Here is a 144,179-nt window from a genome sequence, read left to right on the forward strand (position 1 = left end):
CCTAGAGTTTCCAAGTTTCCTTTTTTCAAAACTGTGTGGGAAAACCAAGAATAGTCCTGTTGCCAGCTGCAAAAAGAAGCAAAGGTGCTGTTTACACTGAGCACACAGAAACATTTTTTTTGTAATGTTGTAAGATATTAGTATTTTGTTAAAGTAGTCCAGGTGGGTAGCTGCGTAAGCATGCGTAGGCTGCAAAGGAACAAGTAATGGGTTGTGGAGCCTTCTTCACACCTGAAGAAGACTCCATGTCCAAAATGTTGTGTTTTCTTTCTTCTCTTTTCAGCATGTAATAAACCTATTACTTGCTACTTTGTTGAATCTCAGTAAAGTAGATAGTGGCATTTTATGGGTTTGCTGATACAACATGAGTATAAAATCTGAATTCCAGACTTTTACTATTGCAATTGAAATTTGCTGACTGAGGAATTGAAAAAATGTTACAGTAAGTGGAGGTTTACTGTATATTTGTGAAGAAGAGTTCCAACATTGCCTTTTTAAGGACATAAGAAAGGTTGTAATTGAGGGAAGGCCTTTCAGCCCATCCTGCTTGTTTGGTAGTTCAGTAGCTATGTTTATCAGAATTTATAAAGCCACATCTTGAGCTCAGAGTCAGATTTGCACCCTCCTGGCTAGGAAGTTCCAGACAACCACAAGTCTTTGGGACTATACCGTACACATTTGTTCCACCACTGAGTTCAAAGTAGTCCACCAGGCTGGCTCTGTCAATACCCTTATAATCTTTATATACTTTTGGATCAAAGCTTCCCTCACTCTTCTTCATCTAGACTAAAGAGATTTAGTTCCTTTATTCTGCAGTATTTGACAATTCTCTGGGGCGAGATATCTTATTGCTGCCCTTTCTAAACTTTCTAAGTCAAGAATATCCTTTTGTGGTCAGATGATTAAAACTAAACAAGTTATTCAAAATGTGGTCTCTCTATTTGTAAAACCTGAGCATATTAGCAATACTCCCAAACATTTTATTTGTTTTTTTCTTTATTTCCCTGCATTATCCTGATGAGTACATGGAAGAATATCAATAAACACAGAAATCCTTTTCACACCTAGCTTGTGTAATATTATGCAATGCTTTTCATGTATTTCACATACAGCATACATAATGTGCATAGTACTGTATGTGCACAATATGTCATGGTTCAAATATTTCATGGTTAGAATGTAATACTGTATGTACAGTATATATTATGCTTCATGTGGAGTATAAATTGAATCTTTGATATGCAGTTTCTTTCATTTTAATAAAGGTACATTTTATGCTGAAAAGTAGAAAGAGAAAAGTTGTTTTGACATAAGATCTTCTTCCTTTTTATGTCTTTCTCCAGAGTGAAAAATCCTGTGCTTCAACCACCACATCTCGCCCTCCCCCCAAACCAAACAATTCCTAAAAGACTGAATTAAGGAAAGGAAAACATTCCAAATTCACAAAGATCTCAATTAGCTAATAACCTTTAGAACCCCACTGAATAAGACAAGTGTTTTTTGTTCATTAATTTAAGGGATAATATTAATAATACTATAGAATAAAGCCATGAAAGCAGATGGTAAGAAAAAAGGATGTTTTTCATTGCATGAGAAAACGTGTTCGTTTTATCCACATTTCTGAGAAACCTTTGTTCTGGAATGATAGTTAAGTAAGATTGCATGCCTCTAGGCATCATTCAAGGACCCAAAGGCAGTAAGCACTGATTGTTCACATCTCCAGCTTGGTGCATTTGACTTTGTCTTCTATGACTCCTGGGAGTATGTGATTGACTCTAGCCTGAGGTGCCACTGCAGTTCTTTTCACATTACTGCAACTTAGTTTGGAAGTTCTTAACTCTTCTCAGAGATCAGGGAGCACACTCACTTCTGTCAATGATTGAAAACAGTACCCAAAGTGGTTTATCACACCATTAACAATTTTCCTGTATTTCTATTTTGCACCCTAAGGGCAGCTACTACAATTGTAATCATTTATCATTATAACCTTTCAGCTTTCTGCTGAAAATATCCTTTAACCTCGCTGTAACATTTACCATTAAGAAACATTGAGTGGTGCCAGTAGATTTCTTTTTATTGATGTCATTATGATTAAATTAAACTTCTAAATCATTCTGAGAAATACTGAAGTACTGACCAATACACAACCAAAGATATATTCATTTGTACAGGATGTATTTGTGAGCTACTGAAGATAGATTCATTTGTAAAATATGTGAAGGACTATTCTGTTAGCTTCTATTTCAATGATTAAATAAAATGATTGAATATGAATCATTTTCGATTGATGCTCCAATATAACTACAGTTATCCATTTTGAAAACAGGTCTTGATAAAGATAAAAGATAGACTTTGTAAGCACAGTTTACATTTAGTAGCAACTTAACCCCACTTTCACCAAAAATAATTGCTTTCGGTTACAATAAAGGTACTTTGCAAGATTTTGTGGGAAATCTAGGAATCAGTAACTTTTCGATGAAATGTCTGGGAGCAGCTGCAGGGGTATAGATGGGGTGCCAGGAGAGGTTGCAAGAATTCAATGTTTGGAAGTCCTAAGTGAGAGACTTACTGTATATACTGTAGTGTTTGAGATTATGATCTAACCTCCCGAATTTCTATTATGATTTCTGTTATAATTCAATTTTTCAGTTGACTTCCGTGTGCCTTTACAAAAACTCTTTGACATATATAATACTGAACTGCTTAAGAACTTAATTCTGGCTAACATCTGTATTTCTCAAAAATGTACTGTATATTGCATACAGAATTCTCCTGTGATGCTACATTATTCTGTCAAGTCATGCAAGTACAAAGAGCAATTGGTGTAATACTGCCACATTTACAAGAATGCTCAACATAAATGCACTTTTAAGTATGAAGGCTATTATAATGGTGGCGGGTGTGTGTGTTTAATTGAGCTTGTCTGCTCAACTGGTCTTTCACTATGCTTTATTTACCATGTGATTGCAGCTATTGCTGTTGAGTGAAGAGATATCACAAAATAACACCTGATACATCTGTGCCATTACTAGATAGAGCCAGTAGGCTAAGAAGACCTGATCTGACACGTTCTCATTATCCAAACACTGAAGTGTCAATGAGATGTTGACGCTGAGGCAAAACCAGATACAGAACATTTGATTTTAGGTGAAGTGGAGGAGTTCTGTGAAAATAGTTACAAAGACAGAGATCCTAATCTATATTTTGATGTCTTCTATTCAAAGTTTCAATTAACAAAAAGAGTTACAAATGAAAAGAGGCCATTTGGCCCATTTGTTCTTTAAGTTAGCTATTAACTAATTGGTCTGAGGATCACATCCAACTGTTTCTTAAAAGATTCTTATCATTTTCAGTAGTTAATTAACTTCAACACCAATCCTAATATTTTCTGTTTGAACATAATACATTTTTTACCAACCTAAACGATGCAATCAGCTTGAAACACAGTTTATATGGGTTAATAATAATTTATATTTAAATTGTAATCAATGTACAGAGCTGGAAAATATGCAGTACATTGGTCTGATAAAAAAGAAGTTTCTGAAAAATATTTTGAATAAGTCACACAATTTCAAAACTGTGTAGATAATGAATTTATAAATATTAAACATTGGAATCTTATGAGGTTTCTTTAAATGGTCCATTTTATCTACCAGTAAAAGAGGGTCAAGTTAATATTTCTTATGTTTCATATACTGAACTTTGATTTGACAAATTGAAAATGTTGCATTTTATTTGTTCATTTTCCTAACACGTATAAAAAAATGTTGGTGTTTTTTGGTATAATCTGTTGTAACATGGCGGTGGATGGCAAGAAGACCCTGCTAAACAGAACAGTACAAGTGCTATCTGCTCAGCGAAGGCCACACTTGGCATTGCTCAGCTTTGGTCAGAGAAGAGGTAACCTGCATGTAGCTTGGTGAATCAAAACATGCCTGTCACTAGCTCTGAAGCATGACTCACTATCAAGAAATCCCCTGTGTGCTTTTCATTTGGCTTTCATAAAATCTCTGAAACTGCTTAAACTGCATGGGCTTGTACCAACTGGAGATCCGGTAGTTCTGTACTGGATTTGTTGTCTCATGAGTAACCAGTAATAGGCCTGTATTTTAAAAATGTTTACTGTCTACATAGTAAAAAGCAAAAAAGTGTCTTTGAAGCTATTCATGGTCAACATTTAGTTGCTGTTTTATTTCCAGGAAATGCCCCTTTAAAGATAATAATTGGAATTTATTATTGAAAATATATGGCTCATTATTTAATCTACGTAATTAATTATTCACACATTATTAATTATTAAGCATTTTTATTGCTTGGAATATGCAATCACATTTTTCATGTAATCCACTTATCAACTAGGGGTATTCTGGTTTCACCATTTCATAAAAGCCTGTTTTAATAAGATGAATCTCATCAGCAGGCAACAATAACAATGTATTGGTCCTTGCCTGGGCTCTCTGGGTTGTGGGTGAAAAGTTAAATGAACTCTCATTTTAGGCCATGTAGAATTTTAATCAATAAACCAAAGCACCATTGAAAACAGAATATACTCGTATTGATATCCATACTCATGATATTGTTATTATCACATGTTTTACTATTTAAATCTGTTATGGATAACCCTCAAATACCTTCTCCCTTTTATATTTCACATTAAACGAACAGTACTACTATAACTACTAGTACCTAAATAAAAAAATGCCAGTAGAGGCAATTATTGATTTGTTAGCAGCCATAACCCAGCAGCCATATCACCCTGCAACTCACAACTGGCAACCCACTGAAGCTAAGCAGGTGTGAGCCTGGTCAGTACCTGGATGGGAGACCTCCTGGGAAAAACTAAGGTTGCTGCTGGAAGAGGTGTTAGTGGGGCCAGCAGGGGGCGCTCACCCTGCAGTCCATGTGGGTCCTAATGCCCCAGTATAGTGATGGGGACACTATACTGTAAACAGGCGCCGTCCTTCGGATGAGACGTAAAACCGAGGTCCTGACTCTCTGTGGTCATTAAAAATCCCAGGGCGCTTCTCGAAAAGAGTAGGGGTGTAACCCCGGTGTCCTGGCCAAATTTCCAATTGGCCCTTACCAATCATGGCCTCCTAATAATCCCCTTCTATGAATTGGCTACATTACTCTGCTCTCCTCCCCACTGATAGCTGATGTGTGGTGAGCGTTCTGGCGCACTATGGCTGCCGTCGCATCATCCAGGTGGATGCTGCACATTGGTGGTGGTGGAGGGGAGTCCCCATTACCTGTAAAGCGCTTTGAGTGGAGTGTCCAGAAAAGCGCTATATAAGTGTAAGCAATTATTATTATTATTATTATTAACTTGTTAAGCAAAACCAAACATCAGCAAAATGTCTATATTACAGATTCTAGAAAAGAATAGACAATTTAAACAGCTTTCAACTCTAGTCAGAATTAGAACAAGCATGTTGTATACAAAACTGATAAGTTCTTGCCATGTACAAAGTGCAGATCAGATTTGCTTTAAATGTAATATTGCAGTTCTCTTTAAAAAGTGTTTTTTTTCTCACTGTGTAAAGTGAATTACACACCTGGCTGAAACACACTTGCGATTATTAATATTTTTTCTTTCAGATTTTCATGCAGGGTTTGAATATCTGGCTGTAATAGGGTTTTTCATTTGTATCTCCATAACAAGCTGTCCAAGATAGCAAGAACATCCTTTATTTTTGTGACTTGGCAAATGCTCCTTTTTCTATCAGATGAAAAAAAAACATCTTCTAACATTTTAAACAACATTTACATTAAATTAAAGCTTCAAAAACAACAAAAGTGTGGAGGTGAAATAGATCCCTCAATCACAAATATAATGGCTGCTTTTATATCATCAAAGAGATTACCTGTCATTTTCTCTTCATCCACAGTGAGAACTTTGGGTTCTGAAGAGGTAATTTCCTTTTACTTCATGATCCGGAAAAATTGCATTTGTTGTTTTCTAGAATTGAAGGAAGCTTGAGAGCAGCAAAAAATAAAACTCTTATGGTACATTATATATTCTTAAATTGTTCCATTCATAATGGGAGAGTATGTCAATGAAAAGAATAGACATGATAGACAGAATCTTTTACAGGTTATTTCTAAAGCTGCAGTGATGTGTAAACACAGCAGGAAAAGCCTACTTCAAGTTACATAATGTCTTTTAAGTAACCAGGAACACTGTGTTCCTCAGGCTCCAACAATTAGACCCTGACATGCAGCTGCTTTGGAAATGCATGGTCTGACTTTGTCATAATGCTAAGTCTAGACCAGAAGAACAGACTGAAAGTAAACTTTGGGCAGGTGGTGTAAGTTCATAAGTTCCTGCTACTTGATGAGCTGGTGCCTACTGTACAGCCAAAACAGAGCCGGATCTTCTGGTGCAGTATTTGTTTTTTGTGCTGCAATTCAGATGATCCCACCTACAGTAGCACTCAAATGAGAGGTGTCAGTAGTGCAGATACCAGAGTCAAGGAAAACTACACTGAATTTAGTTACAGCCATTGATTCTAATGAGATGATAATACCCATGACTGACACCCAAAGAAGGCTCCACAGCCGAAATGTTGTGTTTTCTTTCTTCTCTTTTCAGCATGGAATAAATCTATTACTTGTTCCTTTGCATACCCATGATAATGCCCTTGGCAACCATAACCCATTGGTTTGGCATTTTCTGGCCACACAGAAGGAAATTTCTAGGTAAAATATTGATAAATTCCAGCAAATACACCTTATAATATTTCATACTCGTCGGATACATTTAACCAGTTTCTTAATCATCATTTTGTTTCAGGATTTTGTCACCTACAGTGCACTCCATTGCTATCCTTTAATTTCCTCAGTAGATGGCACTAGCTTTGTTCTGTATATATTGTTTTTATTATCTGGTTATGCTTTTAATTAAGATTTTACGTGCTTTAAGTCCAGCTATGTACAGTATAACGGGCAGAAGAGGTTTATATGTTTATGTGACACATTTCTTTTGATAGAAGACTGAACACAAATGCTTTACAAAAACAACAAAAATGATAACATTGTATTGAGACTGAAAAGAAAATATATATATATAAACTTCCAAGAAGGGATATAATGTAATTTATTTTTTTCCAACGCTTCAAATTTTACAGTTAAAAAAAAAAACAATCATGTATAGTCTTCAAAACACTATATTACTGCATGTCTCCAAGGAAAACGTCTCAGTTCTCCTCCTCGTGTAGCATAGTTTCACTAAATCACTGTAAATTTACATTTAAGGGAGAGTCAAAACACGAAGAAGAAGTGGAAGTAGAAGTTTTAATATTCCATTTTAATTTTACCTTTGAACCTCATCCTCATATAACTCACATGAATACACACGTCTGTCAAATACCTATCCGGCAAAACCTGTATTTTATATTTTATGTAGTGTGCGTTGACTGGAATTCACTCAGATGTCATAAATTTACCAAACCAAATTTGAAAACTCTCACTCATCTACCCACTATCAGAATCCAGTTACAGTATATGTGGTAAGGGTCATTGAATGCAAAACGACACTACACCCATCAAGCCTTTATCAAAAGCGGCAGGAAAATGGAGATTCCGGAATAGGCTCCGGGTTGTCTTGACCTGTCTCAGGAACAAGCGGATTTTTTATCATGGATAAGTAAAAGGGTCTTGGATTTAGGAGGGGGTAGTACAGAGCTTTGGAAATAGCGAGCGTCTAGTTAAAGCTGTATTTCTATCGAGGAGGAGTGGCTTTGGAATGAGGAACGAAGTTGGGCTGGAAAGCAGATCTGGAGGGGGGCTGCGCCGCGCCTTAAAGCACCCAGTCAGCCTTGACCTCTGTGAATTGATGGATAGGAACAAGGCCATCTTGGCAGTTCCCACCTTAGTCAGGAAAAAAGAAAATGTTGCACTGTAAGCAAAACCGAAAATGACATGTTACAGTATTCAGGAAAACCTGCCACATAACCCTGACCTACACAATTAAGCACTGAAAAGCAATTCCTAATGGATGGATACGGTGGTCTTATCACCTGCTATTCTTTATCTCTGTTTCTTCTCCTGTAAATAAGATTGTAACCTTCTGTGTTGGCATGTTTTAACTAAAAGACGTAATATTTCTGTAACGTTAAACATTTTACTTCGTTGGGGGCATAACAATAGGTTCTAAACGGTTTTCTTTGGGTCTTTACAGGATTTAAATTGATCTTATACAAAGCACCACCAGCACCTTACTTTATTAGAACAAAAAGTATTTAGTTTTGCTACCCATCCCAGATATGGTTCGTTCTTAAACCGAGCTATTTTAGATGTACTGTATCAATCGTGATTTTTCTTTGTAAAAATGCAAGGGGTGAAAATATTTCGTTTTTCAGTCGGTAATTTAAACATTATCTGCAACTCCAATTCGAATAGCAGATTAACTACAATGGAGAAATTTATCCTGAAGATTTATTTAGCATTTGAACCATCTATTTATACAATATTGTTAGTTCTGATTGTCCCGAAGTGTTATAAACCAAGTTTAAAAGAACCTAAAAAATAATCCTAACTGGTGACGAATCCAATAGACTGTTTTAAAATCTTTTTTCAGTGAGAGAGTAACTGATAGTATGTTGCAGTTAAGCCTTTTTCTTTCTGAAAAGAAACGGATTTGAAGTTTCTATAAATCTTAAATTTAGAAATAAGACATTAACGCCAGACTCATAACTCTTAATCTTAAGCGTTAAGTGTCACAGGCTGACCCTTGACATACTGTACAGTATCATTAACCGTTCTTTCATTTGTACATTATCAATTTCATCTCAAAGTTTCCATTACTCTATTATATATAGGTGGGGATCCACTTTGGCCATTAGGATAAACCCCGCGTCATAGCAGATCAGATGAAGACAATAATTCAAACACTAGGGCGCTTTAATTTACAGCGTATTCGCGTATATAAATTTAAATTATTTTAATTCGTCCTTTGGTAGTATTTCCAAAATATGTAGTTTCTAGTTTCACTGTACATTTTTAAAATCGAATTATTTTCGATGCAACTAAACCACGTTACCAAAAGTTTAAACGGTGACCTCATCATTTAAAACAGGAGCTGGAATAGGCTACCCTTGTCTTTCCCGCAGCCTCTGATGTTCGCCTTCGAAGTAAACCCAGAATTCTAATAGACTTCCTGCAGTCGGCGAAGCGTGCTGCCAAAGGCAGAGTGACTTACTGTAGGACACCACCACACCACCACACCGTGCGGTAGTCAATTGGGAAACAGGGTTGTATGATATGCTGATATGCATATACTGTAGATACACCGACTCATGTTTTTTTTTTCTTTGACATTATTTTGAAGTCAGCACTCTTTGAAGCGCAAGATAAGAAGTCACACACTCTACTTCATACATTAAGAGCACAGACTAGCTCCTTTAATTATCCCTGTTAGTCTGAAAGAGGCTCTTGCTTGCAGTTTGCGGTCTTCTTCTACAAAGATGCGTGTGAGACATTCACATCTGAAGAAAACGGTTTATCTTCTGCTCCTGCACTTTATGTCCTGCTAGCCCTATCCTTTTCAGTGACCCCCTACGCTGTTCCAAGGTATGTATTGTTTAATAGAAGATTTTCAGAGTTTTATGCTACAGCATCTTGTCCTCGTACAGTATATTTTGCTGTTGTCTGCAAAGCAGCGTTTTAGTACACTTGAGACCAGCAGTATGCGGTTTACTGTATGTTTGCTGTAAACATAACTCTAAAGTTGGTAAAATTGCTAAAGTGATTAAATCCGGGTTCAGCATTACGAGCAGTGCAAGATAAAAGGATATTGCTTTTTTGTAAATGCATGAATCTTGAACTGACCCACCTGACAAGCTGTGTGTCTGGGAAACCGTTATATCATTATGTTTAAATGTTTTGCGCTTTTATATTTTTAAAACTACAGTACATGAGGCTCATGTATGAACTGTGTGTATTTTGAGTATAATAGATCTACTATAATGCTAGGAATTGTTATTATTATTAATAACAATAAGAATACCAATAATAATGTTTGTAAATATTTTTTAATGGAAAATAAAACCCTCTAATTTTAACAGGGGTTTCACGTGTCCATTTCAGAGTTTTGCAGTGGTTGGGACCAGATAGTCACTTTCAAGCTAGATACATTTTGTTGTATATGTGTACAGTACATATTTACAGTACTGTGTTTCTAAGATTGGTGGCTTTTTTTTTATCTTTTCCTTCTTTTGAAATAAAAAAATAACAAAAATCAACTTTACTGACCCTTAACAGGTTTTCACTTTGGGTCTCCAGTTACTGAATCTTGTGCTGGCTACACCTAACTGTTGTAGGAGAAGACTTCACTCAAACTTCGCTTCAGTTAATCGGAAAATGTTCTCTCTATCTCGGAGATGATCTGAAGGAGCTGATCAGAAGCATTAGAACAATGGGCGTGAATCACTCTAGCAAACCTCCGGTCATTGATGATGCGGAAGAGGGTAAGGTTTTTATGTTATCCCTTATGAGTTATATAACTAAACAGATTCGCACTTAAAACTGTAGACAAGGGAGAGGCTGTATCGATAATTATGCTAATTTATGCTTTTTGTTTTTCGTGTCGACGAAAAAGAGGTTCTTACCTGCAGAATCGAAGTATTGAGTATTTTTTAAAAGATGGGCTTCTGAAATCCGTACTTCCTTTCTTTCAGAGCAGGAATTCTGATGAGCCAGAAATAAATAGTACAGTACATTAAAAAGATTACAGTGTTTATGTTGGGATGTAGAATATTTTAGCTTCAAATGTGTAAATACTTTTACTAAATACTAAATACTGTTTTTCACCTTAAGTAGTATTGCCATACAATTCTCCTGCCGTCACATCAGTGAATTTTAATTTGAATTCACTTATCCCGCGCGAATTTAAAAATACCATGTTTTACGCTCCATCCAATTCAGCGTCGCAGGGAAACCTATTTAAGCAAGCAACGAGCGCAAGGCAGGGTACACCTTGAAAGTCCATCTCCATCTCAGAAAACGAAAATTGCATACCTGTATAAACATTTTTATCTTCTGCTAAAGTTTAATGAAATTCTAAGTAGTGAACTGCATCTCATTTCATTTTAGCCAGCAACTCCAAATAGCTCAATCAATAAGCAATTCTCAAAAGGAATAAGCAAGGCTGTTGTGTTCAACAATAGTCTGTTATAGTTCAGGAGGTCTTAGAATAAGATTCTGAAAACAATAAATAACAACACTGGAAGTGCCTGAGACAGATGAGTAATAGAGCATAACATTGCCTGTCAGTTCCAATTCATCTTCAGTGAAGAAAGGTGAAGTGTCTGTACCAGCTCACGACAGAAGTCTGTATCAAATCAGACCCTGGGACTAAAGGAAGTCAGCTACAGTGTAATCTGGTTCAGGTCTTTCCTTACTCAAAGACTATGTAATATAAATGCAACTGCCAAAGCAATTCAAGGATAACCAGCAGTTAATTTGCTTGTGAGACTGGAATTTTCTGTAAAATGAGCCCCATTTATGATCATTGTATTTTGATACTGAAAGTATGGAGGTGCTGTAGGTGGCGGGTTGATTCTCATTCCCAAGCTAAGATAGCTGAAGAAGATAAGGAAGGATCTAGACAGAAATTACATCCTATGCTGTGGTTCTGATGCAATATATTGTACATTCAAAAACAAACAGTAGCTACTGGATTAGGCAAAATGCATTTTGATATGGGTATTGGCTAATCAAGAAAACACATACCTGTACGTTAGTTACTGAACAAGCTAATTGGGCAGTCTAACCTCCCTTTCTTAAACTTGTTGTTTAAATACACACAATATATTTTCCATTGTTCAATGATTGATAAGATAAGATCACTTTATTAGCCATATACAATTTCTTGCATTAGGAATTTGTCTTTTCACATACCCCAGCTCGCTCTCTATGAGACAGACACAGAGAGAAGCTTGGGGTCAGAGCACAGGGTCAGCCATTGTACAGAACTCCTGTAGCAGTTGGGGAGAAGGGCTTTGCTCAGGGGCCCAACAAAGTAGGATTCCTCTGCTAGCCGCTGGATTTGAACCGGTAACCTTCTAGCCACAGGCACAGCTTCTTAACCACAGTGCCACCCCTCCCCCTGCATTTGATATGCAAATTTATTATTGTCTTGTGGAATCCAGGCAGCAGTCTACATGGGTTTCATTATGATTGTATGGAGATGAGCATTCTGCAAAAATATTGCTGCACTAAATATTGTATCAATATATTTTTTGAATAGCTATAATATCATGTAACATGCATGGCTAGCAATAAAACCAAGTTCATGTAAATTTTCTGCAGCAGCTGTTTATTAAGTGTATACAATGCAAATTTAAATTCTGTATATTTTATATCGGGGATCTCAATTTTCAGTTCCCCAAAGGCCTAGTGTCGTTTCGTTTTTGTTCAGACCTGAATAATTCACAGAGTAGTCAATTAAATAATTAACCTAATCATATAATTTAAGAGATACATAGGATTAATCTTAAACTCTTTCACAGTTTAGCACTTTAAATGGTTACTCCATTGAGGATAAAATGACCTATAAAAATCCTTGGATCTGGAAAAAATAATCCGATTAGAAGTATTACCATCACACAGTTAATGAAAGAATTGCTGGACTATGTAACCAGGAGGATAAGAGAAACAAATTACAATAGATAATAGGCACTTCTGAAACTGAATCTTAGACCCCTGGTATATTACAGTATATAAATCTATCTGAAACATCCTTCTTCCACAGTCAACTTCGACCATTTTCAGATTCTCAGAGCTATTGGGAAAGGGAGCTTTGGAAAGGTAAGAAAACTACTCAACATCATTTGTCACCCAGTCGCTGAGTCATTTGTTTTAATTATCTGCAAAGCAAAAGACCCTGCTTCAATTGAGCCATCCAGTAACTTCTTTTGACTGTTTTGTCAAGACTCATAAAAATACCCTTTAGTTGTGTTTACCTAATATTAGTGATGTACAGACCATTATCTATAGAATGCAGGGAATATTTTAAGTACAAACAGTAATAGCTAATTAATTTAAAATGTATCCCCTGTGTTTTACCTACAGTAATCCTATTAAAATCATTCCACAAAGAGCTAATTGGCTCAGTCAATGTTATGGTGCTCTGTCTTTTGCAATACAGTGAGAAGTCTTGGACTTGGCAGAATAGGAACCTCTCCATTACCCTGAGTAAAAGCTTACCTGGTGTGTTTATTTGTGTCACATGGTCATTTTGAAAAAACAAATCTGATGCACGCGTTTACTGGTCGTTGTCTTTTTCAGCACAGACAGTTTCTCCTAGGCATTATGTCTTTGCACACTAAAAATACATGTTGCATAGCAACAAGGAGCCTGTGTTGTATCAAGTAGCTTTATCTTAGCCCCCTGAGGTATCACAAAATCAAGCACAGAGCACACAGAGGAAGTGGTGAGATCCAATCCTTGGTGTATATATTTTTTGAGGAGAGATGTATGTCTTTGTCAACTGACATAGCAAAAAGAATAACCGGTAATGTTAGCCCTGTGTGGCCATAACTAATCCTTCTTTTCCGTATTGAGAGATGGAACATGTGACATACAGTATGAGTCTGTTCTCCAATGTTCTGTTAACCTGAAGTCCCCATGTGTTAATAGGTCTGCATCGTACAGAAGAAAGACACAAAGAAAATGTATGCTATGAAATACATGAACAAGCTGAAGTGTGTGGAACGCAACGAAGTAAGAAATGTCTTCAAAGAAATGCAGATAATGCAGAACCTAGAACACCCCTTCTTAGTCAATTTTTGGTAAGCCTTCGTAATTTTCATTCTCTCTCCTTCGGTAGTTTATCCCACACTGAAAAGAAGCTGAGAAATGTAAAAAGAGGATGTCAGGGCATTAGGGTTATTGATCCACAAGATGTGTTTCTTCAAGTGAAATTTAAAAATAATTGAGTAAAGAGTTCATTTAAACTCTATAAACAGTCACTGTTCCTTTCAACATCTCAGGTAGCCCAAAACACTAAGTCACACAGCTCACGTCATATTGCTGAATTTAAGCTGATAACTTTTGTCACAGGATAAACTTCAATATTAAGATGTTGATAAAAAAAACTGTAAAAGCACTTTCTAAAAATAAGAAATCATTTGCAGTAGGGGCTGCACTAAAATATAGCCTTCTCACTTCCTTTTGCTGCTAAAAGGAGCAAGTGTCAACAACATATTTTCATTAGGATCAAGGATTGCAGTCTAAACCATTGGTACTTTCACAGCCACATGTTCTCACATGACTTCATGCAGCATTATCCGAATTTATATGGACAGAAGCTATTGGAAAAAATCACTACCTAAAAACTAAAAAGTATATGTACTTGATGTAAAAAATGTTAACTGTCCATTCTCACCCCATTCCAGCCACTGCTGGGAGGTGATCAAAATGTCCTGTGAATGTCCTTGCATTTCACTTTTCAGAGTAGTTATGCTTTGGATATCATCATTACTTCTCCATCTGCAGTGTTGCAGCCTATTTAAGAATTTAAATGATTCTTTCAAATATTTTATATAAGTTGTAACAGCTTTCAGTGAATAAATTGTTCTTCAAGCCCTGTTAGTCCTTAAAGCTATGTTTCCTTCATTTCAACCACATCATCTGTGTGTTATTTTGGATGCACTTAATATTCCTTAAGTGTGTTGTAAAGAGACTATATTTCAATTACTGATTTGATTCTAATTATTGAATTAAGATGTGGAGTGCAATAAGTCCACTGCATTGGTCCTGCAACTATGTGTATATAAAACTGAAATGTGCTTGGAAAGCACCAGACCACCACAATACACAGTGTATGTGCAGAGAAATTCAATTAAACCTTTGAAGTTAATGTCTTGAGCAGCAGATTAGCATTTTGAGTTATCTGCAGCTTCCTGAGAGATTTGCAGCGGTCAGCTTGCTGGTGTAATTCTGATGGCTATGACAGACAAAATAAAAACCTCAAGGTCAGTGAAGTAGAAGGAAACAACTGACCATGTGATGTGCTTTCCTACTGGTGAGAATATTTCTGCCTTAAGGTCTTGCTAAGTGTATACTAACTTGTACATAAATATGATAGTGGCAAAGTAACCAGGAAACTATATGGGGATTTTGCAAATGAATTACCTTCATAGACGTAAAAGCACAAATCTCCCAAATAGTTCTTCATAAACTGTTAATGGAGCACAGCTTACAAGTGGCCTAGTGATTCTTGTCAGCATTATTGAATGTGCAGGACTCCTGCTGCTGTGAGGTCTTTTCAGACTGTTTACAAGCTGAGACAAAGTGAGACAATGATTTGAACCAGAATAGCTCACTGGTGCTACAGGTCAGCAGTAACAGATATATGTAACCAACAGCTCAAGGATTTACTGAAACTAGTTAATGAAGGCTTAAGCACACATCAATATTCACTTAGAGACACCCTTTCATAGTAATCACACTGTGTGTGCTTACTGTATGTTATAAGCATGTGCCACACAAAAATCCATCACAGTTCATGAGCAACGGGTTTCTGTTTGTTCTCTAATTAATGTAATAATTCAAATGCAGTACTTTATATCAAACTAGAAGTTTTATGTAAACATCCATGTAATTTGTAGGCTGATGAATCATTTAATTATTGATTCTTTGAACCAGATTAATGCTGCAGACTTTAAAATGTTGGAAATAGTGTAGTATTATAAAATGCTGAACTGTTTGTTTCATAACTGTCTCATGTATTGATCAAATACATAGAGAACCTATGCTTCTGCAACAATCAAAATGTTAGAGCACATTGAACGCTGACTTTGATTCTTTCATACTTTGTGTCTGTATGTAAATAAAATGAATTTGAAATAACTAGGAAAAGGGCAATAATAATAATATAAAAATATAAAGGGAATATAAGTATGCAGGAGCCACAGACAATGCAGAAAGACATTTTCCTCATTGATCAGGAATAACAGATGACAAGACCAGGCAATCCAATAAAATAAGACAAGAAGCTTGTGAGACAGAAAACATATTGATAAAGCTCTAGAGCAAAACCCTGGAACATAATGGAGGATAAATAGCAGTCCATGTAATGTTTTTCATTCTGCCTTTATTACTTGTAATACTATAACCTGGCCAGGCTGACAGCAGTCCTCATGGGATCACTTTATTAAAATGCCCTTCATAGAAGAATGTGGGCTGTATGAGTACGACTACTGTTCTATAGTTAGCTTTTGATTTTGCCAGTAGGCTTATGAAACATTATAGTAAATGAATAACAAGTGAATAACAAATAACAAATGAATAACAAAGTTAAACTCCCTGAAGACAAATTAGAAAGGCTGTATGGACTGGACTGTAACCCAGTAGAAAGTTGAACTACTAAGCTCTTTATTTCTCATGGCGTATGCAATTCTTTCTATTTTAGTTATCTTCTGTCTTTATATCAATTCTTTCTATCTAGTTATCTTTTTTAAATTACAAATGAATTACAGTGAATAACCAATCTATGAAATACAAAAGCATAGGACATTAGGACACAGTTTGACATTGCATTAGAGGTGTTGTTAAAGATGCGTTCTGACAGAGTGCCAGAAGCAAAATAAGTGCAGGTAGCTCTGTCCAAGCTGAATTTCAAATGACATGTTGCCAGTTGTTGACCGTATTTCCCTGATTATCTTGTTTCTCTACCTACATTCTCCTTCAGCAGTGCTGGTCACTGTGAGCCACAGCCTACAGCTAAATTCCACTGGTTTCCATTTACTGTGAAAATGTGCTCCCACACCCGAGAGAGACACACCAAGAAATAAGCATTTTTCAAGTTAAAATTGTGTATATCAAGCAATACATGGATTACAGATGGACTGTAACCCAGAATTAGTTTTTAATGACTACTGTATATGTGTAAACTAAAGGGAATTTGTACGATAAATGAATGTGTCAATACATTTGAAATGCGTGGCATTACATGGTACAACACTCCCTAAATACCCACTGAAGCTATTCAGTACTCTTTTGGAAATAAATGCCAGAGGCGGCTGACTGATGGTTTAAGACATGACCTGTTGACAGAAGCGATCTTTCAATCACAGGCCAGTTTAACATTGTTTTGACAGACCACCTCAGAGTGACTTATCATATTCCACTTGTCTTACTCATTTTTTATATCAAATCTTGCTTGTGGTGCATCTTAGAATGATGCGAGATAAAACCCAATGCCAATGTCCTGGCTCATTGCAGAAGCAAAACTATTTGACTTTCTTTTAAATTAATCTCTCTCTGTATTAATACTGTAGCAAAAGTAATGGGACTTGAGTTTTGACATGCAATTTGTGACTCTTATAAATCTGCCTTGCCCCAGGATCTTTACTGTCATGATTCAGTATTACTAAAAAAAACACAGGCACTGCATTCACTTTTAAAGTGATGACAAACTGATTGCAGCCTTTTGAAATTAATCAAACTAATGAACTAACATAAAATGTAGTACAGTACACTGTACATTACTTGCATAGACCTTGTTTTCACCTACTTTAATTGTTTCACACATTGGAATTACTGTATTCGCTCATGTGTTAAGTGTGCTGTAGATGCTTGTGTTGACAAAAGGACTTGAGAGTTCTTGATAATTCTTATATCAGAAATGAAACTGTGAATTTTCAGCTGTGACTTTAAATATACTGTATATCCAGAGCAGCAGCAAGAAATGCAGACCCTTGCCCTTGGCCAAGAATGAATGCTGATTATGAAATATATATTGGAAATTTGCTGGTGGTGACATAAAAGCCTTCACTTTTCTCTTCAAGAACTTCCTCATTAACGTAATTGTCAAGGATACACAGTCTAATGGAAAATTTGGAAGCAAAATATATGCTAAAAGCACTAGTTTCCCATTTTTCTTTTTAAAACTATGAGTGTTGTATTGTGCCCGTGATGATGAGTTTTCTTAGCTGAAGTGCATTTGGAAATTCATGCTGCATTCTATGAAATGAATTAGCATTGTGTGATGGCAGGCTGCTCTCTTATGTGGCTTTCTGTGAAATGTGTTTTGGAAAGTTCACCACTTGGTGATTATTGAGTAAGGTGTGTCTCCCTGGAGTTTCTGTGAAGGGAGATGGGAGATCATGAGACGGGAGTCTGATTTCCCCAGTCGAACAGCACCAGGTACAGTTTTAATTGCCCTCACCAGCTGCGCAGTAAAAAAATAGTTATTTCGATTTCTAATTTTGCATAGAGGAAAAAGAGTACTGATTTCCTCAGAAGTGCATCAAGCAGTAACTCAGTCCTTAGACCTTGAGAGGAAATACTGTATCTAATGAGTAATATGAGAAAAAAATGTTGTGGTTCAGGTATGAGTGCATTTGTCACTCATTTGGTTACATATTTAGTAAACAACTGGGCAGATGTGACACATGTTTTATTATATCCCCCAGAGATATACTCAACTGTACACAAAAAGAGTAGAATACGAATAGAGTAAAAGCACAATATAAATGATCAGAAACGTCTAATTAGAAGTTCTGTTTGTTGGTTTTGATCCCAGATAAAATCAAAAGTGTAGTTTTCTTTTAATATGTGTAAATTCCATGTACGCAAAACATATTGAACTAGCAATCTATACTGCTATAAAACATAAATATACTGTAAATAACGGATATAAAAATACTGAAGTACTGTAAATAGTTTTTGCTTACAGATTAATACATTTCGGTATGCAATGTACTGTCATGTTCAGTAAAATGTCTGGGGCTAGCAGTGTTTTTCTCCATGTGTTTTTGGTATTTAAATGACCCAGAGCAAGTAGCTATTAACACATCACAGATGTGCCCAAGATATTTTAATTTAATTCTAACTGGATATTAATGACAGAGGAGGCAAACAGAAGTGCCAGTATAACACAATGCCCCTTTTTTCTAAAATAAGAGGGAGAGAATGAGAAGAAAACTCTGAAGAAAAAATTATACCTCAGTTAATGCCTATATTGTGCTTTTTTGAAATAGGTACAATTATATTTTGTGAAATACTCCTTTGTTTCACTGTCCATTATTAACCTTTTATTTTCTACAGGTGTATTGATGTAATTGATTGTTTTAAGCACAAATAATTTTTCTGGATCTCAGAGCTTAGCTTTTTTTTTGTTTTCCAGTCTGATTGATTCTGCTGTTCAAGGAGTTAAATCATACCACGGATGCATAAAAAGTAGATTTTCTATTAGGTTAAGTTATTGTTTCTAGACAGCTTGACCCTTTCATCAGCAGCAGTACTACAACATGCAGTATTTAACAGAGGAGTTGTTCTTTTATTTTATTTATTTTATTTTACTTGCTATAATTTACACAGTTTCATGCATTGGATACCCTTAAATGATTTTGTTCTATTAAATACAGGAGATGTTCCTATCTGGCCAGTTTATGGTTACAACTCAGAAAATAGTCTATGATGTACTGTATATACTGTAAGGGGAACAGGGAAATGGAATCCTATTAATACACAATCGATTGCTGTTCAGAGGTTTCATAATGTCTACTACATTACTAGTGGCAAGTGGCACACTAGATATACAGACATGCTGGAGTCTGCACAATCGATCCTCATTAATAGTTTGTTTAATTGAAGTGGGTGATATGGTAAGGAAAAACCCTGTTGTCCTTGTCTGAGGGTCTGTTGTATCAGGTTTTGCTTTTAAGGAGCACATAAAGAAAAAGAAAAAATATACAATTTATAATTAAACAAAGGATTATCAAAAGTAGGACAGATTGGTTTTAAATAAATTAAGACGGTGTTTAATTCAATTAAAGGTGGGTTGAACCCATATATAATGAATATATTCTGAAAACAAAACTGAAATAATTTAAAAATACTTATTTAATTATTTAACAGAGCAAACAAAATGTTTGCTGACATTTGAATAGCATGTTAATGGGTCCAAAATCCAAATGCCAATGCAGTTGAAAATTCTAAAGATTTTGTAGAATGAGTTTTCAAACGGACATTGCATGCAAAATCCTTGCAGATAATGCCCCTACGTTTGTTTTCCTGAGTGACTGATGCCTTGAGAACTTGCAAGCTCAGTCATTCAGTTGCACAACTGACAGACTGTCTCTCAATAGAAAGCAGTGTTGAGAAAGAGTGGGCACTGTGGTTTGATTCTAATGAATGAGTCTGAGGTAAGCTTGAGGCTTACATTAATTTTCTAGACGTAATGAGATTTGCTGCAAGCTTGCTTTAATCTGTCTGGAAAAATCAGTCTTCAAAAAATGCAGGCATCTCACCACACTTCAAGACCAGTCAGGGCTTTTCAGACCTAATATTGCATTTTTCAAAACATGGTCTGATTGCATTTTACTTGGTATTCATCTGTCAAACCATGTTAAAATTATGCGCTCAGAATACCCCTTTTAGTTAGAAAGTACTGTATGTGATGTGTGCTATAGATTGATTCTCAGTTAATTAAAATCCATTACCCCAATGCCATTATCCTATTAGTCTCTATGAGGGATCTGATTTGTGACCTTTCTGCCAGATAGTTCAAAGGGAAGTGTGCATAATGAATGGCATTAAAAACATGTTGCAGGTAAATAATAATTAAAAACAATGTGTTTATCTGGATAAAACTGATGGAGTACAACATTTCTCCATTTTACAGGTTTGCACAATCTAAAAATCAAGCTTAACCCATATATAACTTACAGCTCCTTAGAATTCTGTCTTCAGATTACCTCATTTTATAACACATCTCTAGGTTCTACTGTCAAACTAGTTTGCGCCATTATACAACTGCTGCTGAAGCCTCAGAGAGGCTTTGTAAAGCAGGTGAAAGGTAGAAGGCACTGCCACATTGCTTGACTAAGCTAATATGAGGTCGAATATGAATCCTAGTTATATGCTCCTATAGGAGTTGCTACTAGTCATGTATAGAACTGTAAAACTATCCATATAGTAAAAGGTACCAACATTGCAAGAAAACATCCTGTGATATTACAACTTCAGATGTTTATTGTTCTTTTTGCATGGTACATTGGATATAGGAAATAATAATCATATATAGGGTGTTCCTTAATGTGTACAAAAAAGTGCAAGAGAATTGGTGCTAAATAAAGGCTGTGAAAACATTTTCTATTTGTACTTGTGTCACTTCACATACTGTATGTTTATTCAGACAAAAAAAAAAACGTTATTCACTAGTTTGGTTAAATTCTGACAATGAAGAAACAAGCCAACAAATATAAAGGGCTAGCATACTTTGAACCAGGAATGAACCAGGGAGGCAGCTGCAAGGGTGAAGCTGGGCTGGAGACGTGCTAGCAGGGATACTAGAATAGATATGTGCAGAGTTGTGAACAGGGGACAAGTAAATATTCATATATAAAAAAGTGGAAGTGCACCCAAATGTCTGTTAAATTACACCATAGTAACAGTATTGTTACTTTGTTCACACCTCTCTTTCTGCTCTCCTCCCCACCATTTTGATCCAGGTATTCCTTTCAGGATGAGGAAGACATGTTTATGGTGGTAGACCTCCTCCTAGGAGGAGACCTGCGCTATCACTTGCAACAGAACGTCCATTTCTCCGAGAGTACGGTCAAGCTCTACGTCTGCGAGATTGCACTGGCCCTGGACTACCTGCAGAGTCAGCAAATCATCCACAGGTCAGCCACTGCACACACAGCACAGGAATATCAGAGGGGAAATGAAGGAGAAAAATCAACAGCTGTGTCTTAGTGGAAAACCGGATTTTCGTCAACATAGTATTAGTCAGGAAACAGAATATTTAAAGTTTCATAAGGGAAACAAATGTTCCTTTTGCAAACAGAAAATATAAACATTTACATACACTGCAAAATTTTGTTTGGAGTGACGCATTAAAGCACATTGTTTTACCATTTAATGTTGTTGTTACAGGAATACAAAAAGGCAGTGTATTCTTTCATCAATTTTAAATATTTTTCTCATTTACCCTCACAGAAGGAAGTAATCTGATCTTGTTGCAATCAACACAACTTTTCCTATTTAATCAGCTCTACTCCAATCTGTCTAGACTCTGCAGAGCTGAATTATGCAAACTAAGAAGTACAATGTCTAAATTTAACCTCATCTATATGTAAATTAAAACTAATTACTGTACATGGAAATAGCAAATGCACTTTAATTACACTTTAATTATGCCAAGGAAAATATGAAAATAATGTCAGTACTTTGTGAGCAATGAGCACCATTCAGCAATACCCCTAAGAGTTGCATTTAGTTATTTCTGCAATTCCTTTCTTTGACACAATAAAGTGTATGGTACTCAGGACATACAATAATCATGGGACACAGTTTGTAGTAATTGATTTTGTGGTGTATTAAGAATCTAACCTCCTTCAAAAGCACCCTTCCACCATAAAGCATTTCCCAATGATCAATATTGGTTTTCGTCTAATAATCTAGTTCTCTTCTTTGTTTCACATTTTGAATACTTAGAATACTGAAACTCAACATTAAAAACACCACGTAAAAATAATTTCTTTTAAATACCTGGTCTCTACTAGTAACAAAAAGGCAACATTTTGTGGTAGTGCTACAATCCATTAGAAGCACACAAATGAGTGGAGAGTTGTAGAATTAGTATGTACCGTATGGCATTAGTTTAATCATCAAACAGGACACATTGATTTGATACTAGTCGAGAGAGGTTCATAAGAGATGTTACATAATTACATCATTCTTCTTACATTTATTACATGCAGGAGACAAATACAAGTAGAATAGTGAGTCCACTTTGTGGCACAGATGAGAAGAAATAAATACCCTGGAGTATTCACTTCCCTGAACTTATGTCTGCTTCAGTGAATTCCATTATGAACACCTTATGATTTTACAGGATATGGCTAAGATATCTCTAATGCTTTGCTAGCTGTAAAATACAACCCATCATGTTTTTCTTTTGATGTAGGGATGTAGGGAGTGACATTTTATAGGGCTCTACAGTTTCTGATTGATAAATAATAGCATTTTGTGCTCTTTCCTGCTTCCTCTTATATAGATTAAGATAATGTGGTGAAAGCACATAATTTATTTAGGCTAATAGAAATTCTAAATAAGATGTCTTCAGAGCCACAGAGGCCAAGTAAGTGCTTATAGACTAATAGGGTAATTTTTCAAACTTTGTGCAAAGGGAGGGTTGAACAATACACTATTGAGATAGGGAGAAGAGAGCCCAAAAGGTAGGAGTATACTTTATCTTTATAGGAGTATACTATCTTTATGTTTCATAGGAGTATACTCCTGCCTTCTTTAAATTTCTTTCAGGTTATGCTTGTAATGGCCTGAATTACAAGGTAAAAATAAAGAACCCTGATGGTTCTCATGTAAAAAAAAAACAACAATAAAACTTCAGTGGTGTAAAATGAGTCCCAAGGGGTGAAACACAACATATGTAACAGATTCTCTGCAATTAGGCATGTGATTAACAGAGAAACTCAAGGTACAAAACAAGGTGAAAGAAATAATATTTTTACACTGTAGGACTCTAGAGAAATAGGACTATGAGGTATTCATGAGTAATGTACAGTATTTGCAATGTACTGAAAGCCTGATTGAAATTTGAAAAGAAGTCTCTAAAGAAAGTTTGATACAACCATAACTGTTTATTCCCTTTTGAATAGCTTCCCTTATTCTGTGTATCTTTCTTACACAAAAAATAATTATTTGTGTTTATAAGAAAATTCACTGCTTTTTAAGGGGATTTTATAGTAATGTTTCTTTGAAGAATAGATCATCTCCCTTACTCTGCTCTCCCCATTCTGAAACTGTCCTCAAACTCAATGTATTGAATACTAGATACTTGAAATGTCAGATGAAACCTTGACTTAATGTCCTCTATTTGGGTAATTCTGTCTTAATTTTTCTCATTGGCATCAGAAACTCTAAATTTATCTTTAATTTGGTCATTCACCCTTGGTGGTGAATGTGTCCATTTACTGTAAGTTTCAAATGCTTTTAACACTACTACGCTAAGCCAAAATACAGAACCTAGAAGGAGTTGTTACATTCTTATGAGTTTAACTGTACTATTAATATTAATATAAAACGACTTACATGTGTCATATTTAGAGAGGACTATATCTTTCATGGGTCATGCAAGGAAATTGAGGGCTGTTCAGAATCACAAATAATCAAAGTTAATTATTACAACATATATGAAAATGCTTTAAACTTTAGGAAAGAATATCCCACAGTCCTAAATAAAGTCAAAGCAGGACATCTTCAAACCAGGCTAATTACTGTACATCTGGAGTGAATCTGTAAAAAAGATGACATTTTAAATCTGATTGCTCACTTGGGTTTTGGGTTTTGGGTTTTGAATACAAAAAATAAGACAATATATTTAAAATGAGCAAGTAGAGCAGTGTACAGCCAAGAACAAATTTGAGCTTTGATAACAAAAGTAAAAAGAAAGTAACATTTACATTCTCAGGAAGGCACTTGGTCCTGTGATCTTGCCTTGTTTACTGTATGTACTGTAAAATGTATCTCTTAATATTTTGGTGACTCTGCACAAGGTGATTGACAGCACTGACAGCACCTTTCCATATTTTATAAGCACTAGCAGAAAAGAAACTCTGAAACATACAGTATAAGTATTAATGGCATGCTGAACATTACATTGAGCACCATGGAGAAAATGAATGTAATAAAATGACATCGATGAAGTGTTTATGTTTATTTAACAAGTCTTTCTTGTTTGGTCTTCTTCCATCTTTGGAGAAGCTGGCTGTAATTGCCTTTTCTGCTAAAACAATTTAGTGTTTAAATCACAATTTTATTTTTTTTGTTTTTAACTAGATCCTCCTGGATAATAATTACTAGTAACAGAAACTCTGTAGTCAATGCCTTAAGTTTTTTTTTTGGTCAATGAGCATCCACCAGACAGTTCCAGATCACATTATTTTAAACCTGAAACTTCAGATAATTCTCCTAGAGAGTTACTCATTACTGTGATTAACCTGGAAAGTTTCATTTACTACAGCCCACCATTGCAAGGGTTTGTTAATCAGCGGGCTTTCTGCATCTACAGTACTACTGAATTGAATGAATCTTTTACAGGCAGAGATAATTCTGTTTTACCTCCCAAACACCTACTGAAGTTCTTGTATTACGTGAAAGTGTAATGCTCCATTGTGTACTTCTTTAGTGTAATTGCATGACCGAAAAGTATGGGCTTTAAGGAAGTATTTTCTCAGAGGTGTCTTATCTTCAGGACAGGTGCTCAGCAGCACTTGAGTTAATCTAACCTGTACCTAATGACACACAGAATGTGCATTGTTTGCCTTAAAGGCATCACAGTCATCTGACCCCTAGTCTTTCCCCCCAGCAGTGCCAGGATGATTAGGTTACAGGGTGCTCATCTCGGTTACAAGGTTCATTTTAAAAAGTGATGTAATTAGGCCATTAGATCCAGGTAATAGGTTGTTAGACTAGTGGAGCCTGACAAAAGGTGAGCAGATCAGTTGCAGCTCTTTACCATACTCTAGCTTACAGGATGTATAATGAGATTTGTTCTATGGGTGGCTCAAGAATGGATAACAGCAGTTTTATGGAAACAATTTGCCCTGGAATGAAAAGGAAAACACTGCTGTGGTCCTACAGTATCTCTGTCATCTCCAGCCTCCAGGAGGGGGTGCACACTAATGCCAAGTCCCACTCCTCCTGCTCACACCCTGGGAGATTGTGCTCTGTGACCCTGTCGAGTCAAATTACTGTTTTGTAACATATACCGCTCCTGAATGTTTTCTCGCCTAATGAAAGCTATGCTCCCAGTAGATTAAGCTCTATCTATTGGTACATTTCCTTCTTAGGAGATGAAGAAGTAATTTTGTTCACAACATCCTGAAACAAATGATGTTTTAATCATTTAAACCCCGTGCACTGCATAAAAATGTCTATCTTCATGTATCCACATTTTCTGAACAACACAAATTTGAACTGACAAAAAATATTTAAGACCTATGAAGCAAGTGTCTTGTATTTATAGTTTCTAAAGGGCACAACATAAGATCTTTGTAAAGTGAGTCCTTGACTTAACATACATTTGATGTCATGTTCCAAGTACTTGTCTCTTTTCTTAGAACAAAAAACACTGGCCTCTCTGATATGGCTGGATGTCACTGATTGTCTGCCATGTGTTAATGTAGAATGCCAGAAAGAATTGGTCCTTTAGGAATGAGAGAATGTGGGAAGATAAACTAAATCCTATATTCAACCGATACAATAATTGTGACACATTACATGTTATACATGCTGCAACCCTGAAATTCGTATTGCATGCCATTACTTTAAAATGCTATTAACTCTTGTATAGAAACAACATCTATACCAGCTGAACTGCAAAATTGGTTAATTCAAAGTTATGTACTGAAAATCTTGTGTAGTTAAACTAATCTGTGTATTTTGAAGTCCTTTTATACATGTAGTCAACTTTTGTAAAACTATATTGGTGATAATACTTAATCTGTTATCACTTATCTTACTGCACTCTATAAATCAGGCACAATATTATCTGTTTGGAACTGATGCAGAAATTTCTAATTGAGGGAGAAAAATAGTTGCATCTGGTAATTAACTAGAGGTGCAGTGCAAGTGCCAAATGGGGCCCATGTAAGGCACAGCTGTCAAGTTTTAAAACCTCAAGATGTATAAATCATTGCTGAAAGCCACATAAATTGAAAGACCAAAAGGTGAATATTTACTATTGGTTATTTCTCAGAAGCACGGGGAAGCTAATTATGGTTCGCCTGAGGAAAATCACAGAACCTATAAGGTGAAATTAAAGGACCAGCAATGAAGACAGTGACGCACACAGTATAATAAGCTGTTTCACTTAAGGACCTCTGGTTCAAACGAGAAACGGAATAAGACGATAAATGAATGCATGGATCATATCATATCATATCATATCATATCATATCATGGGGGTGACACGGTGGCACAGTGCTTAGCATTTCTGTCTCGCAGAATTTGATCCCTGGGTATTGTTCCTGGAGTGCTGTCTGAGTGGAGTTTGCGTGTTTTCACAGTGCTTGCTTGGGTTTGTTCTAGTTTCTTTCCTCAGTCCAAAGATATACTGGTGCTGTAGGTTAATTGGTTTCTGGGAAAATTGGCCCTGTTGTGAGTGTGTGCATGTTTCACCTGTGATGGACTGGCATTCCGTTTAGAATGAATCCTGCCTTTTGCCCATTTCTTCCTGACAACATGACCCTAAATTAGATGAAGCAGTTAGAAAATGGATGGATTATATTATGGAAGGGAGTATTCATCTGTTGCTGAATTAAAAGATGATAGTCAGCCTACCGTATGTTTTTTGTGAAGATAATGATAATAAAGGTATTAACAGAATTTCCGTTGCCGAATCAAGTCAAGAATATATATACTGTACACTCCTTTTTTCTAACAGATAATCCACTCTGCTCCTTTGGTGAATTTAGGATACATAATATTGGATGCTTAGCTTATTATATAATTTCCATGGCCAGTAGGAAGAATTTATTTGGTACGATTAAACTGGTGTCATCCAGCTTTTAAGGTTTAGCCTAAGACCAGGGTCATCACTTTCAAATGAAAACCTCACCACCTATTAAGCACATTAATAAAAGTGAAGTGTTCTGAATAGAAATCAGAATATCATTGTTAATAATGGGGTGTGGCAGGAATGCTTGAGCAGTTATTATTACTTATGCAGTTTATAGAACATGTTGGCTATCTGACCGCAAGCTTGGGTTCTGAAAGGACCATATTGCCATATTGCCATGTGAAGAAACCTAGCTAGTGTACATCTACTTGCCCTGTTGCTCCTATAGTGTTTAAATGTGATCATGCCCTTTCAAAAGAACATAGTTTCCCTTATACTTCATTTGAAGGAAATGCCAACTAATTAAATGTAACAACTGTGGCCTTTTTCACCTCCCTCCTGCCTCTGTCTCTCTGAAGCAAACTGCTCTAAGCTCAGTGAGGGATCGGGACCATTTCATTCTCTGATCTTTGATATGTAAATTGTACTGTCTTCAGTTTAGGCCTTTACAGTCAGAAGTAATACACATACAATCACCTTGAAATCTATTCTAATCTAATCTAATGTTACTGCAGTGCACAATAATCTCTGGTTTCTCTGTTGTATTCTGTTTAGGGTTGGATGTATTAAGGTGCATTTCCACTAATAAAACTCAGTGAGACAACGCTATGAATCACTGTATATTCATTGGCACTCCAGTTGATATTAACAAATAAAGGTCATGCTTAGTTCATGTAAATATACACAGCTTCAAAGGAAAATATCACTTATTTATACAGTATATGTGTGGTTAAGAAAAATAAAGTATATGGATTTGGAATATTGCTAAAATGTTTTGGCGTACTTCTGAATGTTCACTCATGACAGACCATGATAACCCTGAATGACTGTAACCGTTGCATCAGCGGGAAATGTGTTACAGTGGGGACTTGATTCAGCATCCAACCAAAGGGGCAAACTAGAGTGAATTTCACATTGAAATGTAAAAATAAAGAAGAAAGAACACAAGGTTTCAGATGAACTATATATTTCTAATATGTTGTAATACCTTTGTAAATCTCTTGCAGTTATAAGGGATACGTTTCTTTTGATGCTCAAATACATATGTATTTAATTATGAAGATTCTTTAGGTATAGCCAATATTACATTCATACTGAAATTTCACTTTCCTTTTTAGACCACGTCATTTTACACCGACCACTGAAGACTTTTTTTTTGTGTGTAAAGGTATCAATCGGGAAGGGTGATATATAAAATGAATGAATAGAAAGAACTTACTAGTATGGCTAGCTCACTGTTTGATAGCATTCCGTTAGTCTGTTGACCAAATAATGCACCTTAACAAACTCCTTTTACTATATTAATTCATTTGATTCACTGCCTTGAAAGTCAACAGATGTCTTCTTGGTCTGAGAAAATATTTTGAGTCTTTTCTAACAGCACTCTGAACTTAGATCAATTTCTTTTCTGAACTGTCAGGCCCCATTAAGTGCAAACACGTTTGTTTAAACCATGGCTTGCTAATTATGGGTGCTCTCATGCCAGGAAGTAATAACAAATCAGAAAAAAACAGGGCATCTTGTGCTGAGCATTTTCTGAGCAAAAACCTCTTTATGTTCCAGAAACTAGTTACGACTTACTTATAGTCACTGTCTGCCTCTATAAAACACCTAGGCAGTTTGGGGTGAAATATGTGTATTTTCAAAGCTTCAAAGTGTATAAACAACTACAAATGCACAGTTGCTTTATAAGTTTTTTATATACAGTAATGATTTTCTTTAAAGATAGAATTGATTTATCACAGGGGGGATCATCAGTTATTATTAAAGATTCATCATTTCCTCATAGTCTAATTTAGGTTAAAGGATTTGACTGTCGGTATAATTAACTGTACAGACTGGCTTTGTTTTTAAGCTAAACAGTTTTGTTCTGGAGCATTGAGGGCAAAGGTGATTTTTCTTTAATGTTAAGGGTTAAGAGTTAATGTACCTTTTTTGCTTCTAATCATTGTCTTACAATTTTTAGAACAAGAGATATCCATTTGGACTGTTGGCACTATGCCTTTTGAATGATGGTAGTCTTTATCTACAGTATACTGTAGGTATCAGACTGAGTTAATGGTGATTCTTTCCCTACAGGGACATTAAGCCAGACAACGTTCTGCTTTGTGAACATGGTAAGTGCTTAAAAGCATGTGTATTATGTTATGTCATTCCTGGATTTTTTTTATCTTGCTAGAAAAAACCGACATGTTGAGAAAAGGGCAGCCTTTCAATTGTTTATTGTGTCTCCTAAAAACGAAAACTCAGTTTCATAGCTACTGATATTACATGTTTGTAGCTGCAGATCTTAACATAGCAGAATAAAAGTTTCAAAACTGCGTTGCTAATGCATTAGTGCTCTCATGAAGATGTACATCTAGGAGGCTTTTGTACCAATTATGACGACAGAGTGCAGGCTGTCAGCTGAGTAAGGGAAACAATAATGTTCTGTCAGCGTCCTGTAGTTGTTGTCAGGGAAACAAAGAATATCCGTCGCTGCATAATGCAAACTGGGATAATCCTTTGCCAGCAGCAAATTACACTTTGGATGTTAATGTCTTGAATCATTGATTTAAATTTCAAATGGTGGTTCCCATAAAGTGTTTCTTTCTGCATTCACTAATAGACAAAAGATCAATTTAGACTATATACTCTATGTGACAGCAAAACTAGGAACCCAGAGGAAAAAAAGGCTTTTTGGCGAGCCAAGGTGTGTTCCTCAAAAGGAAATATTTAGCTACAGGACTATACAGTTTCTTCTTCTTTAAACATGCCTCCCTCCCTTCCTCCATTCTGATCTCAAACTTCTCTAAATTTTTATTTTCAATCTCGACCAGCAGAATGCTCTTCAAATTCTATATACAGTAGATGTATAAAATCAATTGGCCCTCATTTCACAGATAGGTTAACAGCCAATACCTAAATATATCATACATTTAAAGTAATTACTCTTGGCATAACATAAGCAGTTGAATGACAAAAACAATTTAAGCAAACCAAAACTTAAAATTACTTGGTCATTTTTAAACTAGAGATATACAATTCTTTGAAGGAACTGCTGTAGTAAGCAATTTGCTTCAGGAGAAGAGGATAATAAATGGATTTTATAGATGCCCTATATGATAACATTTCTGAGGGTAGATAATTTTTATGTCAAACGCTTCAGTGAAGTTAAGGACTTGGCAGGTTGAAAAAATATGTGTGTACTTTGATGCTCAACGGTGCATACAGTTCACAGGAGATAAATGATGATTTCAACACATAAAGAAATAAAAGTTACTATCTGTGTAACTCATGCCTGCCAAGGATGAAAGTTACACCTTATGCTTTTACAACTATACTTATTAATCCACACAAAGCGATTTGAATTGAAACATTTTTCTCTGATTTGTTTTAAATGAATGCTGAATATACATTCTGTTATTTACTTTTTCCATATACTATATTTGATTACTTGCAACTAGCAGAAAACACAGCATAGTCAATTTTAAATGTGCTCAGTTCTAAGGTAAGAAAGTGAAGTAGGAAAAAATGAAAAGAGCATTTAATGGAAAAAGAACAAATGCTTTTCACTTGCCATAACCCCCTTGTGTTAAACCAGGGATGAATACAATCACATGCACATTTCCAGAGAAAGTTTTTTTTTTCATAATCTTCTCCAGCTCTCCCACAAAACTTTATCTTTTGTATCTCTCACTACAGTGCTTCTGTGTGCATGAATGCTTTTCATTATTTGCCGTGCTGTTTTATATTCAGAATGTGGCTATCATTGCGAATTGATCAGGGACACTCAGTTTAACGAGTTTTGGCTCCGCAACAAAATATTACTGTAGGGAGGACCAGCCATACAGTACGTATCTGTGTCAGTAATAATCCCTGCCTGGTTTTTCTTATTTCAACAACTTACAACAATGGCAAAGCAAGGTGACACTGGTGAGAAGCAGCTTCAGTTTCACCAGACGCGGGCTATGCAGGTGTTCAGACACATCATTGACATTTACACACTCCAGTTTTGCTCTTTGCAGTGACAATACATACTGTATGTGATACCTACATCAGAGGGCTCTCTCATGTAATTCTGGCTTGTACCTCTGAGGACAGCCAGTCTCTCTGTCTAAAGTGTATTGACTCGTTTATGATATTTATCCAGAAATTCTAGTGTGTTCTTTGAAATCATTTATCATCAGATTAAGAAATGCATTGGAACTTCACCTATACTTGATATTCATATTTTAAAGTCAATGATGAAAGTGGAATTCCCAGATATTTCTGTGTATGGCAGGTAGTCACACATCGTTCTGAGTTTATTTTGTGATTGTACATGACAGGTGTCATGTAAAATACCATCCTCACAAGGATAAATACCCTGATTTTTTCCCCTGTTGTATCTTCCAGGCCATGCACACCTGACTGATTTCAATATTGCTGCAATTGTGAAGGATGATATGCGGGCTTCTTCTATTGCTGGGACAAAGCCCTATATGGGTAAATACTGTCTCATATGCTACATGAAACAGCTTTTCCTTTATGGGGTACTGCATTTCTAAATCACTCTTAGGAACAAGTAATAGGTTTATTCCCTGCTGAAAAAAAGAAGAAAGAGAACACAACGTTTGGGCCGTGGAGCCTTCTTCAGGTGTCTTCTTCAGGTGTCCTTTGCAGCCTACGCATGCTGACGCAGCTACCCACCTGAACTAAATCACTCTTATATATGTGAAATGAAACAAAATATCATCATCACCTAAATAAACTAGATTAGCAAAACCATTTGTTCCTTATAATGAGGAGAGGAAAACAAATCTATGTATTCATTTTATTAATGAGTGTAATAAACAGAAAGCTAAAATACTGAACTTGAATTTTATTAAGATACAGTATGTCATATAAAGGTGAGGTAAATGTTTTATTTTCCCTAATGTCTTTGGTTTTTTTTTTCTGCATAGAAAACAGATTCAGAAATTCTAAAATCTCTAGTGTTAAACCTAAAGACTCTGGTATTCTGCCTCCCTGGTATGTGAGTAAATGATACTTTTCTCAGTTCTCCTTCAGATACTGATTTCTTCAAATTTAATTCATTTTCTGTAATTTTATTGAACGAAGCTTCTACTGTAGCTTATTATTCTCCAGATAATGCATTTGGTCAGTCTCCTTGCAGTTCCTAGTAATCAAATACAATTTAATCGGATTATTGTTGGGTCTAAATATTGTGTAGATCCCCCCTGAAGGAGATGTGTCTGGTGGGATAAAAGTAAATAAAATGACTGATACATGTTTTTACTGGGACTGACAGAACAAAATCATTAATGATACAAGAGGCTGAGGTTAAGTTTTTGTTAGCATCGGTTCACTGAACTGAGGCTTCAATAGGGTATTAGAACAAAATCTAAATAAATTAATTAAATAAGAAATCTTTTCTGTACTTATGGTTAATGAGATAAGTGACCAGAAGAATAATGTCTTGGTAATTACTTCATTTCACAACAATTGATTATCACTTACTCTTAGATGAGATTTTAATTTTACACTTCATTTTATATTATTTTATTTATTGCATATTTTTCAATTTTAAATTAATATTTTGTTTCTTTAGTGTGGTAGTTTTGTTTTAACCACTATTAAAGCCTCATAAAAGCAGTATATCAGATATTATTCCAAAACCATTCATAGATACTGTATATGTGTGTACATATAGTATATCTGTGAGCTAGAGACAATATAGTACATGTACTGTATATATTTTTGCAGCCTCCTCATAATTTGACAAGCAGCATAGTTTAAAACAATGTATACCATATTCCATTATACTTCCTTGTTCTCTGCATAATCCTACATTTCACTATGCTCTACCAACTAGATAGACTACTTCTTCATGACTCTTAAATGTGTCTTCTTTACTGTTTATGATGTCACTATGCTCTGCTCCACTACTCTGCTTTTACCATAATAAAAACATCAGTAACAATAGTCCTTGCCACAGAACACAATAAAAATGCCTGCAAAGATAATCACTAAGATTACTTAACACTCATCTCTGTGCTCTTTTTTCAGCTCCTGAGCTGTTCCAGCCTTTTGAAGGGACTCACCCAAGTTATTCCTTCAACGTAGATTGGTGGTCCTTAGGAATCACTGCCTATGAGCTCTTAAGAGGACAGGTACAGACACCTGTGCACTTTTGGGTATTATTTTCTCTTGGTGAAATACTGTATCTGCCATGCAAAAAATATCTTGAATAACTCCAAATGATAAAACATGGTAAAATAAATCAGCATAAAGGCTGAGAGCATTCATTGGGAACATCAGATCTACTGTTGCCTCATCCCTTTTACTGTACCTGTCTGTGAATTGGAGGAGTGTCACAACATCAACAGATACAGCATTGTACAGTATGTCACTCAATGTCAGGACTCTGTGGGCCACACAGATAGTGAGATATGACAGAATTATTCAAGCAACAGAGCCTACTATAACAAATGTTCCTACCTTGTCAGAAAAGTCTGTTTGATGCTTGCAAAGCATCATATCAAAAATTATTTTCATGACTTGTTTTTCTTTCTTGAGCTGGAGATTTCTTACTGCAGCCTATATATCTAAATTTCTTTACTAGAGACCCTATGTAATGCGATCCAGTACACCTACAAATGAGATTCTACAGGCTTTTTACACCAGCAATATCAACTACCCCTCATCGTGGTCGGCAGAGATCAAATCCCTCTTGAGAAAGGTAAGGCAACCGAATTAGAATTACAGTTAGGTGTAAGGTATTGTCAGCAGCTGTAAAGCAGAAAATAGAAAGTAGCCTGTCGTCATCACTTCATCAAACAAGTGAAATGAAGTACATGATGTAGGTATTCTATATCATCAGTGATGTGAAGATGTCATTCAATAGAGAAAATCTCACGGACATCCAAAGGGACTAACCGTGGGGAGCAGGAGAGCGGAAAAAGACCCATATGCGTAGCGGCGAGACGGGAAAAAGGCCCAGGCTCATTAGTGCAAAGAGTTCAGGAATGCCGTATAGAAACCTATGCCCTCAGGGAGCGGACGTGGGGCGCCCTGGTGCTAGGCGGGTCTCAGGACATCCGAACGTCAATGCTGAGCCAGGACAGAGTGCAAGACCCAGAAATATATAGCCCAAGGGAAAGAGAGGGACAGGAAGGACAGCAGACCGGAAACTAGGGACAGGACAGAGAAGGAGCGCCCTCTGGCTGCAGAGGGCATGACAGAAAATAGTTTGTTCTTTGCCCCCCCAAGAGTAGCATTGCCATGAACTTAGCTGTTAGTTTTCTTAAGTAAGACATTCTACTTTTTATTAAATGGAGTGTTGTAGCCACTTGCATTTTACAGTACATTTGCAGTTTCTAAGGTCTGACCATTTGCCATATTGTCTTCTTCAGTTGCTTTGCATCGAGCCAGAGGATCGAATTTCATGTTTGTCCCAGCTGCAGGATGTCCCTTACTTGTTGGATGTGAATTGGGATGCAGTTCTGCAGAAACAGCTACCTCCAGGGTTCATTCCCAATGCAAGTTTAACTTATTATTATTTTTATTTTTTAACCCATGTCTCCAGCTAAATTACCTGGAAATTCAAGAATCTCTAGGATTTCTTTGATAAACACTATTGAGATCAGTCACTATTCACAAAGTATGTATCAAGGTGGGCTTTCATAATTATTTATTATTAAATTATAATTACCACTGATTTACTGCTATGGACAATAATTACAGTTCATTACAGCTGTGCAATTCTAGCAGTTCTGTGTGTTTTAAAACTTGTTCTTTTTTTCTACCACAGAAACGGAGACTGAACTGTGACCCGACATTTGAACTGGAGGAAATGATTCTGGAGTCCAAACCTCTCCACAAGAAAAAGAAAAGACTGGCTAGAAAACTGAAAGAAAACAATAAGGATAACTCCCCTCAGGTTAGACTAAATCACGGATATTACAGTGGCTGTGAAAACCTATTTGTATTAAACTGAAGTCAGAGATACGTAAAAGCATAAAGGACTTCAAACATATGCTGTTGTCTTTGCTGATTTCCCATTAGACCTAAATGTAGTTCAGAATGAAAGAAGATCATATTATATATCTACTGTACATTCAGGACTTAGAGAAAGTGTCGAATCATTCTACTCTTTTTCATCCAATAATCATAAATTACTCTTGTCTGGTAGATTTTTTTTGTGCCAGCAAAGCAGCAAAGGCTAATTTAATATCATACTAAGAGAAGATGATCAGCATTAAACACATTATTTTATTAATTCTTGTATTAATGGAGAGGGTCAGAGAAGCTGGCATCAGTGGTTTAATTAAAGTAGTTTTCAGTTTTGGTCATTTGTCAAATGCCTCATGCTTGCTTGTGTCTTTTCAACTGACATGTATTGATAAGGAGACACTTTACTGCTGTGCTGTGTCTTTCCAACCTTCATGCTGTTTCAGTAGCCCCAGTCCTTTGTGTATAGACTTATTACACATGCAATTGATGATGCTCTTACAGAAGTGCAGAAAAGGGTGAAGTTTGTATGGTCTTGAAGCTACAGGTATCATATACCTAACTCAGAATGCAGTTCTGAGTTTTGTAGTACTGTACATGATCTTCCACATAACTTAAATAGTATAGGTAGCATGGATTTATATTGTTGATTGATTTGGTGTTCTCTGTTTTGGTGTTCTCTGTTTTGTAGATTACTTTAAAAATCACTTTAGGGAGTAGTGGAATAATTATACTACAGGCTGTTCCCAAAATGATCAAAATTGTATATTCAATTTTTTCACATCTGGAACATTGTTTGACAGAATCTATGCAAAACTAAAATTAACTGATTTTAAATGTCTGCTAGTTTTAAGTATTGTAACTAAACAATGTGCATAACTTGGTATGACTCTCTTAGCCATTAGGACCATGATAACAAGGAATTACAAGGCTTTTCATGGTGTACACTATAGTGTCCCCTAGTGGTTATATTTTGCATACAAGCACCTTTCCTGTATCATAAAATAGTGCCTTTAAAATATGTGTATGCAGTTGTCAATACCACATTCAGTTTATTATTTTATTTAACTTAAATAAGTACAGTGCTTTAATGAGTATCAGTAAATAAAACTGTGCACACCATACTGAGCACTATCAATCAATGTTTTTGTGAATTGGTACAATTTGCTAATAGCAACTTAGTAAAATATTGAAGAATGGCACACACTGAATGGTAATGTGAACAGAAAAGCATTTCATAACACTTGCTGTGAATTTCAAACCTCTGCAACTAAAAAGTAATTTACACAATTCATTGAGATTCTATAATCTAATTATTGTCTAATGCTGTGGCTTGATGCAGCTAGATCTGAAAAGCCACAGAGCTATAGCTGTAAAAAGGAAAGTGTTTAGTGACTAAGTAGAAATCTTGGCAAATTAAACCAGTTAAGGCAATGATTGATCTGATTAAGTAATTAAAAGGTTAAATGGATAAAAAACAATAAGATCCTGTATTTCTTCATGATGTTCATTACTAATCTTGCATTCAACAGTATGAACTTATGGAGAACATTGTGTCAGTCTTCTCTCAATTTACTGATATGGTTAAGGACTCAAAGAATCACATTTATGAGAACAACTGCAAACTAATATCTTTGAGAATTAACAATGTATTGTGCAATTTGTTTCCTTTTTCTATTTGCTCCATCTGCTTGAATGGTCTAAGCAACAAACTTTAACTTTTTTCTTTTCATAATTAGCATTTCTGATAAAAAAAAACTTTAAATACATTGAGCTCTACTTTAAAACACAAGTGGCTGCTTATCACTGTGCTGTACTGAGGATGTAGTGATCAACTACAGTATATGCCACATGTACAGTAAGAATACTTGTGCCAGATGACAATTTTGTAAATTAAATAAAACCATACAGAATATACAGATTAACACGAGTGATTTATTTAGGTATTAGAGGTAATCTGGGACTTGTATTAAAGTACACTCTTTTAAAGTCCTCTCAGGAATGCAAGGCAACAAACCTGTCATTTCCATTTGCTGAAAAATGAAACAAAGGCTTTTGTTATGCAAAGGCTCAGAAACAATTGAAGGCGCCTTGCAGGAAATTGATTTGCTTAGACTTTAATTTAAAAAACACGAAGTTGGCACAATAAGACATTTTAAGACCAGGTAGCAGAAGTAATAGAAAATGCATAATGTTCATCAGCCCTGATGAATTCTTATTGTGTTTACAACAACTGCAGTCTTTTTTGCTGGAAAATCTGAAATCTACCATCAGCAGAGATGAACGTTAAGGTGTCTGCTCAGAATTGTTTTAGTCAATATAAAATGGTAAAACCAAATTTATTTTTGTTTTAAACACTAAAAGGAGCCTGCCCTATGCAGATACATATTGTAACTTGTGTGTCTATACTGTAACTAATCAGCCTGAGGACTGAAAGCCTGATTTTTCTAGAGTTCCAAGATTGTACCTTACACAGAGCAGATAACCAGAGTCTGTTCATTCAATCCCTCAAGACAACAATATTTATCTTTTTTTGTCTGTATCTAAGATTTTTTACCAATACTGAGATACCCCTGGAGATATCTGCACTGCTGGCAGTAAATGTGTCACATTAACAGTGTGAAAGGCATTGATGGAAACTGCCAGATAGGAGCAGACCTAATTTTGGAGCTTGTGTCTGCAATAGATCTGGAGAGATTTGAAGTGCCACCATGAGTATAAGAAACAAAGTTTTGTTGGGCTTCCTTAAAATGATACAGAGGGAAAAAACAACAGGGATGCAGAAATGCCCTGTGATGACCCGCTGTTATGGGAGCAATCAAAAATTTGGTTTTTCAATCTGCATTCTACCTTGAGCTTTTATATCAGGAAATTGATTAAGTTTCATCTGTAACCCTTACATTTGCCTGTAAGGTTTTGTTTGATGTCTTGTCTTTTCTCTCTGTGCTACTAGGTGATGGCATACAGTACAGCTGCCTGGTTTCTGAAGCTATTAATTTGTACTGTATCTTTTCACCATTTGGACGGGACATTATCTGGGTGTGGATGTAGAGATTTTATTAATGTAAAATGAAATATTAACTTTATACAAGTTCCACTATCACGTCTCTTTTTTTCAAACTGCAGAATGGACAGCTACAGCACCGTCTGGAGTGTGTTCAACGGGATTTCATTGTCTTCAACAGAGAAAAGTAAGCTTTGCTCATTTAAAATAAATTGTGCCCTTAATAAAAATAATAAGTAATATCAATGAGTAAAATGTTTTACTTACAAGCAACCAAAAACGTGTTATCTTCACAATGAGGGTTGCACTTTCTAAAACCTTACTGAGAAAAACTGTTGACCCTCTTTTTTCAGTTCCTCCAGCAGACACAAAGCCACTAACAAACACCGTGACCTCTCAGTTCACTCTTGACACCTTTGGTATAAATTTTTGTCAAAGCTGAGATCAAAAAGGATAAGTCTAACTTTTCTTTGGGAGAAGTGGTGAAGAAAGCTTGCCTTTGATGTACCTTATGCTTCTTGCATCACAAAACTTCTGTTCCAGCATTGTGGGACTTATATTTTGAGAGTCTGTATCAAATTTGGGCTTGCAGAGTAGCAGCTGGGATTATAAATATGATTTAGAATAAAAACAAACATCAGAGACATACAAGGGATGCATAAAATGACAAACAACAGACAAAAGTAAAAAATGAACGAGCATGGAGGAAATTCATGAATGACAAATCTTTCTTTCTGACAAGATTTATGCCTCTCAGTGCATCCTGAATATGTAATAGCAGCCACTGATGTGCTCCTCTAATGAACTGAGTAAGATGCCAAGTGCCCTTTCTCCTGCTTCATTTATTCTCTGGAAGCTTGGCTGACCTGCTGTTACCCAGCATCCTCTGTTCTCAATGGGCAGTGTGAGGGACAAGGAATTGTTAACTCAGCGTAATGAGGTTGAGCCAAGCTATTTACAGACTCTTTCAGTTTAAGATAGGATTTCACCACCACGCAATTAAAACAGAAGTTGTAAGATCATGTCCTTTTAGACTGGGTAATAAAATGTTTGCTGAGGAATTCTAAACAAACTGTTTCTATAAAAATATTGTACATGCACAACTTATGTCATATTGTATGTGTAACTAAATCTTTTTTTTTTCTCCTAAGGTTAAGGAAGGACAAGGAAGAAACAGGGATAAATGTCATTAAAGAGAAAGAAAAATATGAAGAAACAGAAGATGGCCAAAATAATAATGTACCAGTTGCTTGTATCTCAGTGTAGCCTTTTTTATCACCCCCTGTCCAGCTACAGCTCCTCAAATACTGTAGCTGTTTCTATGTGCTGTGCAGACTGCATAAGCACACAGCATTGTAGAAGGACTTACTGAGCCACTGCTACAGTACTAATTATATTTGACAAATCCACACAGATTCTTAAGTGTAAATAAGTAAACCCCAGGAAAAGGCGCATTGTCCTCCTTCACACAGACGTTGCCCACTTTGCGTGGAAATGAGCTGCTTCAAAATAAATCAGAAGTTACAAGTAAAAGTAAAATGGCTGAACAGAGGCCTCATTTGCCATGGCAAGACTTTAGTGTACAGGTTAGTTTCAAGTGAGTGACATTTCTACAGCACCCTTTTGACAGTTCTTGGCCCCTTGAAAATTAAGATTCCAACACAAAAAAAACAACTGCTTATGTTCTGAGATAGCCCTGATATCCAAAATACCTAGAGCTGTTCAGGTTTGTTAAGCGTCACTTTCTCATTCTATCACATGAATAGAGCAGTGAATTTGGTGAAGAACAGCAGCACCAGTAATGCAGTAATTGTATAATTATTGTTACTGAATTGCAATACTACATAACAAATGGATGAAACCTGATTATTCAGCTCAGGAATGATAAACCTTTTTTTTAAATAAAATATGTCTGCACTAGTTACAGGTCCCTATTCAGCTGAGTTCAGTTTTAGCTCTGTGTAAAGCTCAGACATTGCTAAACCACAAGCACCTGTTGAGTTTTGTGTCTCTCATAAACATACTTCATAGGATGTAAATGATTTCTGTGTTTACAGTAGAAGAGCAATAACAGCTTTGAATATTTGTATCTATCATTCATTTACTATATGTCTGTTTCACGTGATAAATTATGTATGTTTATTAAGGAAAGGCTGAACAGAATGGCGCTGATTTGAAAGATCAAGGACAAATGCACTTGTACTGTATGATGACTGTTGGCTTTATAGAGTTTGTAAATAGATATTTGTACTTTTAATCTGCACCTTTATGAGGAAAAAAAATATACCTGTTGCGTTTTCACTTAGTGTAAAAACCGGCATCGGTATCAGGTAAATAAAGAGGCATAGTACTACATCGGTGTTTTTAAAGTTCTTATCAAACCTTTACATTCAATGAAACTATAACACTACCACCTTGTGGTTTAAAAGAGAAACCGTGTCTCAATGACCGCTGCAGGCTTGCCAGGAGACCGAGGACAAATCAATTTCATTATGTACTAGACCAAAGCAGAGGAATAAGATTTAAATGAAGTGATAAATTAAGGCTTTTATCATATAATCCTATCTATCACAGTACAAAAAAATAATCAATAACATCTTTAAGGTTTTAATGAATTAGATATTATTTTGGCCTTTTTTTCAGTTTCATGTTCATATTCCACTAGCTAAGATAAAGAAAACCTTCTCTATATGAAATGGGAAATATACTGTACAGTGAATAAAACAGGTTACTGTCAGATTACTTGAAATATAAACTGTATCAATCTCTTCTTTATGGTCCATTCTGACCCCATGAGTTTTAACATAATACAAAAATGTGATTCTGAATTTCAAATTCTAGTGTTTTCTTTATCTTCTTTTTCCTTCAAGGCATTTACTTTCAATTTAGAACTCCAGTTAAACTGTCAAGCCATCAGTTATGTCAGTATTTACTGTAAAAAGCAAAGTTTTACAATGGATTAACAGTGTAATTTTAGAGACTAAATATGCACATACAATTAACATCCTTTGTCTCATGAGGACCTTTTCAATGAAGTCACGTGGAAATCTCAACCTTTATTTCACAATAACTTCAAGTAAGTAGACTACAATTGGTGAAAATAAGGTGGGGTTTAAAAAAATAAGGAGATTGAATGTCTCAGTAAACAAATGGCCTTTCTAAATTTAGCACTTTAATCATAGAAATCAATGATGCAGTCAGAACAAGTCATTTTGAAAACAGGAAACAGGGTTAGTTTTTGTTTCACTAACTAAAAAGGTAGATTAGCACACAGTATTTGCCACTATTTCTTTGTTAAAAGTAAGAGCTGGGGAGAGTAAGTTAACTTCAGGTAACTTGCACTAACCCCTTGATAAGTGCAAAAATAACAGTAAAAACTAAAAACATTTTTGGGACCATTCCTCAGTTTTTTTATATTGAATTCAGTATTTTGGGTAGATTGATGTAGGCACTGTCAGGCCCTGTAAACCTAGAGAGCGCTCTTCTTCTGTCCTGTTCCTAGTTTCCTGTGATTATTCATGTCTTTCTGGTGTGTCTTGTTGTGTAGCCTATTTACTTCCTGTGTCTGCTCTGCTCCTGGCTCAACATTGAGGGTACGGATGTCCTGAGACCCGCCTACCACCAGGTCACCCCACGTCCATGGCCTGAGTGCATAGGTTTCTATACCGACATCGTCTGACCCCCAGCGCCTGGGCTAACCTCCGTGTCGCCCCCTTTACCGCTGTGCATAGGGTCTCTACTGCTCTCCTGGCCATTCCACGGCAATGCCCTTTCCGTCATCCGTAACAGGCACAAGATATTCAAAAAAAAAATCATTTTAATATGAGACACTGAAACAAAAGCTTAGTGTTATAAATATGTCATGTCATGTCATTTGACAAACTTTATAGCATACGGTGTTGCAGGAAGCCGGAGCCTACCCGGCAAGCAACGAGCACAAGGCAGGGTACAGCCTGGACGGGGCACCAGTCCATCGCAGGGCAAGTGCAAGCCAATCACACATGGGATGTTATAAATATAATACCTAAAAATCATTAGTCTTTTTTTATATGTACTGCATATCATATGCACTCACTTAGCTTTGGTGTATATTCACTTATTCATTCTTTCTTTTGGGGGACATTGTTCATACTGGGGACGGTATGACAGGCTTTGGTTGTTAGTGCTGCTACCTCCACACTCTTGGATCCTGGGATTGATTCTGAACTGAAGTATCTTCTGGCAAAGTTTGCATTTTCTCCCCCCAACAATGTGGCCTATCATTGGCTTCTTTCCACCTTCCAAAGGGAGTCAGTTTAGGTTAACTGTAGTCTCCAAACTGCACTTGTCGTCTGCTCAATGATGGACTAGTGTCCCACCTAGGGTGTTGCCCTGTCTTTTGCCCCGTGCTTCTGGAATAGGCTCTGGATTGCTGAGATCCTTAAAATATGAAAAAGTGACTATCTGACAATGGATGATGTTTGGAAAGCTATTTTCTTTACTGTTGAAAGGTTAATCCCAGGTACACTTGGTAGTTTTCAGTAGCCTTTCCAAAGCCTGATCAATGAGAGAATGAGGTGTTCCTTTAGAAGGTCAGGGGATACTGCTTCAATAGATTGGTTGGCTGACGGTATGATTTTGCAGTACTGGCATTTAAAATAAAGCTGCTTTAAAACTCTTTAAAGGCGGTAAATTGATTGCAATTGCAATTGATTTACACTTCAGTCCTGCCAAAACTCTACTTGATTAGATACAGCAGTAAATGTGTTAAACGATTAAGCAGTTTTGATTAAAGACATTACTGTGTCATAAAATATTACACGTATAATGAACAGTGAAAACAAAACAACTAGCACAGCAAATGGACACTCGAACTCAAGAACAGCTAAATGAAATCTTTGAATCAATTAGCTACAAGCAACTGCTTCGCTTGCAACTCCTCCTGTCTTTTATTATAATACAGCTTGAGGTATTCTAAATATCAGTAGCCAATGGCAAAAAGTCCATCCATCTCTGCATTGTCTAATCACTTCTTAAAATTCAGTGTTGCAGCGAACTGTAGCCCATCCTGGCCAGCAACAGGCATAAGGCAGGGACACCAGTCCATCGCTTGGTAGACACTTATACTCACACCTAGGGCCCATTCTCCCAGAAGACAGTTAACTTATCAGTATACTTTTGGACTGTGGGAGGAAGCCAGAATATCCAGAGGAAACGCACGTGAACATGGGGAGAACATACAAACTCACAGATAGCATCCCTGGTGTGGAATTGAACCTACACGCCCAGTGCTGTGGGGCAGCAATACTAACCACGGCACCACCATTGCAAACAGTCCTTGAATGGACACATTGAATTCAAATCCTTAGTGGGAAATGACCCTGTATTTAATAGGCCAGACATTCAATACTTAATGTGGTTTTTGCTCCCACCCCTGAACTTCCTCTCTGTTGTACTGGAGGTCATTCGCACAATCACTTCATTAACAAGTCATTCTGTGACAAGGCTAAGCATCACATCTGCAAAGGATCTAATGAGAAGGTCAGGTATTAGATCCTTCAAATACCTTCTTGGATGATTATCTGGATCTCCTCCCATTTTCTGACCGTGAGTTTCCTATCACACAGCAAACAGTGTCCTGCTGGTAGAACATCAGCAAGTTATGAGCTTTTTTACACTCTACAATAGCTTTACAGTTCAGTGATTTAATGGATTACATTTTCAGAAAATCCATACTTCACCTACAGAATATGGGGCTTCAATAGCTGGCTGAGGCAGCAGCACTTTCCTTCACACAAAGGAAATGGCTCTGGTGTTAGAGTAGGTGCTTTATGCTGGAAACGGCAAGAATCAGTCAAACTAGAGCATCACATTAAAAGATTAACATGCTATTTTAGTGAAATAAATATAGCTGCAACTATATTTTATTCTTATATTTTACTTTTACTTTTTTCCTTAGTGTCCTGAGTGGTTCTGTCCGAAACTGCATCATAGAAACTTGTACTGTAGGTTTCAGAGCACAAATATTTGCACTATTGAATTAACATGTCTCAGTTGCCGATCTTCCTCACAAACATCAATTAAAAATAAAAATGTCAAAAGCTAAGATAGGTTAGAACACACTGCAAATAATCCATCCATCCATTTTCGAACGTCTTTACCCAGTACAGGGTCACAGGGGAGCCAGAGTCTATCCCAGCATGCAACGATAGCAAGGCAGGATACACCTCGTACAATAATATACTAATAATATCCTTACACTTAAATAGTGCTTTTCTGGACACTCAAAGTGCTTTACAGGCAGTGGGGACACCAATCCACGAGTGTGTAGCCCCACCTGGATGATGGGATAGCAGGATACACCCTGGACAGGATGCAAATACTATACATAATATGCAGCACAATATAAACAATAGTATCCTTACTCTTGTATGGTGCTTTTGTGGATACACCACTCGAAGACCTTTACAGGTAATGGGGATTCCCTTCCACCACCACCTGTGTAGCACTCACCTGGATGATGTGATGGCAGCCAAAGTGTAAGAACGCTCACCACACAACAGCTATCAGCAGGGAGGAAAGCAGATTGATGAGGCCAGTTCACAGATGGGGATTATCAGGATTGGTAAACACCAGTGGGAAATTTGGCCAGGACATCAGGGTAACACCCCTATGCTTTTTGAGAAATGTCCAGGGATTTTAATGACCACAGAGAGTCAGGACCTCGGTTTTATGTCTCATGTTAAGGATAGCACCTTTTTTACAGTGCCCCCAACACTATACTGGGACACTAGGACCATACAGACCGCAGAGTGAGTACCACAAACACCTCTTCCAGCAGTAACCTTAGCTTTCCCAGGAGGTACCCATTCAAGTACTGGCCAAAGTCACACCTGCTTAGCTTCAGTGGGTTGCCAGTTGTGTGTTGCAGGGTGATATAACTGCTGATACATATGTTACTCCAAAAGAAAAACTGCAAAGTTTGACACCGGAAGACTAGGTCACTTGGTACACTTGGATATTGACCAGGATAACTAACAATTATGGTTCACAAGAATGTACACCATTTTCTTTACCAACTCAGTTATGCACTGCACACTTTTACCACATAACCTACACCCCACACCTTATTTTCTGCATTGTCACAGTGCCTAAATGCTTCTAGCGTTCAGCCGTTTCACAAGTAACACCAGTACATTCCAGAAATAAAGAAGACTAACTGACAGATTGCAACTGATGTTTATTCGGGAAAAATTCATACAACCACAGAACATTTCAGTGATTTAGTACCTGCTTGTTTTAGGAACTTGACACAAAAGAAAAAGAAAAATAATACCAAAATCAATGAAGTTGTGATGAACATAAATATAACAAACACGTTCATGGTCCATCGTCTTTTTTTATGTTACTCATTAAATTGACTTAACTTTTGTGGGCTTCCAATATGGGTATGACAAATGCGATCCATGCCAATCTTTTAGCAGCCATTTTGTTTTCTTTCTGTTGGCTGAACAATACTGAATACAAGATGTTTGCTACGTTTTCTGCAACAGTTAATATAATTGATATCCTTTGTCACATAACTTATGAGTTCTGCAGTTAATTGTGTGCTTTGTTTAGTTTCTATGAAATGTTAGACCATCAGTTCAGGTAACTCTTTCCCTGCTTCAGGACTCCTTGTCTTCTTGTCTTTAGTTTGTCACTTAAGCACATTTCAGTTGATTTTGTGCCATTAAAGCAGGTGAAAAGCCGTGGTTTGATTCAAAGGCTCATACGATATACTGTACTACCTACCCACACAAACTCAAACACAAAGTTTTTGCACTACACTCTTTTTAAAAATGTTTTTTAAGCCTTAAGATAAACAAGGAAACAAGGAGAGATTAAATACAAAGGTGGTGATTACAAACAATGATGAATTACCTGTAATTAAAAAGCAGGTTACCAATTTAATTTCTGTTGCATACTTAAAGTTCCTAAAAAGACTCATGCAGGAAACCATCTGACTAATGGCAAGTAAAGCAATATAATAGTTTTGAAATGATGACTTTCATTTTCTGGATTATTTGACAAGGCATTAAAGTGAATAGTAATAAGTAATTGCAGAAGACCAATGCCTAGAGTAAAGAACAACAAATTATAAGCAAGTAATAAGCATTTGAAAAAAGAAACCCCTTTTTAGAGATGCATTCTTGCATGTTTACAAAATTTTATACCACATACATTGTTTTATTTTTTAAATTTATTAAGCTATCAAATATTCCTGGTTCATTAACCCAAGGATATAGCAACCACAGGATTTACAAAGCTACATTACATCTATCAGACTCACAGCGCCACCTATCTAGTGTTGATGATAAAGCATGTTAAAAATGCTATAATCTATTGCAAACTAGGGAATTAAAAATGTGACATCGAAAGCTTAATATAGAAAAAAGGATACAAAGCAACATTCTTAAATATGCAGCATTCCTTTTAATAGAAAGCAACTGTTCAGACAACATGAAAACACTGCAGTAACTAATGAATGTTATTTGTTATTAGATAACCCTATCACAGTGAGTAGCAAATGACTATAATGAATCATTTTGCTTCAAAGCACCAGTGAAAATATCATCTAATCCTGGATTTCACTAGAGTGTTAAACCAACAGACATAGGGGAAATACAATTTTCCACAACTGGGCAATTTTGTATTCATTATGATGTAAAAGACAAAGCCAGCTCTTAAAAAGGACTAAAATAATTATAAATTTGGTTGCAGTTTTGGGTCAATTTTTTCCCTTTTTAAGGTATGCCCCACCCCTCTCTCTTTCCTTCTCTGTTCCTTTATATTAGTAAACATCCACCTATTTGCATGAAACTATTAAACAATAAATAAAGAATATGCAAGATAATGAGAAAATGATTCAGCAAATGAAAACTGAATTCAGGAAATGCAAGCACACTTGCATAAGGTAAAACTTTAAAGTCTAGGCTGTACCACAAAACACATTTCGCACTACAGAAAATGTAAGGTTAAGGTGACCCATATTTTTGAGAAAGGGCAGTTGCAGTACATCTTCAAATCTGCCATCTACTGGTCTGATTTTGTAATAATTGCCTATGCCTCTTGTCATAACTTTTTAAATCCTAAATATGTCCTACCTACAGTACCCATATCATTGCAGTTGAATAATTTTCTTGCGAGACTTACAACAGATGATTTCCATAGTCAAAAAAGGCTACAACTTTAGCTTTAAATGCAATCATATGTGTCTCTGTAAATGTTTACAGTTTCCACAAGTATTTCCATCATCAGGCTGGGCTTTCTAAAAAAAAGGAATACTGCACTCTTAAAGCTATAGCAGGTAGCATTCGTGATTGGTAAGGCATGAGGCTTCTGTGTCTTGTTCAACTTAAACCAATCATGTTTCCTTCCCAAACAGCTGTTTTAATGCTTTAGCTCAGAGATGTAATATTGGAGCGTCCGCCAGGTGGCACAACAATACGCCGGCCTGCAGGTCGGATTGGCGTTTCTTCTGCTGGGATACCTGTAGAAAAGGCACACTGGGTAAGAAAGACTGCTACAAAATAAAAACTGACCTTATGGTATAATGGAATTCATTCCTCTTTGCATGTACAGTACTGTACCAGTTCAGTAGATTTGTTTCAGCAGAGAGAGGGCTTAATCTTTTAAAACACTCTTTTAAAAAGGCTTTTTCTGCCTTAAGTTCCATAAAACAAGGAAATAGAGCAAATACAAAGATGATCATCACAAACAATGATGGATACCTTTAATTAAAATGCAGGTTAGTAATTACATTTCTGTTGCATAAATTCTGTTCTGTTGCTGCTCAAATTAAATTATTTAGGGATCTAAAAGCTAAACAACTCAAACAAGAAGGCAGCCTGAAACTTCACAAGTCAGAGATAGTCATCTTATATTCGCAAAACAATTTCATGCATATTGTTACACTGGGAAATTGCTAACAGGTCATTCATGGTGCTACCGCACCACAAGAATGTTAAATGTAACAGGATTATTACATTTCAAATTATGTTTCATGTGGATACTCAGAAATTTTGGAACTATTTGATTTTCAAATAGGTCAGGTTGACTCATAATCCTACATATGGCATCAAGAAAGCAACGCTTTTTTTTAGTAATGGAAATTTATAGGTTTAAACGGGGGTGCACCAAAACATGTTTCACTACACCAAATAAGTCTTACACCATTAAAGAGTTAGTGTATGTGAGATGAAGCACTCTATCCATTTTTGCTTCAGGATAAATTAAACATTTTTATTCCAAAGACATTCTAGGTAATACTACTATATTTTAAATGCAGTTGCCATTCTTGCACACTATACTGCACTTAACAGCAGTGTTTTAGCTACAGTAAGATACTGTATGCCCAATAGCTAAAAAAGAGTATCTTTGCACTAATATAATACAGGATCTTTGACTTTAGATGAAGAGCACAATTGCTTTGCTCTTCTTGTCTCCTTGTTCTGTAAAACCACTACAAACCCTACACCTACAGTACTGTGGCTACAGTATAATAATACCAATTACTTTAAATCTCTGAAGATCAAAGGTTTGGCCTAACTACAAAACATTGTATTATTCTGCTGGTTTGATCAAATTGATCTGGCAGAACCATCTAGGTCTTGTGTTTTATACAGTACTTAAGAATATCGAGATGACAAAGATGACAAAACCGCTATACAATTCTACGTTGACAGCCTTGAATTATTAGAATCGTCTGTGGTCTGGCACAAACATTCACAGTATTAATACCATGTTCTTAGAATATCTGAGGTTCTCTGAAAAAAAAAGAACCCTGATGATGTTTCAGGGCCATTGTGTACCAGACTTTTATCACTTCAAACATCCAATACCTTAACAGACTGAAATAGAACTGCCTGTATAATGAATCAAAGCATTAAACAGGAAAAATTAATCATTGTAAAAAGACAGTTGTCAGGATGTTTCAGGACTAGATCCCATTGAAAAACACTGTCAGTTAACTATACTTTACTAGAAGTGAAAGGACAATTCTTACAACCTAAAACATTCTTACATAAAGTTAAAAATATTTTTAAAAGATACTCAGTTTAGAAGAGGACTACACTACACAGACGTCAAATAAACAAGTTTATGTATCAAACCTATTTTTAATGGGGAGTCATTGTGTCCTGAAAGTATTTCGATCAGTGGCTTCTTGCCAAAGCCAGGCTGAGGGAAGCTCACCCTGGGCTGCAGGGATACCTGCTAGACTGAATCCAGACTGATGGAGGTTCCTGACAGGGGGTGCTTGCTTGGTGGGGGAGGTCCTGGCAGATGCAGCCGGGGTGCCTCCTCGGGACATAGGGGAGAAGTCCGACACCGGCCCATCGTACATGCCCCTGGGCACTGCCTTTAGCACTGCCAGCTGCAAGACACAGGAAAAATACGTCATTTTCTGCAAGGAACACTTGACAAGGTAACCCACACATCATGGGCAGATTAATAAGATTCTGAAAGCCTGAAACAATAAAGAACTACTCCTCAGACTCACATTTATTTTAATAGGTAATCTCATTTATATCCCTGCTGCAAAATATGCACGTCTGAGGATTTTCGTCTTCCAATAGTACACATTATATTTACAAAACATGTTTATTTTGCCCACTATGTTCTTAGGAAAGCATTTGGTAAGGTTTGCCTAAGGACATAAAGCTATGAGTGCCCCTTCAACACAGGGCTTAAAATCAACGTGTTACTACATTCTAGGGCCCTGCTTCTCTCCTTATCTGTGGTCATATGAAACAGGAATCTTTGTGAGCCTGATGAGTGTCAGCAAGACAAAACTCCAATTAAAATAAATACAGGAACATCATGGGCTATTTTTTCTCCAAAGAAAAAATGCCTTAAGCTGATTTGCATTGTTTATTTCTCTGGTTTATTCTCCCTCTGAATCTGAGAGGCCTATCTAAACCTAATCCAGGCTTTGCCCTTTGAGCAGAAATACAGTATAACCAGGCTGAGGTGGATAACTGATAACTGATAACTGATAACTGATAACTGATAACTGATAACTGATAACTGATAACTGATAACTGATAACTGATAACTCTTGGATTTTAATCCCCTTCAAACAAGTCAAGGTTGTGTACTCAAATAAACTTTTTTTTGCCTAAATTAGCTCCAAGATTAAAGTAAAAAATTGATAAAATAATCACAAGCTAAAAGCCCAAAACTTACCGTACTTAATAATAGCCTTTTTTTTCTTTATGAATTTTTGTTTCTACTCAAGTAGTCAACATCAAGTAATGGGACAGTAATTTGTAGTGGAAGGTGAGCTGAAGATTTATTTTAATCTGGGCATCAGCCTTGATGTGTACCCTTACTGTATACACTGTACACTCTAAGGGAAGGTCTTTCAATGACATTCCAAATAAATTCCACTCTACTAAAACAGAACTAACCTTGAGTGTGTGTTATCTCCTATCAGATATTCATTAGACTGTTTTGAGATTACCAAGGATTAAACTAGGTGTTCATGATATCAGAGGGAGGAAAATTGTGGAGCAATGAATATACATACAGTGCAATACTGCAGACAGATTTTGAGCAGTGATTCATTTCCCAGATGCAGAGGAGTGTCTAAGAAAAGAGATTCACATCTGCACAACAGTGAAGAGAAATATTATCGTTCAAACTCTCGTGACATAAATCAGTTTTAGGAAGAGTTATTTTTAAACCCAAGTAGATCTTTTGGCAATGTCTAAAGCTGTGTTAGTCAGTCAGTTAGTGCTGTGTATAACTCTGGCTTGCCAAATTCAAAACGTCACAGAGTCAGCCACAGTTAAGTTAACTCCCTATTTTTCCAATAAAAATTACCCACAAATTAACAAATGAATTAAAAACAGTCATATATAATCAACATAATTTACCGTATTTCAGTGCAGGAAGTCCTGGATTTAATTATCCCACAGTATATCTTTGGTTAATGGCATGTTTGGCTTTGTGTAGGAACACAAATAAATTACTGTAGTTTATAGTGGTTTCCATCCAGGCTATTTGAGGTCGAGTCTCTACCAAATGACACCAACATAAATCTGTTGTGCAGGGAGGGTACCATGGCTATACAAGCTCAATGCAAGCCCAGCTTTTACTGCCTAACCACCATTAATTGCCTCCAAGAATGATGAGTTCCATCTGAATGTACCCTCACTGAACCAATCATGGACACTGTGCTCTAAAAAGCCTCTCCTTAACCATCAACAGACATCCATTTCTTCAGTGATGGTTTCTTTCCCAAGTTTAACTCAGATTGAACTTGAGCATACAGTATTTGCCCACAGCAAGCACCACTTCCAAAAACAGGTATTATGCTGTGAAAGCCATTATCAAAATTTTTAAAACAAGGTTGTTGTTATTTTCCCATTGTGTAGGCCTTCAATCCATTTTAGGAATTTCCACAAATGAGCAGAGTACATATGTGCTCTACGGTATCAATTTTTCCTTCTTAAATATTTCAAGGGTCTTCTGGAAAAAGAAACAAAGGCAATTGTTTAAAATGAAATGGAACAGCTGTCACACTGTCTTCACACAACTATGCCAATCAAATGAATTCATCTCAAGAGAATGGGCCCAATGACTACAAAACCTTCATTGTATCAGAGGCTTTGCTGTGACCATACTGCTCTGTGCAGTTGTAAGGACCCTGTTCCACCCAGACCTGTGGTCCTGTCCATTCTCACCTGTTTCCTGGCTTTCACTCGCTTGTAAGTGAAGTCGGGGAAGGGAGAGCAAGGAATAAAGTGCCCACTTCCTGCGGTGGCATGCAAATTCCCATCTTCCAGCACAATCTTCCCCTGGCAAATCACCACCAGCGGAGCTCCACGTAGCTCCATCCCCTCAAACACATTGTATTCGGCTGCCTGCGATGGAAAGAGATAAGAGCAGCCTTACAGCACCAGATATACAGTACCATCACTATCACCCTGAATGATGTCTTTACAGTGTAGTCTCTATCCAACTGCAAGGGTAATTCTTTCTGGACACTGGCCGTATTAGTACTGTAAATAAGCGTGACGACTGAAAAAAGAAACACAGAAACCATATGCTTCTTTGGATTTCTAACTTTTTCTGGTCAGCAGGATTTTAGCTGAAGTTCAACAGTTCTAAATCAAACAACTTTAGGGAAGGAGCACTTCTAAGTACAAAAAAATACAGATGTTCTGTTTTGGCTGTCAGTGCCCACAGCTGACATGAACCTAAAGCTGCATACGCATGCAAAGAAACAAAGATTTATTTAAAATAAAATGGACTTCTGTCACATTGTCTTCACACAAATACAGTATGTGAATCACACACAAGAATCTGAAAGGACTGGCCCCAATGACTACAAAGCCTTCACTGTATTGCTGTAAATGAAGGCATGTCTGTCCGGCTGTAAGGACCATTTTCCATCCTGACCTGTGGTCTTGTCAGTTCTAACCTGTTTTTTTTGCATTTTAAAAAGTATCACAGATATACTGCATAGGAACAAGTGGAGACCAATTCCACTAGAAAGCAAAAACCAAGAGCCATCTTCAGGTGTGTTATTAATCTGCTCGTGTCTGTAGTTCCCCATTTAAGCCACTCACACCTGAAGAAGATACCACAACTAATACAGTATAATGTGTTTTTCTTTTCAGAATGGAATTAACTCTTCTTGTTCTTTTGCAGCTTCTCATTCAAACACCATGGCAGAGATATACTGTAGATATGGTACATAACACAGATGGCAAAACCACAAACTTTTTTACCTTAAAAGTTTGGAATCACCAGACATTTTTTACATCCCACAATCTGCAAAATCAGTCATCAATAAGCTCTATTCATTAAGAATATAATGCTTGTACCAACTAGAGAGGGAAGGAGATAACGTCCACAGCTTCCTCCAAACATTGCTAAAACCTCCGAAATGACCGGAGAACTGATGCAGCTCTTGCTGCTGAATGCTACAACCTCATGAGGGTTGCAGAACATTGCTGAAGCATGCTGAAGATATGACAACTAACTCAAGCCCACTTGACCGGCTATGAACTGTGCATAGCTCTAACAATGGCTCGATGTACACCTCCAGAGCCCCCAGATGTGTTCCTTAAAACAACAGGGAGGGTGCCTTAGGAAAGACAAACAAAGGCTTTATGTTGCTCGATTTGGTCATATGATAATGTCTGGATAGGGTAAAGCTGTTAACAATCATAATTTTTTAAATGATTTTTGTGCAAAAAAAAATCCAAAATAACTGAATCATAATGATTATTACAATGGAATTTACCGCTTACAGTTTTCAGTTGATAATGATGTATGGATTAATTAAAATAATGGAAATCATCAGAGTCTTAGGAGTCATGGGATTACGTGGTGGAAAACAAGAGTAGGAGAGAACAGGAGGCAGCTTGTAGCTCGGAACAGCAGTTAAGGATTAAGACTGGAATGGAAGATCTGCTGTATTGCTCCAGTAAATGACCAACCGCTCTGCTGTATAACGGGTCTCCAGGTCATCGCTACAAATGAGAAGTTCTTCTCAACTGAATTACATGTTGAAATAAAGGAATAAAAAAGAAAGTGAGTGAAAAGATAAATGAACTCTGCACATTTTAAATGGATCTGCCCCCTCTGGCTTGGATTTCATGTTCATCTGTTTGGCAATTCAAAGACAAACAGCTGCAGTCTCAAAGCTGGAGCACATCTCTAAGGAATGTGCACACTTTTCAGATAGTCAACAGCAAGCAATTATATCCCACTACTGCTTTCCTATCTAGGTCGTTGCAATAAATTACATTGCTCAAAACCAAGTCCAGAAAATATCATGAGACTTCTGCCAAACATGATGTCACTGTCAAAGCACTTGGTTACAATGCATGTACATGTATGCATATGTGGCATATAAGGTAACATGCACTTTCACATTGGGAAACATTTGCTTTCTCTAAAAGCTTTTTTTAAAGCAGATTTCTGAAAGTGGAGGAATAATGCTTCGAATGGCCCTAATGATTGATCTTGACCCTTAAGTACACTCACACAGCACATTCACACGGTCATTGTACTTTCTCTTGAAGACTGCAATGGTGTCTGTAGGGGGCCAAACGTTTCAGTGAGAGGAAATGAAAAGGTGATATCATTAAGTAAAATCCCTCACATTTTTAGATTTCCACATAAGGAAAAGCCATTGAATGACCCTTAAATACACTCACACAGCACATTCACACGGTCGTTGTACTTTCTCTTGAAGACTGCAATGGTGTCTGTAGGGGGTCAAACGTTTCAGTGAGAGGAAATGAAAAGGTGATATCATTAAGTAAAATCCCTCACATTTTTAGATTTCCACATAAGGAAAAGCCATTGAATCCCTCCCTCCCTTCTTTAGAGATATTCAGGAAATACAGTGAGCCACACAAGCCTCGGTTTCCTGTGCTAATGTGTCCCAAGTTTTTCCCTGTGTACTCAGATCCCCCATGTAAGTTATGAGTAGCTTCCTCTAAGTCAAACAGAATTGAAGCTAATTCCTCTCTGTGGCCACAGCACTGATTTTCAAATCTCAGTGTCCGTGCCTTTCCAAAACCACTTTAGAGGTACAGTTTAAAAGGCTGGCTAAGTGAATCTGGGGTAAAATTAGTCAATGTCAGTCACAAAGTAACAAATGCTTTTGTGCTTTTTTATAAAAATATATAATTTTATAGAAAACACTTATTGTTTGTAATTCATTTACTTCAAAATAACACTGATATGGATTACCATACAAGTTTTGAAATATAGATCTTATCAATATATTCTCCAGAATTAAACAAGTTCAGATTTTAAGGATGTATCAGACTGAATGCTTCTGAAATGTAGCCTCCCGGTTAAAATAACACTGTAGAAAAAAGAATGTCCAATTGAATTACATTCCGTTTGTGGTCACACAGAGTGAAGTCATTCCATTTTGCACCAAAAAAAAAAACATTGTGCTATTTAATGCAAATACCTAAAGGGAATTCATTTCACTTGAGAATGTAGAGTTCAGTTGTTCATATCAGAGTTGTTCACAGTCACTATTTAAGTGCTCTGTGCTGCAAGCTGAAAGATTTAAGTGTTGGAATGGAACAATGGGAAATGTGGGATTTCAAAACACTCAGAACATGATTATTGTACCGCCACCTGCAGTGATTACTCCAACCTCAGACTCTTACCGAGTTGTGTGTTTTCGCTGTAACGGTCCTTACAGCATCGGAATCCCAGATAACCAGGTCGCTGTCTGAGCCCACTGCTATTTTTCCTTTTCTAGGGTACAGGTTAAGGATCTTGGCAGCATTGGTGCTTGTTACAGCAACAAACATGTTTTCATCCATTTTGCCAGTGACCTGAGAAAGGAATAAGCGTATTACTTTTCATAATCTGACGTTTTTCTTTCACGTTGAACAGTGCACTGTGCTACAGAACATTTTAGTGTTTAAGTGTTCATGTATGAAGTTGCACACTGAAGTGTTTAGTCACATCCAAAGCACACGCCATCATTACAACATGAGACCAAAAAATACACGTAAATATTCAGATTTATTTTAGTTATGAATCAGTCCTTAACAGTCCTATATGCAAACTCTTTCTGTTATAATTTGATCAACAGAATCACTGGCATTTCCTTTAGTCAGCTGAAATGGAAGGAAAAATAGAGGGCTCATTTTTGGAAGCTGTCACTTACCACAGCCTTATCCCAGATGATTGCCATTCTTTCCTCGACACCATTGACACCTTCAGGTATCTGCGTGAAATCGTCCTTTCCAATCGCCTTCTGAGCTGTGCTGAAGGTGCAGTGGGCGCTTCCTGTCACATTAAGGTCTCCACTGAATGAACAAAAAGGAGGGCTTTAGAAATGCCGTGGCAACAATAAATGCTTTGGCGTTTTGTATCAGCAGAAATGAACCGTAAACATATCTAAACTCAGATGAGACACATTAAAAACCGTGCAAGAATAGTTTCATAACTGGCATGTCAGCAGCCAAACAAACATACTTCTTTTCAGCCTTTTCACACATCAGTATGACCACTGTCTGGGCCTGGTAGGTTTATCGCCTGTTACATTTCCAGCCACAGTAGGTTTTATGCAGCATGTTCATCTTAATGTCTCCCTGTGCCTTATGCAACTCAAATGTTGGCAAGATAATTTTGTGAAGTATCTTCATTTTTCAGACTTTAGGTCACAGTCTCTAAGACATCCACAAACACAATGTGCATGACTGGTAGAGGTTAGGAACATTGTCAGAGTAATCATTACTGGTTTTCCCTTATTTAGATAGTTAATTGCAGGATTATTTTGTGAAAGAAAACCAGAAGAACTATAGTAAAGCTACAACTACAAAGGGTTTTATAAACTAGATAAATGAGGGTGAACCAACTTCTAAGCTCTGCAAAATCTTTTGTCATTCAAGGTTTTCCATCTATTACCATCTTCATTCTTCTCCCTCCTCCAAAAAACCCCCAACTGTGCACTGAAGAACTAGGCAGCCAAGTAAGTTTGCATCATTATTTATTCAGCATAAGAAAATCAATATGGTACAACAGACTGGACGTAAAAAAAAACTAAAAATAGTTTTAAAGATGTATCAAATGTATCTGAATGTCTGAATATGTCATGCTTGCCCTTGCTGATGAATGGATGGGCAAGCTAGAATTGACACACCAGCTAATTACATCATCATCCAACCCGTCTCCCAGCGCCAGTTGCCATGAAAACTAATTGAAAGGAAACCTAGACCAAGATTTATGACCATGCCTATTTCAGGTGGTTGAGAAAATAAAAACCTGTCTCTCAGCCCTTTGAGTCTTGTTGCAGTGCTTCTTTAGGTTCGATATAATCCTGACTTCTGCTTGTATTGTACCTCGTCTCTCAGATGAACCCCTGTGCTGTGTTTTCTTGGCTTCGGCCCCTGCTTGTTATTACCACTACATCTTCTAGTTTTGCCCTTTGCTTTGAACTGCGTTTCATCGTGTTCTATGAATTTGACCATCACTTTGCTCTGACCATACCTCCACGATTCCCCTTTGTGCTTTGAACTGTTTTATTTCACTTTTACCAGCTTTGACTCGCAGTCTGCTTAACCTCGATCTCAGACTGTGTTTACCCCCTAGTCTGCTTCTGCACCCCATCTGCCTGCGTGCCCTGCACCAGCAATTTTCTGAGCTGGCTGGCTACAGCACAACGCTGCCTATGTGCTCTGCACAGGTGGTGTGCAGTTCCCCTCTGTGCGCACAACCTGCACAGGTTTTCCTTGTACACACAACACTGTGCAGTTTCCCCTGACTGCACACTGTACACTACAGTACAGTGAGATCACAGAACACATTAGGATTATATTATCATCAAGACCAGGGCTGATCAAATCCTATTCTTCAATGATAGAAACCAGTAGATCTCTTTCTACAGGATTCCTAATTAATCAAGTTTATTAAGTTAATTAATTAAGTTAAGTTACCAAAAACGTCATAGTTTTGAACAAATAATAAAATTATAAGATTTATTTAGTATCTTATGGAATTAGTTTTCATCTGATTGCCAGCACAGTGTTGTGGTGGTTAGTGCTACTGCTTCATAGCTCCAGGATTTCAGCCTCAGGCTTCTGTGCATATGGAACTTCCGTATTCTTCTACAGTTGTTGAGGTTTACTTTAGGGTTGTATAGCTGGCTTCCTTCACCCAGAGATACGTTATCTAGGTTTAACTGGATATTCAAAATGGAAATTGCCCCATTCTCTATTGACCATTGATGAACTTTCAGAATTGAATATGCCCAGCTCTGATGCAAAGCACGCGAGAAGAGAACAAAAGACCTCACCTGGCCAGTAAGGAGTTCAGGTAGTCTGGGGTGGTGGGGTCTGGACTGAGAGGAGGCGATACTACAAAGGAAGCTGCCTTGGCCCAGTTTTTACTCCAGTAATGTGTCCCATCCGTGCCCAGACTCGCTGAGATGGGTTCCCCAAACACTACGTTACCTAGGCAGAAAAAAAGGGTAAGAAACATTTAAAGGTTCCTTCTGAAATAATATTCTTTATCATGAAAACACATTGTCATGGAACAAGGAGGGTAGATCTAAATAATAAAAAGCTTAGTGTCCTTAGAAATTTCCAGCACACGCAAAACAACAGAACAATTTTCCTGATAATAGAAGCATTTCATACCTTGATACTGTAAACGAACACTTGTCAATGTTTGCAATTGAAGCCCTGTTTAATTTGGACTTATTTACAGTTAACATTCAAAAGGCTTTTGCCAGGCTTCACCAACTAAATGTTAACAACAAGTTTATGCTATTGCTTCTCCTCTTCTCAAAATAGATGCACAAAACACTTCTTTCCTGCAGAGACAGTGCAGCAGGAGGTCTTCAGCAATCATTACATGATGAATGGAATGACAGGAAGAAGTACAGCAAAGGAAGATGAAGCTTAATGCTCTCACGAAGAACTGTCCTTGGAACTGTTCCATTTTCAAAGTCTTTCCGTAAAGAACCATGACAGAGTTCTTAAATATGCGATCGGTTCCTGTCCATTTTTTTTGGTGAAAATGTGAGGAGGTTGATAACAAATCTAAACAGACTTTGAAGCTGCAGGGAGAATCATTATTTTAAGAATTTAACTTTACTAAGGTTTCTCCTTTCACAGTGATTATTCTTCAGAGAAGTATATTTATGACTATCATGCTGTAATAATTTCTTAATTTGTTAAAACGCAAGTTCTATTTTAGGTAAGAAAGCCAGACTTGTGTACACTTTCTCACAATATATCCAGATGAGCTATGGGTTGCAGCTTTGCTTGTAAAGTACAGTCTAAAGCTATGAACCACGGCTTGATTTTAGACGCCAACATCAGATTACTTTTATTTAACTGGTAAATACTGTACATGTATGCTCATTAGCCCTCTGTAATCCAATTTCCCCTTGGTGGACTTCATACAACTGATTATTTTGTGAAGGCAGGTCAATGAGTAAATGCATATGCGAATTCTCCACCAAATGATCCATCACAGAAGGGAAAAGAGTTCTCCAACACAGCCCCCTTGTACATCCACATACAGTACTGTACATCTGCCACACAACTTCACAGAGTTTTGGATGCCTTCATTATGACATGTTCATTGTTCATTGAGCTACTTGGTCTACTGGTTTTCTGCAAAGTGTGTGTTGGGTGGGTGCCAATAATGCTCACTGATTAATATGGACGTCTGCAGATATGTCGTCTCCATCACTATGAAGCAGAAAGTGATGTATTTTTATTACTTGTTTTCACCACAGATGAGACACTTATTCATTATTACTAACCTGAGGGTGAACAGACATCCACATGTCCATATGTCAGAAACCAGTCCAGGTGTCAGGAAAGCAATTGTGAAATATACACGGGGCTCTACAGGGGACTAAGCACCACTGTTGAAATTCTACAATGTGACAATGTGTACAGTATCTATGGTTATGGTATAGTATAGAGCACTGAGAAGCATGGGATTTTCTCAATCCCCATTTCCCTCCAACCTAGTCTTGGATCATAGGATTTATGTCTCTTGGGTTTCATAAAGGAAGTTCTCCCGAACTTCTGTGATGTCAATAAGATCCAAGTGCAGGATTGCCTCAGGGACTAACCAACATAATTTGAATATGTAAGCATCCATAGCCTTTTGAAGCAGTAGGAAAATTGTGTGAATGTATAGGAATACTGTGCCGAGTGACAAAAGTGGATTTTGTGCATAATTCACGAAGTCCCTTGACATATTGACTTACCCTTACGCTTTGGATTAGGTAATTAGCTCACAGGGAATACAAGAATAACGGCCTTCAAAAACTACACTCTTTGCACTGCCTTCTCAATGACTTACACACACAAAGAGAGCCCTCAGGGACACCCCTCTGCTTGATTCCTCCTTAAAGGAGTTTATTTTCTTTTTAGTACTTCGGTCAAAACAGTCTTCAGGGTTTTGACCGTCCAAAAAGGCAAACACCTCAGTAACGTAAATGTGCATCTTATCACTACAAGTAGCACTGTGGGAGGCAATGTAGCTTCAGATATAGAGTTGACAGCACATTTCTACAAAAGCTTGGTACAAACCTTTTTTTCTGGCCTGTGAAATGATGTCAGCTGCACTTTTGCTCATGACTTTGGTCACATAAAGGGGACAGTTGGTTTGGCTTGCAATGGTGATGGCTCGGAACACAGCCTCTGCTTCAAGCTGTGAGGGCAGGCACACATTTAAATCACAAATCCATTCAAAACACAGTCTTGGTCAGTAGAAATGCAAACCCTTTATTGTGCATTTAAATTTCTGAAATTACCGTCTTCTTGGAATAGCTTATTTCTCAGTAAACTAAAGAGCTCATCTAGAGGATGACTTCCTACATAACATAGCATTCTGTTCTCTGCTCTTTGCTGAATATATTCCCCCTCAAAAAATGCTTCCATATTCTGGATAAAAAGTATTTCTGTATAAAACACACTTAATCCCAGCTACTCTGTCTTCTTTTCTGTATACTTCTTACTCTGTACTGTTGTATAATGTGCAAAGTAGTTTCTTGGATTTTGCAAATTCAACAGTACTACTTTTACTTTTACCACCAGACATACCCAGAATAATTGATATAATAATGCATTTTGTCCTCTTTGTCTTTCTAAGCTTGGCGTTTTACCTCAATGACACACAAATATGCAGCTTTTTAGGTCTAGGAGCTGTTGTGAATGAAGCTCTGTTCAGACGTGTCCTCAGCTGCCCACAGATTTAAAGTAAACAGAGATCATATTCACCTCCTCTGGTCTGCTAAGCACATGACCCTCTGGACCAGTGATTCCCATTTCCAGCATGCGAGCTTGTTCCTGGAAGACAAATTACAGTCTCTTTCACAGACCACATCACTGACTACAGGCAGCAGGGCAATAAAAGCTGAGAGTCACAATAATTTAGTTTCAGTAGTTGAAAGAAACTGAAACATAATGCAATTTCAACATTAAAACTGTTTGGCAATACCTATACTAAAAGACTTTTATTTGTTGTCAATGTGTACATTTTTCAATGAAATAAGAAGCAAACAAAAATACCTCTCAGATACCTTAGAAAGCTAGAAAGACTTTTTTCATTTTAAAGATTTTTTCCAAAATTTCATTGCTACAGTGAATCTGTCTCACTGTAAAAAAAGAGCAGCCAGTACCTGTGCAATGATTTCTCCATTCTCAGCATGGACTTGCACAATGGCCCCAAGTTCTCCCAGGAAAGTGAAAATTTCATACAGCTGAAACATAAAGAGTTATTCATATTCACCACCAGAGAAGTAAGAAAACTGTTAAAAAGGCACCACTAAAATTAAATATTATGTCAACTAAATGCTGGTGACATTTCTTTAAAAAGTAAAAATTACTTATATGGTGCTAGTTAAAGGAACCCGTTGACGGTGCTAGTTAAAGGAACAGTTGACATTTAGCAATAACAAATGTGTGCATACCTCACTGTTCGTCATCTGATATAAATCCTTATATGCCATGTACACCAGGAACGAGTTCACTCCTGCAGAAAGCACAAAAGCACACATGAAGGACACAAGAATTAGAGCACTCCAAAGAGCATGTGATAATCACAACTAATTAGGCCTGAAGTCGTACAGCTGCTGAGGTGGTGTCATAGCAATAACCTAGACATGAATGTGAGTAAAACAAAAGAACTAACAGTGGACTTTCGGAGACACAGGCCGCACACTCACAGCCCACTCAGTATTGATGGAACGGAAGTGGAAACAGTCACCAGTTTTAGGTTTTTTGGAATTCACATTTCTAATAAGACAAGATAAGATCACTTTATTAGCCATGTACAATTTCTTGCATTAGGAATTCATCTTTTTTGCATACCCCAACTTTCTCTCCACGAGACACAGACACACAGGGAGAGAAGCTTGGGGTCAGAGCTCAGTGTCAGCCATTGTACAGTACCCCTGGAGCAGTTGGGGTTAAGGGCCTTGCTCCGGGGCCCAATAGAGTAGGATTCCTCTGCCAGCCACGGGATTTGAACCGGCAACCTTCCAGCCACAGGCGCAGATCCTTAGCCACAGTGCCACCACCCAAAAAATGACCTAAACTGGACTGTGAACACGGACATTATCTTGAAGAAAGCTCAGCAGTGCCTCTATTTCCTGAGGTGCCTCTAGCGATGGGGGATGCCAGTTCTACCACTGCACCATCGAGAGCGTCCTCACCAACAGGATCACCTCTTCTCGAGAGAGAAAGGCACTGCAGAGAACGGTGTATGTGGCCCTAGGAGATCGTCGCCTGTGGTCTCGCAGAGATTAAACAGCTGTATGACTGCTGCCGTGGTAGAATTCTGGCCATCACAGAGGACAATCACCACCCCAGCATGAGCTCTTCACCCCACTACCCTCAGGCAAGAGATACAGTACAAGAGCATATGGACACTTACCACCAGATTCTTCCACCCACAAGTAGTGATACTGGCGAACACATTTGGCCATGTCACTCGGACCACACCTACAGTATATCATCTACTGTACCTCATTAAAATTGTATTTATCAATTACTTCATCTGCAGTCATTATTTACATGTTTGGATTGTTTACATTCAAACTGTTTACTTGTACATTGTCTACTGTTTGTTTGTATATTGTCTTGATGCACTGTCTGCACCTTGTGTTTTACACTTTTTTTTAACAATCGAGAGACTTTCTGTAAGTAAGAATTCCATCGTACCAGTACATGTACCGGTTACCTATGGCAATAAAGTTCAAGTTCAAGTTAATGGAATGAGCGTAGATGATCCCGCAGACGTCTGTTTTCATTCAGGAGTCCATGACTGTGGAACCATACAGTACTTGTCGCAAGCTGAACTGAGCTGCATTGTAATTAGAGAGTGCCGCTGCTACTGGACATTTGTGGCAACACATGATCTTTTTTTACATTCTCCTTTTCTCCATAATTATACAAATTGATCATAAATCCTCTAAACAGCCAAGGGCACCACACCCTCGTGCACATGTGTCATTGTGTTTTGGTTAATACCACAAATGGACCGCATGTCTAGTATTGTTGAACCATGTTCAATGCTTTTAACTAAAAAGCAGACAGTCTCAAATTACTTTTAATATCTTTAATAGTAACAATTTTCAGTTCAATGCCTTTGGACGTCAGCCAAACTTATATCTGTGCTATAAACACAAGACTTGAGAGTGATTTACTAAGCTATGCTCCAAGACCAGAAATTGGTCTTATTTTTGAATTACAGATGAATCAGAACCTTCTGTTTTTTCTAAATTAGGTACAGAGAGCATTTTTGCATTTAGATCATTTACACTGGCCCTTTACTGTTGTTCTTTTATTGACAAAACTGGCCTGTGGGATTAGGATACAACTTTTATTCAAATACCCCTTCTGTATCACAGGCTGTGTGATAACAATAACATACACGCAATTCCATGTAGGTTAGAGTATTTTTTATTTTCAAATAATGATGAGTTTTAGTCCTGGTAGCTACATATTTTGCACTCCTGGGTCTAACAATAACAGTATGCTATTCTGTTGGCTATGAAAGAAAAAGAAAATGCAGAAAAAATATGACACCAGCTGAAAGATCTACAAAAAAGTATACAAAACCCTCACAGAAGAGAACTTGGTGGTGTGGTGTTGCAGTGACTGAAAGTCTTTGTTGTAAACAGCTGCTACTGGCAACACTAAGCCTCTTTCCTCACCGATGTTTGAAAGAAATAAGAGGGCTGCTCAGGTAAAACCTTTGCAAAGACGGAAGCCTGCCAGATTAGCAGTTCCTCCAGCAGGCCTTCAAGTCTGTGACAGTAATTCCCCCTGCAATGCATGACCTTTTCTTATTCCAAACACTTAGTCATGCTCTTTAAAGACTGCCCAGTATATTTTTTTATTAGTGCGCAAATAACTATATCTCAAAAACTAAACAAAATTACAAAACGATCAAAATTCTTATTTATAGTGCTATGCTTCCGTTACAACCATAAAGGCTGTATGTTTATAAATGCATAATCTTCCATTTAGAGTAAAAATTGCAGCAGCACTATTTCCAAAAACAAATAACTTTAGTTAGTCCATTCATTTTCTAAACGCTTTATCCAAAACATAATGACAAGCAATGGGCACAAGATCTAAATAAAGTTATGGGATGCCAGTCCTTTGCAGGACACACACACTCACACCAGGGGCAATTTTCCCAGAAGCCCAGATGTATTTGGCTTGTGGGAGGAAACTCAAGAACCTGGGGGAAACTCCCATGAACACAGGGAGAACATACAAACTCCATGTAGACAGCACCCCAGGAATTGAACACAGGGCCTCAGCACTGCGAGGCAGAAATGCTAACCACTGCACCACCATGCTGCCCATAGCTTTAGTACTTTAAATGTTCGAATATGTTATACAGATATTAAACATTTTTAAAACTTCGTTCTATCATATAAAATAGAACTGTTTTATGAATGATGGCCTCTTACAGCCATTTGGAAAATGGTAATCCTTGACCTCTTCTGATTGCTAACCAACAAGACCCTTTCAAGCTATGTGAGCAACCCCCACCTTTCTCCTTGATGAGAGTTTCCACCTCCTGCTTGACACTGTCGTTCCAGTGAGTGATGTCCACGTGTAGGGAGTAATCGCAGCACGCCTTGTCGTCGGCCCACTCCCTCCAGCGCTCGAAGGCCTCGATGAGGCTGGAGCCAGGTTCCGGGATGACATGGTCCACTGCAGGGAAGTCATGCAATATGAACGCAGCAGTCGGGAACAAAGGGGAGAGGAAAGCTTTTCTGGCCGCAGGCAAGTATGTCGGAGAACGATGAAAACTAAGGAAGTTCTTTTCACTGGAGAGTACGGAAAGCTCCCACATCTTACAACTGAGGGAAAAGACTGAACTATTGCTCTAACGATGCTGCTGTATCAGTGCAAAATAAAAATCATCATCATCACCAAGATAGGGTAGAACACACTGCAAATAATCCATCTATCCATTTTCTAACTTCTTTAACCACTAAAGGGTCACATGGGAGCCAGAGTCTATCCCAGCATGCAATGGGAGCAAGGCAGGATACACCCTGGACAATACTATAATAATAATAATAATAATAATAATATCCCTACACTTTTCTGGACACTCAAAGTGCTTAACAGGCAGTAGGGACTTCAATCCACGAGTGTGTAGCGCCACCTGGATGATGTAACGGTACACTCACACTCAACATCAGCTGAGTGAAGCCAATAAAGCCAATTCATAAATGGGGATTATTAGGAGGCCATGATTCTTAAAGGCCATGGAGAAATTTGGCCAGGGCACCAGGGTAACGTCGCTATTTTATTTGAGATATTCCCACGGATTTTTAATGACCACAGACAGTCAGGACCTTGGTTTAACATCTCCGAATGTCTTTTTTACAATATAGTGTCCCTTGTCACTCTACTGGGGCTCACTCAGACTGCAGATTGAGCACCCCCTACTGGTCCCACTCACACCTCATCCAGCAGCAGCCTTAGTTTTTCCCAGGTCTCCCACCCAGGTACTGGCCAGGCTCACACCTGCTGAGTTTCAGTGAGTTGCCGGGTGTGAGTTGCAGGTAATGCTATATAGTATTGCTCTGTAAGCAGTGGTTCAGCATATAGCTCACTCATTAGTCACTCAACTAAACTCTCCCTCTTTTATCCTCAGAAAGTGTTAAGCCTTGGGGTTTCGATAGAGTTAATAGAAAGCCTGAGGTCTGGATAGACAATCTAGCTGGAACCTCTGCTGGACATAAACCCTCGGTAATTTTCAAACAACCATTTTCCTGCTGGCACAGCATCCCTGTTTTAAATTTGTTCACACTTGAGATGAAAAATCATTCATGCCAGCTATACCACAGGCCAACGGGAGCAGCTCAATCCACTGACCACTTGTCTTTTTTACATAAAAAATCACATAAAAATGCTTGCCATGTTAAACTGATACAGTAATTAAGACATTTTTCATTTTATTATTGCTTTCACTGCATAATTGCTATGCTTACTTGTTGCTACTTAACATTCTGTGGAGATTAAATTCAGATGAGAAAGTTGCACAACCCTTGCAGTTGTATACTGCTGAAAACTTTAAAAGAGAAATGTGATCCTCTCTCCAGTTTTATTTTAGTGTACAAAAATCTGCTCTACCTCGCTTTTCTTATCTCTGGCTTTTATTCAACGTGGATCAATCCAGTTACTTTTCCAGGAGTTTCCCTTTCTTTAAGTGGATTTCTGGAGAAAGGTTCAAAGTCTAAAGCAGATTCCTTTCATTCTCAGCAACAATTGTGAACTGCTTATGCACACTCATTCACTAGTTTTAATTAGGTATTTTTATTACGACTCTCAGGGTCTCTTACTGAGCCTGCTGGGAAGGGGGTTAACATCAGTGCTATTGCTATCTTTATAGTGCATAAGGTTGTCTTCTTCTTTGGCACTTGTATGAGAAACTAAAGGCTCCTGTGGTCTGATGGCAGGACAGACTGACTGGTCCTCACCGATCATGGTGGTTCCTCCAGCCAGTGCGGCTTTGGTGCCCTGAGAGAAGTCATCCACTGTGGTGGTGCCCCTGTAGGGCATCTGGAAATGAGTGTGGATGTCGATGCCTCCTGGAATGACCATCTTCCCATTGGCTTCAATGACTTTCACTCCTCCCGGAACAATCAAGTTGTCTCCAATTTGCCTGGCAATAGAGATTGTTATTGATATTCTCCCTACAGAATGATAAATTGCTACAGTGGTCACATAAGTTCATATGATATACAGTATGTTGTTCTTCTGTTACTAGATTGCACATAAAGAAAAATCAGCTATCCCTGAAACAGCTTCCCTTGTCTATAAATGGTTTGTATTTTCTATTTTTACCAATACGACATCAAAATACAGTAAGAAGAATGAAGATAACATATTTTTTTTAGTAAACTAAAAGGTCTCTAAAAGCTGGAGCGTAATTTTCCATAGCTATTATTTTTGATTGTCTGTCACGCACTTCCCTGTATACTACTGTAAGTGCTCAAAACAATGGAGATAATTGACGATTCTAGTGCAGCAAACATATTACATTGACATTCCGGGAACGGTCTGGAATTTCTGATATAATCTCATGCCTAGCACTCAGGCCAAGCACACACAAGCGCTGGTTGTCAGAATTATTCTGACTGACTGAGGAGCCAATAAAGGAGTGCACATAATACATACTTAATGAGCCCATCTTCCATGTAGATATCTGCATAAAATGACTGGTCATCATTCACAATTCTTCCTCCTTTGATCAACAGTCTGTCACTCTGAAAAAAAGAACGAGCGAAAAGGCAATATTAAAAAATAAGCCGCACAACAGACTGTAAAACAATACATTTTGGACAGTTTTGTTTATAGGTTATGGTCCTGAAATGACTGAGAACAAGCAATGTAACACAGCAATGATTCATTCAATATTTGTGAGTTCTATCTTAAACTAAATCTTATAAAATTATAAAAGTAAATGTGTTACTGTAGGACACACTCTGTGAGTGTAGGTAGGAATGAAGGAGCTGAAATACCAATCACTAACTCCAGCAGTCAGAAAAATGAAAGTAGGCACAAATGAATAGAATTGAAATCTCATGTATCCACACAGACAGTAATAAAGTTTGCACACACTCAAGTCCTCTCCCTGTACATACTCTCAAAGGGCAGCTAGAAGTTTTCAGACTCGCGTCACGTATTTCTAGCAAAAACAACACCTCAAAGACAATACAATGAGGAACACAAAAGCTATAAATGGAATTCTGGCGCAGCTCATAATGTGCACGCTAAGGGACACTGAAAGCTTGGTAAGATTTTCTAACAGTGTCACAATGCGTCTGCCCTTTGTCTTGCATCAAAAATAAAACGTGTCTTAGGATCGCAAAGCCTTTGCAGTGTGCAGAGTGAGACGCTTCTTGAAAAAATGTTCAAATACCATTTTGTGCTCACTGAAGGTTCAGCTGCTCGGCCCCTAGGGAAACCAGCCGTTCAATATTTTCTCATTAGCAGATGCTTGTGTGATTTATTGTTTAGATTTGCTGCCAAGTTCTGTCAGCGTTTTGCTGTTTTTTTGCAGAACTAAGTCATATACTGTATATCCTGGACATGGCATATCCTATGGCCAGCATTTAGTCCGGAAACAAAAATGCAGACACATCCTGATGGGGGTCCAATGTCTGTTAAGAAATCAAGTCTTATTATAACTAGCTGACTCCTAAACCTTAAGAGACCATTAAACCAGATACAGTGCACAATTAAAAAAAAAATATAGTGAATGCATCCATTTAAAGACTCAATGATATTTTGGATTAAAAAAAAACTATTTACTGTATAACTCTGCTATAAATGACAACAAATGCTTTATAACAAATATTTTTGTCTAATTATCAGCACAACAACACCTTAAAAGAAACTGTAACATTGTAGTTACAGTAGGTAATACCATGCAGAGTCCCATTTTAATTAAATTTCAAACAGGATCTCATAGATAGTTTGCACCACTTCACAGGTAAAGCACCAGCACTTGATGGACATTTGGGGGATTACAATGTCCACACAGCATTGGAGTGCTAGTTGTCTGCACCACTTTCATCTCATGTGCTTCAAACCTCGTCACCCATCCTAATTGAAGGCCCCTGCTCTCTTGCAATGTTAATAAGGATTTTTTTAATGGGCATGGATCTTTGACAAAGGCAATCCAGATACCACATGAGAACCACTGCTCTCTGTCGATCCTTATTGTGAAAGCCTATTAGAACTGAAACAATTGAATACAGTTCTAAAGCTTTCTGCAGTGCCTCTTCTGATGCTAATTGCAAAGAACAACAGGATCTTCTCATTTAGCTGGTTTGAGCATTCTCAAGGAGAAGAGTGCTGAGTTTAAAAGAAAAGTGAGGAACACTTTATTTACACACTATGCTTTCAGAGTGGTATGCAACAGCAGATGTTTAAAATATAAACCACGTTTAATAACTACAATGTTGCTTTCCATTTCATATGCCATAAACAAAGTTATCTTGTTTGCCAGATTGTTACAAGAATTCAATTCTTTACCCATTCCTCAGTGCAGGCAAACAATAAGCTGAAATGCTTTTCATACTCTTTGGTAAATAGTACAATGTTGTTACTTAACAATATGCCAATAGCTATAATTTCTGATAAAGAAAGAAGCCAAAGCATCTCTGCTGAGAGAGAATATAACAAAACAACTTCAAGATATGCATTAAGTACAGTAACATCAAAATGGTGCATGCTGGTATTAAGAGTATTTTAAACTGTGTTTTTACTGTGCCAGAAGCAGTGACAATTAGCACAAATATTTCAATGGGCTGCTGTGGCCACCTGTATAAAGGCTCAAGGAATCTCCTGGAACCCTGAACTTCAATTCAAATTCAAGTTCAGAGTTTTTCAGCCAGTGAACACTGTCCCCAGTAACCAGACATCAAACATGTAGGCTGCAGAGACATGTTGTCATGTGTCATCCCATAAGAAACTACACAAGAGCTAAAGCATAAGAGGAAGAACAAGCAGAGGCAAAGCATATTCTGTCTAAACGTCATGACAAAAAGATGGAAAATGAACACTATAATGACTTTGTACATTCAAACTGCTATCGTTGCTATCAGAACAGCTTAAGACATTCATGAATTCTTGAGGGGTCAAAGGGCTGAAAGAGTTTTTAACCAAGGAGCTAGAATCCAACCTGCATACCTTCCCAGACATCAAAGGGAAATTATGGAGAAAATCAAGAGTTTGAAAAAATGATTCAGTTTTTCAAACGGAATGATCGGATCTCATCATCACGTTTAAGCAGTGCTTTTCATTCTTAATCTTTTTACATATAGGAGGGCACCTACTGTATGTCACCCAGCTTTAATATGCAGCAGACATTAAAGTGCAGCAGCCCCATCCAGCCTTTATACTTTCATAAGTCTTTTATGTGATCTAGTGGGATGAACTGAAAGGCTTGAAGTAGGACTGAGTGCCAATGGTACTACTCATATAGTCAATAGCATTGATGTACAATGGCAATGAAGTACAATGGAATGGACAAAAAGCAGAGGAAAGCATTTTCTTGCATTTTGTCTCACCAGACGACTTCTTTGAGGTAAATTACAGTAACTTTGAATTAGTCTCTGACTGACGTTCACTAGTTAAAAGAACCACAGGAAGTTTAAAACTTTGCAGCTTGTGGACTACCACAATTTTAATAACATTAAGTTACATCAGGACTGCAGCATGGCTTCTTGTTAAGTGTGTGGAAATTTTCAATTTGTTGATGTTTTCCTTCAGGCTAGGAAAATGCAACGCACGCTTGAGGTACAGCACCTGTGCTGTAGCAACCCCTCTATCTCTCTCTCCTCAAAGCAATGTGTGACAAATCAGGTAACAACGCAAGCACTGTCTAAAGTGCTCTGATCCCATCTGTACGTCAGACTTTGCATAAACATAGTGCCACTACTACTGTCTATCTGCAATATCCCCTCAGAATGGGTTCCTCATGTGTTCCTCAAAAATGGAACCCTTCTGGGATGTCAGGATGATTCTATCTTTGTTATTTTCTTTATACGGGACTGATAATCCCTCAGATAAATTTGATTGAAATTCAGTAATTCCTCAGAGCCCAATCTTCTGAACAGCTGATTACTCTCTGGTTACTAGTGTTCAATGCAATCCAAAAAGAACTGCAGGCCTTTTAAAAAAATAAAGGTAAAACTGGTCGAATCCAGCAGCTCACAAGACAGAGCTCATCCTTCTCTCTGTAGCATGATGCAGACTACAGAGCACACAGCTCCTCTCCCAGATGGGACAATAGTCCATCAAAGGGATTACCTCCAGCAACACTGGTCCCCCACTTATACAGCTAGTTGGACTAGAGCTACTGGAGTAAAGTACTTCACTCAAGGCACAACAGCAGTATCGGCAGCAGGAACTTAAACCCACAGCCTGGCAGCTATGAATCCAAAGATTTACCCACTATACCACCACCTTTCAAAGTCAAACGTATAAAGATAGTTGTGATGATGAATGATTCCTAATCTTCTGTTGTGATAATCCTGAAATCACTAATTCTACTTAAAGAAATAAATGATTTCGGTGATGAAGATGATTTTATTTGTTTTTCTACAGGACCATATCATTTGTGATGCATAAATGACCTGATGTGTACAATATCTGATGTATGATCTGAATATGCAGTATGGTGCTTTTTTATTTATATTACGGCATGTAATTAGCTCATTTTGCCAATGCTGGTCAGAAAAAAAAAACAGTAATGAATAGGATTCTAAAATGCACTGGTGTCCGATATGGTGTAGTCCTGCCATGTGCCCTGTGACAAGCAGAATATGTACAGCCTCACCATGACCATAACGCTCAATAAGAATAAAACTTTAGCTGGAAATGGGCAGCTAGAATAATGAAGTAGGTCCCCTTTTACATTTAAAGCACTTTGGGATCCTTCAGGTTTATAAATTCTATATTAATGGAATGAATTATTATTTTTATTTGATAATAATGCATTTTCAGATAGTAATATTTCTGGTAAAAATTAAGACATACAAATACACTGAGATGCAGGTCTGGAGAATTTGGAAACTTTCATTCTAAGCTTAAAAACAACACATAATATATATATATAATCAGAAAGCCTCTTATTCCTAGTAAAGGTCATTGCAATCTGGATTATATTCTACTGTACAAGATAGAAGGGCCTTTTCTCATTTGCATTTGTAATCTTTCTGATGTGCACAGAGTACAAAGCTATGTCCCGAATGTGATGCCAGTCCTGTACTTCTGCTAAGTGCTTGAACTGCATGCAGATGAAAAGGTGTGGCTTCCACACGAGTTGACCTATTTAGAATGAATGTCATGTCTTAGGCATGATGTAATGCTCTAACATTGTTTTAATTTGGCATTCTTCTTCCCAGACACACAGGCCATCAGGGCTATATGAAAATGCCCTCAAGGGGTTTGCCAAAGTGATAGGCATGACCAGGAAAAAGAACAAGGGATACTTTTGAGAAAGCAGACCCTACCAATTCAGGCAGCCAAAATGTGCATGGTTCCTTTTAACATCCAACATATTAAAGCCATCAGGACCACAGTTCATGCTATTTAGTACACAAAAACAGATGGGAAACCAAAAAAGGATGAAAGTGCTGAAGAACAAATCCCCAGAACACTGTGCACAGCAGGGATGTAACATCTGTATTTTTTCAAATGATTTTTATAAAGTACTATATACAGTACTTACTATAACTGTACTTTACCACCTATAAAAAGTACAATACTTTAGAACATGTAATTAAGTCAGTACATTATATAAAACTGCCTGTTACTTTTTTTAACACATATGAAATTTCTGTTGTGGTACCATGTAATGAATATATTATTTGCCAATAAACTTTTATTTCTTTCCTTAATTACAGAAGTACTTTTTATTGAACAGTATAAGTGAACACTAATAGTCTTCAGTGCACTGGACTGTATGCGATGTTTGTTTTAAGTAGGAGCCGCGCAATTCACCGCTTATTTTGGGTTTGAAGCCTGTGTGACCTTGCTCATGTTTCCAGTCACTTTCTTTATTTTATTACACTGTAATAAATATATAATATAATTAAACATCATTGTGAAAAATAAACAATGCACCAGTGAAGGCATTTTTAATTAAAATGTTTTTAAAAACAATGATTATGATTAAAATAAATATTTAATTGTTTCTGTTTAGACAACACACATATACTCTTATACTTTTGTAGCAATAAATATTACAAAAAGCATTCTAAATGTTTAAAATTGACATTTAAAATTTTTAAAAATTTTGCCTCAGAAGCTGAAGACCATAAAGCTGTCTCTTTTTTATTTTTTCAAGCAGTTATACTGTGCAACACCATGAGGAAAAATGTAGGCCATGGCGTTTTTTAATAAACCGTGAACGATGAAAACCCGTGCTTCACTGTGCAGTAATCGTTTATGGCTTAATTTTTTTTCAGTAAGATCCAAAATAGGTAGTCAAAGTGGTTTTATATGTGGAAACTTTTTACCCCTCACGTTTACATTTTCTTCCCTGGAGTCCTTTAAAATGAATTTTGCTATCGTTGAGGAAAAGGGACTGATCATTCAATGCTGACTGATAAAGGGGAAATAAAATATTCAGAATACTGTGTGAATGGTCACATTCAAAGTGTTAGATAATTTACACAGCTGCTTTCTACAAAAACACAAAAGACTGTGCTGACAGAAAACTACCAATGAGAACAGTGGTCTATAATACTGGGAGAGCACCGAGATTCCGATTTTAAACTGTGGCTGTGCAGCATTGCATGTCTAGTAAACAAGAATCTGATTTTCCTTTACTTCAGGGAGACCTCTGACCATTATCAAGGGGTTCTAAAGAGTGTGCACAAACTGGATGGACAGTACAATACAGCCCTTTAAGGCCTGCACTGTGGCACAAATGACTGCAGAGCTGTCATTCCTTGTTACAAACAGGGAATGTGAGACAGCCTAAAAAGCCCAGCCAAAAGGATATTACCAAAGAGAACATGGCAGCTCACGGCCTCTACGTGCATGCTGTGTGAAGAAAGATGTCAGTAACGAGAAAATAATTTGGCATGCAGGCCAGCAGTTTGGCTTTCGCCCTGTTGCTTAGCAACAAAAATATTTACTTTTTTTTGTTCAAAAAGAACACAAGGCAGTGTTTTTCTGCAGTACAGTCAAAACAATAAAAATGATCAATAATAAAAGCAGCTAATCACAGTTTAAAGAGGCTGATCGAAACACTGATAGGGAAAAGACCATGTTCCAGGTCTGCTACTGTCTTCATCTGGTTCTGATTCAGTTCCTAGATCAGAACCATTACACAACACTGCTGTCCCTGGTGTTTTAAGTGAAGAAAGGGGTGCATTGTGCTTTCATATTTGTGTCTTCCTATTGTCACCAAGGTGAAAGATGGCAAAAGCCAACTATACAGTACAACAGCAAGGAATATAAATTCTGCAACGGCACCCTGGCTTCTCTTTCTACTCTTGCTATTTCTCATACTCTTGACAGTAATTCCCTGGGTGTACGAGATTATTAATGACATCTACTGCATAACACTGAGCTACTGTGAGGAGATGGAAAAAACGAAGCCACACCTAGAAATCTGTTGATATTCTTTTTGGTGGTGGTAGTGGAGGTGGGGCTGGGGTTCTTCAGTAAAGAAACAACAGTGGAGCACAGTCTTGATTATATTAATGGCTAATGTCTTCATATATTTTCAAGCTCAACATTATATATTATATAATGTATATTATATGGTCAGTGTGTATTTTTCCTCTTTGCCATAGTTTTTTTAATAATGTTAAAGAATTAATTAAAAATTAGCTCACATTATTATTGTCTTTGTTGTTATCTGTGATGCATAAACTAGATTTAAACTTGTATCTTTAATGGTATCCTTACTGACGTTATAAACCATAGTAATATAGCTTCTAAATACTCCAAATTCTGTCAATAAAGACATTACTACTCACTTCCCCGGGATCAGAAATTCGAAATAAAGGTGATATACTGTAGCATCAAGCAACTAGGCGCATCTTAAGTGTGTACCCTAAGCAGGTGGCATCTTCAAAAGGCTCTAAAAACCTTTAAAAAGCCACCAATCCAACCAAGCAAAATACGTGTTATGTATAAGACGCATATATATTCCACAATGTATAATAATTTAATGACTTATTGTGTGTATTGTGACCCTTTGTGTGTTCTGCATGTCTGGTGAATGCTTTCTCTAAGCGCCCCCGTGCCTTTCGTCAATTCAGAGGAGACAAAGGGCGGCTCTGCCGGTCCCGAACAACACCCCCAACAAGAAACAATAAATCCACACGACAACTCTGCAGCAACCAGCTCCGGGCACAGCTCACTCGCCACTTTAACGTCTCCGGCTGCCTTCTATATTAAATCCCCGTGTGCACACGGTTTTCCTCCCACACTACGTTTGTGTAATGCAGAAATCAAAATGCCACATTCACTGTAAGAGCGGGCTGTCTACTATAAATGGCCAATGGGCGTGGGGATTTTTTTTTTCTGCAGCAGACTGTGCGGAGCTAGTATCCAAATTTCTGTTGTGTGTCAGGATGACTATTAAAAAAATAACGCCGTTCCGTTGTTTTTATGTAAGCAAATTGATATTAGAGAAATGCAGTAGTCTGTAAAATATTGTAATGTTAATCGCAAAATTCAAATCGTCTACTGTATTTTCGCCAATATCAGATTCGAAGAAAATGCGCATTAGAAAATTACGAATTTTATACCTTTTTCAGGACTATTTTATATTCCTGTTCTTTTCTGATATAGGCCTGGAGAAATACCCCTTATCTGCTCTGAATAAGCACAACGATAACAAGTAAAGTATTGATCAATTACTGTTAGACGCCCATCACCAACCTCTGTACTGCCAAACGTTTTGAGAACACATAATGTAAATTAAAAATAGTAGCGTCTCGTGTGTAATATATGCAAATAGTTACGTATAATCCAGTAAACTAAATTAATATAAAACTATTATAATCATGAAATAGCTGTATTTTTTCTCTCCAAATACATCCACAGGGAAACTGTCCAAATAACAGCCTGCACAGGTTTTTTTTTTGCAGAACACTATCTTGACCATCGCCCACAACAAAGAAGATGCAAGTCACCTTTAAAGAAAACGCCTTGTTCGACTTATGAAAACCATGCAGCATATCTCAATTAACCTAAAATAAGCCTCTACACAGCTCAGATACCATCTCTTTTGTTCTAAATGAATTTATCATAACAGTAAATTGATCCATATTGCACTGCGACAATTTAACCGAATTACGGTTCATGGCATTTTTGAGGAAATGATTGATTCGAAATGAAGATTCATGCATGCTATTTCCTGTAAGGAATTGCCAGTATTTTACCAACAAATTGAAAACATGTTTTAGATGACGAATGAAATAGTAAATTATATGAAACTTACAGTGATCCTTGGAATATTCTTTTTGCCTTGGTAAGACATGTTTGATGATGGGTGTTTAGGAAGACCTAGATACAAAGCTGTATATAATTTTCTTTCAGGATGATTTGTTTCTGCTGCTGGTGCGTGGATTGGAAACTAGGGAATGGTCGTCTTCCTTTGCTGTACAATAGTAAATCCCTCTTCGCTGCTGCTGGAGCAGTTCTCCTCAATAACAGCGCTCTGATCATCGGGCTCCTCCCTCACCAGGCTAGACTCAATCGATTCAGTGTCGGTAGCGATTGCAGCAAGTTTATTTTCCCACAAGAGGGAGCTACAAGAGCATAAACCAGTCTGTTTTACCAGACAAAAGGCATGCAGCCTCCATTTTTTATTTTTAGTAGCCTAATGCGTAGTACCGGGCGTCTTCATTCCGCTTGCGTTTTGCTTAATTTCACAAAATAACAAAATGCATAGTGGGAAAGTCATTGGATATGAAAAGTTTTAGCATATTTTGTTAATTTAAGAATTAATTGAATTTCTTATCTATAATCCCGATCCAAAAATGAAATACTATTCGCCGTTTTATTTAACATTATGTTTTTTCTGCTACATTTCATTCGCGTTATGGCTGTGCCAGGTGCGGTCACATGGAACGTGGACATCGGTGAAAATCGGCTTGCACATTTTACAAAGTGTGCCTGTGCGAAAAGCAGTCCAGCACATTTATAGTTTCCAAATCTGAGGAAACCAGATATCAGGAAATCAACAGGATTTTCTCAGATTCTGTTTGGGGTTCACTTTTTTTTTATTCATGAAACATTTTGCCCTCCATAACAGTAGCTGTGGTAGAGGGATACACTCTAATTAGAAATCCTTTTAAATTATATGCTAGAGTATCCTAAGGAGAGCCATTAAAACACACCCTTTTCCCGTAGAATGACTGCAGTGAACTCCATCTGTGAGTTACAGGAAGATAAACAGGTTTGTTGCATCCTGCATATCCTTCAGTAATCCCTCCAGTCCTATTCAAGGTCACATAAGATCATTACTAAAGAATTCAGACATGGTGATGCAATTAAATGATCAAACAAATCAAATCAGCACTAACTGGGAAACAGCAATAAATATAAAACACAATAATTTCTTTAAAACCTGTCAGCTGTAATGCATAAAAAATGCAGTCTTCAGTTTTATACAGTATGAACAAGAAGAAAGCACCTAAAAGCCGTGCATACCTATTACAAAATATAAGGTATCTTCCAAAACAAAGAATGGCAATCTGCTGAGTAACAGATGCTCTACCATCAGTAATGTTGAGTCCTACCATGTGTTTCTATTGTTTGAGAGGGAACCCTCCCATTTGAGACATCAATTCTTAATAAGACGTTTAGAATAGGGAGCAACAGAGCCCTACTCCTTGAGCTATCCAGGGTTGTACTAGGAACTGGGATGCTCCTAGAATAAGCGAGAAACACGTCCTGTATATTATTCCAAAATAACAGGTCATGCTTACTGAGCATGTCAGCAGTAATGAAGACCATAAGCTCTTTATTAGAAATATGGACTGCTGCTGCTAATAAAAAAACATAGTTGTCTTAGAAATAGCAAATAGACATTAATGAACTGAAAAAAAAAATGAAAAACATACTTATGTGACCTCTTGAAAGATGTGCAAAAATGACTGCACACTTAAAATACAGTTAGCAAGTTTAATAATTGTGCAGGAATGGGTTTCAACATTTTTCAGTTTTAATCTTTAGGACTAGGATTCAAGAAGTGCAGAAACGTGCAGTGCTTTCTATATTGAAAGGTGCATTTCTTCAATTTAATTGGTTTCTGCAGCATTTTTGATGGGAGAAAGAAGAAAGAGAGTTTACAAAAAAAATGAGGACATTAGGCTTTTTCTCTTAAAAAAGTAATAACGATTTAAAAGGATACCAGAGTCCAAGATTTACATCAACCTCCCATACTGTACAACCTAAACAGTAATTCCTAAAGAAACACTTTTTTAAAGACACAACATTTGTTTCTTCCTGGCAATGAGTTCCTCTGGTGGCTATGCAATAAAAATAAAACATTACTCACTTAATAATATGAGATACCGACTCGCTGCATGTTTATCACTGCAAACAGTAACCAGTCTCTCCAAGACCGAGAAGAAACAGATGAGCCGAAAATTTCCATTACACAGAAATGTATCAACACTAGTTTAAAATAACTGAGAGAGCTCTAATGCCATGCCTGTGGCATATGCACACAGTAGCAATGTAAGCATGATTTTTAAATTAATTTTAGTTGTAGATTGAACACAATATGAATTTCAATAAAGAATTATTACTTTAGGATCTTTAACAATCTCACATATTGTACAGTAATGTTTTTTTTTGCCAAATCTGCAGATGACAGACATTATTTATATACAGTAATCCACTTGCAGGCTTGCAGTGTGATTATTTCCACATTACCATTAGCACTGGACAATCAAATTACAGAGACAAAGGAGGTTATTATAATACAAAGGAATAAAATGCTGGTGCTGGAAAAATGATTCTATCTGCCTGTTTGTGTTAACCCTTCCCTGCTTTTCTTACTGTTGTCATTGAAACTCCAGTAAATCAAGGTACTGTGTTTAAAACAGCAATATTATCATTTTTATTTTATAAGAGTCATAAAATTAAGTCACACAGAGAGAAAAAGAAAAGATTATAAAAGAGAGAGGGCCTCTTAACCCATCATGCTCATTTGGACACAGACAGAGAAAAGGAGAGGGAGACAAAGCTCCAGAAGGTACTGCACGATAGGCTGTGAATTTTCACAAAACACCTTTTTTCCCCCAAGTTGAAGAATGAATACAAAACAGGGGCTTGTTCTGTTAAGTCTCAGGAATTAGCAGGCCGGCTTGCCAGCCATCTTGAAGTTGTTGAAAGGTTGGAAAGTGTGGAGCCGTCACACAAAACGAAGCCCACCAGCTGGGACTTAGCTTTTTGTCAGGAATGACAAAAACGGAGCTCCTCAAGGTTCCGCCCCCTGCAAAATTGGCCTGCAATGAAAAGCACTTATCTGTCTGCAGGGTGTGCAACTGCTGAATTAGCACTATAGAAAAGTGATGAGTTTCAAAGCTGACTGTATTAACCGTGTTCTCCATTGAGCACTGCAGTTTGTTGGATTAAAACCGTTTCACCAAGAAATTAAGTCACATTTAATACTGTATTTTTATAAAACCAATACTGAAAAGATTACATTTACAATATTGAAATAATCATCATTATAAAAAATACATTGTTTACATTGAAGGTTTATCCACATTCATATCAGAAACCTGTAATCTGTCACTTGTGAAAAATCAATTTGCAGGTTATTTGTGAGAATTACATTATTCCAGAATCAATTGTATGTTTAATATTATTACCCAGAGTAGCATTGCTATTATACCTTTTACCACAGGGTGGCAGTACCTATGGAGTTAACTGGATCTCACTGTGCTCAGTACTGCACTGAATGTCCTGAAAAGTGTGTGTTAAATTCTATTTACAGTAGCTTTTCATTAAAAAGGGAAGTATTATTAGTTACCCAATTTACTTGTGAAGACATTCAGGGAAAATATATTAATATAGGCCTGCATGATCCTACAAGCAGACCTAAACATAAACATATATTTTGATGACCTGCACATGTTGTCTGACACTTTCATCAGATGTTCACATCCTATTGTCATCGGAGCAGTATTGCTATCTATTTATAGAAAGATGTGAGATTATACCTTATGATACCGATGTATCCTTTGACCAGAGCATTTCTCCTCATTTATTATAGTGTCTCATTTTACATACAGAAATCTTATATAATGCAGCTCCCAAAGGAGTACATTGAGGTATTACTAAACATTATAGAGCAGTGCTAAACATTATAGAGATGCTGACATCACCACAAGCCATTTGGGAAGTGCAGGAGATTTGTCATATTCTGTACTTATAACATGAAGTAATACTTTAAGGCTTAAATGACAGACAAATTCCTTATGGTTGATGTTCCCAGTTTATTCACCCAAATGAGCACGATATGCAGAATACTGAAAGGCAATTTTTTTCAAAAACAAGCTAGTACATGCTAAATAAATTAAGTGACCTACATTGATACTTAAAAAATGCAAAATCCATAATCAAGACTGAAGATAACAGTAGTTTAAAATTATTTAAGTGTTGTTACAAATCGGGTGAAAAGTGAAGAATATCAGCTGGATGGGGGTTAGAATGGTTCAGAGGGGAATTTACTGAGAGATAATATCTGGGAGGGCAAGCACATGCTATCACAGTAGCATTTTTTATCTTGGAAAAGTCACACAAAGTCTTCCTGTGAACTTCCAATCTACCCCAATTAATCACCACACAACACACAACACCATGGGTCTTGCTCAACAATGCCAGTAAGGGAAATTAGCACTCTCAGGATCTGCAATACTGCAATTGTGTAGGACTTCAGTATATTTTTTGTTTTTTTCTGTATGTTGCCATTTATTTCCTCATAATTTCTTCCCGATTTGTAATATCCAAATTACTGCTAAGTAATTGCTGCTAAGCCACTGCCTCTGTATAGTGTATAAACACACTTGGTAAATTTTATTGAAGTGTTCAAAACAGGAACAGTGGGTTTAGCTCAGCCGGGCTCAGCCTGTTAAAGTAAATGTTATACATGTACTTTAGTGACAATAATTCACACTAGCAGACTTACTCTTCTTTTGTCCACAACAATGTGACACCACTAACGGGTAACAAAATCTTTGTACATCTTAATTTTTAAGTCAAATTCTGTTCAATTACTGCTAATAAAGCCATAAACACTGGATCCAATTTAAAAATACATTAAGGGAGGTATATTGTTTGCCTTTTATAAATGAATCATTTTGGTGTCAAGTGCTTTGAGAAATATAGCCCAAAAAGTTTTTGAATAAGTGCATGTCTGTTTATACACTGACAGGAAAATAAAACAGAACTTAATGTTAAGATACACAGAATTCTTAATTGGCAGCAGTTCTAAACTTCAGTCAGACAGTTCGTCTAAAGCAATTAACAAACAAAAGCTTAAACACAAATTTTGTACTGTCATTAAACTCATTATCAAAGCATTGGAACATAGCACTACTAAAACCATTGGAACAGGTTTGTTCCAAGACGTCTGATTTTTGTCAAAGGTTCAATTTTCTTATCTTTGTGTCACAGAGCTATTAATGCTAATTTTTTTTTAAATAAGCAGACATACAAACATGCACAAACTCATGCACATGTATGTTCTATAATCATATACTGTACTTTAAAAATTGTAGTAACAGGAAAATAACTTGCAATTGCATTTTCCTTTAACTCAGACATTGAGGTTTAGGGCTTGTGCCAAAGAAAATTGCTGGCTAATCCAAACAGATATTATTTTTTAATAAAAGCAATGAATCCACATTCTCTTGTGCATCTCAAACTATTATGTGAAACACATTTTGTAAATCCATCTGCAGGCCTCTTTTTCTAAGTCCAGTACTCACATACATGGCAGAATTAAGGATGGGGCGTGGAGTGGGGGAGGGTATCAAGCATCAAATTAAATTCATTAGATTGTTATGTGCTTTTATTTTGGTCATCTGATAATCTTGCTTCGATCATTTCTCTCATTCTCATTACATGGGATTATTTCAATTTGTAATAATACAGTATATAACTAATAAATGACCAGAACACCAAAGGAATTAAACCCCTGAAATATCCTTTAATTGTTTCCTGACATATTAAGACCCCCTAAGGTAACGAGTATTTAATCAATAATCGTGTAAGATATTGTTCCTTAAATTACAAAGGCCTTTGTAGGATTTGTACTGTAAGTGTTGTTTTAAAAAAAGCAGCTACTCGTCTCTTTTTCGTCAAAAATAAATCTGAGTCTATGAACTTTTTTCAAAGATCAGGCTGTACTACAGCTTTGTGCACCTCAAATAACGCCACTCAGGAGGAGGGTAAGAGAGGTGTTTGTGTTTGAGCCCTAAATATCAGTACTGCATCTGAACAAGCACGAATATTCAAGGCTCAGTGTTTAATATTGTAGATCGGCTTTATTGAAGTAATTTGGAGATCACATGATAAGGCATGTTTTGCAGATGTGTCCCCTGACTGTGACCAGTCCACTTACTTTCTTCAAAAATGAATATCCTGACAACCAGAACCAGACCTGCCACGCCCCTTACACACCCCGCAGCTTTTCAAACTAAATACCAATTACGAACTAATGTATGGTGTGGAACGTGCCTGCATATCTGCGTATGCTAACCGCACTTCTACTTCTTGCTGAAAACAGAACTTGTTTGAAAAGTCGTTTATATTTTCTCACATCAAGCAGCCCGTTTATTGTCCACTTTGTCTAAATGACCGTTATACATCAAGACATAAAAGAGCTCCTATGCGGTTATCGTGTATTTTTAGATTATTTAGAAGTACTCAGGATGAAATGAAACCTAGGAGCACTGCAGCCTCATAATAATGACAACAGACCAAGATCACGAACTGCTTGCGGCATTCAACTTAAATATTCACTGCTACAGTAACAGCGCGGTGGGGAATAATAACGAGCAGGACCGAGCCTTACCTTCAATTCGTCCAGATTCTGCAGTATTTCCTTTCCCCCCGCAGTTTTAATTTCAATGCCCGACTCCCCTTCTTCGTGTCCCCCGGACCCACTTTCCGTACAAATGCTGCTTTGCTCGCTGTCGGGGCTCTTCCCTTCCTGGGATGCTTCCCCTTTACTCCCACTCTTGGAGCTCCTGGAACTTCTTCTGCCGACGCTCAGGGCATCAAAATCAATGGTTTTGCTTTCGAAAGCTCCTTCCACACTGCAGAACATGCCACCGTATTTTTGCCTGGGAACCTGGTCCGTTGTCCCCGGCCTTGCCAGATAAACAGGCAGGTCGTCTTCCTTATCCCAGGTCCGCTTGCGTTCAGCCATGATTCCGAAACCAAAATGTGCTGGAAGGAGGCGAAAGAAGTCTAAAAAATGTTCAGAGCTAAGTGTTCTGCCGTAGCACACAGAGCGGCCGCAGGAGAAGAAATTTTAAACCAGAGGTGGCACTAGCCTACTGCTTTGAGTCCCATGACAGGGAAGTGATAGCATCAATGCATTGCACACACACACACTATTTTTTTCCCCCAGAGACAACTACTGCCACAAGATTTAATTCTTTTTTCACAACACATTATATAAAATAGAAATGCCACAGTTTAAAAATGCATGTTACCAACGTGGTCGAAGTAAAATCCAAACTCAATCCTAATTTTACAAACCATCCCCTTAAATTTATTAAAGAAACAGCTGATGCAAAATCTTGGTTTTCTTTAACAAACGCCTTAACGACAAAGAAGGCAATACTAATGACACTTAGCAAAATTCTGCAAAGTTTGGTTATTGTAAAGCGAATCATGTCACACGAACCGTGACATTTTCTTAAGTCAACTATGACTCTTTCACACACAGCACGTACTGACAATAATTTCTTTGTCGAAAATGTCAGGTTGATTTAACGATAATCACGTCAGCAGGATCAAAAAAAGGCCAGCAATTTAGATGTAACGGAACAGTTGGGAGTAACTGGATGAGGGGACTATTAGCATTAATAATTCATTCATTTATAAATTAATTATATTTAAGGTCTTTGGTGCTTAGTTACCATATGGGATATGGAATATAAAAAAAATTAATTCATTTAATGCGTACTTACAATTAGTATTTTATATAAAACTAAGTGGCCAAACAAATTTGATCCCCCCACCACCACCACCAAAACGGATTACCCATTGAGAGTTGAGAGCACTGACTGTGTGATACATTAAGGGTGACGTCAAAAATATACTGCAAATCACCGGACTGTAGTTGTGTTACATCTCTGGGTTGCCTTGGCAAAAAACATATTCAGTCATCCTAGCTAGACTGTTTCAGATTAAAATTCTATAAGGGAAACGTCAGCACCTTTCATCAGTGAGTCAGTATGCCGTCTCGCCTACTGTCTAAAAACATTTTTTAGTGATTCACCAATGCTAATTCTTTTCGTCTGCTCGAACATCTACGCTACCGTAGTGTGGCTTGAAAGCAATATTTCCAGAATTGGTGGTTCACTCTTACATCCGCTATTGAATCAAGATTAGTACAGTGAGAAATGTCAACTCCATACGGCTACGTGCAATTATGCCAACAATTGAGGTTTCAGGTCAAGTAAGCGGTACCTTTTCGGAGCATTTCAATCATTCCTCGCCTACTGCCCCACCCGACGCTGTCGCAGTAGCTGTCCTTTCAGCACCACGGGTGGCTCCTGATCTCTCACACCTGGTCTGGAACATTGTGATTAAAATATTGCCCGGAATATTGTGCAAGCGTTCAGCGCAAACTTCAGTGTTTCTTCCAGTTACATTGTTTCATGGCATTGAATAAGTTACCTTTAAGCGTGAACACTTTAAGCCCTTAGACAATATAGGCTTTATTTGTACAGTTATTCAGAAGGGTGGCATGTCTACTCTGTCCATCTTTTGTCTTTATCTCGAGCTAACGTTTTTCAAGCTACTCTATTAGCGTCTTAATTTTCAATGTTTCTAGTTATTACTTACCATTATCGATGTCTAATTTTATTATTTTTAATCATTGTGTGAATTTCAATCCTTTAAGTTCTGTGTGATTTCTGGGCCTAATTGAAGCTGTTGAAATGAATAATTATTTGTATTTGCTTTAACTAAGGTATTTCTAATACATGGGTAGTTGTTTGAGATAGTAATAACTGTGAAAAAATAAAACTCTTTAACACATTTTTAAAGAACAACATTTCTTTTTCTCACCTGGATCTTTTTTTGTTTTATTGTTGTGACATTAATTTCCCTTCGGGATCAATAAAGTCTCTATCTGTGAATTTTTTTTTAATGACAAATAATACAAATTTGCACTTGGATCTTACCATGTTCAAGCCTGTATGGAAACTGAAACCTGTTGCATTAATCCCTGGTTTGGGGTGCAATCTGGTTGAATAGGACAAACTATCACATGCTGTTAGAATTCAACAGGTCTCAGGGTCTCCAACAGTGCTCAGGAACAAATGCACCTGGCAGAAGCTCAGTCAAATCCTGCTCAATGAACACTTTAAACAAGATAAACAAATGGAGGCAGATGAACTAATTCATCATCACATGTCATAAGTATGGCCATTATGCATAATTGTGTTTTATTCAAGTGCTGGATAAGGTCCCTTTTCAGCCCATAAAGGCCCATAGGGGAATGGAAGGCAAGAGCCACCATTTGTCTTGACCACCCAACACTGAAGGTGATGTGGTCACCCTATTACCCTGAGTACTCTTTTAGAAAGCAGGCTGAGTGGACCTGGGAGCCATCTAGAAGGAATTAAAGCAAGCTATATCCCTACCTGGGATTGAATCTGGGCGTTTCCAGTCAGGAGCTGGGCACTCTTGCCATCTGAGCTACCAGGGCTGCTCACTGTTGGATACTTTGTATAAATAGCCCATTTATGAAATATAGTTTTATGTTTTAAGGTGGCTTTGATCTGATGATGATCTGCAAGCAGTTGTGGACAATAGGTAAATTTACAAAGGTTTTAGGTGTCAAATGTGGTGTCCTCTCCACTTCTTATAGCCTGAGTTGTGTGCTATCATTTCTTGCCAGCATTATACTTCAAATATAAGCTGGAAATCAAAATGACAAGCTAAGCACTTCGTTTTAACACCACAATGTGCTTACTCTGTGCTGCATCATTAAGGCTGTAATTGCACAGAGAGGCAGCATTGGAGATGTGAGTCACTGCCACTGCAAAAGTCAGAGATGTGCCTTAGTGTTGTGTGCTTGATAGTTGCAGTCAAACGCATCTGACCTTACTAAGGTCAACAAGAGTTTATCTCAGTAGATTTTAAAGAAAGCCAGAGGCTGACTTTTACAGACAAATTCAGGATCAGTGCTGGTCTATAATCTGATAAAAAGTAATCAGCTTTAAATCATCTGTATTTATCTCTTTATTCAGAAAGACCTTCACAGTGAGGGCTCAACAGCAAGCAAAATGATTTGTCATGCAGAAACACCTCAAATAACCTACACATAGATGTACAGCTTGTTAGAATTGTCTGGCATCCTGTTTTAAACATAACATGTGGTTTGAAATCACCACTTTCACTTAATGTAGTGAAAACGACATTACATTTTCTTTGTTTTATGACTCTTCAGGAGCTGCATATATTGTACAATACTGCACTTCTGACTTACTTTTACAATGCAGTATACTGTATGTGTTTAAGTAAATTCCAAGTAATGTGATCATTTTAGGTTAAACACTGGTGACTTCAGCTTTCTTTACATGTTTGCAGCCATTTAGTTCTATACAATAAACATACGTTAACATAAGATTCCTCTACAGAACCATGGATGGCTTTGGATTGTCAATTTTGACTTAAAAATGAAACAACAGAGCTGGATGGGAGTAGTGTATAAATGAGAAATATGTAATGGACACTTAAAAGCTCAGTTTAAGTATGATTTTTTGATTGAAGGCAACAATACTTGATACTGTTTCTGAGAACCTGTCTGGTATATCGTACTGTAAATCAGTCCATGGCTACTACGTGATTTTCAATCAAGTGGTGTACTGTAGAAAAGATAAGGTTTAGTGCCAAAAGGGAATGATTAATCATTTACAACATCATGAAGAAATAAAAGGAACCGAACAGAAAACCTTTACTTATAGAGAATAATGGATTTTTAAAAATAGAAATACAAATAACTGAGTACTGTATCATCCTTCAAACTTAAGATGAATGGTCTTTAAGATCATAATCAAAATTAAAATATTAAATGTCTTTTGCAAACTCCTTTTTTTTGCCAGTATCTTTGGATGGAATAAGAGCAGGACCACAATCAACAACATGAGGAAAAACAGAACAACAACCACATGAAAATGATCAAAGGCTACTCTGACAGTCAGCTGGGAGAGATGCTCAGGGCATGTTCTCATCATAGTATCAACTATTGACACCGTTAGCATCTGGTTATATACGTGTCTGGGTTTACACATTTAGACTTTCACTGTGCCAGAGATACTACCTCAGCCTGTCCCTCACATCAAATTGTTATACAATGAGATCATATTCAGGGGGAAAAGGTATTCACTTGGCATGAGGTCACAACAGTTGTATGAATATTGGTTCCATGAGATTTTTGAGGCGCAGTGGCAGCACACCTAATAAAGAAGATGCCTGGCACCTCTGAACACACAGGCATAAGGAAAGAAGATAAGTTCTTATGGAATTCAGAAGTGAATTAAATGATACCAGCAAATGAAAAAAGTCTGTGATACAACAGGTCTTTTAATGCAGCCAGATATTTTGTTACTGCCTTGAAACATCTAATTAATACAGTATATATTTTGGGATTTAATGATTTTGCATAGGTATTTTTGGTTTTACAGTTTTGTGACAAATATAATTCAATCTTATCTTCAAATGGAATTAGTTCAAGTTAATCAGAATGCTATGTTGTTGTTAGCAAGCATTACAAGACCATCAATGTGAAGTTCAATATAGATCTATATAGATGAAACAAAAGCTAAAAATTCATTTCCTAACCAGAAGAATGTACACTTGAAAAAAAGGCTAAAAAAGTCTTTTTATAGAGCTCATGTGTTCTTAATGATTTTGTTGCTATAGGGACCAGACACATGGTAAACACAAAGCTCCAACTGCATTACAACGAGATTGAAGGCCTCACATTCCAGCAGTGATGTTTCACAGAAACCTGTCTGAAGCATTGCATGAACTAGGCTTTAATATCTCTACTAAGCTCACTGATGATAATGATGAATACATCAGTATTATCAATTTTCTGGACTTGGATGAGATGTACAATATTGAAAATAATTATTTTTGGGGAAAGTGAATTTCTAATGCAAATTATTTCCACATTTAACTCAAACATTTGTATAACGTATAATTCGTGCACAATACAATATTACAGAAAATATGCAAAGGCGTTTCAATTGATTGATTTAGTAATGTTTATGGGAGCCATTTGCTTTATACAGAGTTTGGCATCTTGCTTTTGTGCAGTTAATCATTTAAGCAGAATGGTGATCTAAAATGTAACCAAATTGTTTGGATACCATTTGCAACATCAACTGTATACAGTATACCCTCATGTGGCTGCTGGTGTTCGTGTCACTACTTTGTGGAGGCCAAACATCTCTGTTAGCTTTTCCTCTTTACAAACCAAATACTTTTTCACTACATTGCCTGTAGAATTGTAACTGCTGAAGGAGATGAAGGAGATTAATGAGGGAACAGCTGGCCTGTATCAGCCAGCTGTCTGGATAGCCCTGAGTTTGTGTAAAACTCCAAGACCCGTAACAGAGATACAGCTCAAATGTACTGATGACACCAGTGATTCATTCTAGCTGGTCTACATTGCCTGGAGAGAGATGTAAAAGCCAATCATAGAAAAAATATGCAAAAGTCTATCTTAATATTCTAGAAGTAACATTATACCTGTATTTGGAGAAGTCCACCAACTTAAATACAAGTCACTACAAGTTTCACACACCATCCTTAAATTTGTACATGCTGTACAGCATGAGTACTAAGCATTAAGACTGCCAAGTGCTAATAGGTGTAATCTTTATTATCTAACATTTTGACATCTAGATGCTTGTCATGTGTTTACATATTTAGTACTTTGCAATGACCAGACAGATCAGATCTTGAGTCCTGTCACTGGATGACTGGGACTCTTATTCCACCAAACTATAGCACACAATTGGTTAGTCAGTGAGGACTCTCTCAGCTCACGGCGATATTGTGATCTCTGTGTTCTCCAGGCGCTTGCAGGTTTGCAGTGCTGTTGGCAAAGGAAGTACTGTACCTTTCCGCCAATCAGCAATGAACATTCAGCACAGGACTGCTTAGCCTGTAACATACAAAAAAGCTTGAAAGTGGGCAGGAATCTGCACTTCATCATGCTGTCCTGTATTTGGTTGCAGAGGTCACAGCATGTTTATAGAATGGACTTCCTTGTTTGTTAACTTTTGCACACTGTTATTTTTTCATTATATTTTTCAGCCCATGTGGTTTAATTTGAAAGCACGTTGGAACAGTGAATAAAAACATAATGAGAACGTGTCAATCGCACATTCCAACAAATAAAAGAATACAAATTTGTGTGGTTTTATCTGACATTCTCAAAGAAGGGTCTAACCTATCCTTCTTGTCCTTATAATACAATTGCTTGACCAAAGTACGAACCAGAATTCTTCCAGAAAAGCCTCCATCACACAACAAGCAATTCCGAGTTCCGTACCTTGGCCAAACACTAGATAAGGTGGAGAAGAGACATGATTCAAATAAAGCATTTCAATCATTTAACTCACCTGACTGAGGAGAACAACCCGTCTATGAGTAGGGTGTTGTCAGTACTTCCTTCCTTTAATGAAGGTTGAGCCAACTTGTACTGTGTGTGAGTCAGCAAGAAGTGCAATATTAAAACATATGTAGATAGAAATGGGTGAGGTTAGGGTTAGACCTTCTCACAGGTTTGAGTGTTAGAGTCCTTTAGATTCCTTGTGTGTTAGAGTACTTTAAATGCAGAACATAAGATTGGTTACAAACAAGAGGAAGCCATTTGGCCCAACTATCTTGATTTACTGGTAACATACAGTAGATCTGAGGATTTCATCCGGAAATTTATTGAAAGAAGCCAACGTACTGGTGTCATGTAGGTGTTACTAAAAATGTAAACCTAAAGCACTTCTACTAGACAGACTTAAAAAAAATGTATAGGATGGAATTCATAAAAGGCCGCTTTGACTTTGTGTATAGTAAGTTGTATTTATCCAAATTTAAAAACTGATGAGTTCAGATCAGAAAAAAATAAACATGCTGTATAAAAGTTGCTGTTTACATGCCACTTGTACTTAAGAAATTACCAGTCAGCTGATTTGAAGGGTCCACTTAGTATTTACGATAGTACTTTGTAATTTATAGCAATACAAAAACATAAGCAAAATACAAGCACCTCTTATGTTTGTTTTTAAATGGATGTTAACATTTAATGTGAAGTAGGATTCTTTTGTTAAATTCTATCGAGAGTGAAGAAAATCAGACACCCAAAGTCAACTCATACATACTCTAGTACTGTATTTTCTCAGTGTTGTACTTACATAAAATCTGTAATTATAAAATTAAATTTGCAGTGGTGTCTCAGAACATGGGGGAGTTCATACCAAAACCTCAAAATAGTAGTTTTATGTCATCATGCTCAGTTTCACAGCAGCTGCTTCCACTTGTAATGTCAAACTCATTGCATTTTTTACAGAAATCATATTATTCACTTTAATTAAATTAAGCACTTTTCACAGGCCTGTTCTGGAGAGCATAACATCAGGGCATGACTTATCAATTTGTGCTCAGTTAGAGTTAAGACTGCTTTGCTTACTTGAGGAAGAACACTCTCTCCCCGAATGGGCTTCATTTTTACTGCTTAACCTCTGCTTTTATACGAGCCAGCTCTACAGCCTATTGCCTGGCCAAACCCACATACCAGAAGTTGCGATTATGTTTTTGGACAGTTAATGAGATTTTTTTTTTAAATTGCAAATGTCTGCACATCCCTCTCAGAAAAGCTGTCCAAATTGGAAAAAAGTTACTTTAGTAACTTTAGTTGTAAAGAACTCTCTGACATTAGTATGTATAGTTGAAAATTTGTTTAAACATGATATTTCATCTTTACAATTATTAAGAAATATAAATAAACAAAAAGTTAACTCAGACAGACATTTCTGGTGAAGCAGATGCCTGACTATGCTGGAGACACAGTCCTGGCTGTACCCCTGTGAGACCTCAAAGAAGGAAAGTAAACAGATACAGTATGTGAAAGGACAGTGACTATTTACTTATGGGGAAGACTGTTTGCCTTGCTCAGAGACCAAAGAACAGACAAGACTTGGGGCTCATGGGTGTGTATGGTGAAGGCAAAAAGCACAGACTGTGAGGTTCTCATGTTGCACTAAGGGATAGTTTTCATTCTTCTATTAGCAGGAAAGCTTGGGCCCCTGACTTCACAGTGAAAGCATCCCTGTGCCAGGAAAATGCATTTCCTTTAAATTATAGGGCAGTACTGTCAGTCTGGTAAAAAAAAAGGTCAATTGAAACCCACAGTTATACAAATAGAATCCCTTTAAGATAAAATGCAGTTTTTTAATCACCTCATATTAAAACTAATATCATTCAAAAAAAGCTTCACTTTGAATTTCAGCACTACAGGAGTTAATGTTTGCTCTGTCTTTACACCTGCAGCTAAACAAGGCATTGGATAAATGATCATATTGAATTGGGGATTAATTACCCTTGAACATATCCCACACCAGGAATTCAATTCCACTTTAAGGACACCTGTGCTCTCATCTAAATATTTTCATGTAGCTTCCAGTTAACAATTATATCATCCAGTTAAAGCAATTCCCAATTCTGGTACAAGAAGATATGGTGCAGGACACACATCCCTCCATACCAGCTTCAGCAACCAGCAACCTTCACAATCATACAGTGTGCATGCGACACAACACCTTAAGGTTAAACTTAAGCTACAAATATTTAGCTGAATGTGTATTTAATTATAAAAGGGCAGGTCTTCTTTTACATGGTGTTTAAATAAAGGTCTTCTTTTAAGGAATGCTAATGTTGTTGAAATGTTTATTTCTATTCTTTAAAATGTAAGGTTTCTTAGATGTGTTTGAAAACGAAATCTACTTCTAAACAATTGTCAGGCATTGGAATAATGGAAACAATTAGTGTGTTAGCTTCTGGTATAGGATACAGGATGTTCCACAAAAAACAAATTCATAACGGAAGCCTATTAGCACAGAGAAATGATGTAACCCGCACTAACAATAAAAATAAGAATCAATTTCTACTGATAGTGATCCAGTCTTCATGATTCTCTGATTCACCCTCATATCAACTGAAAAAAGCCGTGTGACAAAAATAAATATGTAAGCAATAATGAATAACTACTAAAACGTACTAAAATGTGCAGAGGGAGACAATGTAATCAGAGAAGGGAAAGTAATTACACAGAAAACAAAATGAGAAATTGCTAATGTATAAGAATTAAGCTGCACTATTGAAAATACGAGAGACTGACGAAGACTTGTATAAATGTCCTTTAGTAAGGCCAGATTAAATAATATTGCCAGCTTCGTCAACAACTGGAGTTTTTCCAGCAAGAAATACAAATGATCTGGGCAGGAAAATATTACAATGTGAACCAACACATACAAGTCCAAGCTGTGTACAGTACACACACAAAGAGAGATAGACTGTCACACACACACACTGTGAAACACACCAAAAGCCCAACTATAGTTTCCTTCCAAGAAGTCCAGTAACAAAACAAATGCAGAAAACCAAAGGTCATTGAGTTTATTTTCTTTGATTTCCATGTTTTTCCCCTGTATGTATAACAAAGAACTGAGAGGAGCCATTTAAATCAAGGTTCTGTTGGAAGACAAAAGGGTTAACAAAATCCAGGTGATTAGGGAAAGTGAATTACATCAGAAGAAGTCAGAAACCAGCACACATGTATGCCATATAAATAAAAAGAAAAAAGAGGGACAGAGCATTTAAGGCCATCATTGTTGTATGTAAATAAGGTTCGGCACAAAGCTAAGTTCGGTGGAATGGATCTTTCCCCTTTAACGCAAGCTAAGAACATGTGTGCAGCAAGAAATATATAGTTCATAGTCCTTTTAAAAAATTTGAAAAGCAAGAGCAGCCAAGTGTTTCCAGAACAGGCACAACACTTTCTGTCTCACAGGCTTTTTAATATTGCAAAGCAAATACTGAGCCCAGGGGTAAAATAAGACATAGCCATAATATCAATTACACTGACTTCTTCTTGTTTCAGATGGAAGAGATCATTGAATTATTCCAGATGATAATGCTTGCAGTAAACCAAACTCATCAAAATATTTCAGAGAAACATAGAAAAATGTAGCAAACACATTTTTTTTACTATAGCAACACTTGCAGCAATTTTATCTATCCTGTTGAATAGACATAATTAACTAGATGTACTGTAGCAAGTCCGGAGTTCATTACGAGCGAAGTGCAGCTTTTAACTGGAGCAGACCTATTAGCAAAGTATAAACCCATTGGTATATTCCTGCTGGTATAGAATATTTACTGTTTACAGTAAAAAAAAAAGAGAAAAAAATTCTTCCAATTTGATACTGACATTCGAAAAACATTAAGACCTTTTGCAGCTGTCACCACAATAATGGAGCAGTTTATATGTCAAACGCCAAGAAATTCTATTGTTCAAGCTGCAAAAATTCGAAAGTATTCACAAAAGTAAAGGAAAGCCATTACAATTAATAGACACAGTCATATACATATCAACAAAGGTATATTATACAGTAGGTTAGAGAGTGTCATTTCAGGAAAAAAATCTTGAGACACTGTAATAGACAGGAAGTGTTTAAAAAACACTAGACGTGAATGAGCTACTTCAGTTCTTTGAGATTTTAAAAAATAAAGATGTAGCAGGTTCAGGATATTTAATATTATTTTCTGTCTTACTAGTCAACAGGCTATTTAATCAGGTGGTTTGTATTCTGTGAACCTTGGTGGTACAGTGTTCATGCCTTACAGTGATTGTTCTGTGTTCTTGCTATATGTCACTAAGAGATCCATATAGAGTCACTTGCAGGATCTTTTTGTTTTTCCAGTGTTGTAAGTTAAGTTACAGTACAGTGAGTCTCCTTGACCACAGTTCCTGAGTGAGTTCACCTAGACCCTAACTGCTGAAGGGCCATTTTCTAATGCAGACTGTCTTGTTTACCACCTTTCATGTGGCATGCGGAAGAGAATCCATAATATCCTTATGGGCTGATGGTTTGTATCATCTCCAAATCTTCACTATTCCTGCATTCATCTCCCAGTCAGGAGTTGAGTGAAGTCTTGCAGAATTCCCCTGCATGGCAGAGATAGGATCTTTCCAACTTTGGTTTGATGTCTGAGACTTGTTTTGTTGATGGGTAACAGGCGAGCACTTGTATCTTCTCTCAAGGTAAAAGTTTACTTGACTGGTTAACACAGGATCAGTTCAATGCAGCATATAACACAACCAGATTGGGTGTTCAGAAAATGTCAGACAACCAATCCATTGAATGGCTTGTTAAAAATAGATATCAGTAGCTTTTGCTACGTAAATATGGTAAATATACAGTAAACAAGGCTTGGCATATTTTAAGAGAAAAAAAGTTGTTCTGTACAATTTTTCCGCACTGCCATCTAGTCTGCAAAAACAAAATCAAACAAAAGACATTGTTACACAGTGGATCAGTAAAAAAATTGAAAAATGCAATATTAATGAGGTGGGTGATAAGTGGTTTTAAAACAATGACATTGTATAATATAGGATTCCCAAGGCTAAACATTCACATAAAATTACTAAGGTAATACAGTACTGAAAAACAAGTTTTAATTAAATTGAAGACAGATATGAAAAAGGCCTATAAAGCTATAAAGGATATAAAGCTTCTGAAATGCATACATTTTAAATCTAATTCCGGCTGCAGTTTTTTAAAAAAGAGCACAGAAGTCAGATTCACTAAGTACCCCCCACCCCCATTTTAGAAGTATTTAAAAAAAACAAGACAGAGACACATGTTGATTTTGTTTTACTTTTCCAGAACAAATATGTGGCATTAACCCATCCAAGAGAACGACTCACCTTAGCTGGGAGATGTTGTGAGGATCAAGGCCAAAGGATAAAGGCAAGAGAAAAGAATAAGAAGAGAAACAAAAACTGCAGAGAGTGGGAAAGACAAACATCTGTTAGTGGGAGGCTGAAGCAGGAAAGAACAGCTGAAAATTGAATTTACAGAGAGAAACACCGAGCAAGGAACATGGGACAGCACCTTTAAGAACATAAAAAACATGTAGAACTAAAGATCTTTTGGCCCATCTAGCCTTGATCCAAGGCTGCGATCCAGCCATTTTGTGAAAGAAACCAGGGTATCGGCTTCAACAACACGTCCGGGAAGCTTGTTCCACACTCCCACAACGCTTTGTGTAAAGACCTGCTTCCTCTTCTTAGTTGTAAATACACTTTTGTGTACTATCCAACTAAGCTCTGGTTCGTGTTTCATTGGTCAATTGGAAGAAATCCACCGGGGTTTCTTTGCACAGCCATCATCAAAGTAAAAAATACGAGGTTATACAGTTCTATTTTTTCAATGACTATTCTTAATTCAGTAATAAATTTACACTTTGATGTATGCATTCATTCCATTCAGAACTCCCAAATATGTTGTAATTCTAAAAAGCATATATCTCTTTTAACAGCAAAACACAGCTGGAAGGTTTATCCAAAATGAAAACCATTTCTGATGCCATCTTAAAATGACTAGGCAAGATGTACACTGTAAATACATTTTGTGTATTGCGCATGAAAATATCTCACCTTTTCTTCAAGGTCTTTAATTTGTCTCTTCTGGATATCAGTTTTATCCTCTAGATCTCGAATTCTCTGAAAATAGAAATTATTTTTGCCTTGTACAGTATGAATTGGCAAATGTAACATTTCACTTTTGTACTGGAGCACACACTGCAGGTTTTAAAAAATATATTTCTGTGAGACAGCATAAGGGCAAAATAAATATTATTAACTACTAAAAAAGTGAAGCGAGTGACTCTGTAAGGCATGAAGTTACCCCCCATATTTTGAGGATTTGTATTTTATTTATACACAACCCTGCCCTCTGGTGTGCACACTGAGAATAGCAATATTCAGCTTCGACTTGCGCAAGGCCTAAAACACCCGAAGAAGGGTTCACAGCTGAAACGTGTTTTCTTTCTTCTCTTTTCAGCATTGAATAAACCTATTAAGTGTTCCTAAAATAAGCAGCTGTTAGCTGTAAAAAAAGTATTTTTCTTCCTTCATGCACGTGTACAGTAGTTCCCACTTATGCCCTCTGGTTAGTGTTTCATTGTTCATTTGACAGAAATCTGCTGGGGTTTCTCTGCACAGAGCCCACACCACATTTAATGAATTACGGTAAATGAAAGGTTGCCTGTATGGAAGTTTCAGACTTCTTCAAAGTCTAATATTTATACAACAACATACCCATTTAGAAAGAAAAAAAGAATGTATTTGCTTATCCCTAAGGTATTTTATAATCCACCCATTTTCTAACTGCTTCTTCCTGTTCAGGGTTATGGGGAAGCTGGAGACTATCGGAGCACGCAATGAGCGCAAGATAGGATACACCCTGGACAGGACATCAGCCCATCTCAGGGGACACTCACACAACCACACATTCACACCAGGGCGAATTTTCCCAGAAGCCAATTAACCTAACAGCATGTTTTTGGACTATGCAAGGAAACTGGAGCATCAGGAAAAAAACCCACACGAACACAGGGAGAACATGGAAACTCCACACAGATAGTAGCTCAGGTCTAGGTAGTGTATAATAACCCAGTTAAAGTAAGGCAGCGAGGATGCTTTCAGGAGAATACCTGGTGTGCCTGGTGAAGCAGCTCCATCCTCTCCTGCAAGATCTGGCAGTCGTACTCCCGACTTTTCCTCAACATCTGGCGCCGGAGTTTCTCCACAGCAGTGCGCAGCTCGTCCTTCTGCCTCTCTGTCAGAGATTCCCCATACTTTATCACCGTGTCCTGCTGTAAGGCATTGTACAGGGTGGCTTCCAGCTCCTGGATTTGCTGCAAAACAATTTGGAGCAAGTTTTGTTTTTTACTCTTGAGAATGCCAAACACACCCATTGTCACCCTAGGAATGCCACCTAATTCTTTTACTAGTGCTTGCCAATGATCTGGTATGCTTCATGCACACTACATACAGGTAAATCTCCATTCTCATTATCAAAAGCTGAAATTACCGGACTTCCTTCTCAAACAATAAAGCAAATATAACATAAGGAAGGTTACAAACAAGAAGGGGCCACTATCTGCTGTAGCTTGTTTGGTTGCAAACAGCTAATTACTTCAGGAATCTCATCCAGGAGTTCCCAACTGAAAAGCAGAAGAAGAGGGCTCTTGATACATGTATAATTCTGAAAGACAACGTCAACCTATTGCATAGGGATAACCATTGTTTCAGTGAGCAGAAAATTACTGCAGACTTCCCACCACGGATCTGAACTCATAACAATTATTATGAAAATCAATAAAATGAGATTGTATTTACCATGTAGGCCTGGTCCAAGGCTTGCTTCCTATAATCGAGTTCCTCCTCCAAGTAGCCTTTCTGCTTACAAAACATCTCCTGCAAAGCAATCAGAAAAATATTCCAAACTGCAGCATGAATGAAAGTGTACAGAAGTCATGGTTTTCACATCTTGAAACCTGTGCTAAAATGGACAATTAGTATGGTGTGGATGATGTATGAATACATTATTCAAGCTATCTGCACCAAGGTTGAAACATATTGGTTGTCCATATAAAATAAATATGTCATGCTACTGCCTCAATACCCCTGATATCACTTGCTTTCTAATGCAATGATAGCATGTCTCAGCGCATTATTTTTAAATGGTATGGGTGGCTTTAGTCATCATTATACGGTACCAGCAGGGGTACCGGTTTTAAAAACTCCAGGACAGTGGAGTTAATACCCTCTGCTCCTGCAAAATCTGTTACAGTATGTCTACAGTGTGGATGAGATCTCAGACTAGCTTGCCACATTGAAGACAGGACCAATGTTATTACTGCATCCCTATAACCGTACTAGGATGTTAGTTTCAAATGTAAGGCAGTGGTGTGGAGTAGTAGTTAGGGTGCTGGACTCACAAGTGGAAGATAGTAGGTTCATATCCCATGCAATCTTATATGTGGGTCCAAATGCTAGTTATTTGCATAAAAGCATGTGCCCAAAATTATTTGGCATCAACGGGACAGGCAGAGTTTCTGAGGAACAGGACTTAAATACATAACTGTGATGGTCATCTCACACACTCACCATTTCAAGCTCCAGATCCAACATTTTCTGATGAAGAGCAGCTTCGGTGCCTTCAATCTGCTGTATCCACTATTGGACAGAGCAAGACAAGACAGAGAAAGTCCAAACAACAAACAAATGCAGCGCAACTTCATAGATATTAAAATCAGACACTGCATTGGTAACCCTACCATTGTTTCAATTCTTTCAGCCAATGAACTGAACGGAAATTAAATAAAAAGCATACTAGAAACTAGAAGGAATTTCAGTTTAGAAAACATTTGCAGTTTTACTGATGGAACATTTCTGATGTTTCATGGTTTAAAGGTATAGAGGATTCACTGACACTGAAGTACCTTTTCTGCGAGTGATAACACTGTGCTTGCTTGTATGATGGCCACTTGCTCTTCATTCCTTAAATTCTGTATGAAAGATATGTAAAGAGAAATATAAAATTAACTGTACTTCTGCCCACAAAAGTGAGTTCATTCTGAAGGATAGTGCCTGAAAAAAACCTTCACAACTGATGAATCATTGATTCTTTCTGTTGTTAAAGCTCAAGCTTTTGTCTTTGAGTGTTTTTCTTTCTTTTCTTTGCACATTTCACTAGATCAGGCAATTTTCAAGTAGCTCTGTGTAATGAAACAATCAATATACTTAAGTTAACTTATTTTACACTGAAAGCCTAACAATCCATATTACTCTTATTACTATATTGTTAAGACTTGTGATTTTCTTTTCCGCTTCCATTCTTCATCATGCTTTTTTCTCAAACAACAGGACCATGTAGTTTGTCTTTATAAAAAAGTAATGCATGCATTCAAGCAATAGTGCCGCTATAGCACAGAATGTGTAGCACATGCAAAACAGTACTTACCCCATTGTCTCCAAGTATATCCAAGAGCTTTATAAGATCAGGAATACAAACATCCTAAAAAGGAAACAAAATGTGTAAGAGCTTATTTATAATAAATATAACTATCAGTTTGGGAAAAGAACCTTTCCTTTTTGGCTAGGGTAATAATGACAAATATTCAGATGAGAGATCTTAGCATAAAAGTGTTATTTTGCAGGTCTTATTTTGCACCTTACATAAAGGCATTTTCGAAAACACAACCAATTAACCGTTAAAAGACGCCAACAAATCTCAGTAATAAACAGAATAAGATTTTCTTTCTTCAAAAACTAGAAACATTTGACACATTTTAAGTCTTTAAGACAATGGCTGCCATTAGCACATTTATAAGTCCAGAACTAAATCAAATGGAATATCATCTGTAGTGTTAACAGCCAAGAATAAAATATTTTAGTAAGGCTTTTTGATAAAGTTCCCCATAAAGATTCATTCTCAAATTACATGTGGTAACTATTTAGAGAAATGTAAGTGCTTGTTTCCATTGAGAATGTGTTAATAATTATAAAATATAGACCACAGATATTGTTGGGGTGATATAATTAGTGAAGCACCACATGGACAACTGTACAGTACATCCAAATTCATATCAGAGGTTGAGATTCTGTTATAGTTAGTAAACTTGTCAGGTTTGCAGATTATACCAAACTAGGATTAGCAAGCATTGCAAATTCAAAAATATTTAGATAAAATTCAAAACTAAGCAAATACTGAACTGATGATGTTTAAGGTGGATAACTACATGGTATTGCATACATGAATTATAAATACCATAAATTCTAACCAAATATTAATTTAAAAAACATAAATTATAATTACAGACTAGGAAATGCAGAGAATGAAAAGGGTCCTTTTGAAAAAGGCATAGGTGTTAAGGTTGACACGTTATTTGCATCTTCTAGATAATGCGATGAATTTAAAACAAAAAACAGGAGGCACTAATTTACTCAAAGGATTGTGGGAGTATGGAATAAGTTACCCAGCCAAGTTGTTGAAGCTGAGACTCTGGCTTTTTTTCCAGAAACGGCTGGATGAGATTCTTGGATCAATTAGCTATAAAATGGTCTACATGTTCCAATGGCCTCCTCTCAATGACAACATGGTGATATGTTCTTATATATTTACTATATGTTTGAAAAGAAATGGGGAACATAGACATTGTGCACCTTTGAAAGACCTTAGCAATACCGAGTAATAAAAAATTGGAGTCATTTATTCATGGCTGATTTTTTCATGATCTAGTGTGTTGTGAGGCCCAGTGCCCTCAGCCATACCTTCACTCCTTCCTTTATACAGTAGATCTGCAGAGCACTCACTCCTTCTGAGAATGGCTGGTGGATCTGCAGATTGAAGGGTGGAGATCTCCTCTCGCGCTCCTGAAGAGAAAGAAAAATCGACACAGATCTAACCTTGAACTCTGAGAGCCTGCTGTACTGTAAATGCTGTTCTATTATAAGAGTTTCGTACCAAAAAAACTTCTATTTTCATATAATCGTTTTGCACGAGCCATTGTAGTTATAAAAACTGTCCCCACACCTTCGGTTAGTTCTATGACATGAAAATACACATATTGTACAGTAGGTGGAGATATACGTTATATGAGCAAGTCCCCCTTTCAAATCAACATAACAGTTCAGTCTGGGTATGCCAGACAGCCCATTTCTGAACAGGCAATGTAACCGAGTGGTCAATTAGTGATGCTGCTGGAGCAGTGAACTGTGTGGAGCTGGTGTCTGAATTTCAATTCGTTCCACAGACTAGGCCTACAGGCAGAGAAGAGGAGGGGGGGATAGCATCAGGGTGTTTTGCTGAATAGTCTTTGCTTTATTGTTTAAGAATCCAATAGTTCCCCAAAACAACACAAAATGCTTAAAAGTTCTAATTCTTTCATTACCATGCTCAGCTCAACAGTTCTTATCACGCCATGATCTTTATTTCCATTCCTAATTCGAAATGTAGTAATTGAGATTTTGTTTTGAGACATAGGCAATATTCTTTAAGATCCTACATTGGCACATTAAGGATTCATGAACATGGAGCTTTTCAATGCAATTCCTAAAGCAATCTTTTTTTCCCCACCTTATGTGACTCTTATGCAGTATACAGCGGGAGTGAAGATTCAATGCTCAGCTACAATTAAATCGTATAAAGATAACAACTAATTACAGACTTGAAAAAGTAGTCATATTTTATACTGACTGGTATAAAATCCAATAAAAAATATTAACATTAGGAGCAATGGTATTTGTTGCCTTTTTAACATCTCTCACATCTTTCATGCAGTATAAAGAGGAAAACTGGCACACCTCTAACTCTAAAATCCGAAACTCGAGCAGCTCATTCTGGTCCTTGGAATCTTGTAGCTCTTGTTGAAGTCTATTTATATCTGCTTCCAGTTTTTCCGCCTGCAAAAAAAAAAATACAATAACACAATGATTTACTCATTTCAAATTAATGTTTCGAAGGAATATTCAAACCTCAGCAGCTACCTACCTTATCAAGGAGGTCTTGATTCCTTCGGAGGAACAATTGCTTTTCTTCTACCCATTTGGAATCCTAGAGGGAAAATGTCAGGAGGATTATGAAAGAAAAAAAGATAAATGGATTGATAATATCAATTCAAAAGTAAAATAGTAACTAATTAATCTGCCTTGAGCCTCAAATGATAAACACATTTGATTGATTACCCTTTGCCATCAACAGGGTAATAAATGAGGACAGCCCAGTGCATGGTTTTGAATCCTGAACTTTTCACAGTCAGATTCAAAACCTGCTTTATTCCTATTGGCATCCTACAATTACAATGTCAGACTTTATATCAGAGGACAACTACTCTTCTATTTACAGTACTATTTACTATTCTAATTACTATTACTATTTAATTACTAATTACTATTATACTATTTATTCTTCTATTTGCAGTACAGTACTATTTACAGTACAAATATACAGTATGTATATTTTATTAAACAAACTACTCATTGTTTGTATTCAAACACTTCGTGATACACAGAGTATTACTGCTCTGTGTTAGGGAAGTTTGTTCCCTGCATGTCTATGCATTATATACACATCCTTCCCAAATAATTCTATAAAGACATTTTCATTATCCTGTGTTTATTTTTTAATTTTTTAAAGGAATGACATACAGTAAATAATAAAATACATTTCTTTACCTGTCCCTTTTGAGAGATTTCTTTTTCAAGGTCTTCGATTTTAGCTTTATACCTGAGAACTTCAGCTTGAAGCTGTTCATGAGCCTGTATAAGAGAACACTGTGGTCAGTACTCCTTTATATCGAATGCACATAATTTACAATATGGACGCAGTTTAAGCATGCTGGCTGAAGAGGGGTTTGCAGTTATAGCAACCTGCCACTAGAGACCGATAGACAGGCTGTAATCTTTGTAAATAGCAACACAGTAGGTGTTCATTATATAATTGATTAGAATAGTAGTAAAGGTTGTCCCTGCACATTCTCCCAATGTTTTTCAAATAAAAAATCCATATGTCACGTGTTTTTGTGATGTGTGACCTAAGACAATAGAGCCTTTGGACTGTAGTTTATGACCACCTTGTGTTTTTGATGCATACAGACCATTAGGCTATATAAGGGTAGGATCTGTCACAGCTACTTTCATTCTAAATCACACATTGTTCACAAGACTGAGTTTCTAGACATCTGACTGAATAGTATGATAAACACAGTATGTGGTGTAAATGTGTGATTCTCTTTTATATTCGATATCTTAGCAGCATAGGAAGAGCAGTAAAAACAAGGAAATTTGATTTATCTATAGACTTGTACCTTACATACTAAAACAAACATACTGTATATAGAGATGTTCAAGTGGGTAGCTCTGTCAGTGTGTGTAGACTGCAAAGGAACAAGTAAAGGTTTATTCCTTGCTGAAAAGTGAAGAAAAGAAACACAATGTTTCAGCTGTGGAGCCTTCCTTAGGTGTGGTTAGACCAGTGTTTCCTGGGTGTGGAAAGGGTTTTAGGAGCTTGATTGTTGCATTGATTAATGAAGTACTCTACTGACAGAAAACAGCCAGAGAGGGGAGTCCAACAGCTCTGTTTAGGATTAATATTGTTAATGGCATTGATAACCGGGTTGCTGATGAAGAGGAGTCACCGGCAAAATCTGCTCTGAACCGAATCCTGCAGTAAAAGCAGTTAAATCAACTTGGGTTTGGGGATGTCCAGCATCTTGGGGACTGGTACACAACTGCTGAGAAAAGTCTGAGGGTACGGTTACCACAAGATTAGGATTAGTGGAGGTAGTGGGAGTGTTGACATTTTTTTCTGTAAAAGATAGAGTTTTTTATCCTGATCTGCAGTGAGGAAGTCTGGAGTTGAGGGATCCGCTGAGGTTAGTTATAAAGGGAAGATGATGTGGAGCTATTAGTCATACAAAAATCCTTAGCTTCTTTAATGTTGTTGTCAGAAAGGGTAAGCTGTTGTTTAAGGAAGAAAATGGCAGAAAGCATTAGTTTCCTTGAAAATTGTTGAAGAAGTGTCCGAGTCAAAGGAAGAGGTGTTAAATTTCAGATTAAATCCTTTAGGAATTAAATGATAACGACGGCATCTGTAAAGGAATAGGAGGTGGTTGGAAAGTCTGGTCTTGGAACAGATCGCTGTGAAGAGATGGAATGTTGGTCTGGTGAGAGAAGGGGGCAGGTAGCCCAGGGAGAAGGAGAAGGAATGACGAAGAGATCTAGAGAAAGATTTAGCAGAAGGCATAGTGGGTTGCAGTAGAAGTAGGTTGAAGAAGTTCAAGTGGGTAGCTGCGTCAGCATGCGTAGACTGCAAAGGAACAAGTAAAGGTTTATTCCATGCTGAAAAGAGAAGAAAAGAAACACAACATTTCGGCCTTTAAGTCTTCTTCAGCTGTCAAGAGCCTGAAGAAGGCTCCACGGGTGAAAGTTGTGTTTCTTTTCTTTTCAGCATGGAATAAACCTTTACTTGTTCCATATATAAAAATGGTGATACTGAATATAGCATAATTAAATATACATTTTGATAAAAATTTCCAACATAACGTAAACATCTTACAGCAGATTTCAGCGTGGCTAATGGTATTATGAAGACAGGAATAGACCTAAACTGCTGCCACTGTTGGTGATTTATGAGTGCTCTAGGGGTTAAATGGGCAAAGTCACAGGTCATTTATATGCCTCCTTCTACAAAAGATTGCCTGCCAATGAGTTGAAGTTGGTACCTTGGCTTCCTTCTCTGCATCTAGAATGCCCCCTTTCTGCTCCTGTAGGAGGGCATATGCTCGCTGGAGAGCTTGGTATTCCCTGGTCAGCTGACGGAACCGCAGCTCCGACTCCTCTGCCGCCAAGCTCTACAATCATAACATGTTGGAGGTCATTCCACAAAGTAAACCAAGGAATTGTTCAAATAAAACTGGACCCAGCTGGGAGAAGACCACACCCCAAGTCAGCACTGTCACTTGATAACCACTGTTGCTATTGTGGAGTGTCACACTGCAGCATTTGGACTGTTTACTATTGATATCCATCCATTTTCTAATCACTCTATCCTGTACAAAGCTTCAGGGAGATTATCCCAGCATGCAACAGGAGCAAGGCAGGGTACACCCTGAAAGGGATACCAGTCCATCGCAGAGCAGACACAGACACAGACACATCACAGCAAGGCCTATTTTCCAAGAAGCCAAATAACCCGCCAGTACGTCTTTAAACTGTGGGAGGAACTGAACCTAGGGCCCCAGTCCTGCGAAGTAACAATGTTAATCGCTGCACTACCGTGCTGCCTATTCTGTTGACATTAACACTGTAATTAAGTTTATTTCCCCAAACATCAGAAAATGGGAATTTACAGGGTAAATCACAAATCATAATTTATTTACATTTGTTTCTTCTAACAAATGGTAAGCCCCATAGGCTAATTAGAATGTTAGTGACTTTTGTTTGGGCTCTGAAGACCTTACTTCATCCAGGTCTTCGTCAGGAGTTGCCGGTGTCCTGTCAGTTCGGAAAGAGGCCACTGAAGAAGTTTCGGAGTCCATTGATTCCTCGTCATACCCAAAGAAGGTATCCACTACTATATGTCTCTGCATTGAAATATGATAACTATGAGATACAAAGCTAAAATTTACGCAGTTATAGACCTGAAAAAGGGGCAGTGCGGTGGCTCTGTGGGTAAAGATCTGTGCCTGTGGCTGGAAGGTTGCCGGTTCATATCCCGCGGTTGGCAGAGGAATCCTACTCCGTTGGGCCCCTGAGCAAGGCCCTTAGCCTCAACTGCTCCAGGGGTGCCGTATAAATGGCTGACTCTGCACTCTGACCCCAAGCTTCTCTCCCTGTCTTGTATCTCATGGAGAGCAAGTTGGGGTATGCGAAAAGAAAAAATTCCTAATAAAAGAAATTGCATATGGCCAATACAGTGATCTTTTCTTATCTAAAAGTAGGCACCAAAAAAATTTCAATTCATTTCATTCAGGAGACCATTAAAAAGATAGCCATGTGATGCTTTACTACTACAAATGTTTCTAGTCACCCTAATTCTAAACATTTAAAATCTGCACATTTAAACACCATTAACTGACAAGCATTCTGCATAGCTGGACATAACAGGCATGCCAAACATGAATCCTGACCTCCAAAGAAAACTCTGTGGTCTCACAAACCTCTCATTCAGTGCTCATTAAATTCTTGTGCTGACACACCCGACAGCCAGGCCTGAATTAGAACTCCCTCTGGGAGCTTTGCGGCTCCCACTCTTCCATTCTGTTCTGATTTGTTGATAAATCCCACTCTTACGATTGATGCCTCACCAGTTGTCACCCCTCAAACCCACTAAACAATTTAAATATTTAATACATTTGTGGGATCTAGAGAGCTAAAGTGGACACAAGAGTGGATGTGACGGAGCGTCAGAGATTTCTCACCTTGATGGGCTTTGAACTTCGTTTATGTTTCTTTCTCCGTAGAAGTTTTTCTCTGTCCTTAAAAAGAATTACATTACAGAATGTACATTAAAAATAATCTTTGAGATGATAGATATAGAGAACCTAGCAACTATAATACAAGCAATAAATATACTGTACATACAGTAGATAAAAATGCTTTGACAAATACTCAAATATTAAGCTCCTGGTACATGAATGTAATCATTCTTTTTGAGATAGAATAAGGTTATATGGCCAGCAGCATATCACCCTGCAGCTCAGAGCTAGCAACCCACCGAAGCTAAGCAGGTGAGCTTGGCCAGTACCTGGATGGGAGACCTCCTGGGAAAGCTAAGGTTGCTGCTGGAAGAGGCGTTAGTGGGACCAATTAAGGAGTGCTCACCCTGCAGTCTGTGTGGGTCCTAATGCCCCAGTATAGTGTTGGGGGCATTATATTGTAAAAAAAAAAAAGAAGCTGTCTATTGGAAGAGATGTAAAAGTGAGGTTCTGACTCTCTGTGGTCATTAAAATCCCAGGGAGTTTCTCGAAAACAGTAGGGATGTTATCCTGGTGTCCTGGCCAAAATTCCCTATTATTATTATACAGAAAAAACGCTTCACCCAGGGATACTGTATCTAGACTCTATCTCTGGACTTGAAGATCAGAAAACTGTTCACTCAAGGACTCCAGAGAAAAGGAGCCAGCGGAGTGATATGAACAGAGATCCGAGGAGGAGTTTCTGTTTGTTTCTCCTCTCCATGTGACATGCAGTTTTCTCTGTACTGCCTACTCTGGTGCACACATTCCCACACCCGCGTACTTCTCTTGGCTTTTCAGCATGTGATACTGCTTTCCAAAGCTTTTGCAGTGTATCAGGGAAATCTGGTACTGTTTCATTCCTGACAAGAAGGGACGGCATGAAGGACACATCCTAGGCTAAAGATTTTCCTTGTCCTGAATCACTGAGCAGGATGTCATCGATTTAGTTGATGTCATTATATGCAACAAGCATAAGCATCTATAGCATCACAAAATCAGACTGTAATGGTAATGTCTCTGCTCAGGACTTCCTGCTGTGCACAAGCCACACTGGCATCAGCATATCTGGGATCCACAGGCAGGAAACCAGGAAAATTCGAAGTAACTAGAGCGCCTGGGGGAAAACCACACAAACACAGGGAGAACCTACAAACTCCATCCTATTAGCAACCCAGAAATGAACCCAGGACCCCAGAGCTGTGAGACAACAATAATAACTATTGTGCTACCTTTCTGTCCATGATTTACTAATATTTAAATAACAACAATCTCTAAAAACCTCATATTTTGTTCTGATTGCACTGCAACTGTCACAGAAGACAAAAACTATGTGTAAGTTCCTAATTATTACACAGTTATCATCTTATCTAAGCCTTTGGGTCCCATACAAACTTGTACAATAAGTTATCTCTTGTCTACCTAAGAGAGGCATACAAATGTTGCAGACTACGGAAGAAGGCTTACCCTGGTTAGGTCATCAATCATATTCTGTTGTTCTAAAACCTGAAGTTTTAAAAATTCTATTTCCTGTTCTTCATGAGCTTGATCCAGATCATTCAAAGATTTTAGCTTCTTGAGAGGATGGTGAGAGCTCATCTTATCTTTCTGTAGAAAAACAAAAATCAAACCATGAAGATTTCTAATCAATGCAAAGAACACACTGTTACAAAACCACAGATCAGACCTTTTGTATGTTCAGGATGTGAGCTTTCAAAGCACACCTTTTTGTAATTGGAAAAGGCAGATATAACCAAGAAACAAGCACAAGAATTTTCTCTAATCATTCATTTGTCTGTAAGAGCCTCAGGAGCACAGTGGCGCATTACACATCTGTCTCAGTTTTGAAGTGAAGTTCACTTCTTCCACCTGGTACACTCACCATTTCCAGGTTTTCTTTCGTCAGCACCTTGAGCTTCTCTTCAAGGCGCTGCAGCGACTGGGTGAGCTCATCGTTTCTCTTGGTGAGCAGCTTATTTCTTTCCAGGAGTGGTTTGCATTGTTTCTCAGTTTCTCGTACCCGTTTCAGCTGTTGGAAAAAGCAGACAGATACTTGCAGTTTCGGCTCTTTCACTGTAATGTTTTACACAGCCACATTTCTCTTCTTTTTGACTTCAGTAATCCATCATTGTAATTTCAAAGGAGCAAACAAATACAAGCTTGCTATGGATTGGTTCCAAAACACTGAAACTCATTCTAGAAATGAATGTAAAAGCTGCTTTTATGCAAAATTGAGTATTGTATTAGGAGAGGCAGATTATGGGTAATTTAACCTGTAAACATCACATTTTTTTAACATGGAAAAGATTAGACAAAAATTCAACCTGTTACCCCTAAAACTGGCGCAAAAAAAGAACAGGACAGAAACTTTCCCAATACAAAACCACCTTTAGTGTTACAGTTTCTCAGCTACAAGCCTCATTTTTACAGGTTTTGAAAATGTGTATTTTTTAACTTCTAGAACAAAAATACCAATGGGTTCATACCAGTGCATTCCTTTCATCAACCAACAGTGTGTTTCTGTCCTCAAGCTTCCGGATGGTCGAATTCAACTCTGCCATTTTTCTCTGGTTCCTCCGCATGTCCTGCATTAGAAACACAGGACCAATATTCAACTGATTTGAGTTCACATGCCCCATATGGATACAGACCTACTGTATATTAGCTCTTATTTCATCTGCATCCATTTAATTAAATTCAGAAAAAAGCATTCATTCTTTCCATGAGAGACAAAAACAACATAAAACAGAAATGCAAAAGTGACAAAATCCTTTAAAACAGTTAAGATACAGGGATGTGTGGTCTCAAAAAACTTAATTAAACAAATAAATTCTAAATGAACGGACTCACTGACTAGTGAGACTATTCTACATCTCGATGGCCTATAAACAACTTAATTCAAAGCAATCCGATCTCTGCCTTCTGAGAAAAAATGTAACCTCATCTTACAATGTTTAATTACTATGTTTATTTATTCATTATCACATATTTTATGTCCATTAAAGGATGGCATGATATATATGGTATAAAAGATTTAAATTGCATAATTTATGCCGAAGTAGTCCGAGTGCTTAAACGCACTAAAGCAGCAATGACTCTCATTAGTTCCGTGGAATGCAATGGTTGGTGAGCATTTCAGTTTAATGCCATTACAAGCAGTCCAGTTCAGTTCAATTAAGATACATTCCTAAACACTTCAACCTACTCATTTATCTTTGTGCATCACAAATTATTAATTATCGCTCATGCTCACATGCACAAATAGCAAAGTGAGCTAAGAATATCACATTTAAACTTGCAGATGATGAAGTGATTCCCCCCCCAAAAAATACGAAGAGAACCTATCACCATCTTAGCAAGGATGCCTTGCCTATTACATTACTGCATGCAACTGAGGCAAATTCCAACAACCTGATAAGGTTACCTTTTTAATGGGATTATAGCATGTGGGATCCTTTTTAATACAATTAGAAAACATGGGATTTTTCCCCCAGAAGAAGAGCAAAAACCTACAAGACTGAGACCACAGAGGATCCAGATTCCATAAAACCCCTACTAGAGAGTGCGTGAGGAACTGGAATCTTAACTGGCATTGTTCATTCCTGCCTAGTTTCAGTCTTTCAAGTTTCAATCTGCCAGTGTACCTCTCTAACACTTTGGGACACCAAAAACACCTTTGTCCTCCTTTGTCTGTTTTGCCAGACTGATTTGTTTACCTGATGCACATGCCGGGCTGATTCTCAAAATCTGCCGGCGATCCTGTACCCCTGGAACTGAGGTGACCTACCGGGCTGCCACAGTGCTCTGCCCCGTCTCCTGCCCTCCCTGGAATCTCGCGCTTGGGGCTGCCCAGGTTGCACTCTGCCTCCTTCACCAGAAAGAGCTGCTCATCTAGGGCGTCCTTCTGCAGCTGCAGTTTCTGCAGGAACCCTGTCTGAGTCTCCAGTTCCTTTTCCAGTGCGAAAATGGTCCTGTCTTTACTTTTGATCTCGTCCACCTACGGCAGGAGGCAATCGAGATGTCATTGGTGAAGAAATATGGCACTCTGTGAAAAATTCAAGTTTAAAATCAGCCCACAGGTCACAAGAATGACTTTGTGGAAGTTCTATATTCCTGGGTTATTTGTCATGATATACTAGTCATGAACTGTCACACTCAGAGAAACAAGATGATAGCGTTGACAAAAAGGAGGCTTGTCATTGCTCAAAGTGACTGTGTTTAACCTTTCATGCACTGCATAGTTTGTGAGCAGGAATATAACCCAGGTCCCCGGCACAGTGAGGGGACTATTTCTGAGAGAAATTCTGCTACAGAGCTTGTCACACCTTTCTCTCGAAAAGCAGCTTCCTTTAGGTTGCACTGACAGTTGCAATAAATTCCCAATTTCCAAACCTCCCCCTCTATTTTTTCTCTCTTTCACACACACCTCAAAATCTCACAACAGTTGAAACTGTGACAAAGTTTATAGTGCAGTAGACAACACAATCTACAGTCACAGGAACTATGCAGTTAGAATTTATTTAGAATTTAAAACAATCTACATTGTATTCAAATCACTAAAATTACAAAGGCCAACTGTAACATAACAATTAAAGGGATACTGAGCACTGTATCACAAGGCATCTAATAGTGATGCTAATCACTTAATTTCCTTCTTCTGTTCTATAATTCTGTTTATCTGTTTTATTGCATTTTGAAAGACAGGAGAACATGGATCAGTCCCCTGGCATCCCAGCTGCTCTACAGTATCCCCAGCTTTCTTTTAAGTTTTTTAAGTGTTAAGTTTTTAATCAAAATATTAATTATAAAATATTAACGCAATTTAGTAGTTGGTATTAATGGTAAGAAATAACAGTCCTTTAATGTAAACAATCATAACTTAATGCATCACATGTCCTAAACTAGCACATATCTTTGAGGGAAGTGAATTGAACCGGACCATGGCTTATGACACAAAAATACATACTAAAACTGCTTTAACGTCTGCATATACAGTAGAAACAAACATAATAATAATGACCGACACCTGATTAAAGAAATGAAATACTCACAAGCCTACGGATGTCCCTCTCACAGTCCCACTTAATCTTGGAGATCTGCTCCTGGTGTAACTGATGCTCACTTCTCAGGTCTCCGGCTTTAATCTTGTCGGCCTGGATCATCTTACTCAGGGCCTCGTCCGTTTGCTTCTTGGTTGCTTTGAGCTCCGCGATTTCCTGCAGCAGCTTCAGGCGCTCAGAGTCAAAGAACTTCCTGGCTTCCTCCTTGGCCTCCAGAGTCAAAGCTGTCCTTACTTTATCGCTGCTGCCGTCCCGCAGGCCGTTCAGCGCCGTCTTGAGCCTCTGGTTCTCGGCGTCCTTGATCTTGATGGTGCGGGCCAGCTCCTGCTCGTGCTGCTTGAGCAGGTTCTCCCGCACGGCCTGCAGCTCCTTCATCTTGTCCTCATGCATCTTGGCTTTCAGCTCCGTCAGCGTCACCGTGTGCTTGTGCTGCTCCTGCTCACGGATCTTCTTCCCTTCCTGGACCTTCTCTCGCTCCAGTTTGCTCACCTGTCCAGGGAAAGGTTGGGAGAAATCACAAGCCAAGCCACACAGCAAGGGGAAGCAGCAGGAACTAACCTCTCTTTCATCAAAATCAGACAGCATTGTTTTTCCACACAGGCTTTTATAGTATCATATCTTTGATAGTAAGCATATACAGTAAAAATACAAACACATACAGTATACACAGCAGTGGATACATTCACACACACAGGCACCTCAAGTGACTCATCCAGGTACCCATTCCCACTGAGACGCCCACCTAATCCGAGGAACTCATTACACATCCATTCCCATTGAGACCCCCACCTCCTGTAACCAGGAACATACCAAATACCTATCCCCACTAAGACACCCACCTACACCTAGGAACTCATCCACATACCCATTCCCAGTGAGTCACCCACCTACACATCACATCCATACCCTGACACTAATCCACTCACCTCAGGAACCTACCAACACAGGAAGCCATACCCCCATATTCAAGGACATACTCACAGTCAGGGACACACCAACACGCCAACACCCAGGGACACATGCACATCCTCCACCTGGACGCCTCACCTTGCACTTCTCCTGGTGCAGTTCTATTTGAATGTCAGTCAGTTTAGACCTGAGATCTTCATTGGCTGCCTGTAAAGCAGCAATAAGAGCTTCGGGCTTCTCGCCCTTAGAACGGCTCTTCTTTGCCATTTCCACAAGTACTACAGTGGCCTTGAATACGCTCAGTTGGGAAAGTCCATCGCCTCAAAGAAATTCTCTAAGGTCCTCCAATGTTTCCTTTCTCTCCTCTTCCCCATTCTCTCTAGGAATTGGAAGACCTGTTACAAACACAGACACATATGGAATCAAAGAATGTTTGCCAAGTCCACTATAGCAATACACTGATTTCTTTTCTGTCATATCAGTCTTATAGCCACCTTAATTAAGAGTTTGACTGTTAGAGAAGCATGGCAATCTGCTAGCATTTTTAAGGAAAAATTGCTTGGGAAAGGAAATTATTACCTTATCACATTAAGAACTCTAATGTCAACAACAATAACAACATCATATCTGTTTAATCAAAGAGATAGTCTTCGTAAAAAACATTTTCAAGTCAAATATTCTGAATTTCAGTCATTAGAAAATGTTAAAAAAGTCAAGGGAATTTCTTCCTCCCTCATTACAGTCTTCTTTTTTATATATCCTTATGTTATATTGAATATGAAATTTTACTATATAATATCTTTCTTAATATGAAAAAATATAAAATATAAAAATATATTAAGTATAATAATTCAGCAGTGACCACCCCGGTATAAAGGCACAGCAGCCTTACTAGCAACACCTTTGTGTCGTGGTTTTAAAAGGCACTTTGCCCGGGAAAGTATATTAGCAGAGCCGGGCCACAGTTGCTAGGCCAAAACCAGTGTACGGTATGAGGAGATGTGACACTGGAGGACTGGTTGCCTTGATTGGCGAATATGAAGACAGTGCAAGCTGGACGAAGCTCTCATGGTAGGCTGCCCAACCACTGTCCAAATGTATTGAGAGGCATCTCCTCCCCTGTCCATATGAGGCACAGCAAGGAAATCACAGCTTTCTCCACAATCACAGCCCAGAAGACAGACAGGCCTGTGTCAGCTATATGATGATATTATTTACTACCAACACCATGACTTGGCCATCTTCTTGAGTAATCTGTGTAGAGGGGAACAGAGGCTGTATACTGATCAGAAAACATTCCATGGCAGAATTCCAGCCACAGCAGATTATACTATATACTGTACACTATGCTGTTCTGCAACAGCAAAATAACCTGGTCTAGTTCATCTTTGCTGTTTGATACTGCTTACTAATCACCCTCCCAATTATGGCACTACACCGACACAAGAGCCAGCGATTGGTTAGACCTCATTTCATTCTTGTTAAACACAATTGTAATGATTCTAGAACTGTTCATTTTAACAGATGTATACAGTATGATATACTATACAAAAATCAGATAGATATCACCAGATATCACATGCTTTTCAAATGATGTCATTTTACAGACAGAATTAATATTCTAAACATGCTCTCAAATTACCAATATATTTTATTCTAGAAAGCGAAATTACCAAATAATTTTAAGGCAGTATAAGCCTTATTTAGCACAATTAGAATTTATGTTTTAACTCCAATCACACATTAGTGATCTACCAATACAAATATCTATTTTCAGGAATATACAGTAATGAATGTTTGCAATACATCCTCACACATTTGTGAATTATAGAGCATATGTATCATATCATTCTCCTAATGTTTTAAATTAAAAAAATCAATTTCCATGGAAATATGGTATATTCATTTACAATAATACTATTTTACACATGCTAAGACAGCATCAATCGACTCATATTCTTGTCACTCTAAATATGAAGTAACACTTAGATGCAGTCTGGACTGCATTTTATAATGAACATTTAAAGTACTGATCTGGGTTGATCACACATTTACATAAATCATAAATGTCTCATGATTTCAGACCCTTGCGGGTTCCTACTTCTCAAAATTAAATGAAAGCAGAAAAACCCCCTAATCTTGTATGAAATGATGATTAGAAGAGCCAAGGAAAGATACGATCTTAATTAATACTATATAATATAACGCGATCAAGAAACCCGCAAATGAAAATGGGTTAGCTAAAGGCACTGCTTGGGGAACAGAAAAGTAATTAAAGCAGAATTTGAAACTCATGTGAAATTAACAGCAAAGACAATACACCTAGCAATTAGGCTCATTTGTTAAAAGTAAGATAAGGGAAAGTGGAGTAAAGTCACAATGACACTTACTGTATTTGCAACATGGTACTGTATGTAAATTAATCTTTGAAAACAGATAACTAGATGGAAATGTAATGCATCCTCTCTCTAAAACCCAAAGCTTGAGCTGTGTTTGGCTGTGATTCTCTCAGCTACATTTTATGTTAATAGATAGGTTCAGGATTAATATGATTTACATTCATTATACAGTATCCTGTGGTGAAAATGGGGTGGGGGTGTCAGGAAAGTATACAGATGTACAAAGATGTTAGCACAGTCTTTCCAAATTTTATTGATAATACCAAAATAAGATGTTTTTTCTTGAAACAGCCTAGTGATTCACTATGATACCGATGAAGATTCAAGATTTATATGCAGTTCATTTAAGGAGTAGTAACAAATGAATGACAAATCATAACACAAATACATGTCAAATAAAAACCTGGACTGAAAAAGATATATTTTTTTAAAATAGTGATAATATATTGTTCTGAAAATGTAAGAGCATGGTGATTTCATAATGTTTTACATTATATCAAATCACACCACATTACAGTATTCCAGTGCATCATTTTAAACCCCAGAAGACAAAAGCAAGATTGCACATTTGAATTAAGAAAACTGTGAAAGTAAAATAAAAATAAAAATGGGTAGCATACAAAATATTATCCCCTAGATGATCAACAGAAATGTGATGCATTCCTGCAGATACAGTACAATCTTGCTTGACTGACCTCTTTCTTTCTGATATTTGAGACAGGCCACTTCAGTTCTGACACTTCTTCATGCTTGACTAGGGCTGCCACATCCCCCCTTGGGCTTTTAATTGTGATGTAAAAAACAGCCCTGCAGCCACTGGTTGTTACAAACAGTAAGATGAGGACCAGTCTTTTACTCTAACTGTGATGAATGGAACAAATGAGCAGAAATCGGCAAAGCAAGGCATGACTGATTTTTGATAAACAGAGTAAAAGATTAATCAGATCGTGCAGACGACATAAAAGTGAATAGAAATAAAGTGTTTAATGTACAGAAGCACACATGGATTTGAGTTTAGTTACAATAACTAGTACTAGTACTGAGGATTCCACTGAAACTGCCTTTTGAAAATCAGAAGGAGTCCTGATTAAACCCAAGATGTACCGTACCATAGTAATTATCGTGATGAGTAATCTGCCAGCTTGTAACCTTTATTTCCCCAGATACTGTATATTGATGCCTTTCTCCTGACAAAGCCAGAGCTCCACTGCAGTGTACCTTGAAAGCAAGGTTGACAATACACCAGCACATCTGAAGGTCAATTGAAAATGATTTATTTTTGGATTGAACCCGAATTGGTTCCAGCTCCCCTAGTTGAAATCCACATGTCCAGGCAGCCAGGCTGCAAGGCCAGACTGTTAGGTTGAAATGCTCCCTGCCTCTCTTTGTCTCAGTGTAACTGCTGAGACAGCAGAAGGTTCATTATTAATAGAGTGGCTCACGTTTCGTGACTCCAGTCTGAATGGGTGGGAAAATGAATGCAGGCAGTGACGGAGATGATTCCTTCTTAACTAAACAACACACCCAATTTCACACACAAGCAGAGCCAAAGTACACATGATTCTGCTACAGGCAGCCAAGGTCTTTTGGATGATGCTTAAAAAGCAGCAAAGGTGGAAAAGAAGAATTATTTGCAAAGAAAGACTTTGCAACTTTGCAGAATTTGAAACTCATGTGAAATTAACAGCAAAGAAATTAATTAAATGCAAGTTCAAGAAGATTACAAAGACAAAAAAACTTGCAATTAGTCTCATTTGTTAAAAGTAAGATAAGGGAAATTGGAGTAAGGTGACAATGACACTTATTTGCAACATGGTATGTGAATTAATCTTTGAAAACAGATATCTAGATGGAAATGTAATGCATCCTCTCTCTAAAACCCAAAGTTTGGGCTGTGTTTGGCTGTGATTCTCTCAGCTACATTTTATGTTAATAGATAGGTTCTTAGATCACACTGTCTTATTTCAGTCAATTAGCTGATTGGTTTTGCGCTTTCTAACCCCAGAGATACAAAGAGACAAGGGCATCAAACCACAGCATTGTCATTCACTGTGCAGCTTGAATTTTGTTTAGGTCCGTTTAACATCTGGTCTGAACAATCCATCCAGCACACTCTTTCACCAATGAAACATATTTTACTTCATTTGACAATTCGCCTTCCATCTGACTTTCTTCATGACACAAATAACGGTACCTACATTCTAAGATGGGGGGTGTAAATCTGTCAGGACAATGCCATGTGAAACGCCTGATATCTTTACGGAAAAATCAAGAGTTCTTATAGCCTTAACACTGGTGTTAACTTGAGTAAGCATGTGCAGTGAGGATAAAGAATTATACCGCCAAAATTCACTGTCATTGTTCCAAAGCACCAGTGTGTCAGAACAGTTTTAAATGGGAAACAATATATTGCACTGACTCATATTAGCCTTTTGATAAACATGCCAAAAACTAGAGCTGTCCTGCAGTATGACTATGTAACTATAAGGTTTCTGTCTAATGACTAGCTCTTCCTTCCTGGCTTTGGAAGACAATACACTGGCATGCAAATCTGAAACTGCACACAATCCTACTCAGTTCTCCTACTGATTTAACCCAGTTGTATTAAAAACCATAGAGATTAATTAGACAAAGATACATCAGCTGAGATCCAATGTTTAAATACACCCAAGACATTTATGGCTTAAACTCACAATGCTGGGCTTGTACAATTATTGGCAGATCCTCAATAACATTTCTTAGCATCTTATTCTATATCACTGGCTCACTTTAAATATGATAAATCACAAGTTAATTAATGAAGCATTAATTACAGGATCCTTGGAGGTCTGAGGCATTGAACACACCATTTAATTCTGCTGCATGAACCAAAGTTAATTTATCTTGATTTAGTTTATCAATTTTAAAACAAAAGGGTGAGTAGCAACGTTCCATAGGAGAAGATGGAAAAAATACAGCACTTTTTTAATGTTTGGTATTTCCCAGCTTAAAGATCCTAGACTTTATGTGAATAAATGATACCTTGAGATGGTATTATCCATAAAATGATTACAGTAATACAATTACAGAATTTTGCATAATTAATAAAGAATAAATGGAGATTGCACCCTTAAGGGAAGTGTGTATTTAACAATGACATATACTGTACTTGCCCTTGTACTTTCTGTTTGACATCTAGAATATTGCATACCCATTCCTCACAGTGTCCCTGCTGTCTGTCACATCACTGCTCTGGCAGCAGTTCCTGAGCTTTTTGAACCTAGTGGGAAAGCTCTGATAGCCTTTTTCCTATGGCCAAGCGCTAGATCTTTACCTCAAACTGCCCATCTACTCAAATAATCAATAATCAATCCTTCTCTATCTCTCCCCATTGGAAGTACCTACTGTACCTCCAAGTTACCCTATCAAAGGACAGGAAATCACATAACTATGGTCGATATACAGTACAGTGCATCGCATCAGCCAGGAGCCGAACTCCTAGCCTGCACTGTCCCCTGCACAGCACCAAAAATCTGAGCAACAGAAAGTTCCAACAAAATGTTGTCAAGAAAGTCTGGGTTCCATCAATGCTACAGAAGACAACGCAGAGACGCTCAGTGAAGTACCAACATCTTTTTAGCTGCAGTGAGGTCAGCCAGACAGATCTATTTCTGCTGCTGTGAAAGATCACTGTTGAAGTCACCATTTACCGAGAGTGCCAGGTGAGAGCTGGAGGAATATTCCAGTGTAGAATTTCGGACAAACACGAGACTCTCGAAATACATGTTAAAAAGCTGAAACAATGTAAGTGAATCATTCAGTGATTTTCAATTACAATACAGCTGCACTCAGCTCAAAAAAACAATTGGGTACAGTAAAATTAACCTGGTTTGCTTCTGCAGTTAATGGGTTTTTGTAAAATAATACTTTCGATTTCAGTTAATCAGATATTCAGGTTAATTTTCACTTTTTTTAAAGATAATACATAGTCCTTCACAGGCATTTTAACAACAATGTTATTGTATAAACCGCATGTCTATTTACTATTTTTAAAAACAGAATCCATTATATATTTTGTTATTAGAATACATTTTGCGAAGGTTTCTATATTTTCACTTTGAAATAATTGACAACCATGAAATTCTATGTACAGATGTAGCTCATTGGATATTATCTGTGAATTCCTTGGAAATATTTTCAAGATTTTATTGTGAGTACTCTAGGTGTTAAGCCTTAAGATGAGTAATGTCTTCAGATAAAGCAAGGTGTTGGATAGGCTGAAGAGTTAAAAGGATAATTACTACTTTTGGGGGTGTTCAGAATCTTTCTCTCTCAGACTCCTCAACTATTTATTTTTGTCTTGCAGATTTACAGATGAATTTTATAGAATAAAGTAATCAAATCTCTTAATGGGATAAAAACTTTCACAATTCACTATCATGATACTGTATTCTACTACCGTACAGTATATAGGTAATTGGGAGTGTCACATATTATATCAAAGCTCTGAAAAAAAATACATCTGTTCATTATACTGTATAATGCAGAATATGTCCATGAATATCTGAATCACTTTATTAGATTCATTATCATCATCATTACTATCATTAATCTTGATGAAACTGTTTTGTTTCTGGAGCAAATTGCTTTAAACCAGTGAATCAGTCTTTTCTGCAAATCTGTACATGTACAAAATATTTTCTGAAACTATTTTCAAAGTAGCAGAAAAACCCATCAAGACCCTCCTCCTTAACAATGTTATTGAAGTGTGGCGACCTCAAAAGACAGTAAAAAGTGAGAAATCCTTCACACTAAGGCCATATAAAACAACAGAGAAATTTTCACTTGCTTCCAGCATGGTTACCTAATTCTTCTTCTTCAGTTTATGCTTTGACTATCTTATGCTGACATCATGATCTACATTTGTCTCCTGACATGACTTCGGTCTTTATGTTTCTTACAGTGTACACCTTCTGAATGTTTCATTTCTTTTCAACAATCAGAAAAATGATTTGGGAAGGACAGGATTTGCACCTACTGTATTTGTTTTGCAGACACAAAACCAGGTTCTATCGACTTTGCACTAGCAAAACAAACAGGTACAGGTTTAGAGCAGGATTCCTTATAGATTATTGCTTAGTATTGTTAAGTCTCAGCATTCTCAAATGCTTCCGTTTTAGACCAACATAGCTCTCTATAATTTTATATAATACCTGTTTCTATAGGAAGCTATAAACCCAGTTAAATCAAGATTTGGCTGTTGCGTAGATTTGGTTTTAAGAAATTCAGTGCAATACTGTATATTTATCCTTTTGACAGTAGTTACTTGCCATGCAAGAAGACATTCAGATGCACCTACCACTTTTCTTACACTATTACGCCTTTTATTTATTACCACTGAAGCGTACCGCTATCAGAATGTTTCAGCAAAGCAAAATTACTTAGTTTATCCTGTTTAATAATTATGACAACAAACACTTTAAACCTTTTAGTTCATTTAATCTTCCAAATAATTATAAAAAAAAGAAAACAGTGCGAAAATCTTGTCAGAGAAAAACACAAAGCTTTCAAGAGAAGACTGATAATTCTCTGGGGGCAGCGTGCAGTAGCACATTGGGTGAGCCTTTGGATGTGTGACTGACATGTTGTGAGTCCAAGTCCCTGCTGTAGACATGCTGTTGTACCACTAATCGAGGTGCTGTACCCAGTTTCCCCAGTTCAACCAGCATTGCTTGGGGAATAAGCCTTGTGACAGAACTGTCTCCTATCCAGTAGTGGACTCATGTGCTTTGTAGTCTGCTTAACACTACAGAAAGGATAATCTCTGGTCTGAGGAACCACTGTGGTTCTGGTATAGACTATACCCTTTTCAGTACCCTGCAATGTTTTACAATCCTGGATAATAGTATGGAACAGCCTTCAAGGACATGAACTCCCTGGGGCAAACCAGCCAGCCATCAACATCTGCCTGTCGCTAATCTCTGAACAGACTCCTATTTAAACCCCTCAGCACTGCCCTAAATTTATCAGGATTATGTTATTACAGGATGGAGGCTGGAAACGCACAGATTTTATAGTAATATAGGAACAGGCAAAGGTTAATTCCATGCAAAATCATTCACAAAAAGCATAAAGAAAAAACAAATTCTGGATATTGAGAAAGGTGCCATTAGAAAGCTACTCATTCGTGACAAGTGTCACGACACAAATGACAGCATGGTACGCATAAACTCAAACACAAAGAAACAATTCAGAGACACAAATTAACTGAGCATGTCTTTGGAAGAGGACACTACAGCACCTGGAGAAAACTGACAAGGACACAGGGGGAATATGCAAATATGCAAACTCCATACAGAAAGCATCCCAGTCCGCAGTCAGACCCAGGACCCTGTGAAGCTTTGAAGGAGCGGTGATGCTATACACCATGCCACTTTGTACTCTGTGACTTAATATTTTAGTTTTTTTATGTTGAACTACCTAACATAGAGGCAGCTCGCCAGTCAGAGTAGCTGCCTCGCATCCATAAGCCCTTGGATTTGAATCCAGGCCAGGAAGCTTTTCTCTGTGAGGTTTTAAGATCTCCTTTTGTTTATGTGTGTTTTTTCACTGGGCACTCAAATGCAAATTGGCTAATTTAAATGACCCACTCCAACAGAACGTTTAGAGTAGCTGTGCTACAAAACAGATACATTTTAAAATCTGCTGGTTTAAAAAAATGAAAAAAATGCTGATTTGAGAAATGCTTTACAGGTAAATTACACAAATTAAAGAAACCACTTGAATTGGATATCTGCTGCAATAGATTTGAAATAGCATTAAAAACCTACTGAGTATTCAAAGTTAGGGATGGAAATAAGTAGTAGTATGTTGTTTTTCTATATGCACATTATTTGTGCTTACATTGAATTACCAAGATGGGGCATCTATGAAAAAACTCTTTGGGTAGACTTTGGATTCTTTGGGTAGACTGATTAGCACCAGTATTCCCTAGAGACAATCACTAAAGGAAAATTCTCAAGAAACATGGTATGAGGATGAATATACAGTACATAATGATTCTTGGAATTCTAAATATTTTTAAAGAATGTACATTCTTTACCAAATTAAGAAGAATTCTTGCATGTGCTATGAGGCCCTTACATGTGCTGTGAATCCAACTGTAATTAGCCTCTCTACTGTCAATCCTAATTGACAAAAAAACACAGACCTAAGCTAGCAGTGCAGGTCTTCTGGGAGTTCGATCTCCCAGTGGTTACAATCTCCATAGCTACAATTAATGGTTCTGTAGAGAGACTGATGGGAAGTGAAAAAGTGAAAAACCTTTAGCCTGGGGGTCTAAACAGTGCTGGGTACAGGATACAATCCAATCTAACCCCACAGCTTCATAACCACTGAAGATAAAGATTCAGAAATGCCAAGGAGTAATTAAATCCATGTTCCCGCTGTGATTAATTACAATTACAATTACAATTAATTACACATTAATTTTTCATGTGACACAAGCAAATTGCATGGCATCAACTGCGGTAGAGCACATGGAGTTTAAACACAGTCTGTAGCTACGTATAGCTAGAACAGCTACCATGTCCCCTCATCGACGGCACCAATGCCTGCAAGCTCTTTTGGGGCTGCAGGGGTCACTGTGCTGTGGAAAACTGTAAGATCCCTGGCCAACTAACCCCAACCTGCCCTTGGCAGTGCTCAGCCAATTGAGCGGCACCAAAAGGGGAATCCCAGCCACAGATGGCTGCTGGCATAACGCAGACTCAAACCGAGATCTCCACCAGTGCTGGGTTGAGCCACTCAAGAGGTCCTTCTGCAGATTTAACTTAATCTGGCTCTAAATACAAAAGATTATGGCCTACACTTCAACCAGCACACCGATTTCAGACCTCAATTTCAAATGTTTGTAGTTCCGTGCTTAAACCTAATGGAATCCCACCAGTGAAGCGTGTGTTGAAGCACTCTTTTATTCCAGCCTAAAGTGGTGGTCAAGAACAGACAGAAACAGCAACAAAGATGGCACAACATCTTGTCCCCACAGTCAGAACTATAAACATAAGCATTCCAAGCTATATACTGTAACAATGCAAGAGATTTTAAAGCTTTTGTGGATTCAGCCACAAATCAACAAGAATTTCACTTTGCACCGCAATAATCTGCACGGTGCTGCAAAGTGGTGGAGTAGTCAGCATTGCTGCCTCACAGCGCTGGGGCCCTGGGTTCAATTTTTGGGGTGCTATCTGTATGCAATTTGTATGTTCTCCCTGTGTTCACATGGGATTCTTCCAGGTGCTCCAGTTTCTGTCAACAGCCCAGAAATATCTATTGGTTTCTGGGAAACTGGCCCTGGTGTGAATATGCTCTTGTCTGAGTGTCCCCTGAGATGGACTGGCGTCTTGTCCAGGTTGTATCCTACCTTGCGCCCACTGCTTGACGGGTTAGAAACTAGCTTCCCAATAACCCTGAACTGGAAGAAGCATTTAAAAGATGGGCAAATTATAAACAACCTTAGAGATTCAGTGGTGTGAAAACGTAAGTACACCCCATGAAAAGGTTTGTCTTTTTTTACATGTTTGGACAAAAGGATATTTGATTGTCATTTCAACAATACCGATAGATAATTTTAATCTAATTTTAAAACATAACATTGAAAATGCACATTTTGCACTCATTTGTACTATTTAAATCAACAGAAATGCAATTTCCTTGTGCAGAAAAAGTTAGTACACCCCTACCTTTATCATTGCATCAGATGCCTAAATTAGAATCAGGTACACCAAAACAGGTGCAAATGATTAGAACATCAATAGAGAGTAGCTTGGAGGGCACTGCCTTCTTTAAACATCACAAACCTGTTGTCTGGTTTGGTCTTAGCAATTGAGGTGTGTGGCTACATCATTTCAAGATCAAAAGAGCTCTCTCAGGCCCTCAGAAGAAAGATTGTTGATGCCTATGACTCTGGGAAGGGTTTTAAAGCCATTTCCAAACAATTTGTAATCAATTACTCCACTGTCCGAAAGATCATCTACAAATGAAGAAAATTTAAAACCACTGGCAATCTATCCAGGACAGGTTGTCCCACCAAATTGAGCCCAAGAGCTGACCGAAAGATGCTGCAGTATGTCTCCAAGAACCCCAGAATAACATCCAGGGATTTACAGGCAAGTCTTGCCTCAGTCAATGTCAAAGTGCATGAGTCAACCATACGAAAGAGACTGCAGAACTTTGCCCTACATGCAAGGTCAGGAAGGAAGAAGCCTCTTCTCTATAGAATATAGATGATTGACTGAAGTTTGCCAGACAACAGCTAGGTGAAGATCAGAACTATTGGAACAATGTGCTCTGGACGGATGAGACAAAGGCAGAGCAGTTTGTCCACAATGACAATTGTCATGTTTGGTGAAAACCAAAAACTGCCTTTGACCAAAAGAACCTCATACCAACTGCAAATCATGGTGGTGGAAGCATTATGATTTGGGGCTGCTTTTCTGCCTCAGGGTCTGGACATTTTGCCATCATAGAGTCAACCATGAATTCCATATCGCACCAGAGAGTACTTGAGGAGAATGTGAGGCCACCTGTCTGTCACGGATGTCGGAAGGGACGAACCGTGGAATGGGAGGAGAGCGGAAAAAGACCCTATGCGTAGCGGTGAGACGGGAGTTAGCCCAGGCTCAGCTGTTCAGGAGTAGCCGTATAGAAACCTATGCCCTCAGGCCATGGACTGGAGTGACCTGGTGCTAGGCGAGTCTCAGGACATCTGAACCCCAATGCTGAGCGAGGAGCGTAGCAGAAAAAGGAAGTAAATAGGCTACACAACAAGACACACCAGAAAGACATGAATAATCACAGGGAACTAGGAACAGGACAGAAGAAGAGCACCCTCTAGGTGTACTGGGCGTGACACTGTCAAAAGGCTGAAGCTGAACCTTAAGTGGACGTTGCAACAAGACAATGACCCAAAACACTCAAGCAAATCCACAAAGGAATGGCTCAAAAAGAAGATAGGGAGGGTTATGGAATGGCCAGGTCAAAGCCCAGATCTTAACCCCATAGAAAGGCTGTGAAGGGACTTGAAGCGGGCAGTACATGCAAGAAAGCCCTCAAACATCACACAGTTAAAGGAGTTTATAAGGAGGAGTGGGCAAAAATGTCTCCAAGTCGATGTAGGAGACTGATAGACAATTACAAGAAATACCTACAAGAAGTGATTTCTTCCAAAGGGGGCAACACCAGCTATCGAACCTAGGGGGTGTACTTATTTTTTTCCACAGCAGACAATTGCATTTCTGACTTTTTGTTTGTTGAATAAATGATTGAAAATAATCATTTTCATTGTTATTTGTTAAATTAGATCACCTTGATCTATCAATATTGTTGAAATGAAGATCAAATATCCATACATGCAAATATGTTGAAAATCACACACATTTTCATGGGGCGTACTTACTTTTTCACAGCACTGTAACCTCTGGGTGCTCTGGTTTCCTCCCACAGCCCACCAACATACAGTTATGTTAATTGGTTTCTGGGAAAAATTGCCCCTAGGTGTGAGTGTGTCCATATCTGTGTTTGTGTCTGTGTGTGCCCCGCAATGGACAGGCGCCCCATCCAGGGTGTATCTTGCCTTGCATCCGTTGCTTGCCAGGATAGGCTCTAGCTCCCCCGTAACCCTGAATTGGAAGAAGCGTTTAGAAAATGGATGGATAACTTTAGAACACAAGCGATTTCATAAAACATTAAAGTAAGCATATCCTTAAAAAGAGCGCTGGAAGGGACTGTGGGCCCTGTACAGGGACTAAGGAGGAAATCCCTGCTCCTTGAGCTCCTGCAGAGGACTGGACAACCGCAGTTTCAGAGCAGGACAAGGACAACTGCAAGTGGTAGAGTTTGGAGGGCCTCTTTCACTGTGCGAATCCAGCCCCAGCATCCACTTGCTGTGATTGATAAAGGACAATCACCCTTTTTAAGAACTTTTGTATTATATTAGAATTTCCCTGATTTGTTAGATTTGTGTACTTATTGTGAGATGTTTATTGTGAAATAAAGTTCATTTTGATATAAAAAAAATCCTTAAAAAAGAAATACATGTTTCACTTTTGAACATGAATTTAAACTAAAAGACTATTCTTACACACAATGACTAGAAGATATACCAGTACTTCAGGAAACATCTGGCCAGGTACTATTAAAGTAGGCAGCTATAAATCCTCCACATAGGGTAAGACAGAGGCTAAACTACACATGCGTATGAAAGTGCTTTATTGATAGATTTACTCCTGTCATTACTAAAATTTGGCTCCATCATTTTAAACTAAAACCATGATGCGTTGAGCAATATGAATTCTGTAATTCTCATTACGCTCCTTAAAATGTTACTGTGACTGCTGCCAGATGATTAATATTCGGCTTTAGAGTGAGTGGGTGGTTTTATATGGCACTGTGTCTCCTAGACTGGATAAGATCAGAGTGTGGCCTTTGCTAGGTAATACGGTACCTAATTTTTAAAATATTCTTTTGTCATGAGTAGCTTTGAGTGCTTCAACTATTACTACTAGATTTATGTACTGGTAACACATTCACAGCCATATACACAGTAGATTAATTAGACTATGACTACGAAGCTTATTCTATCTGTTTACTCAATGCACAGTAAATGAAACGCACATACAATAAAACTAAAAGGCAAATGAATAAGTAGATTCAACAAATTTTTCATTTATGGCTGTTAATATTTCTTTACTCTAAAAAATAATGTTGACACCATTTTGCCACCTATTATGCCTACAAATTATTTATTCTAATACACCTTTTGGAAAAAGTATTAGAATCTTCCACCACGGTACAATATATTGTACTGCAAGAGCAATAGCATCAGAACGAGACATATATCCCTCTTGGTTTACAGATATTGGCAGTCCAATCCCATGCCACTTGTCCAGCATCACAACCTCAGCTGATGGTGATCATTCTGTGTGGGACTGAAATTTATTTTCTCCCTCATCTAATAACATAAGAACTTAAAAACAAACATTAGATTGTCATGTGTGCTTGAGAGGAGGTGGCCATTCGTCCCATCTAACTCATTTGGCACTTCGGATCTCTTCCAGTTATTTCTTAAAACAAGCCAGGAATACTGTCTTTGACAGCATGGCTGGGTAGATTTTTCCACACTCCTAAAACCCTTTGGGTATAAAAGTTCTGTTTGCAGTTTTACGTATACTTCCATGTGATTTCCAGTTGTGTTGTCACTTCAGTTACAAGTAGATTAAGAGCCAGGGATTGTTCTTATCGGGGAAGGTGAGGGCATTTTGTCTCGTGCTCCTAAAACCTTCAGCTGAAAGAGTGTATCATCTGACTGAGGGTTCCTAACACTGTGGCCAGAGTGAAGCATGTCACTTAAGGTTCTCCTTCATACCCAAATGGAATAGCAAAAGAAATGAGTTTCACTCTCTCAGCTTGGCTCTCCACTATAGCTGCTGAGGGATGGGTGAACCTAATCTTGGGAGGCCAGTAAGTTTTAAAGTCTGCATTTCAGATCATAACCTACTGTATATCAGCTCATTGTTGGCTTAATGGGAACAATTTAACAGTTTCTGTCAGCTCTTCATGTGTTGGTGTTGTGAAGAGACCTATAAAGCTTGCAGACACACTGGCCCTCAAGCACCAGGCATGCCCAAGCCTGGTCATCTAACACACAGCGTGGATTCTAAAAAGGAACAAACAGCTGTGTGAAGCTGGACTGGTTTCTCAAAGGTAAGGAATATAGGGCAATATTAACATGAATATAAAAAAAACTGAAGCACATACAATAAAGTACATGACAGCAAATGTGACAGCAGGATATCAAGATGGACTCACAGAGCCAGTGTGGCTGACCACAGATGAACTGACACCTGAAACTCACATTTTTTTTAATTATTGGTTAAAGACAAACTTCCACCTTTATATTTCTAACACTGGCATCCATATGATGTGTATTTGCATGGTATACTACTGTTGAATGTAAAATTAACAAATAGCAAAGTTAAAGTTATTACTTAGCTAAGAAAGAAGCAACTGCTTTTGGAGAATTCAACACAAAGTGTGTCAGGGAAAAAGATCATGAATCTGCACCAAAGTAAATAAAAATGGGGCGACTTTAATGGCCTGTTCTAAAATTACACTAGAAATACCATAACAGTAAACACAAGCACTTCATAGTTTCTACCATGTCTTATATTACAATACCATTTGATTGAATGTCCTCTATTTCCATTTGCTTTCATACTGTATATCAGATTTTAGAATGATCCTAACAATAGTATCTAACAAATAGATCGCAAAAGTCAAAATTGACATAAATCTGGACTGGAGAAGAAAGTAAAGCATCCAAACAAACTGCACACAGCCATTGTAGAATAGATGACATTTACTGAAACCTTATTTCTCCAGTCTACTGAATTGTTACCGACAATGTGCCTAAATAAATGAGCCTTATCACAATTCTTAGTGAAATATATATGGTTGCATAAATTGGCACAATTAAGAGAAGCCCCACTGTAATTAGGAGGATGGAAGAATTGACTCCATATAGTCGCTTCATCAACCCCTATTACAGTACCTTTGCACAACTGGGAGGAAAGCCTCAAACATAAACAATGAAATACCGGTACTCAACAATTCAAATTAAATTAGGTAGCTGCCTACCCTAAGAGCATGTGGAACTCAATATTTAATAATAAATACTGTTCCCGCTTTTAAATGGCCTGTGTAGTACACTATTTCATTTTAAAACCAGCATCAGAAATGACCACCAAAGATGCACTTGTCGTTACCCAAAGGCTGATCTCAGCCTACTGCACAGGCCAAGCCTAGCCACATGAACGCTTAAACCAAACACACGTCTGTGTCATGACGATCGAATACTGTATTCTTTCTTAGTGCATGAAACGAAAAACAAAGCACCAGTGCCCGGAATTAAGAAATACAAAACAAAAGATTACCGTTACTCGCTAATACATGACAACACAAATGAATCGGGTGGAAAAAAAATCCTCTATCCTATTATGACACGACGCCGGCTGTAAATACCTCTCCATTTCCACTGTACAGAGCATCACATCCCTGTTTTAATTCTGAACTGATGTAACGCTGATTCAAAACGTCAGATGCGGGTGTAAACAAATAACTAGAAAACGATACAATTCTTACCGTTTTATTAACCTCCAGAATGAATTAAGGCCTAGAATCCTTAAAGCTCTACCCATGGCTTTGATTTTTCTCCTTTCCCCCTGCACATCATCAGCAGCAGCTGTACCACAGCGCGATGAGGACGATGATGCTGTAAAAAAACTCCGCCCTCCTCCTGTCTGTCAGTATGAGCTCATTGAATTTGCCAAGAAAACTGCAGTCTCCTTTTTTATCCCTCTTCTTGTTTTTTTTTATCCGTTTTACTTTCTCCACTCTTTTCACTTTCCCCTCTCGTGGAGTGCACACCACTGTCACAGACCGCACAACGGGAAACGAGCAGACGCTCACAGAAGGTACGATCGGAAATAATATTAAGCCGCACGACATTGTAGCTCATAGTACTGTACAATATACAGTATGTACTGTAGAGGAGAATCCCTTTTACAGCTCCTGGTTAAACGTTTCAGTCACAGCACTGTCGCCACTTAAGTATTTATTTCGCCGTTTTCTTTTAAATAAATGAACATATTAAGAGATTGTTTCAAACTAGCGTTATTAACATTTAAGCATTGTGAAGCAAAACGGTAAAGCACAGTGAGGTGGACACAGAGCGCCAACGGGGGTGGGGAAGGTGGAGCAGCGCCTGGGAGTGGGAGTACCGCACATAAAACACAAGTCAGGGCACCAGTAACTGAGGAACCGGCTCCTTCTCTCCCGCGGCGCACTGTTCCTTTCTAACATCTCAACAACGAAGCTTTCCATAGTAATCCGAGTGGTGTATCGGTCTCTCTTTAGGCTGTTTTGATTTTAAGATCACCAGTATGTAGCTGGTGACAGTGCCAGGTTCTGTACAAGCAAAAATCAAATCGTAAATATTGTAGCTGTTAAAATATTGTAGCGGTCAGCCAGTCAGACAGGGAGAGTCTGAGGTGGTGTCACGCCCTCTGCGGCCAGAGGGCGCTCTTACTCTATCCAATTCTAATATAATACAAAAGTTCTTAAAAAGGGTGATTGTCCTTTATCAATCACAGCAAGTGGATGCTGGGGCTGGATTCGCACAGTGAAAGAGGCCCTCCATACTCTACCACTTGCAGTTGTCCTTGTCCTGCTCTGAAACTGCGGTTGTCCAGTCCTCTGCAGGAGCTCAAGGAGCAGGGATTTCCTCCTTAGTCCCTGTACAGGGCCCACAGTCCCTTCCAGCGCTCTTTTTAAGGATATGCTTACTTTAATGTTTTATGAAATCGCTTGTGTTCTAATGTTATCCATCCATTTTCTAAACGCTTCTTCCAATTCAGGGTTACGGGGGAGCTAGAGCCTATCCTGGCAAGCAACGGATGCAAGGCAAGATACACCCTGGATGGGGCGCCTGTCCATTGCGGGGCACACACAGACACAAACACAGATATGGACACACTCACACCTAGGGGCAATTTTTCCCAGAAACCAATTAACATAACTGTATGTTGGTGGGCTGTGGGAGGAAACCAGAGCACCCAGAGGTTACAGTGCTGTGAAAAAGTAAGTACGCCCCATGAAAATGTGTGTGATTTTCAACATATTTGCATGTATGGATATTTGATCTTCATTTCAACAATATTGATAGATCAAGGTGATCTAATTTAACAAATAACAATGAAAATGATTATTTTCAATCATTTATTCAACAAACAAAAAGTCAGAAATGCAATTGTCTGCTGTGGGAAAAAATAAGTACACCCCCTAGGTTCGATAGCTGGTGTTGCCCCCTTTGGAAGAAATCACTTCTTGTAGGTATTTCTTGTAATTGTCTATCAGTCTCCTACATCGACTTGGAGACATTTTTGCCCACTCCTCCTTATAAACTCCTTTAACTGTGTGATGTTTGAGGGCTTTCTTGCATGTACTGCCCGCTTCAAGTCCCTTCACAGCATTTCTATGGGGTTAAGATCTGGGCTTTAATAATAATAATAATAATTGCTTACACTTATATAGCGCTTTTTCTGGACACTCCACTCAAAGCGCTTTACAGGTAATGGGGACTCCCCTCCACCACCACCAATGTGCAGCATCCACCTGGATGATGCGACGGCAGCCATAGTGCGCCAGAAAGCTCACCACACATCAGCTATCAGTGGGGAGGAGAGCAGAGTAATGTAGCCAATTCATAGAGGGAGATTATTAGGAGGCCATGATTAGTAAGGGCCAATTGGAAATTTGGCCAGGACACCGGGGTTACACCCCTACTCTTTTCGAGAAGCGCCCTGGGATTTTTAATGACCACAGAGAGTCAGGACCTCGGTTTTACGTCTCATCCGAAGGACGGCGCCTGTTTACAGTATAGTGTCCCCGTCACTATACTGGGGCATTAGGACACACATGGACCGCAGGGTGAGCGCCCCCCGCTGGCCCCACTAACACCTCTTCCAGCAGCAACCTTAGTTTTTCCCAGGAGGTCTCCCATCCAGGTACTGACCAGGCTCACACCTGCTTAGCTTCAGTGGGTTGCCAGTTGTGAGTTGCAGGGTGATATGGCTGCTGGCTGTCTTTGACCTGGCCATTCCATAACCCTCCCTTTCTTCTTTTTGAGCCATTCCTTTGTGGATTTGCTTGAGTGTTTTGGGTCATTGTTGCAACGTCCACTTAAGGTTCAGCTTCAGCCTTTTGACAGTGTCATGCCCAGTACACCTAGAGGGCGCTCTTCTGCTCTGCTCCTCGCTCGGCATTGGGGTTCAGATGTCCCGAGACTCGCCTAGCACCAGGTCGCTCCAGTCCATGGCCTGAGGGCATTGGTTTCTATATGACTCCTGAACTGCTGAGCCCGGGCTAATCCCCCGTTCTGCTGCTATGCATATGGGTCTTTTTCTGCTCTCCTGCCTCTCCACGGTTCATCCCTTCCGACATCCGTGACAGAGTGCTGAGCCTCCTACTTACCCCTCAAGCGGCGCTTTTTGTTTTTCCGCAGTTTTATTTCTCTTGCATATTTTTCCTCTCAGCTCTCCTATTCTAGTCACGGGATGCTTTTTCCGACTCCTGTGCCTGTGAGCGGGCTGTGGCCTGGCTTTCCTCGGGTTGTCATTCCGGCATCCGTGATGGAATGTTGAGCTGGCCCTCCTATCCTCATTGCTGGATATCACTCCGGTCATCCATGCCTGTGAGCGTGCTGTGTGCCTGGCTTTCCACGGGTTGTCCACAACGAAATCAGCGATAGGGTGGTGAGCCTTTTTTCCTCTCCCATTCTAATTGCTGGATATCACCTTCCTGACATCCGTGCCTGTGAGCGGGCTGTGGCCTGGCTTTCCTTGAGTTGTCTTCTGCCGATATTGGCGTTAGTCTGGTGAGCCTTTTTTGCCATTCCTCTATTCTTATTGCTGGATATCACTCTAGTCATCCGTGCCTGTTAGCGGGCCGTGTGCCTGGCTTTCTTCGGGTTGTCCACTCCGATATCATTGATAGAATGGGAATGTGCCTATTGCCCAGTCTGTGGTATTTTTCCCGGGTTTTTGTGTTTTTATTCTTGTTTCTTGCTTGGTATTTTGATTTTTCACTTCCTGGTTTCCCCTTCTCTCTGGTCCCCCTGTCATGTGTGTCTTGGAACTTTTGGTTCCTATCTGTTTTTTGTGGTTTGTTTCCCTGGTCTCCAAGGTTTATCTGTGTTGTGGTTTGTGCTTGTGTAATTGTCTTTTTTGTTTTAAGTCTCCGGAGCCCTACCTGACCCCCCTTCCTCTACCCAATAAAGGTTTATACCCTGAAGGAGGGGGCAGCTCTCAGCCGTGGACTCCTGGAGGTTTCCTTTCAGTTAAATTAGGTTTTTTCTCCCCCGTGCTGTGCAGCTCATTTATTTGTATGGGCGTCAGGAGCCACCCATGAAGGGGGGGGGTACTGTCACGCCCTCTGCAGCCAGAGGGCGCTTCTACTCTATCCTGTCCCTAGTTTCCTGTGCTTTGCTGTCCTTCTGGTGTCTCTCTCTCTGGGGGTCACTCATTCACCTTTGCTCAGCATTGACATTCGGATGTCCTGAGACCCGCCTAGCATTCAGGTCGCCCTACGTCCGCTGCTTGAGGGCATTGGTTTCTATACCACTCCTGAACTGCTGAGCCTGGGCTAATCCCCCGTTCCGCAGCTACGCATATGGGTCTTTTTCCGCTCTCCTGCCTCTCCATGGTTCATCCCTTCCGACATCTGTGACAGGTGGGTACTTCCTTGAAATGGATCAGTTGTACTCCAGACCCCTGCGGGCAAATCCAGAAAGGAAATCGGCAGTAATTTAATCTCTGCTTCTGACAACCTTCGTGATTACAATTTATGGCTTTTAAAATAATAAGGTTTAATAGGTGTCTGTTCACCGTCTTAACTTTGGACCTCTGGTCAGGATTAATGCTCCAGCATTCCCTTTTTTTAAGTTAGGACTAGTTCTTTTCTTACTTTAACTTAATATTTATTCCATTTGGACTGCATTTCTATTGCAGCTGCTGTGGAACTCTTGAGAACGATGAGTTTGTCAAGGTGACGTCAGATTAAGGTGACCTAATTGCACCCCACAGCTGAAAGAAGCCAAATGTTGGGGAAATGGTCAGATGGTCAGGAGAGAGCGAGGGCACCAGGCCTGGGGCTTTTAGACTGCAGATGCTCCTGAGCCACTGGTAGACAGATACACCAACCTGGAGGCCCTGGGAGAAGCACACGGAACAGGCAGGGTGGCTTGAGTTTGAACAGCTGCTTCTTCAGGCCTGCCTGCTGGGAAAGCACGGTGACCTTTTAGGCAGATTGCAGCTCCAGTTGTGGAAGGTGCAGAAAGCAGAGACTAAACATTGCCGGGGCTCAGGTGCAGCAGACAGAGTCCCTGCTGCTGCTGTTAGCAGTGTGGAGGACCTTAACTGTCCCCAAAGCCAGAGGAGGCCTGTTCTGACCATTACCCAAGGTTTGACTCCCTGCAAGGACATAGTGCAGACTGTGCCTTTGTTAGGGTGAAGGTTGATCCTAAAGGACTTGAGTGACCTGACATGGTGTCACAAATTCTGGCTGCCCCCCATCAGGGATCCCTGCAGTATCTGTAGTACAGTAGGTGGGAGGTTCAGCTGGACCTGAAGATTCGCAAGCTGCAGCTGGGAGAGTTAGCCTGCCCTCCCCCTTGCACAGACAAATCACAGACACAAGATAGCAGATGCTCAGATGCACATGTTGGGGTTTGGAGAAAGGGTTCAGTACCTCTCCAAGAACATTGATTAAAAATCAGAATCAGACATTTCCACATGAATCCTTACTCCAAATGTTATGTGCAGAGAAAACGCAAGGCCTTCTTAAAATATGTGTTTTGTCCTGAGAATTTAACTTGCCGCATTTTAACATGTATCAACAAACATTAGAACACTGCATCAACAAACCCTGAAAGAGAGGAATTTTTGTACTTTTGGTATTCTTTCTTCTCCTTAAGAAACACCCTGGAATAAAGCAGGATATTGGAATAAAATGATACTTGTAGGGATTCACAGAATGTTTTTCAGGCAACAAAAGCTGGAACTGACCCTTAAGCTCTAGACATAGTGAATGGACTCACCGACAGGCTTTCCTGTTTCCTTCCTCTCTTCCATTACTGACCAGCCTGGGCTGATTAAGCCCCGACGGCCTGTAATCAATTATTCTAGCATCAGTTCACCTCCTTTCCCTTTTCACTCTACCTCTGTCCTAGAGCGCTTATGGCCCAGTCAGTTGGGTCCCTTCTGGTGTTCCGCCACTCTCCGGTTTCATGCACTTGGGTTCTGACAAATCATAACCCGCGCAGATGCATCTGAAACCATCGTTCCAAAGGCTTGCCAAAGGTAAAACAGTATTGAGCAGGAAGTAAAATACTCCACCAGTTTCTTTGATCAAGCGGGTAATGGCAGGGAATGGTCATACCTGTCCCTCTTCAAAGTCATGTCTTTCTGAATGTTTACATACACAAATATGTAGTCAACACATTCTGGTAATGTAATTTTAACTCAACTCAGGTACTGTCATGTGCCTCAGGCTAAGTGTTTTCAAATTTCAAGGAACAATATTAACCTACAAACCTACAGTATGTGCTATTTAAAATGTAAATAACTCTTCAATGCTCAGCAATTGATATATATATATGAAAATAATGCCGTTTCATTGTCCATAAGTATATACAAGTAGGATTATATGCATTTTTTTCTTTAAATTTTGTTCTGTTTCCTCACATTTACCTCTGTAAATCTTTTCAGGGCAACATCATAATGTTTGTGTTGTGCATTGTTCAAACTGTGTTGCTCTTTATCGAAGGAAAGCAATAACAAAAAATAATCAATTTAGTGGAGTATAAATGATCATTTATTGTTGAACTTAGAGATGATTGCATTCTTTGAAAAATAATGAAATACATATATCTAATCTTATCCTTGGCACACAATTTAAGCGTGCAAGAACACAGCTCCAGTCAATTCTTTCTAACAGGTTCCTAAAGAATTCAAGTTTATGAAATATGTGCAGAAGAGCAGGATAGATTCTTCCAAATACTGTATGTGTATTGCATCCATAATAAATTCATGTTAGATATAAATTTATGAATGTAAAATTGGATTAGGATTATATGCAGATAATCAAATTAGTTGGGTATAAATGATCCGCTATTATTAACCATAGAGATAATTAAATTAGATAAATCAGTAAGTAGATTAGATACAATGCAAGAATGAATATGCCATTTGAAGTGCTGCGTATACTTTCAGATACAGAAAAACTGCTTTTTAACCTTACTAAATTACACAGGAGAAATCACAGGATGTAAATTTTTGTGATGTGAGCTTTTGAGGAAAAAACACCTTTACTCTGTAATACATTATAAGCAAACGTTATATTGTTTGAGAACAAATTCTTCAGAAATAAATAAAAATGTGTGAATGGTTGTGTGCCCAGGCCTGAGAATTCTGGTGGACATTTGGGTCTGGGTAGGTTGAATGGGAGCTAACAAGTGCACAAGTCAAATACAGGCTTGGTGTCAGGTGTTGGGAGTCTTGACGTTCAAAAAGCTTCCCCCCAACCCCTAATCGTTTATCACCGCCCCCATGAAGAAATCCATCAATACGGGTGCACCTGTACAGACTGGTTGTTGAAATAGGAGTACGCCCAAGGTGACCTTCATCACTGTTCATTTCTGTTTGATCACCTGTTGTACATACTGTACATCAGGCTCTTTAATTTAAACTCTCTTAAGGAAAAGAGAGTGGGCTTCAGCTGTGGCGCTGGAATGTGGCAAGGGAAAAGAAAAGGTTAAAAAGAATAAGTAGCCCAGACAGTCTGAAAAACAAAAGGTGAGAGAGAGGAAAATACCCTAAAGGTTAGGAGAAAAGGCTGCTCCAGAGAGAGAAGCCAGAAAAGCAGTAGGAAAGAGGGCAACCGGAGAAAAAGCCAGGGAAAAGGCCAGGACTCTCTACAAAACTGTGATGGGGCTGCTAGGCTGAGGGTAGGATGAGTGCATGAGGAGAGCCCTGCGGCCCTGGACGAGGGAAGCTGCCTCCTGAAATGGGATGAAACTGCAGGAGAGGGAGGCCAGCGGGAAGAGTCCAGGGTTCCAAGGTGGAGGCCAAGAGCTGGCGTGCAACCTGGAGTGCGGAGCAAAAGTGCAGGCGCGAAGCTTGAACCGCTGTGCAAAGGGAAGCAAAGGCTTGAAACGCAGGCTGATTCAGTGGAGAAATGGGGAGAGAGTGGAGGCGGTACTGGAGCCGGGAAGAAACCGAGGTGAAATGAATAGTGCCAAAGTACCATCAAAGCGGCACCTTGGCATTAAATAGAAAACTGGGAATTGACTAATGGATTGAATAAATACTAATTAGGATGGATCACCCGAAGGAGATAAGGTGAGATCCGCAAGCCGCAGAAAACCGTGAGCCCTTGTGAAAATGTGACAGTTTCAGAAGGACGCTGCAGGACAGTGGTCATGACGGCCTACCTGTCGGGAGGAGTGGAAGTATGATGATGTGGAGAGAAATCCCCTTTAACACTAGATTGTCCATCCATCCATTTTCTAACCATTTTATACAATACGTGGGGGAGCCAGAGCCTGTCCTGGCAAGCAGTGGGCACAAGGCAGAATACACCTTGGGTGGAATACCAGTCCATTGTAGGGCACATACAAACTGCATGCAGACAGAACCCTGGTGTTAAACCCAAGATCCCAGTGCAGCAAAGCAGCAATGCTAACTACTGTGCCATATTTACAAAAGATTCTCTTTTGTACAAATTGAAGGGTATCTTTATTTCTCAGCACTTATACTGATGAAACTTTTGAATCAACAGTTTTGGTTGCTTGTCTTTTTTTGTGTTTGTAAAGAAATAGCTAACCAATACCATCTCTATTCTTTAGACAGATGGATAGCTCCCTCTGGCGGCCAATTAGAAGTTTTGTCTTTTCCTCTGAAGACAGTACTCTATTCAAGAGTCATGTTGTCCTGATCTTCATCATTATGGTACACAGTTAACACTTCTCAAATAAGTGATAAACTTGTCTGTCTAAAGATTAAACCTAAACTGTAGGTTGATATGTTTGAATGAAGCTTGACTTTTTTTAATTTCTGTGTACAGGCATTTCTAAAGGGGCATAAAACAACAAAAGCTTCTAATATTTGTTTTTTACCTGCCCTGTTTTTTTAAGAAAATTAATTTCAGTATCTACAAGAACTGTAATTAGAGGAATGTGCACATATACTGTACCTCCATCTCCGCTGTGGTTTTCATTACTGCACACACAATACACATTTATCTCATATCAGGAGTACTTGTACTTCATATGGGCCACACATGCCATAAATTATTAAAATACTAATTACAACCATTACATTGTATGACATACTTGCAATTTTCTGTGTTTATTTTATGACACTGCAATTAGCAGTCACTGTGTCTTTACTAGATAACAATTTAGGCAAATCTACCACTTTCTGAGTATGGAAATGTTTTAAGCATTATTAGCTTTAATGTTTTAAAATATAATGGATGTATATTTTCACCGTTATTTTAATAATGTTGTTGTTCAATAACCGGTGGATATACTGCATGAAAACCTGTGTGTTTTTCTCCTTGTTTTTCGCTACAACAAAGGCTTTTTAACTTGGTAGCCTTCCCTTTTACCTTGATTTCTTATTTTTATTGTGGAAATTTGTATTATTATTATGCAGTGTCACATTTTGTTTTTCACTGACTTCGTGCAATGTGCCCCTGTCAGATGATATCTGTGACATCATCAAATAGAGACACCATGACCTGACAGAGAGAGAACCACAGGGAGAGTTGTGCGTGCAAGACACTAGCATCACCAAAGGCTTTCGTGTAGCTGTTCTGGCTTAGACAAGGTGCAAACTGAGTCCCTGCTGACAGTTCATGGACCAGACAAATGGACTTGCTGGGTCAGACCTAGCCTGTGGGCCATATGAAAACCCTGTTTCATAGTTACCAGAGCAGTATTTTTGTAACTCATAATCTTTAAAGCATAGTGCAACCAGAGCCTAACCCAGCAAGCAACGGATACAAAGCAGGGTACACCCTGGGTGGGATGCCAGTCCAATCACAGGGCAGACCGACAAAGACACAGATACACACACATACTCAAATACCTAGGGCCAATTTATCCAGAAACCAATTAACTTACCAGTGTATTTTGAACACTAATAACCCTAATTTCAAAGTACATACTGTATAAATACAGTGTATATTTAGAAATCTGTAGTATATTACTCTCCCTGAATTGCAAAGTAACACGCTAGGCAAAGCAAAGCTAAGAAAAACAAACTCCACCACATGGTTAGGATGAAGCATTACATTAAGACAAACTAAAAGGTCTGACTGTCATCTCCTCTAGCAAAGTCTAGTAACAACCTACATATTCATGCTTGAGACTAACACCAATATTAGGTGAGTATGTACAGAACACATTTACTTAAAATAAAACAAACAGCAAACAGTCTAGGTCGGGAATTTATCATTTATTTCATCCAGGTAATCTACACAACACAACACCTCCGTTTATTCTGAAACACAATCAAGACATTTCATTATAGACAAACTTTTTATTTCAATTAAAATGTTTAAATTACTGTAAACCATATTTTCATAACACAATTCATTTTAAAAAGCTTGGTATCTGTTATTGCACACCTTGGTAAGAAAAAAGCAGTTTCTTGTTGTGCAATTTGCTAGACCCTTGTATTACACTAACCATTTGATCATGAGAACAGTGTAGTTCTATGTAGTTAAGACTATCAGCCTATCAGAGTTGTTCAATACAGAAGGTAAGAAACCTAGAACATATGAAAGTTCTGCATTAAAACCAAACCGTTGTGCTTCAGCTAGTACTTTTGTCTCTTGCCACATATTCGCCTTGTATTATCTGAGTGGACATTACTGCTTCCAAGAGACCCAGGGTGTTCTTACTCCAGATGTGATGATTTAAGTCAATTTTAATTAAACGCTTTGTGGTTGAACAAATAATAGGACAGGGAGCTTGCTGTTTAGTGTGTTTAGGTGTGGTGTTATTCTGCCACAACTGACAACACTGACTTCAGCAGTGGTGGCATCACACCTGTGCAAAGCATTTCCAAATTGGGTTCAATTATAGGAACTGTCAAAATGAGGCTGGTGTTAAGATGGCAACGGTGATAATTTCTCACATTCTGAAAAAAAAAACAGCCTAAGATCATTAGCATTGTGAAAAAGCCTCATCAGTGTGCAAGCTTTCTATCTTTTCCACAACCTCTTTGTCAGCCAGATTTGTCAGAGGAAACTTAAAACAATTTCAACTATTTGAACACCTATCTTTCGAAACACCTAATCATACTTTCTATCTATATACTATACAATCACCATTAAAACTTATATGCTTATATATCTTAACACGGTCACAGAATCTTTTAAAATGTAGACAAAGATGTCAATGAGAACTCAACAAAATGTGCACAACTACAAAATTAAACTCTTACGTAGGTTTTTTTTTAGTTATTATTGGTATAGATGTTGGTTGTGATGCATAAAACTACTGCATCTCCTTCTGCCCAAATGTAAGAAATTAAAGTTATATTCTTGATACAGCATTAGTGATCCTGCTAGATTTTTTTAAAGGGTTCATTTTTAATTCTGTCAATATGCAGTAACTGAGTGAGGCAGATACTGTACATTCCTCTACAACTAGTGTACATCAGCCAAGATGAAATCTAAGGGGGTTTATTCTGCAGTGGTTGTCATCTTTCCAGTGTCCTCACATGATTTGAATTGTTTATTCAGTCCAGTCTAGGCTGTCAGACTAAATTATTGTGTCTGAACCTTGCCAGCTGATCACAAATGAGTAGAGCGCTACATGTATGGGGGCTCACATTGTGGCTAAAGTACATACTGTAAGATACTTGTATGGGGGTTCACATTGTGGCTAAAGTACATATACATATACTGTAGATATAATCGTAATCTAAAAATTGAGGTTTACAATGTAACATTGTATCATCTCTAGATGGGAATTCATAAAAGTATATTTATTCCTTATTTAAAATTACAATTACTATACACTTTAGCTTTACTTATTCCTTCTGTTCTTCAGTCTTTTAACATAGTATCAACAACACACTGTACTTCTGCTCAAGAGAAAGAGCAAAATTATGCTTTGCTGGACAGATGCTGGCAAGACACTTAAGTTCACTTAGAGCTGTTCATATTTCGGTCGTACTCCCCTATAGAAGACTTTTTGCTTTTACTAACCAACTGAGACCACAAGAAGTGTTTTAATCAACTCTTCTGGCTTTGTACTCACACACATGTGGTTATGACATTATGCAAGCCATTCCTGTTGGAAAGCTTTTATTGCTGAATGTGACTAAAATTCCAAACCACCATAATTTTTTTCAGGTTTTATCTCTGCATTCTGCACTTTTTATTTTGCTGGTCAGCAGTTCAAATTAAAACTGTAAATTCAACACTAAATGAGACACTGTAGCAAGTATTGGGTATTAAGGTTGTTATGCTCAGTATGCACAATATTATGAAGATAGTTTTAAGTATTTAACAAAGGTAAAACTTGCTCGGCTAAATTCATCATAAAATCATAAAAAGATTTCATGTGAAATAGAGTTTACCACTATCATTAAGTTTAGGCAAAAACAGATGTATTCTTGTAGGTTCTTGTAAAGTATATTTTACCAACAAATTCACCTACAAATATAAAGCTGTCAAATTACTGAAAAAAACTTCACATTTCTGGCAGCTTCTAATTTTGGAGAAGTGTTCAATAATGGAGATGCATTATGATCTGAAACTGCAACTGTATTTAAAACAACAAAGCAGGCCCCTTTTTACACCCTGATAGGGACTCCATTATTCATCACACACATTTTGGTAAAACACAAATTAAGAACAAAAACCGATACAACATTAAAATACTGTAGGTGGATAAAAAAAAGAAAAATAACTAAAATAAGCACCTTCTTGACCTGGATGTGGTTGAAAACCAGGACAAGAGTGATATGTAAGAGGATCTTAGGAAAATGAGTTAAAATGTCTGTTGTAAGACTTGGGAAAAACACTGATGGGGAAACAAAACTTTGGCACACAAAATGAGGATTCACACCGAACTGCATTCTTGTGCAGTGCACTGAGATGAGTTGTTATCTTTGTTATTACAATCCTTTGTTGAAGTAAACTCTCTCCACCTCTAAGCCTCTTTCTCTGATTTTTTCCTGTAGTTCAGGTTCCAGCCGGCTTGCAGACATGGAGCTAAACAGAGCCAAAAAACACAGATTAATATTTTGCATGGCCTCTATCTTGTATCCAGTTATTTTACTTTTACGAGCAGGTAAACTTTTGCGTTGATTGGCCTGTTAAGCCATTGTCACACTACAGGACTCAACATGACTTCTAGTCGGACAGCCTGTGAAATTTAACGACTGCAGTTACTGAATCTTGCTGCCTTTTCTGCACTAGAGGGTGTCAAATTATACGACTAGGAATGCAGGGGGTGACTCATTACACGATTCCAGCACGGCTTTTCGTCACGGTTTCAAATCTCACATTGCGCCGCATAAGTACCGTGACGTCGCCTCATTTTGGCAACCAATCAACGTGGAGCACAAGAGGAGCACCGCACTAAGGTAAATAAACAAACACGAAACAACAAACAAAACATTGAACAGACATCTGTGCTGGCTCCAGAGTTCGACAAGCCTCTCCCCCATTTGCAGTCCAAAACATTGGCTTTCCTTCTTTCCTTGTAGCTGCTTGTGTGCATTGTACTTCCCGTTGAGTGCTCGTTGGCTGTGACTGTCACAGATGCAAGAGCCCACCCTTAAGACTTGCGACTTGTAGTGAGTCGCAGAGAGTCGTAGCGGCTGTTAAGAGAGCTATGACTGAGTCGCTGGGGGTGTCGCACTACACAACGGACGGTAACGGGTGTACGATGTGAATGTACAACTACAAAATCTACAAAATCGCTGTGATTTTCTTATGATTATGTAAATAAAGGCTACGACTGAGAATCCTAGAAAAAGTTGTGTAGTGTGACGCCGGCTTTACATCGATTCTGTCATTTAACACAATCAGCTATGAAGCACAGTCACCAACCTCTTTTGCGGGAACAGTGCGCAGCACAAGGGAGTGGCGAATACCAAACTGAAAACAAAATAAACAGCATTTAAGCAAAATACAGCAGATATTCCTGGTGAAATCGAAACACTGTACCTAAAATAAATTAACTGTCATGGCATGTCCCTTCATTCTAAGGGAGAAAGCAGTTGGGCAGTGTGGTCCACACAGCTTCTAAAATGATTGGCTGTGACTTACTGTATCACCTGCTGCTTCCACATATGCAATACTTTTTATTCTGAAAATTTTAAAGATAATAGCGACTACTCTTTTCCCACTCAGGTTTTCCCTTGATTGAGCTCCTTCCGCTGGAAAGAAGGTTAAAATGCATCACTGATATACACTTTTATAATGGTACTGACAAATTTGCCTAAGAATATCATGATATTCCACATAGTTGGGAGTAGTATTTTAGTCTAAAATGAATGGATCCTCATCTTTACTATAATGTAGCATTGTATTGGATTTTCATATGATATGTGTATGTTATTTATGCTCTCTTTTTTGTATCTTGTTCTTCTGTATCTCTGTTTAATTTTATGATTGCATTGTAGGACATTCTTAGCTGACTAATATTAAAAGTTAAGAATTATAAGATCTATTCAACCACTGAAAAAAAATATTATGTACTGCACTGGCACTGTACCAAGTAGTCAACTCATACCGTTGTCAGACATACCTCTCAGGCCAGTATAAAATGAGCATTTTCATTTAAATTCTAGCTAGAAGCAATTTCCTTAATCTCTACCTCTCTACATATCTGATGTGTAGCACTGATATCTGATACTGGAAGACGTTTATGGATCTTCTGCTTACCAGAATCCTACCAGCCCAACCTGGATGGGAGCACTCATCCACGGAAATCTCTGTGGAGGTTGAAAATGAAGTGAATGTGTAGCACTGAGATCTGAGCTCTGTGGAGTCTGCCACAGAACTACTGATATAGCCCATTACTGTAATGAATAAAACCTTATATAAATCGACATCCACAATTTTGATTAACTTCTGATTTGCTTAATTTGCAGGCTTAGTGTATATATTTCCCTGGTTCTAATTCCATGTTGAAAATTAAAAAGAAATAAGAAAAATACATTTCAAGGCCGTTAACCCTTCTACAGGTATAGTAATACAATACTACTTATTACAAATACAAAGTTTTTAAACCACAGACAAGTGTGTATTGGTTTACATTAATTTTACTATTGTTACTAGTTATTATTATAAAATAAACTTTACCTTTAAGAATGCTTTCTTTTCCAAAGTATTCATAATAAAAGGGGGGATAGCTGTAAAAAGCACAAAGCATAATAAATGTTAGTTATGAAAAACACAAACTCAAGGAAGTGCATTCAGTTTCATATTATTCAGATTTCTAACTATTACGTGAAAGCGCAGTAGCTCGACTGAAGAAGTTTACACTAAATATTGAAATTTACAAATTGAATACAACAAACATTGTCAGGGTTTGAGTCTGAACATGATCCAAAAGGATGTTCTAGGTCTGACCCCTCACACTAGGCCATGATGACATGAAAAAGTTTAGCTAAGTCTTTTGGAAAAGTCAAAGGAGATCACTTTCAGATTTTACTTTTATCATTGGCACACTAAAAACAAAAACTTACTTTCTTT

The 144,179-nt window shown here is 37.9% G+C and overlaps 4 protein-coding genes and 1 long non-coding RNA gene across 11 annotated transcripts in view; 2 read left to right on the forward strand and 3 right to left on the reverse strand.

Moving 5' to 3' along the window:
* The first annotated feature begins 9,268 nt into the window (after positions 1-9,268).
* stk32a (serine/threonine kinase 32A) lies at positions 9,269-40,926 on the forward strand. 2 transcript variants are annotated; one of them, XM_088604067.1, is made up of 13 exons: positions 9,269-9,570; positions 10,261-10,466; positions 12,752-12,807; positions 13,639-13,790; positions 21,462-21,635; positions 29,675-29,712; positions 31,973-32,062; positions 33,626-33,729; positions 34,182-34,298; positions 34,972-35,097; positions 35,370-35,498; positions 38,696-38,760; positions 39,725-40,926. In XM_088604067.1, exons 2-13 carry the CDS (start codon positions 10,415-10,417, stop codon positions 39,837-39,839), a joined length of 1,218 nt encoding a protein of 405 aa, XP_088460193.1. In that variant the 5' UTR covers positions 9,269-9,570; positions 10,261-10,414; the 3' UTR covers positions 39,840-40,926. The 2 variants fall into 2 exon arrangements, with proteins under 2 accessions (XP_088460193.1, XP_088460194.1); XM_088604068.1 differs by having other exon boundaries at positions 10,380-10,466.
* A 4,846-nt stretch (positions 40,927-45,772) lies between these two features.
* On the reverse strand, positions 45,773-83,664 carry dpysl3 (dihydropyrimidinase like 3). Of its 4 annotated transcripts, none has more exons than XM_088604070.1 (14): positions 83,166-83,664; positions 67,769-67,857; positions 67,069-67,253; positions 65,123-65,287; positions 62,026-62,087; positions 61,735-61,815; positions 61,334-61,402; positions 60,644-60,764; positions 58,384-58,540; positions 56,254-56,395; positions 55,745-55,915; positions 52,283-52,462; positions 49,806-49,968; positions 45,773-48,084 (listed from the first exon to the last, which is right to left on the reverse strand). In XM_088604070.1, exons 1-14 carry the CDS (start codon positions 83,520-83,522, stop codon positions 47,993-47,995), a joined length of 2,034 nt encoding a protein of 677 aa, XP_088460196.1. In that variant the 5' UTR covers positions 83,523-83,664; the 3' UTR covers positions 45,773-47,992. The 4 variants fall into 4 exon arrangements, with proteins under 4 accessions (XP_088460196.1, XP_088460195.1, XP_088460198.1 ...); XM_088604069.1 differs by having other exon boundaries at positions 49,788-49,968; positions 83,166-83,662; XM_088604072.1 differs by lacking the exon at positions 83,166-83,664 and adding an exon at positions 76,569-76,802.
* Positions 83,665-92,994: 9,330 nt separating this feature from the next.
* Positions 92,995-129,124, reverse strand: jakmip2 (janus kinase and microtubule interacting protein 2). 2 transcript variants are annotated; one of them, XM_088604074.1, is made up of 22 exons: positions 128,979-129,124; positions 112,540-112,796; positions 111,484-111,981; positions 110,220-110,429; positions 108,919-109,017; positions 108,315-108,461; positions 107,900-108,040; positions 106,397-106,453; positions 105,437-105,559; positions 104,699-104,827; positions 102,651-102,734; positions 101,968-102,030; positions 101,781-101,879; positions 100,749-100,850; positions 99,439-99,492; positions 98,918-98,983; positions 98,583-98,651; positions 97,812-97,889; positions 97,124-97,327; positions 96,066-96,131; positions 95,334-95,408; positions 92,995-94,896 (listed from the first exon to the last, which is right to left on the reverse strand). In XM_088604074.1, exons 2-21 carry the CDS (start codon positions 112,666-112,668, stop codon positions 95,358-95,360), a joined length of 2,469 nt encoding a protein of 822 aa, XP_088460200.1. In that variant the 5' UTR covers positions 112,669-112,796; positions 128,979-129,124; the 3' UTR covers positions 92,995-94,896; positions 95,334-95,357. The 2 variants fall into 2 exon arrangements, with proteins under 2 accessions (XP_088460200.1, XP_088460199.1); XM_088604073.1 differs by lacking the exon at positions 95,334-95,408.
* A 44-nt stretch (positions 129,125-129,168) lies between these two features.
* On the forward strand, positions 129,169-137,863 carry LOC148650348 (uncharacterized). The gene is made up of 3 exons (XR_015926089.1): positions 129,169-129,310; positions 130,253-130,475; positions 137,299-137,863. It is a non-coding gene; the product is annotated as an uncharacterized LOC148650348 (long non-coding RNA).
* A 1,031-nt stretch (positions 137,864-138,894) lies between these two features.
* LOC148650349 (sideroflexin-1) overlaps positions 138,895-144,179 on the reverse strand; it is a 13,544-nt gene continuing 8,259 nt past the window's right edge. For both annotated transcript variants that reach the window (XM_088604076.1, XM_088604075.1), the window contains 4 exons: positions 143,787-143,836; positions 143,367-143,416; positions 142,530-142,577; positions 138,895-141,686 (listed from right to left, as the gene is read on the reverse strand). In XM_088604076.1, coding sequence (XP_088460202.1) covers positions 141,590-141,686; positions 142,530-142,577; positions 143,367-143,416; positions 143,787-143,836 — 245 coding nt within the window. In that variant the 3' untranslated portion in view covers positions 138,895-141,589. The remainder of the gene's footprint in view (positions 141,687-142,529; positions 142,578-143,366; positions 143,417-143,786; positions 143,837-144,179) is intronic.

Source organism: Lepisosteus platostomus, chromosome 13 (genome assembly GCF_059453375.1).
Source record: "Lepisosteus platostomus isolate fLepPlt1 chromosome 13, fLepPlt1.hap1, whole genome shotgun sequence".
Classification (NCBI taxonomy): Eukaryota; Metazoa; Chordata; class Actinopteri; order Semionotiformes; family Lepisosteidae; genus Lepisosteus; species Lepisosteus platostomus.

What these genes read in the sequence shown, in the direction of transcription:
- stk32a (XM_088604067.1), top strand. Translation starts at nt 10,415, where the DNA reads ATGGGCGTGAATCACTCTAGCAAACCTCCGGTCATTGATGATGCGGAA. An exon ending in GGAAAGGGAGCTTTGGAAAG is followed by an intron (nt 12,808 to 13,638) that starts GTAAGAAAACTA and finishes ATGTGTTAATAG; the next exon opens with GTCTGCATCGTACAGAAGAA. An exon ending in TGGGACAAAGCCCTATATGG is followed by an intron (nt 32,063 to 33,625) that starts GTAAATACTGTC and finishes CTCTTTTTTCAG; the next exon opens with CTCCTGAGCTGTTCCAGCCT.
- jakmip2 (XM_088604073.1), bottom strand. Translation starts at nt 112,668, where the DNA reads ATGGCAAAGAAGAGCCGTTCTAAGGGCGAGAAGCCCGAAGCTCTTATT. An exon ending in TGCACCAGGAGAAGTGCAAG is followed by an intron (nt 111,982 to 112,539) that starts GTGAGGCGTCCA and finishes TTCCCTGGACAG; the next exon opens with GTGAGCAAACTGGAGCGAGA. An exon ending in TTGATGAAAGGAATGCACTG is followed by an intron (nt 108,462 to 108,918) that starts GTATGAACCCAT and finishes TTTTTCCAACAG; the next exon opens with CTGAAACGGGTACGAGAAAC.
- dpysl3 (XM_088604069.1), bottom strand. Translation starts at nt 83,522, where the DNA reads ATGGCTGAACGCAAGCGGACCTGGGATAAGGAAGACGACCTGCCTGTT. An exon ending in AGAATCTGGACGAATTGAAG is followed by an intron (nt 67,858 to 83,165) that starts GTAAGGCTCGGT and finishes TCTTTTTTTCAG; the next exon opens with AGTGACAGACTGTTGATCAA. An exon ending in GAGTGAAAGCCAGGAAACAG is followed by an intron (nt 49,969 to 52,282) that starts GTGAGAATGGAC and finishes TGTGTCTTGCAG; the next exon opens with CTGGCAGTGCTAAAGGCAGT.